General features: G+C 37.7%; 1 protein-coding gene and 2 long non-coding RNA genes across 4 annotated transcripts; 1 reads left to right on the forward strand and 2 right to left on the reverse strand.

The window, feature by feature from the left end:
* Nucleotides 1-23489: 23489 nt before the first annotated feature.
* On the reverse strand, nt 23490-24615 carry LOC113080878 (uncharacterized). The gene is made up of 2 exons (XR_003282040.1): nt 24534-24615; nt 23490-23896 (listed from the first exon to the last, which is right to left on the reverse strand). It is a non-coding gene; the product is annotated as an uncharacterized LOC113080878 (long non-coding RNA).
* Nucleotides 24616-35405: 10790 nt separating this feature from the next.
* LOC113080876 (gastrula zinc finger protein XlCGF26.1-like) lies at nt 35406-60169 on the forward strand. Of its 2 annotated transcripts, XM_026252926.1 has the most exons (4): nt 35406-35459; nt 36088-36292; nt 56238-56764; nt 56849-60169. In XM_026252926.1, the coding sequence occupies exons 2-4, from the start codon at nt 36121-36123 to the stop codon at nt 57749-57751; spliced, it is 1602 nt and encodes a 533-aa protein (XP_026108711.1). In that variant the 5' UTR covers nt 35406-35459; nt 36088-36120; the 3' UTR covers nt 57752-60169. The 2 variants fall into 2 exon arrangements, with proteins under 2 accessions (XP_026108711.1, XP_026108710.1); XM_026252925.1 differs by having other exon boundaries at nt 56238-60169.
* A 29659-nt stretch (nt 60170-89828) lies between these two features.
* LOC113080877 (uncharacterized) lies at nt 89829-94261 on the reverse strand. The gene is made up of 3 exons (XR_003282039.1): nt 93398-94261; nt 91621-91878; nt 89829-90939 (listed from the first exon to the last, which is right to left on the reverse strand). It is a non-coding gene; the product is annotated as an uncharacterized LOC113080877 (long non-coding RNA).
* Between the last annotated feature and the right edge of the window lie 36298 nt (nt 94262-130559).

Below are 130559 nucleotides of genomic sequence, written 5' to 3' on the forward strand. Positions count from 1 at the left end.
AAAGCCTATATATAAAGTCTTAATATTTAGTATTTCACAATACTTCATGGTATTCTAATTAAATCATTTTTTGGAATCTTAGATCTCTCAGAACCTGACACATTGTAATTCTGAGACTCCAGGAAAGTGGCAGTTCTGTAAAATGTTGGCGCTGGAGACTAAATGCTGTCTGATAGTTTCACACCTAATTCACTTAATACACACACACACACACACACACAAACACACACACATTACCCACAGTGACAGAGGGACAGAGTGACATCAGATGTATGATAGTTTTTTTAATTTTCTATCATCCATATAGTGTTGTATAGTCATGAAACTATGCATATTTCCTCAGAATGACTTGTCTTCTATGTGTAATTTTTTTTGAAGTGTTTAGAAGCTGCACTTAAAAAAAATAAAAGACATTTACTGGTTACTTTTTACTGTTATTTCAAAAAATCACCACAACAAAACCATTCAAGCTATCCAAAATTCATCCGCACCTGTTCTGTAAGATTAATTCTTTAAACAGTGGTAAAAGAGGATGTGGTGCTAAACCTTCAAGAGTCACTCAAAACGTATCTGTTCATAAAGCCTATAAAGAATTATTCTTAATATATAGTTCACAATACTTCAGCTTGTTATTCTAATTAAGTGAGGGTTATTTTATCAGTAAAATACATAAAATACATATTATTTTTCTTTCAAAGACTTCTATAAATGATTTAAATCATACTTGTTTCTACAATAATTATTTAAAAGTAATCCTATAGCTCCATCTGGTGGCCATTATTGGTACTAAGAATTGCAAGCTTGATTTATATGTTATGATAGTTTTAATTTTATGCTGGCTCTTGAAAATGATAAAGCTATGAAACTTACTGTGCTTCCTTCAAATGATGACTTTTACGTATATAAAAAATTATGAAGAGTTGGAATTAAAAATTTAAAAGATATAGTAAAATAACTATTGTATTTATGTTACTTTAATAAATCGCTATGGCCTGTGTTGTTTGTTTATTTTTATTTTTATTTTTTTTCATAGGAAGATAACTGACCCTTTACTCTCCTTTTTAATAAATGTGCTTATAAACCAAGAACAAGCTATTTATAGCTGTATGGATTTACATTTTTAAAAAATTAGTCTACGGCATTCATTCTAAACAGCTTGAATAAAACCTGTTAATATTTATTATAGACCACTGTAACTGTGTATAATCTAACAAACAGGTTTATTATGAAAATAAAGTGTGTACACCAGATAAATTGGACGATAAAGAAATTGCTAACAATAGTATAATAGAGCATGTTTTAGGTTTTTAGGCGTTTAGATGCAGAAATGGACAAATCAAATGTAAAATAAAATTTAATTGATTTAATTAAATATAGATTAAGTCTTGTTAGAGCAAAATAATAAATAAATACGTACACACATTAAAAAAGCAGCCAAGATGAATGAGTTAAATTTTTTATATAGATTAAAATTGAAGACAGAAACAGCTGGTATATGCGGTCACTTAATATTAAAATCCAGTAGATCCACTTCAGATTTATTTCTCAACAGTTTATGTTCACGTGGCTGTTTTCGTTTATATTAGCCAAGCTATTATGTATTTTGAAATAATCTTGTCCGTGATGTGTTCGTTCTTAAGACGAGAGGCAGAATCCTGCAGCTCCAGATGTTATTCTGCCAGTCTCGCTTTCAAATAGTCTTGCGCACATAAACGGGTCACAAACACCTGCATTTAGCTCGCGTTGTGTTATAATGGGTGTATTGTGTGCATTTATGGCAATAATTTATTTTAAAAAGCTCTTAAACAAGAATAAATTCGTTTGTTTTGAACTTGTGACACTGTGCGCGCTGATCGGAGGCAGTGATTTCAGAAAGGCAGCTGAAAATATTTCATTTTCACACAAACAGTTCAAAAACATCTTAATTTAGCTCTTGGTGTGTTCTAATTGGTGAATTGTGTGATATCGCTGCAATACTTTATTTTTAATAGCTATAAAACAAGAATAAACTCGTTTTTTCTGAGCTCATCATTCCACACGCTGGTGCTCAGAGCGGTGATTCATCTCTCGTGTTTCTCACGTATCACTGACCACACATCGATTATTAATGAGCCCTGACCTGATAATAATCATATATGTTGGTTTAGCTTGTCAGTTTGAATTAAATCCAAGTATTTATTTGTATTTTAACCGATTTAAAAGTGAAACCAAAAGACAGTCTCCTCCCTTTTTTAGTCCGGTAACTGAACCTGTAGGGGCGCATTTTCTCTCAGACAATGGAAGTCTAAGCACACACACTCAAACAGATGGACAGAGTGATATGAGATGTCTGACAGTTTTTTAATTTTCTGTTATCCATACAGTGTTGTAAAGTCATGAAACTATGCATATTTACTCAGAATAACTTTTTTCTGTATGAAAAAAGGTTTTGAAGTGTTTGGAATTTAAAAATGCAGGAAAATTAATAATTCCATCTTTATTGTCATTTAAAAAAATCACCACGACAAAACCATCCAAGCTATCCAAAACCCATTCACAATTTAAGTTCCTCAATGTTTTTTCAACAAGTAGGCCAAGTTTGGTGTGTATAGTGTTACTCTCCTCTGAGCAGTATGCATTAATTCACAGCTAAATGTAAAAAACAATCCACATTCAAATCAAAATAGCCGACTTCCTGTTGGTCGTAGCTGATGACTGTGAATTAGAAAGTTGTCCGTCTTGATAAGAACAATTTATGTACCAAGTTTTGTGTCTGTAGCTAAAACTAACCCCCTCACGTTTGACAAAAGGTGGCGCTATAGAGTGCCTCTTCCACGCCCTCTTATGAACGTTTGCCAGTGTCTAGCTGTCACTAATACTGATATGTGTTCTGAGTTTGATGAAATTCTAAGCATGTTATATGCCTCAAAATCACCTGAGAAGTATTCCAGTTTGACATGTTGCCACGGCAACAATATTTTTAGATATCAATATCCCCCCAGCAGATTTATATCGACTGTGTTTTAACATTATTCTGATGAAGTTTGAAGCACATCGAGTAAAAATAAGATGCTGAATTCAAAGCATTTTGAAAATGACACACTTCCTGCTGCCAGTTGGTGGCGCTATAACTTTGACTCCTAATAGTCACATATATGCGATCAACATCATACAATGAATAATCTGATGAAGTTTGATTACAATTAGGAAATGTATGTTGATGGTATTAGACACTTCCTGTTTCTCAATTCCCGCCATATATTCAACGCCTCGCTACGAGCAAACCGTTCGAGATATCAAAAATCCCCTGGCAATTTTTCATCCCCAATGTCTTGAGATCATGTTGACCGAGTTTGGTGTCAATCGGCAAAAAACCCTATGACAAGTATTTCAAATTCCAGAGCATGCGCTTTTTACATAACTCTAAATAGCTGACTTCCTGTTGGGCGGAGCCTATGACATGCAATACGAAAGTTGTTCAGCACGATGAGATCTATATGTGTACTGAGTTTGATATTAATATGTGCAAGTATGTGTGAGCTATGCATCAACATTTCTGACTGTGATCCAGGGGGCGCCGTAGAGCCCCTGTGTCACGCCCGGGTCCCAGCCTCTGCAGGCTCCTAAAGGCCACAGATTCCAAAGTGTGCGCAAATTTTCAAGAGTTTTTGAGTATGTTAAGGACCCCAAAAGCCCCCACAACTTTGACGAAAAATATGAATACTAAACCCTAAATATCCAACTTCCTGTTGGGCGGAGCCTATGACATGCAGTACGAAAGTTGTTTGGTTTGATGAGATCTACATGTGTACCGAGTTTCGTGCATCTACGTGCAAGTATGTATGATATATGGCCCTCAGTATTCCAGGGGGCGCTGTAGAGCCCCTGTGCCACGCCCGTGTATCAGTCTCTGCCCGGCCCTAATGGCCGCAGGTTCCAATGTGTGTGCCAATTTTCAAGACTTTTTAAGCATGTTAAGGGCCCCAAAAGCCCCCGAAACCTTGAAGAAAAATAATAATAAATATAGCTGCAAGCAGCGATGGCGGGCTCAAGCCACCAATGCCATCGCCACCCCGGTGGCATCAGGTAAACTGTGCCCAGCGGGCACATGCATTCACAATATCCCTCTGGCAGTGAGGTTTTAAAGGATATGGCAGTTAAAGGGTTAATCCGAATCATCTAGACTTTAAAATCACATTCACAGAACAATATATATATATATATATATATATATATATATATATATATATATATATAACTTTAGTAACACTTTACAATAAGATTCCATTTATGAACATTATGTTATCATGAACAATATTTATATAGCATTCATTCATGTCAGTTAATATTCCAAACTTAAATATTAAAACATTGTTTTATTGTGATTTTTTTCCAAGCACATTTTACCAATTCCAAACCATATCAATCTTAATAACTACCATTATTTTTTATTTAATCATTTATGAGTGCTATACAATAGTCCAGGAAAGCTGTAAGAGAAAAACTCCTTATATTCATATGTGCAGAATTATTAGGCATGTTTTCTTTTACAGATGAAATGCGCTAAAAAAGAGTTTTAACTCAAACTGTAAAGTCGAAAATTATGAAATACCCATTAGAAATATCAAACACAAAGGCAATACAGAAATGGATAAGTTAAGACTTGACCATTATACAAAAAATGCTGACTGGGTCATGAGGTCAGAAAAGAAGAAGAAAAAAACAGGTCAAGAAGAACTGACAAAAAGAATTGCAAAATAATAAGGAATTAATGTGAAGATAAATTTTTAGTCAATTCTGCAAGACAGACTTTCAGGAAAGGAGGTGGAATAAAAATGAGCTCCTAAATCTTAATCCTGGATTCTGGAAGATATATTCCTCAAACCATCGGACAAGAGGAGGTGGTGCTGGTCCTTCACGAGTCACTATAATCTGTTCATAAAGCCTATATATAAAGTCTTTATATATAGTATTTCACAATACTTCATGGTATTCTAATTAAATATTTTTTTGGAATCTTAAGTCTCTCAGAGCCTGACACAGAGTAATTCTGGAGACTCCAGGAAAGTGGCAGTTCTGTAAAATGTTGGCGCTGGAGACTAAATGCTCCCTGATAGTTTCACACCTAATTCACTTAACACACACACAAACACACACACACACACACACAGACACACTACCCACAGTGACAGAGGGACAGAGTGACATCAGATGTATGATAGTTTTTTAATTTTCTATCATCCATATAGTGTTGTATAGTCATGAAACTATGCATATTTCCTCAGAATGACTTGTCTTCTATGTGTACATTTTTTTGAAGTGTTTAGAAGCTGCACTTTAAAAAAATATAAGACATTTACTGGTTACTTTTTTACTGTTATTTCAAAAAATCACCACGACAAAACCATTCAAGCTATCCAAAATTCATTTGCATCTGTTCTGTAAGATACATTCTTTAAACAGTGGTAAAAGAGGATGTGGTGCTGATCCTTCAAGAGTCACTCAAAACATGTCTATCCATAAAGCCTATAAAGAATTATTCTTAATATACAGTTCACAATACTTCAGCTTGTTATTCTACTTAAGTCAGGGTCATTTTATCAGTAAAATACATAAAATTCATATTATTTTTCTTTGAAAGATTTCTATAAATGATTTAAATCATACTTGTTTCTACAATAATTATTTAAAAGTAATCCTATAGCTCCATCTGGTGGCCATTATTGGTACTACGAATTACAAGCTTGATTTATAAGTTATGATAGTTTTAATTTTATGCTGGCTCTTGAAAATGATAAAGCTATGAAACTTACTGTGCTTCCTTCAAATGATGACTTCTACCTATATAAAAAATTATGAAGAGTTTGGAATGAAAAAATTTAAAGATATAGTAAAATAACTATTGTATTTTTTTATGTTACTTTAATAAATCGCTATGGCCACACCATTTAAGGTATCCTAAACCCATTCGCAATTTAACATTTTCAGTATATTGGCTTCATGTTAAAAAAAAGTTTGGTGTGAACTACTTGTGTCTTCTTGGAGGAGTATGAATTAAATTACAGGCTGATTTTATCATAAATCCACAATAGAATTTCTGAGCTCTGTATCAATCTGTGTTGTTGTTTGTTTATTTTTATTTTTTTATTTTTCATAGGAAGATAACTGACCCTTTACTCTCCTTTTTAATAAATGTGCTTATAAACCAAAAACAAGCTATTTATAGCTGTATTTATAAACTGCTTACTACTGACTATTAATATTGGGACAAGGCTTTATAAAGCATGAACTGACTATTTACTTTTTGAGTTTGAAATTATTATTTGCAGCACAAATAAGGTTTTTTGGGATTTTTAAAAATCCCTAAAACTGTCAGAAAAGGATAAGGCCTAAGATTTCTATGTGAGTGGCTAAATTTATTTGTTTTTATAACTATAATGCATAAACTATGAAATTATACAAAATGTATAAAAAAGTACAACAGTTATTGTTTTCCAATGTTTTTTATTTATTTATTTTATTTTATTTTTTTTTGGGATTTACATTTAAAAAAAATAGCCTACTGCAATCATTCTAAACAGCTTGACTAAAACCTGTTAATATTTATTATAGACCACTGTAACTGTGTATAATCTAACAAACAAGTTTATTATGAAAATAAAAGTGTGTACACCAGATAAATTGGACGATAAAGAAATTGCTAACAATAGGATAATAGAGCATGTTTTATGTTTTTAGGCGTTTAGATGCAGAAATTGACAAATCAAATGTAAAATAAAATGTAATTGATTTAATTAAATATAGATTAATTATTGTTAGAGCAAAAAAATAAATAAATAAATACGTACACACATTAAAAAAGCACCCAAGATGAATGAATTTCATTTTTTATATAGATTAAAATTGAAGACAGAAGCAGCTGGTATATGCGGTCACTTAATATTAAAATCCAGTAGATCCGTTTCAGATATATTTCTCAACAGTTTATGTTCACGTGGCTGTTGTTGTTTATGGTCGCCAAGCTATTATGTATTTTGAAATAATCTTGTCCGTGATGTGTTCGTTCGTACGACGAAAGGCAGAATCCTGCAGCTCGAGAGATGTGTTATTCTGCCAGTCGCGCTTTCAAATAGTCTTGCACACTTAAACGGGTCACAAACACCTGCATTTAGCTCTTGTAGTGTTACAATGGGTTTATTGTGTGCATTTGTGGTAATATTTTATTTAAAAAAGCTCTTAAACAAGAATAAATTCGTTTGTTTTGAGCTCGACACTGTACGCGTTGATCGGAGGCGGTGATTTCAGATAGGCAGCCGCAAATAATTCATTTTCACACAAACAGTTCAAAAACATCTGAATTTAGCTCTTGGTGTGTTCTAATTGGTTGATTGTGTGATATCGCTGTAATAATTTATTTTTAAAAGCTTTAAAACAGGAATAAATTCGTTTTTTTCTGAGCTCTTTACTCCAGACTCTCGTGATCACAGCGGTGATTCATCTCTCCTATTTCTCACGTATCTCTGGCCAGAAATAATTTATCCATGAGCCCTGAACCGGTAATAATCAGATATGTTGGTTTAGCTTGTCAGTGTGAATTAAATCTAAGTATCTATTTGTATTTTTAACCGATTTAAAAGTGAAAGTAAAAGTCCGGGAATTGAACCTGTAGGGGCGCTATTTCTCTCAGACAATGGAAGTCTGAAGCACATATACTCAAACAGAGGGACAGAGTGAGATGAGATGTCTGACAGTTTTTTAATTTTCTGTTATCCATACAGTGTTGTAAAGTCGTGAAACTATCCATATTTACTCAGAATGACTTTTTTTCTGTACGAAAAAAGGTTTTGAAGTGTTTGGAATTTAAAAATGCAGGAAAATTAATAATTCCATTTTTACTGTCATTTAAAAAAATCACCACGACAAAACCGTTTAAGCTATCCAAAATCCATTGGCAATTTAAGTTGTTTAAAATGTTTTGGCATCATGTAGACAAAGTTTGGTGTGTATAGTGTTACTCTCCTCTGAGCAGTATGCATTAATTCACAGCTAAATGTAAAAAAAATCCACATTCAAATCAAAATAGCTGACTTCCTGTTGATCGTAGCTGATGACTGTGAATTAGAAAGTTGTCCGTCTTGATAAGAAAAATTTTTGTACCGAGTTTGGTGTCTGTAGCTAAAACTAACCCCGCCACTTTTGACAAAAGGTGGCGCTATAGAGTGCCTCTTCCACGCCCTCTTATGAACTTTTGCCAGTGTCTAGTTATCATAAATACTGATATGTGTTCTGAGTTTGATGAAATTCTAAGCATGTTATATGCCTCAAAATCACCTGAGAAGTATTCCAGTTTAACATGTTGCCACGGCAACAATATTTTTAGATATCAATATCCCCCCAGCAGATTTATATCGGCTGTGTTTTAACATTATTCTGATGAAGTTTGAAGCAAATAGAGTAAAAATAAGATGCTGAATTCAAATCATTTTGAAAATGACACACTTCCTGCTGCCAGTTGGTGGCGCTATAACTTTGACTCCTAATAGTCACATATATGCGATCGACATCATACAACGAATAATCTGATGCAGTTTGATTAAAATCAGGAAATGTATGTGGATGGTATTAGACACTTCCTGTTTCTCATTTCTCGCCATAATTTCAACACCTCGCCACGAGCAAACCGTTCGAGATATCAAAAATCCCCTGGCAATTTTTCATCCCCAATGTCTTGAGATCATGTTGACCGAATTTGGTGGCAATCGGCAAAAAAACCTATGACAAGTATTTCAAATTCCAGAGCATGCGCTTTTTACATAACTCTAAATAGCTGACTTCCTGTTGGGCGGAGCCGAATGACATGCAGTACGAAAGTTGTTCAGCACGATGAGCTCTATATGTGTACTGAGTTTCATATTAATACGAGCAAGTATGTGTGAGCTATACATCAACATTTATGACTGTGTTCCAGGGGGCGCCATAGAGCCCCTGTGCCACGCCCGGGTCCCAGCCTCTGCAGGCTCCTAAAGGCCACAGATTCCAAAGTGTGCGCAAATTTTCAAGAGTTTTTGAGTATGTTAAGGACCCCAAAAGCCCCCACAACTTTGACGAAAAATATGAATACTAAACCCTAAATATCCAACTTCCTGTTGGGCGGAGCCTATGACATGCAGTACAAAAGTTGTTTGGTTTGATGAGATCTACATGTGTACCGAGTTTCGTGTGTCTACGTGCAAGTATGTATGATATATGGCCCTCAGTATTCCAGGGGGCGCTGTAGAGCCCCTGTGCCACGCCCGTGTATCAGTCTCTGCCCGGCCCTAATGGCCGCAGGTTCCAATGTGTGTGCCAATTTTCAAGACTTTTTAAGCATGTTAAGGGCCCCAAAAGCCCCCGAAACCTTGAAGAAAAATAATAATAATAACAAATAATCCTAAGGAAAACAATAGGGCTCTCGCCCTCCAGGCTTGAGCCCTAATAATAACAAATAATCCTAAGGAAAACAATAGGGCTCTCGCCCTCCAGGCTTGAGCCCTAATAATAAGAATAATCCTTAGGGGAACAATAGGGCTCTTCGCCCCTTCGGGCTTGAGCCCTAAAAACTGTCAGACATCTGATCTCACTCTGTCACTCTGTGTGCTGACTCTGTGTGTGTGTGTGAGTGTGAGTGGGGGAGGGGTGTGAGCTGAGTGGCAGACAGACAGAGAGAGAGAGAGAGAGACTTAAACATCTCTTTAATCACCAGAAAAAAAACTGTATTTTAAATAGTTATTTTTTTGTTGTTGTTGCTAATTGTGCTGTTATCATTACATCTTAAGAAATATCTTAGGCCTTATCCTTTTCTGACAGTTTCAGGGATTAAAAAAAATCCTAAAAAACCTTATTTGTGCTGCAAATAATAATTTCAAACTCATTTGATACTGACCTCTGTCACCCTGTGACATGACATTTATTTGAATTTACATAATCTCAAGGATGTAACAGTAAAACTGTTCAGCTCACAGATGAAGACTAAGCTTTAATGCAAGCAGAACTATTTCACAAATGCTTATAGGTTAATGAAATCATAACAAAACACTTTTAAATTATTTAAGGATTTGGTAACACTTTAAAATAATGTCTCAATTGTTAACATTAGTAAATGCATTGGTAACACTTCATAATAGCTGCAATTCTTAGCTAAGCATTAGTAAATAGTCAGTTCATGCTTTATATAGCCTTCTCCCAAAATTAATATTTTAGTAAGCATTTTATAAATACAGCTATAATTAAATTGTTCATGGTTTATATGCACATTTATTTTGAGGAGATTAAAGGCTGTAATCTCCCTAAAAAAATGTAAAATAAAAAAAAAAAAAAATAAAAAAAACAAACACAGAACTCATAAATATTTATTTCAAGATGCAATAAAAGAAAACTGTACACTTGAATTTATATATATATATATATACACACAATTGCATAAGTTTATATTTAAAAATGTTTAGCAAGTGTACAGCTAATAATAATAATAATGCATTTTATTTAGTTTTAGCTACAGACACCAAACTCGGTACTTAAATTGTTCTTATCAAGACGGACAACTTTCTAATTCACAGTCATAAGCTACGATCAACAGGAAGTCAGCTATTTTGATTTGAATGTGTATTTTTGAGATTTTACAGTTGTGAATTAATGCATACTCCTCACATGGGAAGTACACTATACACACCAAACTTTGACTACATGAAGAAACAACATCGAGGAACTTAAATTGCGAACGGATTTTGGTTAGCTTGAACGGTTTTGACGTGGTGATTTTTTGAAATGACAGTAAGAAGGGAAACATTAATTGTATTGTATGTCTAAATTGCAGCTTCCAAACACTTCAATGCATGTTTTCATACAGAGATCAAATCATTATGAGGAAATATGCATAGTTTCATGACTTTACAACACTGTATGGATAAAAGAAAAGAAAAAACTGTCAGACTTCTCAACTGACATGATCTCACTCTGGCCACTCCGTCTGTGTGAGGAAAGGGAGGGGGAGAGGGAGGGGGAGTGTGAGTGTGAGGGGGTTGGTGACTGTGAATCTTTGGTGACTGACAGTGTGTGTGGATTGTAGGGAGGGGCTGTCTGGCAGAGAGAGAGAGAGAGAGAGAGAGAGAGAGAGAGAGACCTAATCATTCCTTTAATAATCAGGAAAAAAAATCTATATTTTAAATTGTTATTGTTTTTGTTGTTGCTAATGGTGGTGTTTTTTTCCTTTCATTACAGGTTAAGAAATCTCTTAGGCCTTATCCTTTTCTGACAGTTTTTGGGATTTAAAAACATCCTAAGAAGCCTTATTTGTGCTGCAAATTATAATTTCAAACTCATTTGATACTGACCTATGACAACCTGTGACGTGACATGACATTTATTAATCTCATGGATGTAACAGTAAAACTCTTCAACTGACAGATTAAGCTGCAATGCAAGCAAAACTATTTCACAAATGCTTATAGGTCATTAAAATCATTACAAAACACTAATAAATTATTAAAGGGTTTGGTAACACTGTATAATAATGTCTAATTTGTTAACATTAGTAAATGCATTGGTAACACTTTATAATAACTGCACTCATTAGCTAAGCATTAGTAAATAGTTCATGATTATAAAGCCTTTTCCCTTAATAATAGTCATTATTAAGCAGGAATACATCTCTAATTACATTGTTCTTGGTTTAAAAGCACATATATTACAAAGGAGATTAAAGTTTCAGTTGTCTTATAAAATATATCAATAAACACAACCCAGTTTGATTCAGAATTCAGAAATATTTATTTCAAGATGCAATAAAAGGCAACTGTACACTTGAAAAGGTTTTGAGCGATTCTTGAAGGACTAGCATCACCTTCACTTGTACGATGGTTTGAGGAATATATCTTCCAGATAGTACCGCCGCTCCCTATATGCAGAGTATGCAGTCTTCGTAGAGCACCAACTCCCAGAGGGGGCACCAGTTGCTCAAAAAAAACAAAACAAATATGCGCCATTCTCCCATCCGCGTTCGCGACCACTCAATAGCATTTGAGAAGAAAGACTTGTAGTCACAAAACAATTGTAATGTGTTCATATAGGTGTCAGCTACAATGCACACCTTATACATTTTTTATACATTTTAAAATAAAGTGTTACTAAAGTTATATATATTGTTCTGTGTATGTGATTTCAAAGTCTAGATTGGTCGGATTAACCCTTTAACTGCCACATCCCTTAAAACTTGATTGTCAGAGGGTTACTGTAAATGCTTATGCCCGCTGGGCACAGTTTTCCCGATGCCACCAGGGTGGCGTTGCACTGATGGCTTGAGCCCGACATCGCTGCTTGCAGCTATATTTACATTTAAAATTACATTTTAATTTAAACTTTTTTTTATTTACCTGTGTATGTAAGCACAGTTGTAGTGTTAATCTTCAAACATGGTAAAGTGTCTGACAACAATTAATATTCTTATTAGAATAAAACTGCCTCATTTTTTAACTGTAGACCTGTAGCTGAATAGTTTGGTCTACTACGCTGCTGAAATGTAATGTTGGTCATTATGGTGGAACTTAATATTTAATAACAAATATTTTCTGAAGTGGTACTTGGTATAAAAAGTTTGAGAACCAGTGGTTTAAAGAAATGGTATAATATGAAATCCTGCTTTTTAAGAACTTTTCAGTAAACCATTTCTTCTTTCCCCTTGTAGAGTCATCGAGGATCCAGCTTGTTCTTGAAACATTGGTAAGAAATTGTCCATCTGCTTCACTGCACTGTCACTTCTGCTAGAGATGCTTTGACCTTTTGTGATAGGTTTTGATTGTACTTAGTTTATTAAAAATGTACTGAATTAGATTTTATTTGTTTTACTACACTGTATTACTAGTGTTTTGAATAAAAAGTGTAACTGGGGGCTCTGAAAACACTGCTTGTGAATAATTTGTTAATATTGTACATTTTCATCTGAATACATTAAATAAGTGTTTAATGAATAGTGTTGTCCACTTTGTTTCCAACCTCACTGTTACTGAACTGTAAAGTGAAAATATTGTGTGATTTATTTTGCATTCAGTTAAATATATTTCACAATATCAAAGTTATTGTCAAACATTGTGAACATACCTAAACTCACTGGTTAAATCTTATGTATCCTCCAGAAGTTTGCGCTCTGCAAGTGAACGACGCCTTGTGGTGCCATCCCAAAGAGGTTCAAAATCACTCTCACGGACCTTTTCCTGGACTGTGTCCAGCTGGTGGAATGACCTCCCAATCTCAATCCGAACTGCTGAGTCTTTACTCATTTTCAAGAAACATTTTAAGACTCATCTTTTTCACCGGAACTTAAGCAACTAATGCTAGCACTTTTCCTTCTTTTCTTGTCTTTCATATAAAAAAAAAATAAAAAAAACCTGGCTATGCGTTCTGTACTAGACTAACTGAGACTTGTCATAGCACTTGTATCCTGTTGTTGTTCGCTTGTACACCTGACTGCTTCTGTTCTTCTCATTTGTAAGTCGCTTTGGATAAAATCGTCTGTTAAATGATTAAATGTAAATGTTTATACAGGACGGTACAGAAAATGCACAAGTGGGAGAGAGTGGAGGGGACGGCGTCAGAAAGGACCTAGCGCTGGGACACTTTCAAGGATCACCCGAAGCACAACCACACTGTATACACTAAGGCTGCTGGTTCTAACATTTTAGAGTGCCCTGCAGTAGAAATCTCATTCTGCATTCCCCACAGTAAAGAAGACACAGTCCGGGGGGGGTTCCCATTAGAAATCAACTGGTGGAAGGTTCCCTGCTCGTACTGTGCAACACATTTTCACGGCACAAATGTGCACAACTTGAAATGAGACACATTACTAAAACATGTTTTTGACAGAAACTGTAGTTTTCCACCAAAATAAAAGATCCACTGGTTTCAGTCATAAAGGTACAAGGGTTTGTCTTGGAAGTGCTGAAAAAAATATGCATTTTTGTGCCGAAATTATTTTACAAAAACCTTTAAATATTGTATTTGGATTGTTCTACTACCTGTTTTTAGCATTACCTCCATGCATACTCTGCATAATAAAGTGTGGGATTATTTTCATCTGTTTTATACAGTATGTTTCCAAAATTTAACTGCTGTTTGACAATTTTGAGCATGTGGTAGTTTATTGAAGTTGTTTGTAAAGCCAGTGCTGCCAGTCATTAGATTTTTAGCCTTGCATGTACCATGTTGATCTAAATGCCAACTAGGATCTAGGTGTATTTACACACGGTGCAAGGTACGACAGGGAAACAACGTCGTGTTATCAACGCTGATTAACTTTTCAAAATCAACACCTCATTCAGCTTTCATCCCAGGGCTGCAGCACGACCCTAATTCACCCATAATGCAGGTAAGACGGTGAAACCGCGTCGCGATTTCAACGGTGAATCCACGTCGTGATTTCAAAGTTGATCCAATTTGCAAAATCTAAAGGTTATTGAACGTTGATTCAACGTCGGGATTTCAACAGTGAATCAGCGTTGTGATTTCAACCGTACATCAACGTCACGATTTCAACGGTGAATCAACGTTGTGATTTCAACGTTGATCCAATTTGCAAAATCGAAAGGTTTTTCAACGTTGATTCAACCATGGTACCTGACGTTGTTTCAACGTTGAATCAACGTTGAAATGCCGGCTGGGATAGCACACAAGTATTTTAACAATAGTGTACTGCTGAATCACATTTTGTAGCAATAAGAGAATTTCACTTCAGGTCTTGTTATAAGGAGTGAAAAACTAAATTGAGAAAAGTGTTAAACCTCTTTAGCAGAAGTGACTTCACTTTCCGTTATAGCTGCAGCGACAGGCTCATGGACAAACTGGAAAACAGAAAATAAGATATTTGTATAATAATAATAATAATAATAACAACTGGATGATATTAGTATAAATACTTGAATATCATTTGGAAATATTCTACCTTGCTCAGTTCCTGCCCACAGTGAGAACGCCATGGCAATTCTTGCCCTCCATAATTATATGTTATCTCTTCATCTTTATTTATGTCTTTTATAGCAAATAAACAAAGATGAGGCTTTTTGGTGTTTTTGCAAACATACCCCGACCTAAATGAAATAAAAATCAACAGAAAACTGCTTAAACTACATGAAGGTAGGGTAGGCAATTTCGTAAAGGCTAGCAATAGCAAGCTAGCTTTAAAAGCATAAGATTCCCACCCTCCCAGTATAATCACTCTGCAAAGCCACACCTCCTCCAAAACAAATTAACGCACCCATGCAGAGCAGAGACTAACCAGTGACATGAGAGATGACTTTGGTGGAGGATTAAATGCAACGCTGTCAGATTACCTAATTCTTCATTCACTGGTGAGAAAACATTACAGTGCAAAGTGCATTCGGACCGAATATCTTGATTGGACGAACATTTTATGGTCCTACGCCTAGATGATATTAATACATATAAATAAATAATGTTTTTGAACCAAATCACCTACCCTGCCTTTGACCAAAACACATTTAAACAATACCATTAATACAAACTAGTGCTGCACAATAAATTGAAATCGTGATTTGACAGAAACTGCAATTGTCATGCGTATCTGTCAGTGAAGCTGGGTTCTGAGATCAGCAGTAAATCTCCATCCGAAAACCAGATAAACTCCAAATACACCCCGCAGAAGAAACCCAGGTTATGCCCATCACTGCAGCTGAATAAATAGAAGATTTAACTGCTTTCATTGTACAAAAGTACACTTTTCTTAACTTTTAAACATCAAAACGCAAGTCTTATATTGTCTATAATATAATACCTTTAAAGTTAAGAAACAATCACCAAAAAGATCCTGAACTTACAGTACTTAATAATACTTAATTATAAAAATGAAAATTGTCATGTACTCATCCTCAGGTTTCAAACATTTATGAGTATTGAACACAATAAGATATTTTGAACAATTATAGTAACCAAACAATTGTTGATCGAACTGACTTCCATAGTACAGAAAAAATAAAGTACACAAATCAGTGGAGCTCAACAACTGTTCAGTTACCAGCATTTTACAAATCATTTTATTTTGTGTTCAACAAAGAAACTTGTACAAGTTTGGAACAATATGAGGGTAAGTAAATGACAATTTTAATTTTTGACGTGAACTGTTACTTTTATATAATTTTTAAACACTACAAAAATATTGCACCTACATTTTCCCTAGAAATGCATAACTACAATTTCTTTCAATGAGGCCGCTTTAAATACTTCCTCACTCCTCATTCGATTCCTAAACTACTCCTTGATCTACTTCTTTTTAAACATAACAAATAAAAATATTGCCACTAGTTTTTCCCCACAGAAACTTCTTAGACGGATACTGCTGTACTTCCTCATTCCTTTCCTAAATATAATAAACAAATACAGTTAGGCATAACTTTAAATTATACACAAAATAAATACAAAATTGCAAATATTGACAAAAGAATTCACTTAAACTTCTAAAAATTAACATTCAATAAATATCCACTTACATTTCTCATGTGATACCTGTTAGCTCTTCCTCAATCTGTGTTGTAACTGCAACCTCTTCATCCACTGTATCTGTATCGAACACTTGGTCCACCAACAGCTCCAACTGACACCTCATGCTTCTTAGCAATTGGAGGTACTTCACCCATCTTTGAATCTTGAGTTACTTCTCTCAATATAGAAACTGAAGCAACTTCTTCCTGTACAGAGCCTGCACTGGGTGCTTCTTCCTGAATAGTAGATGAATCGATTGCAGTTTTCTCCAGAGAAACAACAATGTTGTTTTGTATTTTTATTTTGCATTTCTCCGTGCTCATCTTGATTGTCAGTAAGTAAGCGCAGAAGTTTCTCTTCTTCCAAATACCGTTTCAACACACTGTTGGACAAACTGACATCTTCACTGAAAGTACCTGCTAGGGACACTTTCCCTTTTACAATACATTCAAATTTGAGACACTTTTGCAAAAGTGCACATCTCTGACAGCGATGAAACTTTCCTTGTGGATCGAAATCCACTTGCCAAGCCTGGCATTTTTGGCACCTTCAAGAAACAATAATCTCAGCAGCATTGATTTCACAGATGAATGTTTTCACTGCATCTTCTTCCACTGTGAAATCTTCATTAGGAAGTAAAATGCCTTCCACCTCTTGAATCTCTGTATTATGTGAACTAGGGTGGCCATTCATGCCATTTTCGCAGGACATGTCCTGGCCAGGATTTCTGTATTGCCTAAAACATCCAGGTTTTGGCTTTGGTTTCCTGTTTACATACTTAATGACGGTAATGATCACTTGACCAATAACCTGCAGACATTGTACGTAAATCAACCAATCGTGGTGCATGAGAAGGTGGTATCTACAGAGAACGGTCGAAGCGATGCAAATACGTGTACATTTTATTGTTGGACTGGAAAGCAGCACTGAGCAGACTGATCGGTGTATGACATCAAAGTAACGTGAAAGCGATTCAAAAGCACAAGAAGCCATTGGTCTGTGCAGTGCAAACAAAGCCAAAACGTGTATATTTAAAAAAAAAGAAAAACAAAAAAGAAAAGTGAACAGCTTAAGTCATTTGTGGATTAATGCGTATTAGAGATGTGAACTGTTTAAAACTATTCAGTTTGATTTGGTGAACTGAATGATTCGTTCGCGAACCGGATATCCAGACTGCTTTGTTTTGAACTCTCTCTCACAACAGACACGGAAGAGAAGACAATGCTGAATAAAGTCGTCATTTTTGCTATTTTTGGACCAAAATGTATTTTCGATGCTTCAAAATATTCTAACTGATCCTCTGATGTCACATGGACTACTTTGATGATGTTTTTCTCTCCTTTCTGGACATGGACAGTATACCGTACACACAGCTTCAGTGGAGGGACTGAGAGATCTCGGACTAAATCTAAAATATCTTTAACTGTGTTCAGAAGATAAACAGAGGTCTCACGGGTTCGGAACGACATAAGGGTGAGTCATTAATGACATAATTTTGCTATCTGGGTGAACTAACCCTTTAAGACTTCTATTCCTTTCTGAAAGTTTGTCTCAGCAGCTTTGTGAATAGGTTATAAGAAAAAACCCTCAGCTAAAAACCTTTACTGCAATTTAGGAGAAGTCTTAGAGTTAAGATAAAATGTTTTGTGAATACGGGCCCTGATCATCACTGTTTTGTGTGTTAAACACAATCTGCTAAATTACATTGTGAAAAACTACATTTTAATGAAAAATAACAAATGAAAATATATATAAAATCATAATCTAAGACAAAAATACTGTTATAAACTAGATATTGTATAATTCAGCAGCAAAAGGTACAAGAATCATGGGTGCACAAAAATGTTATAAAATCTAAACATTTAGTGGGGAACAAATAAAGTTAATAAGCGTAGGACTAAATCTGTTAAAATGTTATGCATTACTCTTTTGTATTGTTGTAAAATATATTCATGAAAAACAAGTAGCATAAATATATATATATATATATATATATATATTATAAAATAAACAGACATTTCTTCACAGTAATGAAGGCAGAAACATGTGATAGATGGGACAGAACAAGATTATTCATAATCTAAGAGTATTATAATATGAAAGGGTATGGCTCCTTCATATTTCAATGAGCAATAGTTAACATTTCACTTTATTTCACAATTTGTGCAAAATTTGAACAAAACTGACATTTTGGGCCCCTTACAACAACATTGTCTGTAAATTAATAGATTTGGCATATAATAATCTTATGAATCATAGTTTCACATCTAAAATAAACATTGTATAAATACAGAATATGTCCCACAATACTGAAAGATTAAAAAAAAAAGAAAAAAGACATCACAACAGTAATATAACACCCTTATAATTAGACCAAATGATAAATGTCTGTCATATTCTACAATTACAATGTGACCGATTAATTCATTATTGTGATAAAAGAAAGAAATCACTGCTTTTTAACTTTTTCATCTAAAACATTATAGTTGTCTGAAGTAACTACCTAAACACTTAAATTACAAATTGTACTAAACTCCACAAATACACATTACTTCTTCCTCTTTCCCTTCACACTCTTTTGAAAACTTTTCCAACACTCTTCAGTCACATCTCCAAGCACTACTTCTCTTCTTTCCTGCATTAGTTTTCCGACAGAGCCTTCTGAAGTACTAGAACCTTCTTGCTTTTCTTCATATCCTTCATCCTTCTCTTCTGTTTGACTCTTCAGTTTGAACTTCTGCAAAAACTTCTTTCCTCATCACATCATCAGTCATAGTGGTACATTCACTCTTGTTAGACGAGCTTGCACTGCACTCCATAGTTTGTGGTACAGAAGATGAACTTGCAGTGTTGATGTCTGCTACAAATACCACATCCAGAACATGCTGTCCACAAAACTTTACGTGGAGGTGACTAGATCCCTCACCGAGCAATCTCAAAATGAGAAGATCAGGATCTGGAGTGCTGATGGCACAGTCAGAAGTTAATGAAGCAGAAAGTCATCCAGAACAAAACATTCTGTTCATTCTTCTTCAAATGTCTCAATACCTTGCAATACAGACACAACTCTGGATGAATGGCAAAATGCGTCACATTGCTGACATCTGGTATGTGATGTTGCCAGATTTACTGAAGATAAAGGATGCTGTCTTGGGCACAACTAGTCTATCTTCCCCGCTGATATGACAATTTCACCTTCCTTTCGGTCAAAGTTTTCTTGACTGTGCTGTTGTAGACAAAGTACATCCTCCATATTCTACCATAAATTTATTATAACTTATTGTTTTATTACTAATATTCATTGATAAGAACTTAATTTTTACAACTTTCCATGTGACTTTTTTTTTTTTTTTGCACCCTAATTCAAGATTTTCAAATAGTTCTATATCAGCCAAATCCTGTCCTAACATAACGCACATAAACATAAAGCTTATTTACTCCGCTTTCAATGTACTAATCTCAATTTCATAAAAATAGACCGTTGTATGACTGTTGTGGAATCACAATATCACAAATATAATGTATAACTACTTTACTCTGCCTTAGCACACCTACCTGCATACTTGACAACACAACATTTAACAAACCATTAAACTCTTCCTGAAGCAACATGCTATCATTTGTGCAATTAGACATAATCAGATTCAACATTTCTTCAAAAAAATAATACTTCACTCATTTAATTTTAATGTACACAACAATTTATCTATACATGCCATCATATGAAACAACTTACCATTTGATATTCACGGCCTCTTGGAAAATATGCTGCACTGTCACATCGTTCACAACATCATGAGAGGACTCGTCAAATACAAAGTTAAGCTGACGCAAGGATGCTGTGCTCACAATTACATCAGCTTCACCACTTCTCTGACGTCTTACAGGTGTTCTAAAAATACAACAAAACATCATTTACATTAGTTTTTTCTCAGACAAACCATCATAAAAATAATTACATTAATTTAAAAAACATTTACTCATTTCAACATTGTCAAACACCTGTATTTCTCCTTACTCCGAAACACATTGTGTTTGAAGATTGAACACCACTACACGGCTGTTTCTTTCTCTCTCTGTCACACACCTGGACTCATTTAGTGTGTTTTTGCCCGTGACCCAGTTTGTGTCTTCGGTGTTTAGTTTGATTAGTTCCCAGGTGTGTCTATTCTATTCCTCATGTGTTCCATGTCCCTGTTAATTTAGTTATTCCATCCACCTGTGTTTCCCCATTATCCTTTGTACTTAAGCCTTGTCCTTTCAGTTCTGTTTTGTCGGGTCCACTTGCTACTTACGTGTGTCTACCTCTGTGCTCCATGTTGGATATCCCCTGTGTTGGATATATTAAAAGCCTTATTCCGTTTATCCTCGACTCCGTATTCCTTCAGGCAGCGTAAATCCGTGACACTCTCCTGTATTAAGGCTGTAAATTATTTGTGATGATCAGCCCCTTCCAAATTTCAGATACTTCATGAAGAAATCCTTCAATTTCTACCTTTCCCCTCTTCATGATTTTCACAACAGCAATACTCCTGTGCAAAACAAAAGAAAAATCTCAAACAATACAACCTTATTCTACGATATACAAAACATACAAACAAGATGCCCAGTGACTTCATGTATATTTTACACTGAATCTTAAAAGGCATAAATATTAAACAATCATTGTAAACATACATTCATTTCACTTTATTACTGTTATATGCTTCAATAAGACAGTGACTTATGGCAAACCCACTACTATGAACAATTCAATATTATAAAACACACATTTTTAACACGCTTTCTATCCATAACACATTATTAAGTGCAAATGACCAATAAAATATCCTATACAGGTTCATCATGATATACAATAAATGTACCCATTAGACCCAACAAAATGTAACTTTTACTGTATTCCAGACACATTAACAGGGCTCTAGACTCATTCTTCCCACTGGTCGCTCTTTTGGGACTTTCTCAGTTGGTCACACAAACACATCATTTGGTTACAATTTTATTTATGTCTTTTTTTTTTTTTTTACTGTTTTTAACGTTTTCATCAATATTATTTTTAGATTAAAATTTTGTAAACAGCTAACGTTATTCCTCTTTGCATGCACTTTTCAAATTCACCATTTTACAAAAAAAATAACTGTCTGTTTTGCATATACCTTTCACTTTCTAAGACTAAAACAAAAGATGGATTCATTGTTATACTTAATTAAAAAGCACACAAAAAATAAAACAGTTGGCTACAATGACTAACTATCTTACATAACCTTTATTAACAGAAACGAATGTCTTACTTAAAGGGTTAGTTCACCCAAATATTAAAATTATGTCATTAATGACTCACCCTCATGTTGTTCCAAACCCGTAAGACCTCTGTTCATCTTCAGAACACAGTTTAAGATATTTTAGATTTAGTCCGAGAGCTCTCAGTCCCTCCATTGAAACTGTGTGTACGGTCTACTGTCCATGTCCAGAAAGGTAAGAAAAACATCATCAAAGTAGTCCATGTGACATCAGAGGGTCCGTTAGAATTTGTTGAAGCATTGAAAATACATTTTGACTGACTGAACTGCTGTGAAGAGAGAACTGAAGATGAAGCCAAGACAGATAACGAACGAAAGACTGACTCGTTCACGAGTCAGGAACTGTTTCTGTCAGACGTGTCCGATTCGGAAAACCGAGGAGCTGATGATATTCAGGACCGTGCACAGACCTTTTGAGGGGCGTGTGCTGAAACTGCACCCTCCCATTTTTTATATCAAGATTATTTAGTAATCTGAAGGTAATTCCCCCGCACCAGTCTCACATTTTCTTGATCTACACAGTTTCGGTCCGTGTACGTTTTGATAGTTTGTTTTTTCAATTGAAACACAAAACAAAATAACGAGAAACCACCTGTTTTTCGTTTGTCGTTTCAAACCAAAATCAAAGAAACGGTAAAAAAAAGAGCCGTTCTCCCGTTTTTGGTTCTGAATCTAAAAACGAAAAATGACAAAACCAAAATCAAATAACGGTCCGATTTTGTTTTTTTGAAATTCCTTTTTCCATTTTTTCGTTTGAAGATCTACATTGAAATACAGACAGGTTGGCCACGTGACCCGGAAGTAATAGTAAATATGGCCTATCAAAATAAAAGCCAAGCTTTTTACAAACGTTTTATAAATTGGTAATATAGGTTAACCTAATAACTTATTGTGTGTGCAGAGTTGTTACTGTTAGCACTATATTATATAATTAAATTTATATTTAATGTGGTTTCCACCGTAATGGACAGCGATTCAACGTGAATTCCCACGTGACGTCATGCGCAGGCCTAACTAATAATGAGGGAGATTGGGATTCCGCCATCAAAATATCAGTCCCTATCTCGTCTTTGCCATTCGATTGACACCCTCGTAAAACTTGTGTTGGTCCTCAAATATAATTTTATCCTAACGCATCATATCTATTTTCAAAAAGCCCAAGGACACGCTGTTACCTCGCTCACGTTATAAAGTGTTAATATAAATGTATTGAACTGGCTAGTTAACTAATAGTGATAGTAGTTTGTTTATAATACAATAAAAAACGACATATGTGAAGGTTCTCAGTCCTCCATGTAACGTTAATAATCCAACGAAGTTTAAAATCAAGGGCAGTTCAAAACGATTACAGACACCAGTAGGTGTCGCACTGTGTCTGCTTTGTGCGAGCTACTGTCATGGAGATATTGCTTTATGTTCTGTAATTAAAACACTTTCCATTATTTTCATTACAACTGTGCTTTCACAAATCACGTTTCCTAGCACAGCTGCTTAAGGCATTAGCCTACTCAATAAAATGAGCTCTTTCTCCTCATGTTTGATTGTCTGATTTACATGTGCTATTATACTGCGTGAAGTTTTAGTTGACTGTAACACTCACAAATTTAAAAACATATCTCACATATAGGCCTTCAGTCCAGTTGGGTGTGTGGTTCTACTGTGTTATAATAGACAACAAGCAGTATGTCATGAAAGTGAACATAATTTATTTTATTAAAATATTTATATTAATTTATTATTTGCATAAAATAACATAAAATGAATACAACAAAAGGAGTTCTGCAAGTGAGAGTAATAGAAAATAAAATTGAACAATTTATTAATTGCATAAAAGAACATAACCAAACTTAACCATTTGACTTAACTTAAAACCTAAACCTAAAATAAAAACTAACTAAAACAATCTCCTAACTAATAGTGTCTTTCAAAACATTCACAATCTCCCCCATCCCTGTAATTTAAATTTTTTTTTTCTTGGAACATCTCGTCCCTGCATTTTGGGCAGTGCGGCGAGGTAGTTGCCCACTGCTCAACGCAGACCCGGCATCCAACGAGGCTGCGGCAGCACGGTGCCACAACTGGGTTTTCCATCACATCTGCAAGATTCAGAATATTTTTCAACAAATATTTCAACAGTTGTCTCAAGCAATTTTCCTCTGTCTCATTTCACTTGTTAGTGTTACAGTGTGTTAATAGTTATATATTCCCATTGACAACAATAATTACATTTTAATAAAAATTGTAGTCTTAGTAATGATATTTCTAAACATTCCCATGTATCCCCTATATATCTCTGTAGTTCTAAGCCTCTTTTTCTATATTGTATGACAGTAACATCCATATATATATTTTTTTTTTTTGCTGGTTACATCTTCACTGAAGCTACATCACACTTATATTGATACAAATATTAAAATCCAATATGCCATTGCAACAGGACAGTACCCACCCAGCCACAGCCTGTTCATCCTGCTGCCTTCTGGGAAGAGATATAGAAGTTTCTGCTGCCTCACCAACTGCAGAGCAACATTTCCCCCCAAGCTATCAGACTCTTAAACTATAGTTCATCCTCAGCACTGCTCCACTGATCATAGTTTATTTATGTTTACCATTTTTATAATTGCTTCTATATTAGCCTGATAATGTCTGCTATGTACCAGAAGGGAGATACAAACTCAATTTATACTTTATACTATTATATATATTATATTGTGACAAAATATACCCATCTACCTTAAAGAAGAATAAAGTGAATGTTTTGGAAAGGCAGAGTCAAAAGTTATGACCTTAAAATGATTGAAATGTTGTGGAAGGATGAGGAAGCTAGCAGCTCATGTGAGGAAACCCACCAACATCCAAGAGTTGAAGCTGTTCAAGCTGTTCGTCCAAGTCAATAAGCAGGACATATCAAAAGTTACTGGAAACGTTTTGTTGCAGTTATTCCTGATGTAATCAGCGTTGACAGCCTGTTTTTAGTAATGTAATTATGTTTTGGGGTTTTCTTTTGAGGACCTTGTAAAATGTTCTTTCCTTAGGGCTTAACAAATGTTCTGCAGCCATTGATTGTACATGCAATGCCCTTGAAAGCATGTATGTGCTATATAAAATTTTAAGACTTTTATGGATTCTCTTCACTGGCATGACACAATCAGAGTTTTGTATGTTATACAAACTGGAATGTGTATAGAGAAGAAAGATTCACAAAGTATATAGCACACTGGTAAATCATTATTTTGGCTAGATGGCCTACATTAGGATTGGGACATGTCTGATGTGAGTTTGTTGTCTGAGCTGCTATAAGAAGCTGATAGCAGTGCAGTGTTATAATCAGGTTAAAACAGAAGCAGGTTTAACTCTGGGCTGGGTGAATGATGATGATGATGATGATAACTAGGCAAATAAAAACAAAATACAATGAACAACAATAAATACATCTGTATCAGTAATCTTGATTTAAAACAGTTACCAAAGACACCATACAGTCAGTCATTTAAATACTGCCACCTGCTGGTAGAAAGGGGGAACAGTTATTCATTACGGTGGAAACCACATTAAATATAAATTTAATTATATAATATAGCGCTAACAGTAACAACTCTGCACACACAATAAGTTCTTAGGTTAACCTATATTACCAACTGTATTGAGCCAAACAATGCGCTCATTAAACGTGACTGGTGATGTCTGGATAGGCACGATATTAAATAGCTGTAATAAACTACTGTTGCTAACATATTTATTCCGGTCCAGGTTTATATAAGGCTATTTATTAATAGATTTTTCTTCTAACGTTACTCTGGTATAACGTTAGCGCTGCATAATATGACCGTTCTAAAAGCTTGGCTTTTATTTTGATAGGCCATATTTACTATTACTTCCGGGTCACGTGGCCAACCTGTCTGTATTTCAATGTAGATCTTCAAACGAAAAAATGGAAAAAGGAATTTCAAAAAACCAAAATCGGACCGTTATTTGATTTTGGTTTTGTCATTTTTCGTTTTTAGATTCAGAACCAAAAACGGGAGAACGGCTCTTTTTTTACCGTTTCTTTGATTTTGGTTTGAAACGACAAACGAAAAACAGGTGGTTTCTCGTTATTTTGTTTTGTGTTTCAATCGAAAAAACAAACTATCAAAACGTACACGGACCAGTTTCCTATCCTTGGCTGCCTCTCCTTCTTTTTCTTATTTCTCTCTTTACGGGGCATTGCACTGCAACCACCAAGTAATCAAAATTTATTTAAGTGCAAAAAAAGTTTTTTTTGTCAGTATTATTTGTAGGGTCCTGTGTTTGTGAATTGCTCTTGTGTACTCCCTCTTTTTTTTTTTATTGCATTTATAGAGAAAAAAATACTTGACTCGTACATAAACGTTAACCAAAATAATACAAATTAGCTTATAAAACTTATTGAAACTGAAATTTTTTTTTTTAGCTTTTTTAGCTTTTCTGTTTGGTTTTATAAGCTAATTTGTATTATTTGGTTAACATGATTATGAATGACATTGAGAAGAGGGGAAGGTGAGCAATGAGTATTTTTGACAAACTTTTTTGAAATATAATTTAAGTAATTATGTCCAACTCAATTCCAGATTATAAGAAACTATAGCCATACCGTCACTAGAACATATCCAACATGTATCCGCCTACCTTGCAAAAAATTGATACTGTGGTGGACCAGGGATGTTGGTCTCTTGAAGGTCTCTTATTCACTACACTTTCCCTAAAATAAGCCAGCAATGAAAAAATAAATAAAAGTTGGAGTGAAAAGCATTTCTGAAGGATCACGTGACACTAAAGAGTAATGATGCTGAAAATTCAGCTTTGATCACAAAAATAAATTACAGTTTAAAATATATTCAAACAGAAAACAGTTATTTAAAATTGTAAAAATATTACACAATATTACTGTTTTTGAAAATAATAATAAATTATGAATAAATGAAGCCTTGGAATGAATCATGAATTACATTATGCATGATAAAATATAAAGATTTCAGAGTGATATTCTGTAAAAAAAAAATTTAGTTACTACTACATTACTGTAGTAAAACCATGTTTTACTACATTTTATAGATGTGAGGACGAGCGGAGAGTATACTATGACATGATTAGCCTAAATGTTAATAAATTAAGTGTATAAGCAATCATAAATCAAAGAAGAAATTTCTTAGAAATATATGTTATCTAGGTGACGAGGATCACTTGTCACACTGTGTAAGTTCCAGTACGAAACAGCACGGGGGCGCACCTGTTATGATTTTCCGATGGTAACAAATTATATGTTGTTGTGTTACTTATCAATATATAGTTTTTGACCAGCGAATGTGTGCAATTGTGAATTTTTTTTTTTTTTTCGTCATTAAAATTACATTTTCATCTACAGGTTACAAACTAGTTTTCGTAGCTATAGACGGAGCTCTCAGTTTTTCCTGTGGTAAAATGCATTTGGCCAAAATTGCATTTTATAAAAGATGAAATGCTACTATATGCACAGGCTATTTAAGTGTTGGCTATGTATTGGCTATGACTAGATGGGAAATGCTAGCCCTCTCTCTCAGACGACGTCCCACATGTCTCAGTCAGTGAGTCAGTCAGACATCAATTAAATAAAATATTAGCCTTTATAGACATAGTGTTTAGTAGTACTTATTAAAACAACAAGATATTTATTTACCCTTCGCAAAACTTTGTTCAGCTCAGCTGTTGTCTACTGTGCAGCTGCTGTGGAACTTCAGTTGATTCAATCAATATAGAGGGGGCGGAGTTATCAGCTTACTGAGCTTACTGATAGCTTGAGGATCTAATAAGATTTACACAAGCTCGTTTTAAGAACTTTCATTTGTGAAATATTAGTAAAACAGACAGACAGACGTAAAGGGTGACCAATAGCATTGATAAAAAAATAAAATAAAATAAAAAACACCACCAAAAAAAGGGCACTTCGGAGTGTAAGGGCAAAAAGGGCATGTGCTCTGCACAGGTTGAGCCTTACCTGTGCACGTGTCTGATGATACTGCACATGTGTGATTGAGCGTGAAGCAGACCAACACACAGCGCGTCTGAACTGAACTGATTCTGTGCTAATGTTATGAGCGCTGGTAAACTGAAGGCTTGAATCAAGGGCAATCATCGCAAATGACGCCATTACATCGAGCGCAAAAGAACCGTTTTCTTCAACCGGTTTATTGAATCGAACTGTCCGAAAGAACTACTGGTGATCCGAACACCGATGCAACCGGTTCTTGACTCAAGAATGTATGTTGCAGTTTATTTCTAAATATGTTCAAGGTTATTACATTTAAAGTTGCATACTAAATATACTGTTGGGTAGTCTACAATTATTATCTACATCAGTGGTTCCCAACCTTTTTCAACTCGCGGCCCACACAACCAAACATATGTTTGCGCCCACTGCAAAAAAAATTAACCGTGATTTCTTTGATCAATTTTGGGATTTCGATTTTAATCACAATTTTGACACACAGAGATATGTTTTACAGTCATAAATACATTCAGGATGAATTTGAAACATTTTTCCAAAAGAAATCCAAGAGCTTTATCAAAAAGTTGTAACGTCTCTAGAACAGACATGTCAAAATAATCACTATAGTAAAGGTGTAACAACATTTCTAGACTTATGGCAAAAAAATGAATAAATAAATCCCGTGTCCAGGGAATTTTTTCTTTTTTTTGCCATGCATTGTTCATAAAGTTCATTAATTGTAGCGGTTCCTTGGGTGTTAAAATAGATTTGTTATATATTATACAGGTTCACACGTACTCTGTTTGCAGTGAGTATACAGTATGTGTATGCAATGTAGTGATGTGTCGTTCGTGAACGAATCGTTCTTTTTGAACTAATCTTTTAGGTGAACAAATCTTTCTCGTTCATATAATCCACTGCCTCATATTTCTCGTTTAGTGAAGTTCCTCCCTCCACAGCAGCGCGGCGCTATAAGCAGCGCATTAGCAGCTCAGTGAACCGGGTAACTGAACCTAAAAGGAAACTGGTACAACTAGACCAGTTGGGGTTGCCAGTGGGGGGGACTAGTTCACCACAGATGTCCGGTAAGAGACATAAAGATGCAGGTTAAGTCTTTGATGCATTTATTTTCTTCACAACAATTCACAAATGTTGCAGACATTACATTGGTGTTTCCATCTGGGTGTGGTCTTTAACAAAAGATAACAAATTAGTATAAACAAATCAATAAAGTAGGTAAATTCATACAAAGAAGGTAGCAATATACACTTAAATGAACAACCTACATAAGAATGTGTGATGACAACCAGTAATTGCATTTAAAGTACCTTAAACAATGAATATCAACTAAAATTCAGAAGGGTCACAGCTATCAAAAGCTGAAGTACATAAATAAACTTACTTGGTTCATCTAACATACGCACACAACACCAACACTTGAGTAAGCCTCGAGTACATTTGCTTTCACCTACTCGGTGCAGGCTATTTTATGAAGGTATTTTTGATTCAAAACAACTGAACACCTGTGGCAGTGCGATTTGTAGTTGTAGAGAAAAGCCACACATGTGTATCAGTAAATTTGAAGTCACAGAGTGAAATGTTTTAAGAGTTGCAAACCTGTAGCCTTTTTTTCTCTCCCACAAACACAACACAACAGTTACACCTTCTCAAATTCTTCATTGCAGGTGCACAAATCCTATTCTACAAATCACACATTTAGAAACTCGTACGCTCACATTTTTGAAACAATTGCTGCAGTGAATGTGGTGCAAAACGCATTTACACACCTGCATCAAGAAATGTGCATTCGTGGAGAAATGTTGAACATCCGCAAATCGGTACGTGAATTCATCCAATGAGAGTTGCACACTTGTAGAATATTTTCTCAGAAATGTCTTGTATATTTTTCTAACACAAACACAAAGTACATAACTACAGCTGCTTGAATCTGCTGCGATGAATCTCAAACACTGTTTTTCGCTTTCAAGCGACAAGTTTCGCGCTCTCCCTTTTGCACCGAGATATTTTGGTTCAAAAGTGATTTGTGCATCTGTAGAGGTAGTGGGCGGGACTGTTTAAAGATTACAGAATTTCAGCCAATCAGAAGAGCTACTGAGCCAGTAGACATACGCCCCAAGCAGTTTTACGCCCCTGTTGCTCCACCTAAAAAAAAAAAGTTCTGGCTCCACCTGTCCTGGCAGGATTGTCCTCTCGTCAGCTCTCCTCTCGCACCGTTGCTATGTGACAGAGCACTAATCAGGAACCTCTGGTGGCAGATTAAGGAAATCCTGTGAAGGCGGAGGATCTCATACACTTTGGAGGATCTTTCGTGCACTTCGGAGACCTGGGCCCGTAAGTCAGGCTCGGATTGGTTCTCTTCTCTCATGCAGTCTCGCCTGTTCCGTTTGGCCGGTTCTTTTGTTCATTCCTCGCATCTCTCCCGTCTGCTGATTTGATTTTCGTCACAGTCTATTTTCGTCTCGTCCTATATTCGTTGACGATAATGTCAATCAATTTAGTCATAGTTTTAGTCTCCATCAGTGCCTTCTTTTTTAGTTTTCGTTTCGTTTTCGTCCGCAAAAATATATTCGTGATGAAAATAATGACGAAAATATTTAGTCAACGAAATTAACACTGCTCCAGACTAACAACCGAATCCATAGTACTACGCCCCTTCCTAAAACCACTCTGGTACTGTAAAAATAACCCCTTTTTCCTCAATAAAATATACTAACCTTGACATTACCATTCTCTCCATAAGCTTACATAGGTTTGATGTCAGTGCTATTGGCCTATAGCTGCTTGGTTGAGCTTTGTCTTTCCCTGGCTTAGAAATTGGCACTATGACCCCATGTTTCCACTTTTAATTATTTTTCTGATAATTTTTTTTATCAACTCAACACAAATTTCATCCTTTCCTGGAGAAGTTTTTCTTACCCCAGAGAGTGCTCTCTTCATTTCATACATTGTAAACTCTGCCTCTATTACACTACCCGCATTCCCTCTTTTTTCTAAAATGTTTGGATTTTCTCTAATTCGTTGCCTTCTACATCTTCTAATTTCCTCAGGAATATCATCAATACTGTGCACCTTCATAAATGTTTCTGCAAATACTTCTACTTTTTCTTTATCTAAAACTGCTGATTTTTCTTTATCGGTTAAAACTGGTATGCTACTATATCTCTGAATTCCACTCATCTTTCTAATCATCCCCCATATTTCGTTAATTTCAGTATCTTCACCAAGACTTTCACAAAATTCCCTCCAATATTTTCTCTTTGCTACTCTTATTACACACCTCACTTTTGCTTGTGCTTTTTTATAGTTTATTAAATTATTAAAATTAAAATTCTTACTTTCCTAAGAGCTTTATTTCATTCCACCAAGGAACCACCTTTTTTTCTATTCTATTTTTCCTATTGCTTCTACTGCTGCTCTCCGTATTGCTTTACAAATATTTGTATTCAGCTCATCTACATCCTCTATTACACCCAAAATACCCTCCAAATAATCTCCTTAAATTGCTCCCAATTTGCATTTTTAAATGCCCATCTTTGTATTATCACTACCTTTTCTTTTTGAATATCTATTCCTATTTTACATAATATTGGGAAATGGTTGCTTCCTATATTGTTGTGAGTTATTACTTCCCATGTACATTTCCTTGCTAAACTATCTGATACCAAAGTTAAATCTATAGCTGACATCTTTATACTTCCAATATCAATTCTAGTTCCCAACCCATCATTTATACACACTATCTCTTATACACTAATCCTCTTAAATCTAACATTTCTTCCACTACCAATCCATTATAATCCGTATTTTCACTCCCCCACAATGTATTATGAGAATTAAAATCTCCACACCATACCATCTTTTGTTTACCTTTCTCATCTATTTTTTCCAAATCTCTAATATTTAGTTTCTTACATGGATTATAAAAATTTACTATTTTTATACTTTCAGATCCTTCCCATATTTCAACTACCATTACCTCATGTTCCTGATTAATCTCTACAATCCTGTATCCTATATCTTGTTTTATGAAAGTTACTAACCCACCTCCATTTCCACCTGGTCTGTATCTACGTATTGCAATATATCCTAGTACTGTAAAATTAAGGCATGGTTTCAACCAAGACTCCTGAACACATGTTATATCTGGGCAGCCTCCTTTTGTTTAATATAAAGTTCTTAAACTCCTGTCCGTTTGCAATCAAACTTCTTGCGTTCCACTGCAATATTTGTAATACCATTATGAACCACCACATGTTGTCTGGGTGTTTCCTACCTGTACTTTTAGTTTTTCATTTATCATCTCCACATTGATTCAATCCATTTCCTTAAACTTTTCTGCTGCTCTCATGATTTTAATTCTCTCTGTCCGACCTTCCGTTTGTGCAGAGCAATTTACCACTTCAACTATAAATGCTACAAAAGACACTCAGTCTCTTCTAAGCCTTTGTTCATTCTCTGAGGTTCAACTTTCTCAATTTCTTTTGTTTTTGTTTCCTGTTCTACTTTCTTCAGGGCCTCAGCATATGTTAACCCATCTTCCACTCTTATATTTTGTACTTTCAAGACCCTTTTGTCTCGCTTGACCTCCTCCGTACCCTGCGCTGTGCTCTCCCCCACAGTTACAACATTTGGGATTTACTCCTTGTTCGCATTTACCGTAATCATGCTCTCCTCCACATCTGGCACATCTTTGTTTCCCTCTACATACTGCTGCAATATAACCGAATCTTTGACATTTAAAACATCTTAACGGGGGAGGTACATGGGGTCTAACCATATAGCTCATGTATCCTAAATATACTGTTTCAGGTAATTTATCCTCATCAAAATGTATCATCACAGATAAACTATCCTTCCTTTCTTTGTCTTTGACATACTGAAGTCTTCTTCCTTCACTTCCGCTCCAGAGATATTCTTTTTGATTCTTTCAATTGTCATGTCAATCGGGATTCCTGTTATTACCCCTCTTACCCAATTTTTTTCTTCGGGAATTGAATTTACTACTTTTTTCCCCAATAACATCTTCATTCCTAGTGCTTTTTTGTTGCTTGTGATTTTTACAAAATAATAACAATTTACCACCCCTTAACATTTTTGCATTATCAATCTTGTATTCCTTCTTTCTTCTCCTTAACTTATGTCTTCCCTTTTCACTATCAGAATCCGAAATCTGACCCCAGTTTGACTTTCTTTTTCGATTTTCAACTACCTTCCATTCATCTCCTCCATTTCTGGATCGCTTCCGGAATCACCACAGCTTCCTACCATGCGCACTCCACTCTCAATCCAGCTGTTGCCAACCAACCGCGGATCAGCCATCTACACACAACACAACTGATGGTCCCAACCCCATTTATAAGGCAAGAAATCACACTTATTAAACCTGACAGGGCACACCTGTGAGGTGAAAACCATTTCAGGTGACTACCTCTTGAAGCGCATCAACAGAATGCCAAGAGTGTGCAAAGCAGTAATCAAAGCAAAAGGTGGCTACTTTGAAGAACCTACAATATGACATATTTTCAGTTGTTTCACACTTTTTTTGTTATTTATATAATTCCACGTGTTAATTCATAGTTTTGATGCCTTCAGTGTGAATCTACAATTTTCATAGTCATGAAAATAAAGAAAACTCTTTGAATGAGAAGGTGTGTCCAAACTTTTGGTTTTATATATATATATATATATATATATATATATATATATATATATATAGACGGTTTCATCGGATGCACGCGCCTGGACCTAAGTTAACTTCCGGTCTGTGTTGTGTATATCGGTCTGGCTGCAGTGCCATCTACAAACGCAGTTAAAGGCAAGGTGATGAGTAAACTGAAGTTGGGCTCAGGTGGTAGTGCTGCGGGATGTGTTTCCCATACATTTATTTATTTTTGGAGACTCGCCACAATTTTAAAACTGATCGATTTTCAAAAAGGCTTCGTTAAATAAACATGAGTAACGTAACGTTACGTAACGTACTGCACGTTTAATAATAAAAATTCCTCACATTTATGTTTAAATATCAAAGCGAGGCACAGGTGTTTTTATATCGCTGTATTTCTGAAAGAAGATTTGCATGTTATATGCCTGATAAAGCAGCGTGTGAGCGTAGCTCTGCTTTGTTTACAGCTGTTACTGGGGAAACCTCTATTTCTCGCGCTTTATGTCTATGCTTTAAAACATCTCCTGCTGGCAAATAATGAATTAGCATTTTCATTAAGTCCGCCTGATCCACACAGCAAACACATTTTGTTTGTTATCAAAAAATATCTACTCTAGAGGGACTTGGCTGTTGTTATTGATTCTATTTGGAGTCTACCGGAAGTTAAGTTAGGTCCACAAAAGCGCTCACGCGCATTAACGTTTGTTTATGTTGATGCCGTTGAAACCGTCTATATATATATATATATATATATATATATATATATATATAATTTTTTTTTTTTTTTTTTTTTTTTTGATGAGTAGTATACAGATCTTGATAGAAGATTGAAGATAGAAGTACAAAATCACTTTTACAGACTTCTAAATTAAATGTTCCCTTCTGGTGGAATGACCTCCCCAACTCAATCCGAGCAGCTCAGTCCTTAGCCATCTTCAAGATTTGGCTTAAAACCCATCTCTGTCTTTAACACTCACTATTCTAATTCTATTCTTCAAAAAAGTGCCCCATTTAGACTTAAACTCTATTAATTTACGTGTTTTCCCAAAATAAATAAATAACACTTACTGTTCTATTCTTTTTGCATTCTATCTATTTTTTTATTTATTATACAATTAACAAAAGCAAAAAGGCCTCTAACACTGGCTTGCTCTATTCTACCCGTTTTCTTTTTATTACATAATAAAACTTGCTACGTTTACTGCGTATAAGCTAACTGAGACTTGTTATAGCACTTATTTATCATTGCTGTTTTGTTAGATTTGATTGCTTCCATTGTCCTCATTTGTGAGTCGCTTTGGATAAAAGTGTCTGCTAAACAACTAAATGTAAATGGATATAAATACAAATACATGCATGTATATATTTAAGAAAAATTTTATGTTTATATATTAAATATATTTATATATAAAATATAAGAATGTAAATATAAAAACGTATATACACATGTAAATATAGGCCTACAGTAAAAATATATAAATATATATTAATTGTGTGTGCATTTATATATACTTATTTTAAATACACACTAAACATTGGTTGTGTGGGCCGCGAGTTGAAAAAGGTTGGGAACCACTGATTTAGAAAATATTTTAATTAATTAAAGATTGCCATTCAGAGAATCAAAAGCAAATGTTTTAAACCTACCATCATGATAGGTAAAAATTTATAGCCTGAATGCATTGTAAGTCGCTTTGGATAAAAGCGTCTGCTAAATGCATAAATTTAATTTAATTTGTAATATTTTAATATAATACACTTTAACTAAATAAAGATGATTTTTTTTTTGCCTGTTATATTCTGAGGAGAAACAGAGATTGAGATTAAACAGTTAAATATTTTTACTGTCTTTTCGATTGCTCCTGTACTGTATTGCATTTGTTTTTAAATGTAAAATTATATGTTTTTAGAAAAAAAGACTTTTATTTTGCTCTGGCGGTGTGACGTCATAAGGCTGCGCGCACTCCCGCGTCTGTGATTCGGCTGAAGAAAGGTATGTGATTTTAATAGTTTAAAGTGTTTCAATCGACTAAACTCATTTAGAGAGTCGTATATTACACTGTGAAAACAAGTCTGAACCCGTGTCATATTGTAATGCTTTAACTAGTGTTATTAATGATGGTTAATGCTTGTAAAGTGCTCCCGCACAGAAGTAACAGAAACAGTGCGTCTCATTTCTCTCCCTATAAAGTGAATCAGTTCATTTTAAACAAGACCTCGGTTACTGGTTAGTAGTGTTGGAGAAAACAGCAATGAATCAATTGAATCGCAAAATGATTCAGTGATTCTAACGAATCATCGCGCGCTGACGTCATCTGCTGTTTAAAACAGAGTAAATGCGATGAAAACAAACACAAACCTGTTTAATGATAACTTTACTAACCTACTGCAAATGTTTTCCTGAAAGTGAAATCTATTAAATATAATCTACACATCAATCAATACTAAATATACGTCTTAATACACATGTAAACCAATTTGTGTCCTTTTATTAATTTGAATGCTAATGTTGTTTTTAATGTCATACATTTTAAGTCCATTAACTCTGACTCCCTTAGCAGTGTGCTGACTACTGAACTAGAGCTGATTATTTCTGTTAATTATTCTCATCTTAATCACAGATAAACTGAGGTCCGTGTGAGACTTTTATAAAGATGGAGTTTATTAAAGAGGAGAGAGAAGACGTGAAGATTGAAGACACATTCAGAGTCAAACATGAAGAGACTGAGGAACAAACAAAGATGGAGTTTATTAAAGAGGAGAGAGAAGATGTGAAGATTGAAGACACATTCAGAGTCAAACATGAAGAGACTGAGGAACAAACAGGTTGGTTTTTATTCTCAAATCTGAACTCAGTTGATCATTATTAAAATGTCCAGCTCTACAGAACACATTAAACTCTAGTGTTGATATTTCCAGTTATTAATAAAAGTAGTCTTAATAGAAGGCTATTTTATTAACAAAAAAACTATTTCTGTGAAAGCAACAGTTAGTTTCCTAATTGTGAAAAATTATGTGATGGTGAATCCCTCCATCAAGATCAAGATGGATGGAGATTTGTTGTTGTTTTTTGGCTTGTGACTTGATCTTTTGAATTTAATACAAAAAAAGTATACCCTTTACAGAGCAAGTTAAAGCGCGTGAGTATATAAATAATTAAAAAGAGACTTACTCATGTTTATGATCTCTGCTGAATAAAGTGCTTCATTCTTTTTTTCTGAGGAAATCCAAATCCTCAACCACATCACATCTTTTTGGGGTGAATTATGTCTTATTCCTCTCATCGCGAAGCAAACAGTAAAATAAAAAACTTGAAGAACAGTCTGGCTGCTTTTTCTTCTGTGTGTGCGTATTCAATCCGCGTGCTTCAGTTTGAATCTGAATAGCGCGTTAAGCGCGTGGGCGTGGTCACATTAGATATAATGAAGGGAGACGTGAAAAACAGACATCGCGTTGTTTTCATATGGATTACTTTATCTCAGAATATTTGTTTTTTCGGCAGCACTTGTTTAGTTTAAAAGTAGACATGTCAGGCTTTCTTTAGATATATCTCTCGTGTCTCTTCGTTGAGTATTCACGGAGTTACAGTTCATTTTAATGACGTGTTCGTAAATGAAGATCAGCGCAGACTAAGGCTGCAGACAGCACACCTTGTTTGTTATAAATGCACAAAGTTCTGTTGTTATTATATCAGTATCCCAAAAAAATTGGACCCTTAACAGATTTAATTGATTTATTGATCTTATCTGTACGATCAAAACTGAAAGTGTAATTTAAGTTCTTCTCGTGGTTATCAGGAGAAAATGCCTCATAAAGTGTATCTGCGTTAATCGACTCCAGAGGGTTAAACTCAACCTTGTGAAGACAGAATGAGTTGTGTGTGGTCTTTGTCAACCCAGCACTTCATCACAACTTCTCCATACAGCTAGGATCGTCCACCATAACTCCTTCTAGGACAGACAGGAGTTGTGACTGATCATCAACTAAGCTTCACAGATCATATTACTACAACGGCTCGGTCCTGCAGATTTGCTTTATACAACATTAGGAAGATTAGACTCTTCCTATCAGAGAAGGCCACACAGCTCTTGTTTTCTCCAGACTGGACTATTGTATTTCTCTCTTAGCAGGCCTTCCGGCATGTACTATTGAGACTCTGCAACTGATCCAGGATGCTGCAACAAAAGTAGTCTTCAATGAGCTGAAGAGAGCGCATGTCACACCTCTCTTCATCAGTTTGCACTGGCTGCCGATAGCCGCTAGCATCAAAATCAAGGCACTTGTATACAAGACAACTACTGGCTCTGCACTTAAGAACTTACTCTCGCTATTTCATACTTATACGCCTTCCAGAGTTTTGCAAATGAATGACACCTCGTCTTATCATCCCAAAATGGCACAAAAACATTCTCACGGACCTTTACCTGGACTGTTCCAAGCTGGTGGAAGAACCTGCCTATCTCAATTCGAGCAGCCATCTTCAAAAAACGTCTAAAGAAACATCTTTTTCATCAGCAAGACCCTTTTTTAAGGCTTGTTACAGCACTTGAATACTGTTACCCTTACATAGGTCTGAATTGCTTCCATTTGCTATTTTCATTTGTATGTTTTTTTAATGTAATGTAAATGTAACTATCTTCTAAACTAAAAAGAAAAATGTGTGATCTTTGGTGTATGCGACGCCATGAACTAAATTACCCTAATCTAAAAACAAAATTACTAGGGTTGTGAAATACTCCAAAACTAATCTAACAATAAGAACACCAATCTAATCCAAAATCAAAGCAAACAGCAATGTAATAAATCAGATCAGAATTTATCTGAAATAAAAAGCTTTTGTAACATTATATGCAATACCATTAAAAGGCTTGGAGTCAATATAATTTTTATTTTAAATTTTTTTATTGGGGTGGGGGGTTATTGTAGAAATTAATACTTCTATTTAGCAAGGATGCTTTAAATTGACATACATTTATAATGCTACAAAAGATTTATATTTCAGATAAATGCTGATCTTCTGAACTGATTTGCTGCTTATGATTATTATCATTTTTATTATAATTGAAACAGCTGAATATATTTTTTTCAGGTGTCTTTGATGAATAGAACATCAAAGACACCTGAACAAATTATATTCCGCTGTTTCAATAACAATGATAATAATTATGTTTTATTGGAGCAGCAAATCAGTATATTAGAATGAAATGATTTCTGAAGGATCATGTGACTGGAGTAATGATGCTAAAAATTCAGCCTTGAAATCACAGGAATAAATTACATTTGAAAATATATTAAAATAAAAAAGTTTTTTAAAATAAATAGTTACTGTTTTTGCTGTACTTTGGATCAAATACATGCAGGCTTGATGAGCAAAAGATACTTCTTTAAAAACAATGTTACTGTTCAAACATGTTTGAGTGGTAGTGTATATTGTGAATAAAATGAATTTATGAAAACATCTAATCCCTTAACTTGATTTTGTTTCTTATCCATGTTACACACTTACGAAAGGAGATGTTATGCAGAATGATGTGTCCTTCCGTTAATTTTCATATAGTAATTAAATGGTTTCTCTGTCATCTCATTTTGTCAAATATATTTATTTGTATAAATGAATTATATAATAATTGTATTTACATAATATTATTTCCCAAAGCTGAAATGATTAGACTATCTTTTATTTATTTGTTATGTAAAACAGTATTTAACTAATTGCAAGAGCTGAATAATCGATCAAATTCTATTGATTAATCAGTGAAATAATCAGCGATTAGTAGATTCATCGTTCTAATAATCGTGTAAGGGAAACAGGTCAATTTAGCTCAAAGGGAATCATTTAAGATTTTAAAGGGAATTTGAACAGAATCACTGTTTCACGGCTGGTCACTACGATTCAGTGATCGAGCCGTTTAACATCAAATCTGCGCTGGATAGTAATATCCAAACTATAGTGAAACACTATCAATTAGCACAGTAACTAGATCGTCAGTTTAAGACATTAACTTGTAAGCACAAAACACAAGATACTTCTCTTTTCAATATGAATAAGGCTTTATTAGATAAATCTAAGACACATAAACTAATCTAACAAACGCACGCACACACACATTCACACAAGTTGCAGGAAGGTCGAAAGTTAGGGAAAGATGAGTTTAAGAGAATGGAAATATGGAATCCCAACTTTACAGCAATACGTTAAATTGCATAGACATGAACAACCATCAATCACTTAATTAACGCTCGAATTGAGTTCCTCAATGAGGTTAAAATTATATTAGATACACCAGCACAAATGTCTGAAGGTACATTGCCTTTGTAAAGGTGTCCCTTTGTTGTCGTTGAAAGGGGGTTTCCGATGTCGCTGATTGGCTGGAAGTTCAGTAGTCGCTGAAGTGACGTCTTGGGAAGCCCGTGGTTGGGTGTTGGCTGAAGATGCAGAGTTGTGTGGCTGGTTGAAGTTGAACTCTGTTACAAAACTTAACTCAGAACACGAAACTCTCAAACGGAAAAGAAAAGAAGTAAGGTTTGACGAGACTAGGTGGTGTTTCTTCTTATCGTGGCTAAGTAGCAGCAGGCGTGCAGGCCGACGCACACTGGAACCGCACTCAAAGAACAGTGATGACTAACAGCATGGCTAAAAGCTAAAGCTAAGAAGCAAAGCTAAAAGCAAACTAAAAGCAGGCATGACTAATAGCAGAAGCTAAACGCATAGCTAAAAAATAAAAAACAAGATTTTATGGTGTCCTAAGTATTTAAACTGGCCGGTTGGCCACACCTCAAATGTTGTCTTGACCAATCAGATATTGTCTTGGGTCAGGGGTCTCATAAATCATATGTTATCTTATCAAGCACATGGTCCTAATTTTCCCGCTCTTGCAGGGTCTAATTTTGAACATTATTCCTATAACAAGAATATGATACATTTGACAAATAACTGATGGTCATGACTGTTACAATCAAGCAGATTCAATCACACACATACCAAACAGGATTATGAATCTTTAAGCTATCCAATAGTTATTAAAAGACACACAATAAGTGATTATAACTTTATAGTAAAATGTGTGGATTACATATAAATGAATATGAAGTGAAGTGATAGACTGATATTCATTTATAAGTCCATATATACAGTCTTGTGCAAAATAATAGCAGTACAATGTGACTAACCAGAATAATCAAGGTTTTTAGTATATTTTTTATTGCTACGTGGCAAACAAGTTACCAGTAGGTTCAGTAGATTGTCAGAAAACAAATGAGACCCAGCATTCATGATATGCACGCTCTTAAGGCTGTGCAATTGGGCAATTAGTTGAATTAGTTGAAAGGGGTGTGTTCAAAAAAATAGCAGTGTCTACCTTTGACTGTACAAACTCAAAACTATTTTGTACAAACATTTTTTTTTTCTGGGATTTAGCAATCCTGTGAATCACTAAACTAATATTTAGTTGTATGACCACAGTTTTTTAAAACTGCTTGACATCTGTGTGGCATGGAGTCAACCAACTTGTGGCACCTCTCAGCTGTTATTCCACTCCATGATTCTTTAACAACATTCCACAATTCATTCACATTTCTTGGTTTTGCTTCAGAAACAGCATTTTTGATATCACCCCACAAGTTCTCAATTGGATTAAGGTCTGGAGATTGGGCTGGCCACTCCATAACATTAATTTTGTTGGTTTGGAACCAAGACTTTGCCCGTTTACTAGTGTGTTTTGGGTCATTGTCTTGTTGAAACAACCATTTCAAGGGCATGTCCTCTTCAGCATAGGGCAACATGACCTCTTCAAGTATTTTAACATATGCAAACTGATCCATGATCCCTGGTATGCGATAAATAGGCCCAACACCATAGTAGGAGAAACATGCCCATATCATGATGCTTGCACCTCCATGCTTCACTGTCTTCACTGTGTACTGTGGCTTGAATTCAGAGTTTGGGGGTCGTCTCACAAACTGCCTGTGGCCCTTGGACCCAAAAAGAACAATTTTACTCTCATCAGTCCACAAAATGTTCCTCCATTTCTCTTTAGGCCAGTTGATGTGTTCTTGGCAAATTGTAACCTCTTCTGCACATGCCTTTTTTTTAACAGAGGGACTTTGCGGGGGATTCTTGAAAATAGATTAGCTTCACACAGACGTCTTCTAACTGTCACAGTACTTACAGGTAACTCCAGACTGTCTTTGATCATCCTGGAGGTGATCATTGGCTGAGCCTTTGCCATTCTGATTATTCTTCTATCTATTTTGATGGTTGTCTTCCGTTTTCTTCCACGTCTCTCTGGTTTTGCTCTCCATTTTAAGGCATTGGAGATCATTTTAGCTGAACAGCCTATCATTTTTTGCACCTCTTTATAGGTTTTCCCCTCTCTAATCAACTTTTTAATCAAAGTACGCTGTTCTTCTGAACAATGTCTTGAACGACCCATTTTCCTCAGCTTTCAAATGCATGTTCAAAAAGTGTTGGCTTCATCCTTAAATAGGGGCCACCTGATTCACACCTGTTTCTTCACAAAATTGATGACCTCAGTGATTGAATGCCACACTGCTATTTTTTTGAACACACACCTTTCAACTAATTCAACTAATTGCCCAATTGCACAGCCTTAAGAGCGTGCATATCATGAATGCTGGGTCTCATTTGTTTTCTGAGAATCTACTGAACCTACTGGTAACTTGTTTGCCACGTAACAATAAAAAAATATACGAAAAACCTTGATTATTCTGGTTAGTCACATTGTACTGCTATTATTTTGAACAAGACTGTATGTAGAAAAGACAGTTTCTGTGTCATTTTGACAAAGATTTCTGTGGAGACCAGAGGTTCAAAGGCCCTCCCCTCCCCTTAGGAATTTCAGTCTGGTTCTGCTGGGTGGGGGGGAAGTCAAAGGATCTTGTGTAGTACTCTCACACGTGATGTCCGCCGTTGCCTATCAATTACGAACAACAAATTTGACAATCTCTTCTCTGAATTAAAATTTTCAATAATTGTTCTAGTGGTGTTAATGTTGAAAGTTGTTCTGTGAAAGCATTGGTTATCTTGCTTGGGACTTGTGGGACAGAATGTTTTATGACTTCCTGTTGCCTTACTGAGGAATTTGGCTCATGTTCAACCACAGCCCTGATCGACTCTTTAATCATCTGGTTCGAGTCAGATCAGCTACAATCTTTAGAATAATCGACTATCAAAATAATCGTTTGTTGCAGCCTTAATTCTTAGGTACTGAAAGCAGAACCGATTAAGGGAGCTCTTGATAATTGTTGTGACACAGCTCTTGTAAATTAAAGTTACATTTTTTGTTTGGTGTCTATCAGTTAGAAGCCAAATAATCTCATATTACATTAAGTTATCGACCCTGCAGATGCCATAATCACACACAAACACTCTCTCTCTCTTTTTTTCATGGTGGGAGTTTACACAGTTGGTTAGAGCAGAGCTGATTGGGGAGAACGGAGGTGCATTCACTCACTCTATTGGTTAGTAAGACTGTCACTCAAGGGTGACAGCTCTGGAACAGAGTAATATCATGTCAACATCGCAGGCTTTACGATTAGCAAAATCACAATGTGTCAGATTGTGACTCTGATTTGATTAATTGGTGAAGTGAGGATCATCATGGTGCAAGACAAACAAAACTTTTACGTTGGAGTCTTAGCTTAAGAGTGATTCGGGACCAATCTGAGAGCAACTCTGAGTAAGGAAAAGACAAAAACTTTCATCTTAGTGAGAAGGCGGGGTTGACCCCGTTGCTATGTATGATACAATCTTTTGAAGACTGTGATTGGTTGGTTGTCCAAGAAGGAAAAAAAGATAGATTTTAAGTATAGGGTCTATTGTAATTAGGGCCCGAGCACCGAGGTGCGAGGACCCTCTTGTATCTGCTTTGTTTATTATTATTATTATTATTATTATTATTATTATTCTTCTTCTTCTTCTTCTCCCGAATGAATCGCATTTTTGAGGGCTTTAACATGCTCAAAAAGTCATGAAACTTTGCACACGCGTCAAACCTGGTGAAAATTTTCGTCTGATATAGGATTCAGAAGAGGGTGTGGCAAAATGGCTCGACAGCGCCACCTATACCAAGAAAATCAACAGCCTTCCGGCTATGTTTCACGTACATGCACGAAAATTGGCACACATATGTAACACACCAATACCTACAAAAAAGACTCTTGGAGCAAAATTCTAAACCCAACAGGAAGTCGGTTATTTTTAATATTATGAGCAAATTTTGTGTAATTTTGGTCATTTCCATGTGTTGTATTTTAACGAATTCCTCCTAGAGATTTCTTCAAATCAACACCAAATTTGGTATGCCTAATCTAAAGGCCTTAGCGATGTTAAATTGCGAAGATCTTGAGTTTTCGTCGAAGGGCGTGTCCGTGGCGGCCTGGCGAATTTCGATGATTCGCCATGAAAAATGAAGTTGCTATAACTCACACATACAATGTCCAATCTGCCCCAAACTTCACATGTTTGATGAGACTCTGAACCTGAACATATTAACATGCGCATATTCAGTTATAGTCATAGCGCCACCTATTGGCAACAGGAAGTGACAAATTTTACACTGCGATGAACTATTTCTAGAAATTTTATGACATCAATGTCTTTTTTGTGGTCAGTCTAATCTAAAGGCCTGTGCGATGTTAAGTTGTGAAGATCTTGAGTTTTCGTTAAAAGGCGTGTCCATGGCGCCATCACGAAGTTCGATGTCTCGCCATGGGAATAAAAGATGTTATAACTCAGGCATAAAATGTCCAATATTCCCCAAACTTCACATGTGTGATAAGAGTCCTGGCCTGAACACATCTGAAGGCCAATATTCCATCAGGTGTGGCAAAATGGCTCGATAGCGCCACCTATACACTCTCAACGGAGTGCGCTTCGAGCTATGTTTCACGTACATGTATAAAAATCGGTATACACATGTAACACACCAATACCTACAAAAAAGTCTCTTGGTACGAAATCCGAATCCCAACAGGAAGTCAGTTATTTAGAATTTTCTCTGCAAAATTGGCGTTGTTTTGGCCATTTTCAGGGGTTGTACTTTAACGAACTCCTCCTAGAGATTTATTCAGATCAACACCAAACTTGGTCAGTTAAATCTTAAGGCCTTTGCGATGTTAAATTGCGAAGATCTTGAGGTTTCGTTAAAGGGCGTGTCCATGGCCGCCCGACAAATTTCGATGTTTCGCCATGAAAAAGGAAGTTGCTGTAACTCAGACATACAATGTCCAATCTGCCCCAAACTTCAAATGTTCGATTAGAGTCCTGTCCTGAACACATCTGAAGGCCAATATTCCATTATAATGATAGCGCCACCTGCTGGCAACACAAAGATTGGCACATATATGGAATAAACATTGATATATTCTACATACATTTATGAGTTTAAATGCATATTTCTCACCGTTCACCTATTTGCTAAAGCCACTCGCTGCCGGTGAGCCCGGGTGCGAGGGCCCGTTCATCGCTGCTTGCAGCTTTAATTAGGGCCCGAGCACCGATGGTGTGAGGACCCTCTTGTTTCTGTGTTGTTTATTATTATTATTATTATTATTATTTTTCTGAAACTTTCTCGAAAAGTCATGAAACTTGGCACACACGTCAGAGCTGGAAAAATATTAGGTATGCAATGGTTTGCTAAGGTGGGTGTGGCAAAATGGCTCGACAGCGCCACCTATAAATTTTCAACGAAGTGCATCTTGAGCTACGTTTCACGTACTTGTATGAAAATCGGTACACACATGTAACACACCAATATCTACAAAAAAGTCTCTTGGTACGAAATCCAAATCCCAACAGGAAGTCAGTTATTATTTTTTTTCTCATCCGAAATTTTGTCATTTTTGCCATTTCCGGGGGTTGTACTTTAACGAACTCCTCCTAGAGATTTATTCAGATCAACACCAAAGTTTGTCAGTGTAATCTAAAGGCCTTTGCGATGTTAAATTGCGAAGATCTAGAGTTTTCGTTTGAGGGCGTGTCTGTGGCGGCTTGGCGAATTTCGATGTTTCGCCATGAAAGATGAAGTTGCCATAACTTAGACAAAAAATTTCCAATCTGCACCAAACTTCACATGTTTGATAAGACTCCTGACCTGAACATATCAACATTACCAAATTTAGTTATAGTCATGGCGCCACCTGCTGGCAACAGGAAGTGAATGCCTTACGCTGCAATGAACTACTCCTAGAAATCTAATAAAATCTAAATTGTGTTATGGTCAGTTTAATCTAAAGGCCTTTGCGATAGTGAATTGCGATTGTCTTGAGTTTTCGATAAATGGTGTGTCCTTGGCGACGTGACAAAGTTTGATGTCTCGCCATGGGAATAAAATTTGTAACTCAGGCATAAAATGTCTGATCTTCCCCAAACTTCACATGTTTGATAAGAGTCCTGGCCTGAACACAACTGAAGGCCAATATTCCATTGGGTGTGGCGAAATGGCTCCATAGCGCCACCTATACATTTTCAACGGAGTGCACCTCGAGCTATGTTTCACGTGCATTTACAAAAATCGGTACACAAATGTAACACACCAATACCTACAAAAAAGTCTCTTGGTACGAAATCCGAATCCCAACAGGAAGTCGGTTATTTAGAATTTTCTCTGCAAAATTGGCGTTTTTTTTGCCATTTTCAGGGGTTGTACTTTAACGAACTCCTCCTAGAAATTTATTCCGATCAACACCAAACTTGGTCAGTTAAATCTAAAGGCCTTTGCAATGTTAAATTGCGAAAATCTTGAGGTTTCGATAGAGGGCGTGTCCATGGCGGCCTGACAAATTACGATGTTTCACCATGAAAAAGGAAGTTGCTGTAACTCAGACATACAATGTCCAATCTGCCCCAAACTTCACATGTTAGATAAGACTTCTGCCCTTAACAGATCTACATGCCCATATTCAGTTATAGTCATAGCGCCACCTGCTGGCAACAGTAAGTGACATGTTTTACGCTGCGACAAACTACTCCTAGAAATAGAATTACATTAATGTTTTTTTTTGTGGTCAGTCTAATCTAAAGGCCTGTGAAATGCTAAATTATGGAGATCTTTTTTTTTTTTTAAAGGGCGTGTCCATGGCGTCATGACAAAATTTGCTGTCTCGCCACAGTAAAGGAAGTTGTTGTAACTCAGGCATAAAATGTTCGATCTTCCCCAAACTTCACATGTTCAATAAGAGTCCTGCCCTGAACACAACAGAAGGCCAATATTCCATTATAATGATAGCGCCACCTGCTGGCAACAGGAAGATTGGCACATATATGGAATAACTTTGATATATTCCACTAATATTTATGAGTTTAAATGCATATTTCTCACCACTCACCTATTTACTAAAGCCACTCGCTGCCGGTGAGCCCGGGTGCGAGGGCCCGTTCATCGCTGCTTGCAGCTTTAATTATTATTATTCTTCTTCTTCTTCTTCTTCTCCCGAATGAATCGCATTTTTGAGGGCTTTAACATGCTCAAAAAGTCATGAAACTTTGCACACGCGTCAAACCTGGTGAAAATTTTCGTCTGATATAGGATTCAGAAGAGGGTGTGGCAAAATGGCTCGACAGCGCCACCTATACCAAGAAAATCAACAGCCTTCCAGCTATGTTTCACGTACATGCACGAAAATTGGCACACATATGTAACACACCAATACCTACAAAAAAGACTCTTGGAGCGAAATTCTAAACCCAACAGGAAGTCGGTTATTTTTAATATTATGAGCATATTTTGTGTAATTTTGGTCATTTCCATGTGTTGTATTTTAACGAACTCCTCCTAGAGAGTTCTTCAAATCAACACCACATTTGGTATGCCTAATCTAAAGGCTTTTGCGATGTTAAATTGCGAAGATCCTGACTTTTCGTAGAAGGGCGTGTCCGTGGCGGCCTGGCGAATTTCGATGATTCGCCATGAAAAATGAAGTTGCTATAACTCACACATACAATGACCAATCTGCCCCAAACTTCACATGTTTGATGAGACTCCGAACCTGAACAGATTGACATGCCCATATTCAGTTATAGTCATAGCGCCACCTATTGGCAACAGGAAGTGACATATTTTACGCTGCGACGAACTACTCCTAGAAATTTTATGACATCAATGTCTTTTTTGTGGTCAGTCTAATCTAAAGGCCTGTGCGATGTTCAGTTGTGAAGATCTTGAGTTTTCGTTAAAAGGCTTGTTCATGGCGCCGCGACGAAGTTCGATGTCTCGCCATGCGAATAAAAGATGTTATAACTCAGGCATAAGATGTCCGATCTTCCCCAAACTTCACATGTGTGATAAGAGTCCTGGCCTGAACAGATCTTCAGGCCAATATTCCACCGGGTGTGGCAGAATGGCTCTATAGCGCCACCTATACACTTTCAACGGAGTGCGCCTCGAGCTATGTTTCACGTACATGTACAAAAATTGGTACACACATGTAACACTCCAATACCTACAAAAAAGTCTCTTGGTACGAAATCCGGATCCCAACAGGAAGTCGGTTATTTTGAATTTTCCCTTCAAAATTGCTGTTGTTTTTGCCATTTTCAGGGGTTGTACTTTAACGAACTCCTCCTAGAGATTTATTCAGATCAACACCAAACTTGGTCAGTGTAATCTAAAGCCCTTTGCGATAATAAATTGCGAAGGACTTGAGGTTGCGTTAAAGGGCGGGTCCATGGCGGCCTGACAAATTTCGATGTTTCGCCATGAAAAAGGAAGTTGCTGTAACTCAGACATACAATGTCCAATCTGCCCCAAACTTCACATGTTGGATAAGACTCTTGACCTGAACAGATCTACATGCCAATATTCAGTTATAGTCATAGCGCCACCTATTGGCAACAGGAAGTTACATATTTTACACTGCGACAAACTACTAGAAATTTTATGACATCAATGTCTTTTTTGTGGTCAGTCTAATCTAAAGACCTGTGTGATGTTTAGTTGTGAAGATCTTGAGTTTTTGTTAAAAGGTGTGTCCATGGCGCCGTGATGAAGTTCAATGTCTCGCCATGGGAATAAAAGATGTTATAACTCAGGCATAAAATGTCCGATCTTGCCCAAACTTCACTTGTGTGATAAGGGTCCTGGCCTGGACAGATCTGAAGGCCAATATTCCATCGAGTGTGGCAAAATGGCTCAATAGCGCCACCTATACACTTTCAACGGAGTGCGTATACACTTTAAACGGAGTGCGCCTTGAGCTATGTTTCACGTACATGTACAAAAATCGGTACACATATGTAACACACCAATATCTACGAAAAAGTCTCTTGGTACGAAGTCCGAATCCCAACAGGAAGTCAGTTATTTGGAATATTCTCTGCAAAATTAGTGTTGTTTTGGCCATTTTCAGGGGTTGTACTTTAACGAACTCCTCCTAGATATTTATTCAGATCAACACCAAACTTGGTCAGTGTAATCTAAAGCCTTTTGCGATCTTAAATTGCGAAGATCTTGAGGTTTCGTTAAAGGGCGTGTCCATGGCGGCCTGACAAATTTCATTGTTTCGCCATGAAATAGGATGTTGTTGTAACTCAGGCATAAAATGTCCAATCCTCCCCAAACCTCAGATGTTCGATAAAAGTCCTGCCCTGAACACATCTGAAGGCCAATATTCCATTATAATGATAGCGCCACCTGCTGGCAACAGGAAGATTGGCACATATATGGAATAAACATTGATATATTCTACTTATATTTATGAGTTTAAACGCATATTTCTCACCGTTCACCTATTAACTAAAGCCACTCGCTGCCGGTGAGCCCGGGTGCGAGGGCCCGTTCATCGCTGCTTGCAGCTTTAATTCTCACTTTGAATCTACATGCGTAATTTATCCTATTTGACCGTTCTCTCTCTCTTTCTCTCTCTCTCTCTCTCTCTCTCTCTCTCTCACACACACACACATACATTATATGTGTGTATATCCTTTTTTTATTTACCATGCTTTTAATTTCCTATAAGATATTTGATTGGCTTAGAATGATAAAAATTGCTCGACTCTTTCCAATTACAGTGATTGCTGTCCTATTTAAGTGGCGGTTTGAATGTTGGTTTTAATGTATCAAACATGGAATCAAAACCAAGAAGGGCGAGAAAGCCAAACTGGACAGAGGAACAGTGTTTACTGTTAGCCCAGTTAGTGGATGAACACAAGGCCATTCTTAAAGGAAAATTCGGGCCGGGTGTCACACCAAGGGACAAGAAGCAGACATGGGAGCGTATAGCACAAACTATTAACGGTTCATTCCCCCTGCTTGTGCGCACCTATAAGTCTGCTATAGTGTTGCACGGTGCACCGATGCTTCAAAAGTATCGCGATTCTCGTAAGTTAAAAACGTCACAATACCTAAATTTATTAGTATTGATACTTCAAAGAGTGACTGAGTTCCAGATTTGTAAGAGATGTATTTCATGTTTCACGCTTCATGTTGGTGTGTGCAACGCACGCTTCCAGTGCCTCCCTATGGACGTCTGTGTGTTTTCTCCTCACGCAAGCAGCAAAAAAGCACTACAGCGAGATGTCTGCATTAGTGGCTTTACAAAACTTATTTGACTTTACTAAAATGTGTGCATAATCGCATTAAATAGTTCAGAAAAGTTGTTCAGATGAACAAAGCACGAGGTTTTCTTGCATAATTAACATTTTAATTATTTGGTCACAGTTCATATATAATATTCACATTAATCGGGGATTAAACGTGAAGTTATGTTCTGTATGCTAAATATTAAAACGAAAAAACGTATATGCACAGCACCTATAACTTGTTTTGTATCTGCTGATTGCTGATCGAGATTTAAATGCTTGGCTCACTCATTTCATTCATAAACGAGATGTATCAGATCATTCAGCTCGTTCACGAATGAGAAGGTCTCTCGATCTCATTCAGTGAAGGGCGGATTTGTTCACTATATTCAACAAATCACATGCTCCGTCACATCTTGAGTAACTCTTTGACAGGATGAAACAGTTAACAGAGCTGTTCACGAGCTGCGCATGCGCTGCTAATAGCGCAGAGCTCGCGCACTGCTGTGGAGGGAGGAACTTTTACTGTCTATGGGAACTTCAGTGAACAAGAGTCTAGTAGCAACTGTCGCGGGCTGAAGAATCACACGGCAGGCTGAAATGAAAGTTTGAAGCCCCGGAGGGTGTATTTATTGGTGACAGTGATTGTGAAGGTGCCAGAAGTGTCCTGTGCTCGTCCTCGGTGCTGTGTGATCCTGTTCGCCAGCCGGCTGAGTGCAAAGGGGAATCGGGGTCCGGTGCTCAGGTAGCGGGCTGATCGGTCACTCGCTTTCTGTAGAGATAAGAGACACAACATTAGCTGGCTTTTCTGTTGGAGAGCTTTCTCACCCGTGTCTTCTCGGGTGCAGCTTTTGTAGTCGTCCTCTGAGCGGTTTCAGCTGGGTCCCCCCCCCCCGCGTCATCCTGGTCCCTCGGGCGAGTGGGGAAGCTGGGGGGGGGGTCACACCTGACAGACCTGCGAAAGCTGTCCACAGGAGGGAGAGTCCATCCGCATTGGCGTTGGTGGTTCCAGCTCGATGTTGCACGTCGAAGTGGAAGTCCTGGAGTGCCAGGAACCACCGTGTCACCCGGGCATTGGTATCTTTCGCCCAGGCCATCCAAAGGGGCGTGATCGGTGATAAGGGTGAATTTCCGTCCCATGAGATAATACTTCAGCTCCAGGACTGCCCACTTGGCGGCCAGCACCTCCTTCTCGACCGCTGCGTATCGTTGTTCCATTGTGGACAGCTTTCGGCTGATGTAGACCACTGGGTGTTCCTCACCATCTTGTATTTGGGAGAGCACGGCTCCCAACCCGGTGTCGGATGCGTCTGTCTGTAACAAGAAGGGACAGTTAAAGTTAGGTGCGCGCAATACAGGTTCTGATGTGAGCGCCGTTTTTATAATCTTGAATGCCTCTTCTTCCGGGGCCCCCCATCTCACTCTCTCCGGCTGTCTCTTCTTGGTTAGGTCTGTCAGGGCTGTCGCTAGGGAGGAGAAGTTAGGTCTAAAGCAGCTATAGTACCCCGCCAATCCCAAAAAGGCCGGAACCTGCTACTTGGAGGTGGGCCTCTGGGGCCTAGAGGATGGCTGCCACTTTTCCTTCCTGCGGACGGATCAGACCCCGGCCCACCCGGAAACCGAGGTATTTTGCTTCAGGTAGGGCCAGGTGGCATTTCTTGGGATTGGCGTTGAGCCCAGCCCGCCGCAGTTCAAGAAGCACCCTCCGTAGCCGCTCCAGGTGGTCCTCCCAGGTCTCCTAGTGGATGACGACATCATCGATGTATGCCACCGCATAGGCCTGATGGGGTCTCAGCACGATGTCCATCATCCGTTGGAAGGTGACGGGAGCCCCGTGCAGCCCGAAGGGGAGAACCAGGTGCCAGGGGCCACTGGGGGTGGAGAAGGCGGTCTTGGCTTTGGTGGGCTCTGTTAACTGTACCTGCCAGTAGCCCTTGGTGAGGTCGAGCGTGGAAATGAACCAGGCTCTCCCCAGCCGCTCCAGCAGCTCGTCAACACAGGGCATCGGGTAGCCATCGAACTCAGAGACCTCGTTAAGGCGGCGGAAATCGTTACAGAACCAGAGGGTGCCGTCCGGCTTTGGGACCATGGCTATGGGACTGGACCAGGGACTGCGGGAGGGCTCTGATCCCCAACTTCTGCATTTCCTGAACCTCCCTTTCGACTGCGTGTCGCCGGGCTTCCGGGTTTCGGTAGGGCCGCTGTCGCACGATGGTCCCTGGAGGTGTGCGTATGTCCGTCATGTTGAAGCACGTTGGTCCGCCCGGGCCGTGGGGAGAACACATCAGAGAATTGATCGACCAGATGTTGGAGCTCCATCTTCTGGGCGGCCGACAGTTGGGGGCTGATGTCAACAACCACGGGAGAGATGGCGGAGAGATGGCGGCGAGTGCGGCGACCTGAGTCCTCGTTCCCTCCCAGCGCCTCAGGAGGTTAATGTGGTATAGTTGACTTTCCTTCCTTCGTCCAGGTTGGCGTACTCTTTAAGTCACGGGCCCCACTTTCTCCGCGATGATATATGGGCCTTGCCATTTAGCGAGAAATTTACAAGCTGCCGTAGGGACGAGAACCAACACGTAATCACCCGGCTGGAACTCCCGTGGTTGGCCCGCCCGGTCGTATTGTCGACGTTGTGCTTCCTGGGCTGCTGTCAGGTGTTCCTGGACAAGGGTCATGACGCGGTCAATCCTTTCCCTCATCTCCCTCACGTGCTCGATCGTGGTCCGATGGGTGGTCGGCTGCTGCTCCCAGGCCTCTTTGGCAACATCGAGCAGGCCAAACAGCAGTTCGAAGGGTGTGTGAATCCTGTGGAGGCCTGGGGGACTTCACGGATGCCGAAGAGGACGTACGGTAGCATTTAGTCCAAATCCCGTCGGTCGTCCGCAGCCACGCAAGGGAGCATCTGCTTCAACGTCTGATTGAATCGTTCGACCAGCCCATCGGTCTGAGGGTGGTAGATGGTGATACGGACCTGCTTTACTTTAAGGAGACTGCAGAGGTCAGCCATTGTCTGGGACATGAAGGGGATGCCATGGTCGGTCAATATCTCTCAGGGGATGCCGACCCGGGAACACAGCAGGAAGAGCTCCTGGGCGATGGCCTTGGAGGTAGCCTTGCGCAGTGGAATGGCTTTGGGGTACCGGGTCGCGTAGTCCGCGATGACCAGTATGTGTTCATGGCCCCGGACAGACTTTGGCAGCGGCCCTATTAAATCGATTCCTATTCGCTGGGGGAGGAGTCCCTGGCGACGTCTGTTGGCAGTCCGGACAAGCCTGGTAGAACCGCTTGATCTCCGCCTCCATGCCGGGCCAGTGAAATTTGTCTTGGATCCGATGGGTAGTATTCTGTGCCCCCAGGTGGCCAGCCATCGGAGGGGAATGGGCGAGCTCAATGACCAGCTGTGTCCTTGTATGTGGGACTACCAGCAGTTTCACCTCCTCCCCTCCCCGCTGCGCGACACAGTACAGCAGGCCATCCTGGACCACGAAGTGTGGGGTTGGGTGCGGTGGCGGTTGGACCTCTCAATCACCCTAACTTGCTTCCAGCAGTATTTTGACGATCATCCCCGAGCTGCTCCTCCACAAATTTTCCCCCACCCCTAACCATTTGGAAGACATCGTAAAAAAGGTTAGAACTTTGTGGGGGGACTCACCATCTCAGCCGCTGTCCGTGGCTAGGAGGGCAGGGGTCCGTTGGGGAGCTCGGCAAAGGTTTTGTCTCTTCGGGCGGTTCCCGGCAGGGCTGGCAGGCTGGGTAACTCGGGTGAGTAGCTGTTCCAGGCCTGGCCAGTCTCTCCCCAATAGCACGGGCACCGGCAAGTCCTTGACCAAGCCTACTTCCAGTCCTGGTACACCCTTCGGGGAAACGGCAGTGCTCGCTCCCCAGCCTCTCGACGTAACATCGCTTCCGCTAGCTCGACTGCTTCGATGAAATCTCCTACAGTCCGCGGGTTCCTCATTCCAGCTGCCTGCCGAAGAGGGTGTGTCAGGGCATGCAGATACCGGTCCACGACGACGCGTTCGGCCACTTGGGTAGCACTGGGGTTCCCGGTGAGCAACCAGTGATGGGCGAGGCAGTTGAGTTCGGTAGCTTGGGCACGGGCTGGCAATCGGCTGTTATATTCCCATGTCCGGAACAACTGGGCAGCAGCGATGGGAGACAGCCCCACACGGGCTAGGATTTCCTTCCGTAGCTCGTCGTATGAGTCTCTTTGGCTCACTGACATGGAGAAATAGGCCTGCTGGGGTTCCCCGTTGCCCAACTTTTGCGGGGCCAGTCCTCTCGAGTGGCTACGGACTCGAACATGCCCAGATAATGTTCCACGCGGTCGTGGATTGTCATCTTCGGCAGGAGCAGAGTGGCTTGAGCGCGGGGAACCGGAAGCGGGACCCGCTGGGCAGCCGCAAAGCGGAGAGCGGCGACTTAACGCTCCGTCTCTCCCTGCTGAGTAGCCATGTGTTCCACAATTTGCTCCTGTCGAATACTGATCTCCGTCAGGTGCTTAAGGAGTTCCTCCATGGCTGGGGGAGGAGTCACCGCCTGACGAAACACAGAGAAGGCTTTCTCACCCGTGTCTTCTCAGGTGCAGCTTTTGTAGTCACCCGCGGTGATTGTGTGCAGGTGGATCTCCTCTGTTGCCAGGGCGACGCTGATCGGTGCCCGGGACACGGCTCACACTACGTATCTTCCATGATGTAAAGAATGGGTAAAGAAATGTTACTTTATTTGCGGGCTGGGGCGGGCCAAATAATATCATAAAAGTGGGACCCGCTGGTTGGAAAAAAATGCCATTGCTGAAATTGATATTATTTATCTTTTGACATTTAATCTTCTGAGTTCAGAAACAATGTTTAATATAATCGCTGTTCATATTTTTATTCAAAGTTCAGAATCAAGATAAATTTATTACTCCAATGTTTCTTATGATAACTGAGATAATGCTGCTAAATTTATTCTTTCTTTACCTTGAATGTCATTGCTCTATTTTATTTTTTACATTTTTATATTTCATATTTTGTTCAAATATTTAATATATCTGCTGTTCATATGTTAATTTATCAGTGTGTTATTTGATTAGAATGTTGTCCTGGTTTAAAATAAAGCACATCAATGATATTTGAGAGTGTATTTTCCTTTTTCAGGAAAAGTATCGAAAAAGTATCGAAATCGCAATTCTTGACTGGGTATCGGTATTGAAACAATAATTTTGGTATCATGACAACACTAGTCTGCTATATTCATAAATGCAGTTTTTTGAGCCTGCAAGGTGGGAATGTCCAGTGGAAACAAAATGAGACACAATAAGATGTTCTGAAAGTGCTGTAATTGTGTAATCACGCAGCTTGACAGAAGGTTGTGACAGACCTGAATCATCACTATTGCATTGTTGCATTTTCCCAGTTCCCAAATACCGTAATGTAGTGATTACTTTAATTTCTGGCGCTATGGCATTTCTGCACTGTGTCGGAGATGTTAGCACGTCTCTAATAAGATCAGTCACAAACACAATCTAATCTATAGCGTCTTATTAACTCAATGTCATCCATTGTCTGCAACACATTTCTTCTGCCTTTTCATATTTTTGCCATTTTCTCCTCTGCTAAAGAAACTCTTAAGCCTCTTAAAAGTCCTCGTCTGTGCTCCTAACAAGTTTGACCTTAAGATCTTTTCTGAATTAGTTTTCTCTTTACTAGGATTTTTTCTTGAATTTTAAGAGTAAATGCCCAAATTTCTAAGAATTTTCTTAGAATTTTGTCACTAGAAGCTACTTTTTTGCATTAAGGTTCTTTATGAATATTGGCTCAAATATTTACCATTTTATAAGCATATGGCCCAACATTCACTGTTCTCCTATGGCAACCGGATGGTGCTGAGCCCAGGTGCGAGGGCCCTTTCATCGCTTCTTACAGCTTTAATTTATATTTTATCTGTATTTAATGTTCTACCGTTAGTGTTACCTGTTTGCACCGAAGGTCTTAGAGTAATGCAATTTAAATTCTCTGTATGTATGTACTGTACATGTGGAAGAATTGACAATAAAGCAGACTTGACATGACTTATGTTGTTTCTACATTAATTTGTAGATTCAATGTGAAGTTGTGACTATATACAAATAAATTTATATGCAATTTATTTTCTGAAAATAATTTTTTTTTATCGATTGACAGCATTAGTCTAAATGTTTAGATGTCTGTTGTTTTGTGTAATTAAACTATTTTTCTCTTTTTACCTCAGACCTGATGGCACTGAAAGAGGAGAGTCAAGGACTGAATGAAACAGAAGAGAAAGAACAAAATGAGAAACATGATTTCAAAACTGAAGAAAAATCAATTAGTTGTTCACAGACTGTAAAGACTCAGAAAATACAAACAAAAACCCTTAATTCCAACATAATTCACACTGGAGAGAAACCTTACACTTGCAAAATGTGTGGAAAGAGATTTACACAACAAAAAACCCTTAATGTCCACATGAGAATTCACACTGGAGAGAAACCTTACACCTGCAAAATGTGTGGAAAGTGTTTTACACAGATAAATCACCTTAATGTCCACAAGAGAATTCACAGTGAAGAGAAACCATTCATATGCCCTCATTGTGGAAAGAGATTTAAACAGAGAAATACCCTTAATGTCCACAAGAGAATTCACAGTGAAGAGAAAGCATTCATATGCCCTCATTGTGGAAAGAGATTTAAACAGAAAAATATCCTTAATGTTCACATGAGAATTCACACTGGAGAGAAACCTTACACCTGCAAAGTGTGTGGAAAGTGTTTTACACATAAAAATACCCTTAATGTCCACATGAATATTCACACTGGAAATAAACCTTACACCTGTGAGCTGTGTGGAAAGTGTTTTACACAGAAAAATACCCTTAATGTCCACATGAGAATTCACACTGGAGAGAAACCTTACACTTGCAAAGTGTGTGGAAAGTGTTTTACTCTGAAAAGTCACCTTAATGTCCACAAGAGAATTCACAGTGAAGAGAAACCATTCATATGCCCTCATTGTGGAAAGAGATTTAAACAGATAAATAGCCTTAATGTCCACATGAGAATTCACACTGGAGAGAAACCTTACACCTGCAAAGTGTGTGGAAAGTGTTTTACTCTGAAAAATCACCTTAATGTCCACAAGAACATTCACAGTGAAGAGAAACCATTCATATGCCCTCAGTGTGGAAAGAGATTTAAACAGAAAAATACCCTTAATGTCCACAAGAGAATTCACACTGGAGAGAAACCTTACACCTGTGAGCTGTGTGGAAAGTGTTTTACACAGAAAAATACCCTTAATGTCCACATGAGAATTCACACTGGAGAGAAACCTTACACCTGCAAAGTGTGTGGAAAGTGTTTTACTCTGAAAAATCACCTTGATGTCCACAAGAGCATTCACAGTGAAGAGAAACCATTCATATGCCCTCAGTGTGGAAAGTGTTTTACAAAGAAAAATACCCTTAATGTCCACATGAGAATTCACAGTGAAGAGAAACCTTACACCTGCAAAATGTGTGGAAAATGTTTTACACGGAAAAAGACCCTTAATTTCCACAAGAGAATTCACAGTGAAGAGAAACCATTCATATGCCCTCAGTGTGGAAAGAGATTTACAAGGAAAAATACCCTTAATGTCCACATGAGTATTCACACTGGAGAGAAACCTTTTATCTGCAAACTCTGTGGAAAGAATTTCTCACATAACATTTACCTAAAGAATCACATGAGGATTCACAACTAGAGAGAATCCGTTCACATGTGGTCAGTGTGGATAGAGTTTCAGATATAAAGAAAGCCTTAATAATCACATGAAGTTTCATTCAAGAAAGAACAGTTATAAATGTCATCAGTGTGAAATGAGTTTCACAGAGAGGAAACATCTTAAGAATCATGTTAAAATTCACATCTGAGAAAAGCCTTTCGTGTGCCATCTCTGTGGAAAGAGAACTTTGCTCAACAGGAGGAAGCCTCAAGAAACACTTGAGAATTTCGGCTGGTCTCCATATTTGGAAACCTATAATCCCAGTCAAACTCAGTCAGTCCAGCATGGGATGAACATAGCAAAGAAAATACTATTTTGAAGATGTTGAAGAAAGTTTGTACACAAATTTGAGATGTGGCTAACAGAGTTTAGCAGTGTGCTACAAATGGAGAAATTCTGATGTGAAATTGTAAACCGAAGAGATTCTTACAGATATGGAAACCCTTTTAAATATCTTGAAGGTGATAACTGATTATTAATTTCAACACTCTAGACAAGGGATAGGCAACGTTGGTTCTGGGTACCACTGTCCTGCAGATTTTAGGTCCAACCCTAATCAAACACACCTGAACAAGCTAATTAAAGTCTACAAAGTTACAAGGGCTACAGGCAGGTGTTGGTTTTTTCAAGGTTTGAGGTAAACTCTGCAGGACATCGTCACTCCAGGACCACATTGCCTATCCCTGATCTGGACATATTCTCTGTGTGGTGTGACAGAGTATGTCTAGTAAGGTTATCATGCAGCTATTGAATAATTGGATAATATTTTGTACTGAAATTTTATTTTATATAGCCCCCCTCCCAATTTTAGAAAACATTTGGGGCATCATAAAGAGGAAGATGCGACAAAGAAGACCTAAGACAGTTGACATCCAAAGCAATTTGACCAATAACATGCAGGTATTGTTCATAATTGACTGATTGTGGGGCTGCGCGTGAGAAGGTGAGAACTACAAGGAACGATCAAAGCGGTGCAAACGTGTTTGTTCTGTCGTTTGACTTGAATCGTTGCTGCACACCAATCAAAAAAAGACACCAAAGTAGGATCGAGAGAGCGAATCGAAAGCATAAGGAGCGGTCTGCTCTGCTCTCTATAGCTCATGAATGTCACACAACCTGGATATTTTAGGCAAAATTAAAATCCTGGCCGGGACGTGTCCCGTATGAATGGCGCATGTGGCCACTCTGTTGAGTATAGACTGCTTACCTGTGCTCCCACTTTCCAGTGATCACTCCGGTGTATTCTCCAAGTTCCTGTTTTCCCTGTCATCCAGTTGTCATCGTGTGTATAAGTGCTCCATGTGTGGTTGTAGCTCCATGTAGCTTTGCTTTTCTGTTGAATCTCCATCTTACTATCACTCTCTGTTGTCTAAAGTGATCAAATATAAACTTAATTCCCACCATATATTCGATATTATCTATCAAACTAATCTGACCATTCGCTTTAAACTTTACATTGCAAATGCTTTGCGCATACACCGCGTTAGCATTCGTTAGCTTGTCATTCACATTTCCACTTGCGCTTCTATTCACATCTACTACCGTTTTCTTTTCTCTTGCTTCATTTTTTTTATCTCACACGCCATTTTTCACAAGTTTATCAAAAAACATTGGTGAGTCCGAATCATTCTTCTTTCACGGTAAGTAATGCAGGGTTTCCGCGGGGTTGTAAAAGGTAGTAAAAGTTAGTCAATTAAATGATGCCAAATTAAGGACAGTAAAAAGTAGTAAACATCATCTGACGAGGTAGTAAATTTTCGAAGCCCCATCTAACTGGGTCTATATCATGGGTGTCCAAACCGCGGCCCGCAGTCCAGGTTTTATTGGCCTGCAGCCAGGGTCCGAAATTAACAAGCGCCAAGTGCGGTTAGATTTTCCGTTTGGCGACAGTGAAGTGCTAGTTTCGCCGTCTGGTCTATTTTTTGCGCGAGTCGCGAGCGATCCGCATCAATCCCGGAAGGAAGTCACAACAAGAAACACGAGACAATCCGGTCAATTGTCAAAATATAAGCAATTTTCAAATTAAAATACCGCGAGTGACAAATGCGATCACAGGTGTGAACAGGCCGCGCGTGATTTTCCGTTCCGCGTCGCTTCGGCGTCCGGTTTGAAACCGGCTTAATCTCAAAAGGCTATCCGCCACACTGGCGGGTGAATGTTCATCATACCAAAATAGTAATAAAAAGATATTACAATTTCCTTTTGTAATGTTATGATGCCTGGAAATTAGTTCAAATCTCCTGCAAATCTAGAGCGCGAGCAAAAGCGCGCATGCAAACTGTAGCGAGCGCACGGCAGAGCGTGAGAGACCTTGCATGTGTGTGTGTGTGTGTGTCTCTCTCTCTCTCTCATGCAGTGGTGATGCGTAAACGGCACCTAAACATTGTAAAAAAAAAATGACATTTTAATTGTTTATTAATAAACAAGTGTTTCTGTGTCAGCTGCAAAGATGAGGTTGACACTGACTCGCGATCTTCGCAGTAGTGAACGCGCCGGAGAAAAATGCATTTGACTGGCCATCGGGAGCACCGGGACATTTCCCGGTGGCCTGACGGTCATTCTGGCCTGCCGGCTGCCGTGACAGTTTTTTAACGAATAGATTAAATGAAATGGAACAAATTTAATCTTGACAAACTATGTATCGTTATGAAGATCTAAGCCTCAAGCATCGATGACTGATCGCTGTTTTTGAATGGAAAGCTTATAAAGACTGTATTTGCTACATTTGTGTAAGCAGTACACATCAAAACATGCACAATGGAAACGCAGTACATACCAGATTCGTCGTTACAACGAGTCATAAACACATCCACAGCTGTAAATCCCAGTTTAGTTAGAAAGGTAAGGGTCCACTGAACGACATCTCATGGAGCACGTTTAGTCCAACGAAGCAATAATGTTGTAATATGGATCATAATTCCTTTGTTTACGTTTCAGTTCTTCAGTGACAGAACTGTTTGTGTCCGTTATGGAATAACTCACAGACGGAAACTGCGTCTTGGTAGTAAAAACACGGCATGGTTTTGCAGCATACAGTGTCACAAACAGAATGAAGCGATCCACCGGAAAAAATAATGAATGAAAGATAGGCGAAAGATAGTTTATTTGAATTTTGGCGCTCCCTCGTGACGCGCTCTGGCGCACCTGTCAGCTGATGGACGCAGAACTTATAGCAATCGCCTTTTTCTGTGTTTCTTTTATTTTTCAACAGTTTTTATATATGTGAGAATGTGTTTTTATGTTGAATGTGAATGTATCTGCATGATTACCATCTGTTTGAGTGCAAATCAGCCCAAATCAGCTCGCTATTACTGTATGATGACGGCTATCAAAGTGAACGCGTCTATATGAATAGAGAGAGTGGATTATTTACTTTATGGCACATTTGTGTTATTACCATCTGTATAAGTGGCCATCAGCACATCAGCCCTTATTTTCATTGTAATTCATTGTAAATGCTGAATTTCTAGCAATCTCAGGATGTTCTGTAATTGGCAAATAAAGTTAAATCTTTTTTTTAATTATTATTCTTACTCAAGTTATTCTTATTGTATTTTTCTAGTGCTCAAATAAATCACTTATATGATGTCTAAGTTTCTTTCTAGTGTTTTATAATTTTTTTAAAAACTATGCAGTGGTATGTTTAATGACTAAATAGTTTGTAGAAGCCTTCAATACTATTGGTAAATATATTTATATTTGGGGGGTGGGGGGTCTGGACATAGCACGAATAATTAGATAGTCTCATAAAAATATCTTATTCAGATTTGAAATCTAAACTCATGAGACGTGACTTTCAACCCATTACTTTTCTAGATTGCTCCAGGTATCATTTCATGTATTTTCATATAAAAAATTTTTTTTTTAAGTGTGGTAAAAAAAAAAAAAAAAATTCAAGGCACTTCAGTGTCCATACATTTTAATCTTTTTGAGCATTATCAAATCAGGTTGATAGAAAGTAAAGCCCAGAGGGTTTTCTTTCCAAAGACACCAAAATTAAGTGTGTAACACACTGAAGTAGGAAACTTACAGTTTTAAGTTAGGTAGAGCACTTTCAGCCCATAATGGAGGGTTAAAGAGGTGTCTGAACTTGCAAGCACGATGTCAGACACTGTAGTATGCTCTGGTCCCCTCCCTGCTTACCGTGGTGATGAGATACACAGCAGTGTAAGGCAAAATTCCCAGTAGTGAGAGAAAAAAGTCAAAGCAACATTTTATACCGTATTTTTCGGACTATAAGCCGCACCTGAGTATAAGTCGCATCAGTCCAAAAATACGCCATGATGATGAAAAAAAACAAAGTCGCACTGGACTATAAGTCACATTTATTAAGAACCAAGAACCAAGAGCAAACATTACCGTCTACTGCCACGAGAGCGCGCTCTATGTTCTCAGTGTACAGTAGACTACAGGAGTATATATATATAGTAGAGACTACTATATATATAAATGCTGTTTTAAAATTAAATCTATGTTATCATGCTAAGCGGCTAACTGAAAGCCGGTGACTCCACAGTAGAGACAGGCTGAATGTTTTCAACAATGTTTCACCTGTATGAGAAAAACATACAGAGAATCACTTAAGACACTTTGCTGTAGACCCATTCCACATAATAATATTCATTAAAACTGTATGTTAACACGTAGGGGCTTGCTGCATGAATCCGTGAGTAGCCTACAGTTTACAAATCCATGGGAATGGAATGCGAAAGTGCGCGCGCAGATTATGTATTTGTGGGTACAGATTCAAAAACCGAGGGTATGGTTTACAAAATCTGAGCACATGGATTGGAAATTCGTGGGCTAGGATAGGACATTCAAACCAGAAAGACACAGCTTACATTTGACTAAAAGGTTTTTGTCTTTACGCTCAACTAAAGTGAAATAATGAGCATATATCCACTTTGAAAAACTCGTGTTGCTCTCGCCTTGACTCGCCATGACTGCCGCTCATTTCCACGAGCACTGCTGTGATTGGTCAGATGGCACAGTCCTTTGTGATTAGTCCAGAGTCATAGAGTTTGCCATGATCGAATGAAAACCTTGGAGACGTGTCAAAACTAAATAAAGAATGTATTGATTGTACCTCAGCAATTCGAGCCAGAGTCTGATGATGAAATGGTTGAATTGGCTCAACCAGAGAATGATTCACAAGCACGACTGGAGCAAGACGTTTCTCAGAGGTAAGTGTCAAGTGTTAACAAATTTGTTATTAAAATGATGTGATAAAACAAATGTACTCTTATAGCATCTTCTCAACGTGATGTTAACCACACTGAAATTTGAGTGTGTTTGTGAGCAGTCAAGTAGGCTTCACAGACATTATGCAAATGTGTTACTTTGTGACGTTAAGCCGTAACAGAAAAAGATGTGAATTTCTGATGACTGGTTTAGGCGATAGCAAGCACTTTTTTTTTTTGAGGGCCAACTTTATCTATCATGCACGGTCAGCTTCACAACTTTGCAGATAGTTTATGTTCACATACAGCTACATGACACACTGCATGAAAGGTAATATTCGAAAAGGCAAAATGGGGCACTTTAAAGTGTGTAATTGTTGAGACCTATACTGTTCATTATTGTACGTAATAACTTGTTTGCAGCACAACATTTGTTTTAATATTTATCATTATTATACTTTAATACAATATAATTTGTATAGTTATTTAATATGTGTGTGCAGACACCATAAAATTAATTTGACGAAGAAATATAAAAAACATTTTTTTTTTTTACTTTATTTTCGGATATGTCGAATTCACAACTAAGAGATAGACTAAATAGTACTGAGTACAACACTAAGTAATACAATGAATGGAGGTTAAATAAAGAATAATATAGTAAAAAAAAAAAAGATAAGTTATTGTAAATTATTTGTGTATGGACTTAATACTGAAGATATATAAAAAGGACAATTAGGTGCTATAGTGTACTTTAAGTGAACTGATTTTGTGTGATGTACGCATGACAGTTACACCCTGTTGCACTTCTGGGTCTTGAAATTATCTGCAGTGCTCTTCCTGTGGGAACTCTTCAATCTCTTCACCTCCCAGACCATCAACTGTGCTAGGTTAGCAGTAATGAGGAAGTGGTCTGAGGTGTGCAGTGGAGCAACTGAAGAGTTGTCCACAGAGCAACAGCGCATGCATGTAGATGAGGTCCAGTTGGTTGCCTGATTTGTGAGTCGCTGTAGTAGACACTAGCTTGAGATCAAATGAGGTGAGCAGAGTTTTGAAGTCAGCAGCCTGGGGTTTATCTAGGTGGATGTTGAAGTCACCAAGCAGTACCAGAGGAGTACCATCTTCAGGAAAGTTTGATAGCAGCTCATCCAACTCCTCCAAGAAGTTTCCCAGTTAACCTGGGGGACGATAAATGACCACAAAGTGGATTTTAACAGGGTCGGTTACAGTAATGGCATGTGATTCAAATGAACCAGTACCTGTAGGTGATGGCTGAAGATCAAATTTCCATTCTTTTGATATAAGGAGACACGTACCTCCACCCCTCCCAGTGGTACGAGGAGTGTGGGAACAAGTGAAATTAGTGGAGAGGGCTGCAGGGGTGGCAGTATCTTCAGGTTTGATCCAAGTCTCAGTCAGTGCCATGAGGTTGAGACTGGAATGAGTAGCAATAAAATAAATTAAGTCTGCTTTGTTGACTGCAGACTGGCAGTTCTAGAGACCAACTGGAATAGAGCTTAGTAGTAGAGGTCAGAGGGACAGGCCATAGATTTGCCAGGCAGGCCTTCCTGCGATGTACGTAGCGTGCTCTTCGAGTGGTAGTAGTGATAGTAGATATCTGAAAGCACAATAGTGACTACAAGTGTAAGATATATTTGAGAACAAGGTATACAAAAAGAAAAGAAAGGGGAGAAAAAGCAATACTCAAGTGCCCTGTCGGTGTCCTTGCTCGGTGGAGTCGCGCAGGTAGAGTCGATTGTCTTTACACTCGTTGGTCTTCACACGAGGGCTGCAGCGACATTTTCCGCGGTGAAACCTACCACTTTTGTATTTGCCTGATTACCTATGATTGAAGTCAGCTGGCCACGCCTCACTATCGAAAATGGGCAGTCCCGCAAACGCAAAACCAAGCGCCACTTTCAGCACGTATTTACCAGGGTAAGACACACACAATTTAAACCAAAAACTTTCCTAGCACTGAGGATCACACAGTAGTCTAATGAGAAAACGAGACAAAACACTCACAAGCTGCTGTCCTTCTCTGTTGCTCGACTGGTTCAACACTGAAGAGCATTGAATTATCAGCACTGATCCAATGTTTTTTAGTATTAATTTTCATCAAACAAAATGATGATTCTGATGGAATTTCAACATGAATGAAATGAACACAAATCAAACAACCGCACTGCTGTTAGTGCATTTCTCAGAAAGCTTGGCAAGAGTAATATCAACTGAAATACTACATCATACACATTCTACTATTTGTGTACTGTACATTTAAATGTCAATGATTTAAACCTTGTATGATATGATACATGAATGAATGGAAATACCACAGCGTGATCGCCAAACCTCAAAAAACCGTACCTCAAAAACCAAACCAGCTCTCTGTCAAGAGTAGCTAATAATCAACTTAGATACATATACATTTTCTATGATGCCTACATGTTTGCTTCTATATCTTTTGCTCAAAATTTTTCTGGTGAAGTAAAAAAAAAACAAAAAAACTCGCTTACGGGGCCATTCACTGTGGAAGGCCAAAAGGGCCAAAAATAATAAAGTGTGTTCAAGGGACCTAACTTGCTTAGACCTAAAGTGTGTTCAGTTGAATTCAATTTCAGTTTTGTCGGGTTTAAAAAAGATTAGTATAACGTGGCAGCCCTCCAGTTAAGCCCTCCTCCTGTGAAGATCGAAGAGTGTAAAGACCATCGACTCTACCGTGCGACTCCACCGGGCAGGGACACTGGCAGGGAATATAAGTATTGTTTTGATTAATCTCTTTTTCTTTCTCCTTGTTTAATGTCTGTTTCAGTTGTTTTTTGTTTCTAACCAAATCTTACTATGTGTTTCCAGATCCCTACTATCACTACCACTCGCAAACCACACATCGCACAATGTAGGCAGCGCAATCTTAACAACCTGCACATTTTGCCTATATCTGCTAATACACTACTTTCTTTTTCTATCTGTTCTCTGGCATGTTTACAGTCTGCTGTAAACAAAACCGATTTCATTACTTCTATTATTAGTCATTCAAAACTTAATCTCATGGCCCTAACAGAGACCTGGATCAAACCAGAGGACACTGCTACACCTGCAGCACTCTCCAATAATTTCTCATTTTCCCACTCCCCCCGTTTGACTGGAAGAGGTGGAGGTACTGGTCTGCTCATCTCTAATGATTGGAAATTTAATCCTTTGGGTATCAACAGCTCCTTTGAGAGATTACTGAGATCGTTATGGCTCCAAAGGAACCTTTTTTTGTTAAATGTACTTGTTCAAGAGTTCCTGACAGAAATGAAAGATGTGTTTGGGGATGTTATTACTCCAAAGTGTCATTACTTAATTCATTATTCAAGACTGATACAAATGTATGGGCCTCTGGGTTTGTTATGGTGCATGAGATTTGAGGCACCAATATTTTAAAATAGTTGCCCATAACTGCAGAAATTTTGTAAATATAGTTACAACACTGAGTAACAGACACCAGTTCAGACAATGCTGGGAGTTTTGTGGGAGTATGCTGGGTGAATTTGAGAAACTCCTGGTAAAAAGTGTGACCACTATCTATCTTTACCTGTGGATCTGCAGAGAGCCCTGATGGTCAATCACAACATCTGTGATTTAACAGAGAAAGCTATCCAACGTGTGTCTGAAGTAACAGTCAACTATGTGAGGTATGCTGTCAGAGATGTATTTGTCATAGATGTACTGCATTCTGAGTGTATTCCATTGTTTTGGCAAATCAAGTACATCTTTAACTTAGACACCATGTGGATCCTTTGTGGGAAAATGTTGATTCCTTTGTCCTATGACCGTCACTTTCATGCATGCAGTGTCAAGGTTGATAAAGAATGGACTTTACTGAAACCAGGAGATGAAACTGACTTTCAGGCAAATGACACGTACTCCATGGATGGTAGTTTATATGTCACAGTTAAACATTGTGTTTAAAATTAAATGGAAACACATTTAATAAATTCAGATTTTAATTCAGTGTCTGTGTGTGTGTTTTTATATACATATATATATATATATTAGGGGTGTAACGATACGTGTATTCGTATTGAACCGTTTGGTACGAGGCTTTCGGTTCGGTACGCGGTACGCATTATGTATACCGAACGGTTCGTTGGACTAATTAATTATATTTGAAAAAAAAAAAAAGAGAGAAATATAATGATATGCGTTCAACAAGGTAGCCCAATAACCCAAACGACGTAACAGGCAACGCCCCTGACACTCCCGAAGAAGAAAAAAACACCATCTTATATGTTTATGTTAGGCTACTCAGCAGGCGCTCGCTCACTCAGTACGCGCTGAAGGCTCGTTGCAAAATGGCCAATGCGTGAATACTCGAAACATGTCAACTAATTTACGCTGACACACCTTATTGTGTCAGTATCTGGGAAAAGACGAAAAAAAGGAGAAACATGCACGCAACAAACTATCCCTGCAGCATTTAGACACCGGTATTATAGCTTACAGGGAATCCAAAGTGCACCCAAACACCAGACCTGTTGGTTATTTTAGGATCTTATATTTCTGGTCTGTTAAATGATTTAGACATTTTGCAACGAGCCTTCAGCGCGTGCTGAGTGAGTGAGCGCCTTAGGGGCCGTTCACATATCGTGCCTAAAATCGCATGGAAAACACTAAGCGCGTCTTTCTCCTCCTTTCCAAAGCGCTCGGGCAGAAGCGCTCATGAGGCGTCTGTCTTTGCTAAGCAACAATGACGTGCTCTCTCCATGAGACGCGGAAATTTCAGCAAAGGATAAATGGATTTGCAGCTCTAAAAATCGCTTGCAGTAGCTCGGCTACTAAATTTATTTCAAAATTGCAATCCATATACAACTATGATTAGCTGTTCCTTCATCTTGGCTGAGTTTTCAACGTTGTTACGGGAAAGGATGAAGCTGATTGGTTAGTTCTTGTCACATGACCCGCGGTGCGCTTGCGGCATTCTGAAAAGTTGAGATGTTTTTACATTTTGCTGTATCTAAAACGTACCGAACCGAACCGTGACATCAGTGTATCGTATCGAACCGAACAGTGAATTTTGTGAACTGTTACACCCCTAATATATACATATATATATATATATATATATATATATATATATATATATAAAATGGAGGCCAGTGGGTAGTGCTGTGCAGGTAAACCTCAAGACCTGTGTTTGAGCCCTGCTCGTCGTGAGTGCGAGGAGTGTCAGAGAGGACCTGGGAGAGAGGGGTTACACACACACATATATATATATATCATTACAGTCAACGATTGTACCCTGTCAAAGCCAATTTTGTACCCTTTCTGAAGGGTCCATTTTTGTACTGTTAAATAATGGTACAAAACTGTCACCACAAGTACAAAACTGATCTCTTAAGGGGAAGTCGTGGCCTAATGGTTAGAGAGTCGGACCCCCAATCGAAAGGTTGTGAGTTCTAGTCCCGGGCCGGCAGGAATTGTGGGTGGGGGGAGTGCATGTACAGTTCTCTCTCCACCTTCAATACCACGACTTAGGTGTCCTTGAGCAAGGCATCGAACCCCCAACTGGTCCCCGGGCGCCGCAGCATAAATGGCTGCCCACTGCTCCGGGTGTGTGTTCACAGTGTGTGTGCATTTCGGATGGGTTAAATGCAGAGCACAAATTCTGAGTATGGGTCACCATACTTGGCTGAATGTCACTTCACTCACTCACTCACTCACTCACTCTTAAAGTACAAATCACAAACGTACAAATTTCTACCCTATGCCAAGGGTACAAAAACTGTACAGCCCCAGTGACAAGTGAAAATTATGTACTTTCTTTTCTGAGAGTGTAGACAACATTGACACAAGCTCTACTAGTCTGGAGAGCTTTAGTGACCCCCTCCAGCATGCACAGCCTATTGAGGGAATGCAGAGGGAATTTGTGTGCGATGTTGAAATGCAGGGGGCTCATGCAAATTCATCTTCTGATTCTGATTCAAGTTCTGATGATGCAGACTTGGGTGACAGGCCTTCTTTAGGAGTTAGACTTGCACAATTGGCCAATGAATTTCAGGCCAAACACAATGCAGTGGATGGCCTTCTTAAAATTCTTGGTGAACATCACCCAGAGCTCCCAAGAACTGCTAGAACATTACTTGGAACAACTGAAAATGTGAACTTAGACATGAAGTCTGGGATGCAGTTCTTCTACTTTGGATGCAAAGAACAGCTGTTTAGGTATTTAATTATGTACCCCAGTGATGTTGTCATCCAGTTAGACTGTCTGGACATTTCCTTGAATATTGATGGCTTGCCACTATTCAAAAGAAGCTGTCAGTCACTGTGGCCAGTTTTGTTCAAAATCAGTTTGGCTCCTTCCACTGCCTTTCCTCTTGCTCTCCGTTTTGGTGTCTCAAAGCCTACAGATCTTTATTTTTTGACATGTATAACATGACCTCAGGAACATTTTACTGAATGGATTAGAGACTGACGGGGGTCATTTACGAGTTCATCTTGGCTGTATCAGTTGTGATGCACCTGCGAAAGCACTTGTTAAATGCACAAAGCAATATTTGGGTTATTTTGGTTGTGATAAGTGTACACAGAAAGGCTACTGGGATGGCAAGCAGGTTATATACCTAGTGTTACAGACTAATGTTACACTGAGAACAGATTCATCTTTCTGTGAACAGCTTCAGGAGGAGCACCACCACTCATCTGGAGTGTCTCCTTTCTGCATGCTCCAAATAGACAGGAGACAGCAATTTCCTGCTGATTACATGCATCAGTGCTGTCTTGGAGTAATGAGAAAACTGCTTGTTTTGTGGTTGAGTGGAACACTTAGAACCAGATTATCTTTTGGCCAAGTAAAGGAGATCAGTTCCAGGCTTCTTGGTTTGAGACCATTCATGCCAGACGTGTGTGCAAGGAAACCACGTGGCCTAGAAAACACTGACCAGTGGAAAGCTACTGAACTGCAACAGTCTGCGCTTTACACAGGCAAAATTGTGCTGAAAGGTGTTCTCTCTGATGAACTTTACCAACATTTCATGCTGTTCAGAGTGGCATTAGCAATCCTACTGTGTCCACGACTAGTGAAACAGTAAAGCTCTTTTGCATCAGATCTGTTGGTTCACTTTGTAGAGGAAGGCAGAAAGTTGTACGGGGATGAGTTCCTTGTGTACAATGTGTACTCTATGGTTCACCTTGCTTCTGATGCACGTGTACTGTGGGCTAGATGAGTGTAGCAGTTTTCCCTTTGAAGCTGAAGAGGGTAGTACGCTCAGGTAGAAATCCTCTATCACAAATGATAAAACGTCTAGGTGAAATTGACAAACACAGAGGAACTGAATGAGCCTACAGCTATGGTGAAAGCACAAAAACCGAACTATGTCTTTGTTCTCAGTGACTTACAGTGTTGGGAGGTAGTTTCTGTAGCAGAGGTAGATAGAGTGGTGCTTTGTCACGAGTATGACAACCTTGAACCTCTTTTCATGCACCCTTGTGACTCCAGGTTAATTGGTGTTTACAAGGCCCAAGTGAGTCACACCAGAATGAAACAATTGTTTCAAAGGCTACTGGTCAGAAAAGCATTTTTAATTGATTCAGAAGATGAAGTCAAGATTGTCCTTACAGTGCTCCATTCATTTTAAGCAGTTATCTAAATCTCTTTTTCACCACCTTTTACACATTAGATTGATACAGCTGGATTCTGATTTTTACATTTAGTATCAGCAAATAACTGCTATTTTCACAATATTGTTCAGGGAATCTTTTTCCTGAAATGATAATTTACTCACCCCCATGGCTTTCTGATGTTTGTCTTTCTTCAGTCGAAAATAAATTAAGGTTTTTAAGGAAAACATTCCAGGATTTTTCTCGATATGGACTTCAATGGTAGGCAACAATTTGAAGATTACAATTGCAGTTTCAATGCAGCTTCAAATGGCTCTACAGAGTCCCAGCCGAGGAATAAGGTTCATATCCAGCAAAACAGTCGGCCAATCGAATTTATTTACTTTTTAACCACAGATGCTCTGGTTGCTCTAGCTCTGTGATGAGATAAATCTTCACACATTACCTAATCCTGTTGGAAAGGTCATGTGCGGTTAGTTCTTTGTGTGTGTACTTTGGATAAAAACTGTCTTGTTTTCTCCTTCAACTTTAAGATCATCCAACATTGTTTTACCTATTTTGTAAAGGTCATTAGCCTTTATTTATTTATTTTTTTTGTGTAAACACTGGGTCGGGTACTTCTGCCTACATCGCATTTTACCTATCCGATATCTCCTAATAAAGACATGCATCGCAGAGATAATTTTAGCTGAGCATTTGTGGTTAAAAAGTGTTTGAATATTCATTCTTTATTTAATAGAAATTTACTGATTGTTTTGTTAGATAAGATCATTATGAACTGGGGTCATTTAGATCCTTTTGAAACTGTATTAAAACTGCAATTTTAACCTTCAAAGAGGTGGTCACCATGGAAATCCATTACATGGAGAAATATTCTGGAATGTTAACCTCAAAAAACCTAATTTATTTTCGACGGAAGAAAGAAAGACATGAGCATCTCGGATGACATGAGGGCGAGTAAATTATCAGAAAACTTTTATTCTGCAAGTGAATGGACACTGAGCTAAATACTTGTGTATATACTTGTATATGTTTTTTTGTGTGTGTGTGTGCAGTATCTCACTTATCAAGGGTTTGGAGCCAAAGGGGTTTCAAGTGCAGATCACTTATGCCCCTTTGGCTCCAAACCCTCAGTATCCTTTTCTTTCAGAGATACGCAGTGTTTAAATTCCTTCCAACGCAGTGCGCAGTGACGTAGTTCCTTCCAACTGGCTTGAAAAAACAACAGAGGTAATATATCTGAAAAACTTAAAGGTATAGTTCACCCAAAAATGAAAATTCTGTCATCATTTACTTATCCTCAAGTTGTTCCAAACCTTTATAAATTTGTTTGGCTGAACACAAAGGAAGCACGATTGTTTTGCATGATATTTGAAAAAAAAAAATGTAAATGATAAATGCTGCTGTTTGTGTTACCAACCTTTACTAAACCCATCTTTTTTCAGTTAATGTCTATTATGGAGGGTTGACATGAATATCTGGTGTTAACCGGGTATATATTGCTACTGGCCAATAATTTTTTTTTACTGCTAAAGCAAAAAGAAGAGACAATCCAGATACTACCTTCTGGTCAAAACATGTTTCACTGGTTCTGGTGTATGCAGGTATTTAGGATGTATTTAAGTTTTATATTTGTTACATACAGTTAAGAGTTGTAACAGATTTGTTACATACAGTTAAAGGCGCAATATGTAATTTTTCTGCTTTAAAAATAGCAGAAATCACTATATCTATGTTATATATATTTTTTAGTTGTGTACTTACATCATCCCGAAAGTTTCCACAAACTTTCAAATCCGGAGAAAATTATAGTTTAATTAGAAGACACGGCACGTTTCTTTATTTCCGTTTTGTCGCCCGTCTATGGCTTCATATAAACTTTGACCCCTCTAGTTTATCTAACTTCCTGCGGAACCGCCAAATACAAAGGCGAAGAGAAACAAAGACGAGACGAAGAAGAAAAAGTAGTAGCCTTTATCGAGACTATTATACAGTATTGTTCAAAATAATAGCAGTACAATGTGACTAACCAGAATAATCAAGGTTTTTCGTATATTTTTTTATTGCTACGTGGCAAACAAGTTACCAGTAGGTTCAGTAGATTCTCAGAAAACAAATGAGACCCAGCATTCATGATATGCACGCTCTTAAGGCTGTGCAATTGGGCAATTAGTTGAATTAGTTGAAAGGGGTGTGTTCAAAAAAATAGCAGTGTGGCATTCAATCACTGAGGTCATCAATTTTGTGAAGAAACAGGTGTGAATCAGGTGGCCCCTATTTAAGGATGAAGCCAACACTTGTTGAACATGCATTTGAAAGCTGAGGAAAATGGGTCGTTCAAGACATTGTTCAGAAGAACAGCGTACTTTGATTAAAAAGTTGATTAGAGAGGGGAAAACCTATAAAGAGGTGCAAAAAATGATAGGCTGTTCAGCTAAAATGATCTCCAATGCCTTAAAATGGAGAGCAAAACCAGAGAGACGTGGAAGAAAACGGAAGACAACCATCAAAATGGATAGAAGAATAACCAGAATGGCAAAGGCTCAGCCAATGATCACCTCCAGGATGATCAAAGACAGTCTGGAGTTACCTGTAAGTACTGTGACAGTTAGAAGACGTCTGTGTGAAGCTAATCTATTTTCAAGAATCCCCCGCAAAGTCCCTCTGTTAAAAAAAAGGCATGTGCAGAAGAGGTTACAATTTGCCAAAGAACACATCAACTGGCCTAAAGAGAAATGGAGGAACATTTTGTGGACTGATGAGAGTAAAATTGTTCTTTTTGGGTCCAAGGGCCACAGGTAGTTTGTGAGACGACCCCCAAACTCTGAATTCAAGCCACAGTACACAGTGAAGACAGTGAAGCATGGAGGTGCAAGCATCATGATATGGGCATGTTTCTCCTACTATGGTGTTGGGCCTATTTATCGCATACCAGGGATCATGGATCAGTTTGCATATGTTAAAATACTTGAAGAGGTCATGTTGCCCTATGCTGAAGAGGACATGCCCTTGAAATGGTTGTTTCAACAAGACAATGACCCAAAACACACTAGTAAACGGGCAAAGTCTTGGTTCCAAACCAACAAAATTAATGTTATGGAGTGGCCAGCCCAATATCCAGACCTTAATCCAATTGAGAACTTGTGGGCTGATATCAAAAATGCTGTTTCTGAAGCAAAACCAAGAAATGTGAATGAATTGTGGAATGTTGTTAAAGAATCATGGAGTGGAATAACAGCTGAGAGGTGCCACAAGTTGGTTGACTCCATGCCACACAGATGTCAAGCAGTTTTAAAAAACTGTGGTCATACAACTAAATATTAGTTTAGTGATTCACAGGATTGCTAAATCCCAGAAAAAAAAAATGTTTGTACAAAATAGTTTTGAGTTTGTACAGTCAAAGGTAGACACTGCTATTTTTTTGAACCCACCCCTTTCAACTAATTGCCCAATTGCACAGCCTTAAGAGCGTGCATATAATGAATGCTGGGTCTTGTTTGTTTTCTGACAATCTACTGAACCTACTGGTAACTTGTTTGCCACGTAGCAATAAAAAATATACTAAAAACCTTGTTTATTCTGGTTAGTCACATTGTACTGCTATTATTTTGAACAAGACTGTATATATATATATATACACACACATATACTTTATTGCCTCAAATTATCTTGACTGGGCCTGCGATGCACATGCATGCTCTGAGTACTCCAGCTCAAAAGGTCAAAAAACTCCCACCTCTTCAAAATGAGGTGGGAGCTTTTCAATCTATCCTAACTATTTTGAGACTGAGTGCACAGAGTACGCATGGACATTGCAAAGCTAGACAAGAAGAGCATTTGAAGAATTTGGTTCCAAAACGTGATAAACAGCATTTAAAAAAAGAAAACAAAAAAATTAGTTCCTGCCAAAATTAATTTGACCAGGAATGACAGACATGCACTTCTTTGATGGCATGGGGTTGAGTAAAATTATCAGGAACATTTTATTCTGGAAGTGAACTAATCCTTTAATACTGTTCTCTTACCGATGAAAACAATCTGCCATGTTCCTTACAGATAACTATGAAGAAGCCAGACTGAAGGCCAACCAGGCTACAGTGACATCAAACCTGGAAAGCGAAGAGGAGCCTACACGGAGACCAGTAAGACGTCCAGCGCGATATAGGAGACAGCTGGATAGTGGTAAATACTTTTTCTGTAAACTTTATATACTTATGTGGCTGCAACAACCAGTCAATAAAATTAGTCGATAATAATTGATAATGAACAAAATCAACAATTAATGTCATTATCGATTAGTTGTGTCTGCCCCCCGTGCACATGAAGTAGTATAGGTCTTTGGTTCTTTTGATTGTATTGATTTTGGCTAACATTTAACAAAAGTCCACCAATTCACTCTCAATAAATTAAAATACTTCATAAGACCAATAAAAAAAGTCATTTTTAGTGAACTTTTGGCCTTTAATTACTGCTTTAATTTAGTGTGGCATGAAGGTGATAAGTTTGTGGCTCTGCTGAGGTGGTATGAAAGCCCAGGGCTCTTTGACAGTGGCCTTCAGCTCATCTGCATTTTTTGGGTCTCTTGTTTCTCATTTCCTTCTTGACAATTGCCCACAGATTCTCTCTGGGGTTCAGGTCTTGTGAGTTTGCTGGCCAGTCAAGCACACCAACACCATGGACATTTAACCAACTTTTGGAGAAAATGGAGAAAAAAACCTTGGGAGAAACCAGGCTCAGTTGGGGGTCAGTTCTCCTCTGACCAGACGACACCAGTAGTTCAATTCCAGACTGCAGCAAAGTAAGATTGGCAGAAGAATCATCTGTTTCCTGTGGTCTTGTCCTGGTGGTCCTCTGAGACAAGGTCTTTACAGGGGATCTGTATCTGGTGCTCTAGTTGTCCTGGTTTCCACAAGAGGACGACAACTCTGTCCTGCACAACAAGAGTAATATGACAACAGTAGCCAAATTCCTTGGCACTTCTGTGTGTGGTGGCTCTTGATGCCTTGACCCCAGCCTCAATCCATTTCTTGTAAAGTTCACTCGAATTCTTGAATCGATATTGCTTGACAATCCTCATAAGGCTGCATTCTTTTTTCCCCCCAGTTTTTATTTCCAATCAACCTTCTGTTAACATGCTTGGATACAGCACTCTGTGAACAGTCAGCTTCCTTGGTAATGAATGTTTGTGTTTTACCCTCCTTGTGAAGGGTGTCAATGATTGACTTCTGGACAACTGTCAGATCAGCAGTCTTCCCCATGATTGTGTAGCCCAGTAAACCAAACTGAGAGGCCATTTTGAAGGCTCAGGAAACCTTTGCAGGTGTTTTGGGTTGATTAGCTGATCGGCATGTCACCATATTCTGTTTTGTTGAGATAGTGAATTGGTATGTTTTTGTTAAATGTGAGCCAAAATCATCACAATTAAAAGAACCAAAGACTTAAACTAGCTCAATCTGAGTGCCTTGAATTTATTTAATTCACAAGTTTCACAATTTGAGTTGAATTACTGAAATGAACTTTTCCATGGCATTCTAATTTATTGAGAAGCACCTGTATATTCACCATACAGTATGTTAATTGCGTTCAGTTGTCATGTCTGTTTGAAGGACAGCACTGGGCAGCATGTTGAATAGTGTATTTTGTCAATGAAAAATAAATAATCCTTTGAGCTCAATTCAATGGTACAGATCGTGTGAAACTCTCAAGTGCTCAATCAGAGTGTTCAGCGAGTGAAAATATTAGGAATGCATGACATGTTATTTTTCAACTGATTTGGCCAATACCTATATAATTCCTTTGTTGGAAAAGACACCAAGTCTCTCCAGTGCAGAAATTATTAGCAAAATATTTTTAATTTTGGTTAGTTTTTGACAAGAACTTGTTTGTTAAAATTAAATAAACAATAATTATTTTTTTCTATTCTTTTCATGTTAGCTATAGCTTCTGTCCTTTAACCTTTTGAGAGGTTCGATCCCACATATGGGATTCTTATTTCCGTGCCCCTGGGAGTATGGTCCCACTTATGGGATTTGGAACTTTGGAACACTGAACGTTGAAGTCACATAACTGCCAAACAAACTGTGTTTTTGCGCGTTGTCTGGCGCTGAGCCAGAGAAAGATGTGCACTGCTCTTGTCATATTATCACAACTATGCACTGTTATTAATCACATAATGCATATTTTAGGTTTCAGACATTTAAATGCACATAAATACTAGTAAAACAATACTTTTAGAGTTTAAAAAATACAAGCACATGTCTATGGAAGCAACAATACATTTAAATTTAATTTGCAGATGTGTTTTATTGATATCAGATACACATAGTGTAAGTAAATATAAAGTTCACTCTATTCATCACCCAGTTTACCGGCCACTTATTACTTGTAATTTGGAAGAAATTGATGAATTCACCTGCTGTAAATCCGACCGATTCTCTGATCAGCAGCGCGAACAAACATGGCGGTGCCCATCTCACGTTACAGATCACGATCAAGTTCATTTAGAAAGGTTTTTAAATGACAAAACACACTCATTTACACATATTTATCAATCGGACTATCAGATTATTCATGACATGGTATGCAGGTTCGTGAATATTTTAAATAAAGGAAAAACAAAATAAAAGCGATCCATCTGTCACTCAGTGTTATTGTAGACGCGGTGTGTCACATGACAAACCTGACGCGTCGCCATGGCAACTTTAAGGGGAACGTTCTAAAATAATGGTTGTCTTAAAAAAAACTCACTCTGGGGAGACCGCTGGAATATTTTTAACTCACCACTGAAAATGTTAAATCAAAACAAATGTTTTACTTGCATTATAGAGGGTTGGGCAATTTACTGGTATGAGATGTTTTGACATTACCATTATATACTGTTAACTAGGTGATGATGAAGACTCACCCCCACCAAAGACACGCAATGTCAGCACACCAAAATGTGAGTACATTTTTTAACATATTTTATTTACATCATTACATCACTTTGTGCTCAGTGTTCATAGAAATATTTGTGATCTTGGCTGTGAAAACACAGCTAAAGTCATTTTTTTCTTTTATGATTTACTGTTTTCTATATAAAAAAATCACCCTTCATAAGCTAAATAACATTCTGTGTATATATAACATTGTTTAACCTGGATTTCACAGAGAGGGACACATTTATTTAAAGTTTTAAATTTTGTTTCAGTTACCCCAAGAACAGAATATTTTGAAGAACAAAGACAGTGTGTGTTTACTTGCTGTTTCTTGTTATCAAACACATTCAGAGAAGAGAAACCTTTGATAATACAGCATTGTCATTACTGTTATTTTGTCACTTTATTTTCACGTCAGTAAATACTACAAGCTGTGGCACCACTCAAGAAAGTGAGTGCCGCACCACCATTTATATATATATATAAAAATAGAAACATCCCTATACAGTTGCCAGAAGACACCTTTTTGGAATTTTGTTTTTCAGGGAAACGCAGGGAAGGTGGGATATTCAAATGATTATATAATTTTACACATGTAGTAATGTGACACTTAGTTGCTATTTGATTAACATTTTTATTAATGATCTGACAGCAACTAGAAAACTAGAAATAGATTTTTACTTAATTTAACAAAATGAATGAAAGAATGTGCAACAAGTAGCCTTGTATGCAGAGTTTTGGTTCATTTGTGTGCTGCAGAATAGGAAACCAGATGATAGAAAGCTTAAGTAACTGTAAGGACGAAAGAACCTGAGATACTTTGATCTCCTGAGAAACAGACAATACAAACATACACAGGCATCTTCGAGACACCCCACAGAGTGGAGGAGCAGGAGACCTCCTCCCCTTCTGGCCATTTGTTTCATTTTAAATCCCTTCACCCATTCTTCCTTGTTAGCAACATGAGCACCCGAATGAATGAGTTAATATAAAAATAAAGTTAACTAGAATAATCAAATGTCAGAAAAATATTAATTAAAAAGGCATACAACCAATTTGCATTTCAACCTAAATTCGAGGTCATACTAAAATGGAGTCAGATTAAATAATAAAATGGAGTCAGATTTGAGTTTAACCTAAAATGAATAACTCTACGCGTTGAAAGACAGAACATGCAGGAAACCTTCATCCAGCACCGGATACCTTCCTTGGGCCGAGTGTCTGGACCTTACAAAGTGGTGACCCCGACATGATCTCCCTCATCGTCTTCCCAGCGCGAATTTCAGATCGATTCTCTCTGAAGATATAAGGTTTGAGCTTCTTCCCTGTCTACTACTGCTGTGGTAAGTTCATTCCTTTTTCTTATTAGAAGTGTTGAGGCAAAGCTTTTTGCATTTCACATATAGACACATTTTTACAACGGGTCGACATACCCATTGTTAGACCGGAGACCGTAGAAATCCGGTGGGGGGAGAACTAACCGGGAAACATGGCTTTTCAGGGACAATACAGTGACAGTGTAGATCAGGAGATCATGGAAATTCAAGCATTACAAATAAAAGACACACTTCTTAGTTTAAACGATAAAGGATTCAATCTTAAATGGAAAAACAACGAAATTATTGCCTGGTTTTTGGCGGAGGGCAAAAAATTGTCATCTAAATCGAAATATAAGAATATCCCGACTGCTATCGTCTACCTGCTTCGTAAAAATGACCTCGAGACAATAGCTGAAAACAAACGAACAATAACAAGCATCAAAGAAGTTGAAAAAGGGCGCTCTGAAGAATTGCAAAAACTAAGAGCACAGGTCGAGGCATTTACATTCGAAAGACAAGGTTGGGCAAGACAGAGTGAGATGATGTCAAGAAAACTCGAAGGGCTTCAAAAGAAACTCCAAACCGGCAATAATTATATATCAGTTTTTGAAGACTGCTGTAATAATGCAGGCTTCCCAGTCGCTGCAGTTAAGCAAGCGGCACTGCATGAAACCTTTGATTATGATAGAAACAGCGATAGTGATGATGATGATGTCGCCGCATTAGATTCTCAGAGAAACCCAGATCCCGTTCAGAGACACAGAGAACAAAATCAGCGAAGTCCGATTAAAACCAGAGCAAAATCCAGCGAAAAACCCTCCAAATCAGTTAAAATTGCTGTACTCAAAACCATAACAAATACAAACGATGAAATAACCACGATTGGCCGCCCATTAACATAGGAAGAGTGTACAACACACAAACAGATCGTGGGAAGGATGCCCAGAAGAGGGCCATTCCAACCCTATTGGGAAACACTGATGCTACAAGCCACAGTGTATAAATTGGAAACTAGGGATGTATGGCAAATCGCACTCTTAACCATTCCTGAAGAACTCCGATCTAAATTAACCCCTCAAATGAAATCTGGAGACATAATCAAGCGAAACAATAACGAAACTGACGAAAGTATCTTTGAACGATTAAAACAGGCATTGCTAGATATAAGGGGTCCAACAAGCGCAGATTGGAGCAGGATACTACAAATTAAGCAGGAAAGCAATGAACCGTTTGAAACATTCGCTGAACGTCTGTGGACGACATACAAAGAATATTCCGGTCTAGAAAATGCAAGCCGTGATCACGAACCATTGTTACAACTCATAAAGAACAATGCTGGCACTCCAGTCCAAAATGCTTTTTTAAACGGAGCAGATTCAGCCGAAAACATAATTCAGAGCGATTGTAGATTGGGGTTCAAGGATAGAAAACCGATGGAAATCAAAACCCCACAGTATTACATCTGCACAGTGGATGACAGAAGGGAATTATTCTAAAAGCAATGGGGCTGAAAAGCATGTCCACTTCTTGGAGGAGGTGACTTGCTGTGATGAATCTAGAACTTTTAGTTCAGAGGAAGCCTGTGCCACTGCTCAAGATAGTGTGCCGATTTCAGTTCTTAAGGAGATGCAGCACCATAATAGCGCAGAGTCGTGGACCAGAGCGCAAGGTGTAAAGGAAGCATTAGAGATTCATGAAAATCCTCAAACTTCAGGAGAACACAGCAAACAAACCTGTGGCAAAGATAGCAGGTTTTGTTCTTCCTGTCAGAAAATAGGCCATACAGAGGAAAAATGCTGGTCACTGGGAAGGGGTAGACCTCCACATTATTTTCTGAAAAGTAGGATATCACTTTCTAATGGAAAAGATCAGGGGTTGACATGTAACAAGTCTACCTCTGGTAACTGAGTTGACTGCATTGATTATGCAAGGCCTTCAGCTACTGACTTCACTTACTAGTGGACTAGCAGTTTAATAGCAATAAGTTTAATATGGAAACATCCAAATTTCAATAATCTTGCTTGCATTTTCAAATTTATAATTGTGCTGAACATTGTGAGCATAGAAAACACATTATAGTTGTTTGTGCTACTAAATGTACACATAGCTTAGTTTAGTTTATTCTTAAAAAAACACATGACTGCTTTACTGTAAGTGTGTAAACACTTAGGTTTAAGGTTGTAGATGCTACATGCATTCTAGACCATGTGTCTTGTGTAAAATTGGAATAACTTTAATACTGGAATTGCATCACAATTTCAAGTTGCATGTGTGTCTGTGTTGAATTTGTTTGTCTCCTGAGTGGTACACTCTGCTATTTTCTGTATAGCTGCAGTTAAACCGTGTAGAGGAGCATAGAATAGCCATGTGGCCACAGTGTGATTTCATAAATGTCTCAATGAAAATGCTCTCCTCACATGTGAGAACTTAAACCTTGTGGCAGATTGATTTGCTTCACAGTACCAAAAGGGAGGAAGTGTGATTTCATTTCAATAGTGTGGCACAAGCGATAGCAAACCAATTCATCCTTCACTGAGGAGCACCAACTAAAAATTTGATCTGATCAGAGAGAATGGCTAACATTATTTGGAAATGGAAACTCTGAATTTGCAACTAATCTTGTAATAATAAAAACATTTTATGGAAGTACTTTGAGCCAGATCGCACCTCACACTCGCTCTTAGACGCTATTACCTGTTACAGCAACAGGACCAAATTTACATAACAATTGTAAAACTTCCTTTCCTTTGTTTGGAGCATGACAGCATTTACACAAAGCCACAGTCGTATACAGCCACAAAACACCATTTGATCTTTTAATCTTTTAAATTGACTTGAAAAATAATGAGAGGGGGGTGTAAAATACAAGAAGTTTTTATGTGCCACAGAGATCTGCATGTGTGAACAACACCATAAAACAACAATTGTCAAACAGACAACACCAAAACAGGTGAACACATTTCTGCCCACAGATCTGACTGTAATGAGAGCAACAGCAACTAAAGCCATGGACATTGGTCCATTGGAATGCATGATGACATGGGTGATAAAAACACCAATTAATCTAGAAAATGTCCCCAGTAGAACTGGGATCTCTAATGCTCATGACACAGCAGACTGTGAAGGCTCTACTGCAAGAACAGCATCAGGTGTTACACACTCAGACTGCACTGAAACAGGAGCAGTAATTCAGATCTGACCAATCGAACTCCGTTTCATGTGACATCTGGATTAAAACTGCAGTACATGAGGATGAATGTAGTTAAAATAATTCCACATGCCTGAACATGAAACTGATGAAAAGTTCAAAATTAACTGTGGTTATCTTTGTATCTGTTTCAGTCTCAGGTTGACCACTGCAATTCTTTGGAGGACAGATAGCAGGAGGGTGTCTTGTCCCCTCTGCACCAAGCCAGGACAACAGAATTGTTACATAACCTGAAATGTGGGAGATGAATGTGAAGACACTTGAAGGGGCCATTCACACCTCACAGGAGAACATCACCACACAAATATCTACATGGCCTCCCGGATTAGATTAGATAAATTTTTGCAACACAGATTGCTATTGATTAGACTCCATTCATCTCCCAGACATGACCATAGAACACACATTTCACCCATTGCATCATCACCTCATCTAGACTATCCAGTCTGTACACTACAATCAGAAGACAATGATGGCTTAGGTCACAAACGTGGTACTCCACTAAAGATCTATTGTCCATCATCACACTGACAGAACCACATAGCCTCACACACACAGGACAATAGAATTAATTACATTCCCAAAAGATATAAAATATCTACTATCTGCAACTGTCTAAAAAACTAATGGAACAACACTGTAACACATTTGTACGACAAGTCACAGATCGATGGGGCAAATTTTTGAACACAGAGGCAGACAAGCCTTTACAATTTAAAATTTTGAATCTTTCAGATTGTTATTAGGATGGTTGACAAGCCAGAGGGCCCCTGGTAGGGCTGTAGTACTCGAGTCCGGTCTTGGACTCGAGTCCGGACTCGAGACATTTTTCTGTCGTCTCGGACTTGTCTCGGACTCGTTGAATTTGCACTCGGACTTGTCTCGGACTTGTCTCGGACTCGTTGAATTTGCACTCGGACTTGTCTCGGACTTGGCCATTGGACTCGCCAAGTCTTCTAGTTGGTCTCGACCGAGTCCAGAAAAAAAATAAAATAAAAAATGTCTCCTTCAAAACAAAACCACATTTGCATGATGTCGCGACTGAAACTGTGTGGAAAACGCTAGGCGCGCCGCTCTCCTTAATCCAAAGCACTCTGTAATCTGCGCTCGCGCTCCAGTGGCGTCTGCTGTTGCTGGGCAACCATGACCCGCTCTCCATGATGACGCAGAAGTTTCAGCAAAGAATAAATGGAATTCCAGCACTTAAGATCACTTGCAGTAGCTCTGCTAATAGATTCGTTTAAAAAATGGCTATCCTTGTACAACTATGATCATCTGTTTCTCCATCTTAGCTTTCAGTATTGTTCCGGGAAAGGATGTGCATGACAAGTGGTGCACTTACTGCGACCTGAAAAGTTTAGATGTTTCTAATTAAATTTTCTACCTGTTAGATTGTGTTTTATTTACGTCTACACCTAGATAGCCTTTTTTTTTATCAATAAACGCGTATTAATGTATAGCCTTATGCAACAATTACATATGTAAATTTTAAAAACTTTATATATGACATTACATATTTACATTTTCATGTAACAGCCAGTATTTGTATCTGTAACAATCACAAAATGTTTCCTATCTGCATTCGGATACAACATCGTACAGTAACTTGATAAGACTGTTATGACTTTTTATATATTTTTTCGTAGTTATCACTGAACAAGTATGTCGTGTTAAACTGAATTAATTATTAATTTCTAAAATAATATTTATCATGCAAGCAGAGAGATGTCATGACAAACGTTTAGTGATCATTTGAACACGACTGAATCCATTCAATGCACACATTCTCATTACGCAGAACACTTTAAGCGAGTCTTAATGTTAATGAACTTCACTAAACAGATGTGTGTGTTCTGCGCAAACCAGCAAAAGGTAAATATGCAAACATGTAGGACAAGTAGACAATGTATCCGTATCGAAGCTGATTATTAGCCTACTCTTGAGAGAGAACTGATTTGGTTTTTGAGAGACTGAGACGCGCAGCGTGGCTGTTTGATTGGTGAGCGCGCTGTGCTTATTCCATTCATTCGTATCATGGTAGCCTAAGCTTTCAATATTTGCCTTTTAAATATATACAAATAATATAACGTGTAGCTATGATGTATTATTATAGGTAAAATTACTCTTGCAACGCTCTGATTTCTGAGAGATGCACAGAGAGGCGACAACAATGCGGTGTTTAATTTGCGCTCTTTTCATTCATAAAGTTTACATTCATTCACTTCTGGCGCTGATCCCCTGGCTCACCTGTTTTCTAGCAAACACCAGACTGTGTCAGCTTCAGCCGAGTATTCAGGCAGAATTATTCCTTGTGCTTTATTCGTTTTTTTAAGCCATTATCCTTGCCATTCCGAATAAGGTATTCGGCTTCAGGCACAACCCTAATTATTACATTACATATTTTATTTTTACATGCAACATAGATAAGGTCATATAGTAACAGCTCCACGCAATATTGTAATTCTAAAATTCACGTCGTACTTTGTGTGAATTATGGTTAATGCATGCTGGAGTAGACGATTGTTTCTGACAGTGCTCGACTAGTCTATGCAAACACTAGCACAGTATGACAAAAATTTCGCTGTATTTATGTGCGCATGCCCAGTAGAGCCAAACGTATCCATTCTAGCCTTGCTGCGTGCATTTGTCATATCCCGAGCTTTGCGTGCGTCTGTGCACTGTGCCAATTAGGCATAGTCATATACATTTTTGACCACAGATATAATGTCAACAAAAAATAAAGGACATAAAAATTATTTGACCTCACAGTTCCAAACTTTGTTTGTTTATCCAAGTTTAGCTCCCAGGGTCGGACTGGGGGTAAAACCAGTACTCATTAGCAAGGCCCCAAAGGAAGAGAGGGCCCTTGAAAAGTATGAATCTGAAATATATTTTATTTTACCTGGATATTTTCATGGGTGGGGGCCATGGGGGCCCATCAGGACTGCCTATGCATAGGGCCCAGGATCTTGTTTAACGCCCCTGTTAGCTTTAACCCTAATTATACACACTCAAGCTCTTACTAGACACACTAATCTTCCAGGTGTTTTAAGGCCAGTTGGAGCTAAACTTTTCAGGACATTGGCCATCCAGGATGTAGTTTGGAGACCCCTGTCCTACAGAGTTGTTACTTTGCACATGCTTTTTGATCATTACAAATAATAATGTAAAATGATTTTCTTAGAATAGGAGATATGCTTTCTCTCGTATCACAAACATTATCAGTAGTTAAGTATGTGGTCTTGAATAGGACCCTTTTTTCACTCATTTGGACTCGGTCTTGGACTTGGACTCGAAACTTTTGGACTTGGACTTGACTTGGACTCGAACCTCTTTGGACTCGGTCTTGACTCGGTCTCGACTAGTCCTGGACTTGGACTTGACTTGGACTCGACAAAGCCGGACTTGACTACAGCTCTAGCCCCTGGTTTCCCAACACATCACTAATGACAATAAACATTATTAAAATGATCAAATATGAAGTGCCTGCACTTCATCTCTATCAGTCAATTATAAAATTAAACATTTTACCTAACCATCAACTGTGACTTAGCCTTTCTATCTTTATATCAGATACCCATTCACACACACACACACAAACACACACACACACATTTGTTACAAGGAATTTAGGATTTACATTGTAGAAAAATGGTTTTAATCATGTTCTAAGTCACTTCTTAAAAACCTTAGATCATTTAAAGTGGCTTGCAAAAGAAGATTCCTGAATTAGCAGTGTGATTATTGTATATACCTTCATAATTATGATTGAATGTTCTTATTGTCATTATATGACTTGTTTATTGATGCATACCTCTAAATTTATGCTCAAGTTATACTGACCTCTTGCTGCATTTCCTTTGAGTCATTCATACCAAAATTTATGTTTACATGGGACCACTTTTAACATCAGATGTACCACTTGCACTGGCTGACATGAATTCATCAGGTTTCTTTTTTGTTTTATTGCTCTAATGTTAACTTATGACTTTTGTTTCTTACTCCATGGGTAATGACATTAAGCTGATCAGAATACAGTCATTGGATGGCCACTAAGATGCTTTTCAGGTGTCCCACACAAGTCACCTACTGAAGTCTGCATTAAAAAAAAACTGCACCGCTGGAGGTGAGAGGATTCATGAAGATGGGTCAGACTACCGTCCTAGAGAAGGTGCCATAAGGAGCAGAGGTTTCTCCATAAAGAAAAGACACGTAAACTGAACAAGTCGTCAAGGCTCAGATTGACCCACTGAACAGTGCTCACATGCTGAGCTCAACCACAGGTAGAAACCTTGGAGACATTCATCCACCTGCCGAACTCAAGCGACACACACATGCTGAGACTGAGTGTTCTGCAGATGTTTACAGCCCTCAGAAGGTTTCTAAAGCTGCTTACATCACAAAGACAATTTTGAGATAACATCTCGAAGATAAACAATCATCTAACGGTGACCCCATTGGATTCATCTGAATGTGACCCATTGGGGGTCAAACGGAGGAACTGTAAGGACGAAAGAACCTGAGATACTTTGATTTCCTGAGAAACAGACAATACAAACATACACAGGCATCTTCGAGACACCCCACAGAGTGGAGGAGCAGGAGACCTCCTTCCCTTCTGGCCATTTGTTTCATTTTAAATCCCTTCACCCATTCTTCCTTCTACTCAGTCTGCTCAAAATGATTACATGAAAATGTCAATGCAAGTGAACTAACACTCATGTCTAGTATCATTGGAAATGTCTCAGTGCAACTGGTACAATGGTCTCAATCTTACAAAAGTAGATTAGAAGATAATACAGATCTGAAGAGTCAAGAGATATCTTGATTACTGTGATGGGAGTGTCCTTTCCTAGGGCCCTCCATGTAAATTACCCGCTATTCCCATTGAGGTGTAAAATCAGCCAGGCTTGGGACCTGAGGTAATGCAAATTCCAATTGTTAGTTTCTGTCTTCATCTCGGGGGATGTTTGTCTTGGTCTGAGGTATTTAAAGGATTGCAGCAAAAGGATCAGGGCGATTTCTGTAGCCAGAAAGCCCATAGTGTGTTGTGTGTCTCTTCACTTCATACTATGTATTTTCTAAGGTCAGGTATGCATATTTTACTTTTAGATTCATCTTTGAGAATTTGATGTTTTGTATTAATATGATTTGATGTGTTTCAATTGGATATGTAATTGGAAAAATACATATCTACCTGACTGTAAATAAACTGTTACATTTTGATTCTATTCTGTCTTACTCTGTTTTTCTATTGACTAGTAGATTACATTGTATCCTTGTTAGCAACATGAGCACCCAAATGAATGAGTTAATATAAAAATAGAGTTAACTAGAATAATCAAATGTCAGAAGAATATTAATTAAAAAGGCATACAACCAATTTGCATTTCAACCTAAATTTGAGGTCATACTAAAATGGAGTCAGATTAAATAATAAAATGGAGTCAGATTTGAGTTTAACCTAAAATGAATAACTCTACGCGCTGAAAGACAGAACACGCAGGAAACCTTCATCCAGCACCGGATACCTTCCTTGGGCCGAGTGTCTGGACCTTACAACCGCATCAGTTATATTCAGGTCTATAGTGCCACCTGCTGCCGCAGTTTTGTAACTTCTTAGAGAAAATTAATTCGTTATAACGAGAAAACGAACTTCGTTATGTCGAGAAAACGAGAAAATGAAGTCGTTATAACGAGAAAACAAGAAGAAAAAATATTATAATGCATGGCCGCTTAGAACTTCCCGAGTTTTGGAATTCCAATATCACAAATATAATGTATAACTACTTTACTCTGCCTTAGCACACCTACCTGCATACTTGACAATGCAACATTTAACAAATCATTAAACTCTTCCTGAAGCAACATGTTATCATTTGTGCAATTAGACATAATCAGATACAACATTTCTTCAAAAAATAATACTTCACTCATTTAATTCTCAAGTACACAATTTATCTATACATGCCATCATATGAAACAACTTACCATTTGATATTCACGGGCCTCTTGGAAAATATGCTGCACTTGTCCCATCGTTCACAACATCATGAGAGGACTCGTCAAATACAAAGTTAAGATGAAGCACACATGGATGCAAAGATGCTGTGCTCACAATTACATCAGCTTCACCACTTCTCTGACGTCTTACAGGTGTTCTAAAAATACAACAAAACATCATTTACATTAGTTTTTTCTCAGGCAAACCATCATAAAAATAATAATTACATTAATTTAAAAAACATTTACTCATTTCAACATTGTCAAACACCTGTATTTCTCCTTACTCTGAAACACATTGTGTTTGAAGATTGAACACCACTACACGACTTTCTTTCGCTCTCCTGTATTAAGGCTGTAAAATATTTGTTATGATCAGCCCCTTCCAAATTTCAGATACATCATGAAGATATCCTTCAATTTCAACCCTTCCCCTCTTCATGATTTTCACAACAGCAATACTCCTGTGCAAAACAAAAGAAAAATCTCAAACAATACAACCTTATACCACAATATACAAAGACATACAAACAAGATGCCCAGCAACTTCATGTATATTTTACACTGAATCTTAAAAGGCATAAATATTAAACAATCATTGTAAACATACATTCATTTCACTTTATTACTGTTAAATGCTTCAATAAGACAGTGACTTATGGCAAACCCACTACTATGAACAATTCAATATTAAAAAACACACTTTTTTAACACGCTTTCTATCCATAACACATAATTAAGTGCAAATGACCAATAACATATCCTATACAGGTTCATCATGATATACAATAAATGTACACTGTTAAAAATATTCCGTAAAATATACGGTAAAAAAACGGCAGCTGTGGTTGCCAGAATTATACCGTAAAAAATATGGTAAAACCGTTTTTGGTTTAACGTTTTATACCGTAAAAAATACAGTTACACTTTTGTAGGTTTAACGGTTTTACTTTATATTTACAGTTTAATACCATAAATTAACTGATATAATATTAATATGCAAACTTATTGAAGCACTGAAATCTGTTTTGTACTTTTGTATTACACTGGTAATTCCCAAAAGCAGGTGGTGAGAGAGTCACGTGGTGAAACAAAGCCCATCACAAGCAACTTTTAAATAATAAGATACATAGAAGGTGCACGGTGTCATTCACACAAGCACTAAACACCATCATGGTGAGACTCATTAAACTGAAATATGCAATAAACATTAATTTAACAACATTTTATGTAACATACAAACCTAATAAACAACAGATGAGAAAAAAATGAAGAAGAAACATAGTTATTTCAAAGAAAAAACATCAAATTCAAACAAAATTTGAAATGCAACGCAGAGAATTCTGGGAACGTAAGTTTACGGTTTTTCCCTGTAAAGTTTACAGGAAATTACTGTTAACCAGTAAACAGGTTTGTACTGTAGCATTTTCACAGTTTTTTACCGTTAAAATCAGTCATTTTTTACAGTGTACCCATTAGACCAGTGGTTCCCAAACCTGTCCTGTCATTAATGAGCTGATGAGTTGAATCAGATGTGTTTAATTAGGGAGAGAAAGAAAACGTGCAGTGTTGGGGGTACTCCAGGACAGGTTTGGGAACCACTGCATTAGACCCAACAAAATCGAACTTTTACTGTATTCCAGTGTTTTATGGTGTCTCCTTTATTTATACACCTTTTACCTGTTTCTTTATTATTCTCAGGTAGGTAAGGAAAGTCGACCCTGGACAAAACTATAAGCATTTCAAAAGTACTTACATCTTGCTCAGTAGACTTCCCTGTGGTCAGTTCTTGCTTAAATTACTACTCTTGCAGACCATAACTTGTCAATAATAAATTACAAGTTTTATTAAAATTAACAAAAGTTATATCAAAGTACAATAGTAAAGTTACAAAATCAAGGTATAATCAGCTGGTATCAGGGGTCGAGGGATACTGTGCTTGTTCAGTATCCGTCGGTTGAGTCTCTCTCTCAGTCTTTTATACCCAGACGTCGAACGCTGGTTCTTCTGATGTCATCACCTGGAGTGCTGCCAACTCCTCTGCCGAGGCTTTCAGTTGTTTACGTCGCATTGCTTTAGCCCTTTTCCTCTTCTTTTTCCTCTTAACCGTCAGGTGAAATACACCTTAAATACTATATTGTCCATTTATCATAAAAACTATTTCTAATATATAAGTGTTTCTGCTCTAAATCAGTCACTACATACATTTCATGCAAGTAAGCAGTTTTCTTAATGTAAGTGAAATTACACAATACATTTTCCATATAGCATTAATCACAGGGTTACATCTTTGTACTTAAGCAAATGCATTATTACTACTTAGGTTACAGTACATCTGTTTATAGCAAATTAAGCATTAATCAAGACAATACAATTGCAAAATCATCATCTCCATTAACACCCACTGCTTTGCAATTTTGCTGGCTGATTTCATCCTAACATCTTCAAGCTAAAGTACTGTTCATCATGTTTTTTAAACTTGTTATATTTTGCAAGCATCACATACACAGTGCCATCATGCATCAGTAAGCTGGTATGAAACACATCCATATAGTTTTCAACCCAAACTCGAGCATTCTTTCTTTCCCCTTGCACTCTTTTTTTTCTTTTTTTTTTTCTAATTTCCAGATACAGTAGTATCAGGTGACCAAATCTTTGTGCTCTGCTTGTCAGTGCTAAGATAGTGTCCAAATCTTGCTCTCAACAATCGTCCGTTCGTAATTTCATGTACACAAGCCTCAATCTGACGCCCCCAGGGGTCCTCACTCACTCAGGGGTCCTCCTCCTCTTCAGAAGCCAAGAGAGGGGATCTGGCATTCCAGGCATACCTTCTGGTGTGCGAGCCGCTTGTTTGATTCTTTGCACCTTGGGGCGTGAAGGCGGGCTGAGTCAGAGTTAAATCCTCCTTCTCCAGGAATTCCACAAATTTCTCTGCCTATAATAAAAAGCAGTTCATCAATTTTGACCACTTTTACAACTTCAGCTGTACATTTATTATGCAAGCAGTACACAAGAATCTAATCCCCAGATCTCCAATCTGTACCAGTCTTTAAGTTTAAAAAGATTGTAAGTTAATTTTTATTGTTTTCCAAAATGTATATCTGCACTCCAGTCATCAATTCATAAGATTCAACATTATATTCTGCATCATCATAGTCATTAATCCACATAATGAATGTATTCTTGAAGAAACATTCCTAGCATAAATCCCCCATTACAAAGTTCACTCTTAAATCAGTCAGAAATTGACGGCATCTCATACAATTATCTTGCCCAATAACAATCCAGTAATTAAATCTTCTTGTCAATAATTCTCCACCTGGGGCTCTCCTTAATTCCTATTTGAGCCTTAAAAGAATTTTTTTTTTCTTTTTTAATCAAATTGTGGTCCTTTGTATTTGTTCTTAATTTACTCATTTACCTATCATATTAGGTTTCCATAATAAATCATGCATACATTTTCAGAACCAATAACCCACTTAAATGAAGTTAAAAAATAATAAATATAGAAAATAAAAACTTAAAAACATATGTATGTAACCCCCCTTTTTTATTTTAATTTATATTATTATTTTTATTATATCATATTCACTATAATACAAAGACAGTTGTTTACCAGAATTTCCAAAAGGTTGTCACCGTTTCCTGACAAAACAGCAATGCTGGTAGAATCATTCTTAGAGTTATCCTTGGTATATCACTCAACTGTTCACCCTTCGTGGCACTCTGTTGAAATGCCATTTATTTCAGAAGTAAAGTCTCAGACCTTATGCACCAAAGGAGTGCTACGTTCGGTCAAGGTCTTTCGATTAATCCCTCTTTCAATGAGCACTTGTTTGTCCTCTTTATCTCTACTCCTACTAAGCCCAACCACCTGCATGATAATATTATCGACTGTAGAATAACAGATTTTTAATAAACTTCTTATCAGTCCTCCAAGGCCCTTTAGTTCTCACAAAATCAAAATCCCCATGAAAGCTCTTACTAGTAAAATAACATACAGTATAAATTATCCATTGTCTGTATCCTGCATGTAATTTAATATATTGTGGTCTAGCTACTGTCCAATACAATGGGTACAGAGTCATTCATTTCCCTTTATCTTCTTTAGCATGATTCTCTCTATTATCCATATATATGGGCTCATACGAATAGACTTCTTAAGCCAACATACCATTAATTCCTTAATTAATATCAAATCTTCTAAAATAACTATCTAAAGGCATATTTAAATAAGCCTTGTCTTCCAGTAAAGTAATAAACAGTCCATAAGCTTCTGTCAATGGTCAAAACCTTTTTGACATCTAGAATGCCACTAATATTAATTTACATTTTGTGATTAGGTGCCGATATAGTCATAACATTATGGTATTCTGGGATTTCCTTAGAAATAGAACAAAATAATCTGCTATCCTTTACCTGAAATCTCATCCAAACTACAGGAAAAGGATAGTAAGTGCTTAGCCCGGTATTTTTATATTTAATATTTTTATTTTTATCTTTTATACTCATTCCATCATGAGATTCTCTGTTTTTCATCTAAATTTTTGGGCTTTAATGCTTTTCACAGTAATGCTCTAATATTAGTTCCTGTATCACCAAATAAATAAATAATAAATAATACAAATGAACTGTATTATGATTTGATCTCTTTCAGTTAATTTTCAGTAAGAACATTTTCCCACAAGAGTTCTCAATCCTTTTGAATATACACTAATTCATTCAGTAGTTTCACCTAACCAATATCAATGTATAATAATATATTAATATTAACCTATGTCAATATATAAACCAATTTATCCATGCAAATGGATCCCATAATTTTTTGTAGTTTCACACATTGTAAATTTATTGTCATTATAATATTTTTCACAGTTTCTTTGGAATGCACTTTTAGGATCATACAACCCATATTTTACACATTGGGAACCTCTATCTTTTTATTTAGTTGCAGTAATCTGGGGTTTCTTTATTTGGCTTAACACTGTCCTCAGTGTTGCTCGTGTAACACCCTAATGTCTCTCTAGGTCCAATATAGAATATATGCTGCAGGCGTTGCCAAATCCAAATTCTCTTTATCCGTGTAATGTTACATGGGCTTGACCTTATTCTACATTTCACTAATGTATCTTTCCCCACTGTATATATATATATATATATATATATATATATATATATATATTATATATATATTTTTTTTGTATTATTATTTCCTCACATTGGCTACATTCTTCCAATGTTTTTAGCTCACATGACCCTGAAAAAAAATTACACTATAGTACAGTGGGAAACTTCTTTAACAGTAATCTACTCAACCACAATCACTTTTGTAGTGAAATCAATTATTGGCTAAATTCCAGTTAAAATCACAACCCCTGTTATACTAATAATACCGTCAGACAAGGTTGTGGTATACAGGCTTGTCGCCAGCGTTGTATTTTCCTGGCCCATTTCTCTCTCTCGTCTAAGTCTTGTAATTTCATCATTCCTGAGAGAAAAATAAGAATAATAATAACACAATAATTCAAACCACCCCCCTTCTGAACCTTTTGTCAATTTACTCACTACTTAATCATGTGCCAATTCAATGTCAACTGCACATGCTAGAATTTGTGGTTCAGAAGTGGTGGTCATGTTTACAACAACTTTAAACATTAGTTTAATTCAGACAAGACTGCTGTTACCCCTCCATAATTGGCTTCTTGCCCAGAGATAATACAGCAGCTTGCTGGCTGTTCTGTCTCCATAATGCAATCGGACACACAGAACTCTGCTTCTTTGCACTATTAGTTGAAATTAGTTAAAATGGCAACGCACATTGCTATTTGAGTCATCAGATTCTCCACGTCTCAAAAAATCAATTCTAGGTGCCATTATTCACTCACCTATATTACTTTATAATAGTGTTTTAGCAACGGTGCCCACAGACCAGATAATTCCAGTTCCCTTATCTGGCCGGCATGCTTTGACCTTCACGTCAAAGCAAGTTTTCAAGCACTCCAGCTCCATTCCCAGACCTTTGGGGTCAACGGGAGCCATTTACTTTAAATGTCACCCATATGTCTTCTAATACGTTATGACCATAGATAATCGACGCCTGATCCCAGCTGTTGTTGATAAGTCATGTTATCAACTTGCAATCTTGAACCTTCAATTTTGCCTTTACTAGATAAATCAACAAAGGTCTTGTTCCAAGACCAAACTTTATGTCTGCCATGTACCAGCAATTTATGGTATTTAATGTCATCGAGACATACATCGCATATAATTACATATTCCCTGTCCACAAACAATCACAAACTGTTTACTTTACTCCAAGCCGCTGTGTCATTATTACTTCAACTTTAGAGAAACTAATTCTACATTTTCACAGAGCTGCTTTAATTTATCCAGGAGTTTTGTAATCTTGATCTCTCTGTATTTTTGGCATAGTTAGAGGTTTACTAATCTTTTTTGTATTTTTTTTATTATTATTATTGCTTTTTAATTCCCACCACAGTTATTCTTCAAAACTACCACAAATAGCACACATACACCTATGCTATATAACATTTCAGTTTAACAGGTTTAAGCAATCTACCTGTCAGTCTGGCTTTTACATGCTCAATATCCTTCGCTATATAATTATCATCGCATCTCGTCCTTAGATTAGTTTCAATTCTAATCACACCTCTCTGGTTATTAATCTCAACCAATTTAACAAACTCAGCCTAATCTCATTGATAATTTTCCTGATTGAATTAAATTTTCTCGTCCTTGGTTTTTAACCACGACCAAATTCCTTTTACTCCACTGAGGCCATTATCTGTTAATTCCACATTGTTTATCAACTATTTTAATTTTTTTTATCATTCTTATTAATTAAATCTTTAAACGGTTTATTTTTATGTTTAATGTCTAACCTGATCCAGACGTGGTCTCCTACTCAGCAAGAGTCTTCTGGCTGGTCTTTTGACTTTTGATCTCTGTAAGATTAATATAAAACATTAAATCTTCCATATATTCATCCCATCTATCATGATTACAATTGGCCCGTTTCCAGCTTTTTAGAATCCCTATATGTCTCTCAGCTATTGCCTTTGACTCTGGGCAATATCTTATAGATTTAATTAAACTTATATGTTTTTCAGTTACAAAGTCTTCAAACTGTTTTCCTATAAAATCTGTGCCGTTGTCACACCTAATTTTTTTCTGGCCGGCCCCAAGCTACCAGTAATTTATTGACATCTTTAATAATTGCATTTGCTTTTGTCTCTTTTAAAGGCTTTCCCAAAATTTGGCTCGTAAAGCCATCTACTACCATCAATAGATATTTATTACAATCTTTAGACCTCGGGATCAAAGGTCCAGCGATGTCCAAAGATTATTCCTGGTTAACGCTGTCTGGTATAATACCTCCAAAATCACTTCGTATTGTTTTATTATAGCCTTTATGCATGCACTGTTCACAATTTAATCTTACATTTCTCTATTTCTGTCTCAAGTTAGAAATATGTATTTTATAATCTGTCAAAACTTTGCAAACTAAATTTACACTTGGGTGCATAATTTGGTAATGTATTTTCTGTATTACGTTTTCTTCTGTTTATTTAATCACTACTATTCGTCTCATGCACGCTAATTTATCAACTTCATTATTTCCTTTGTCTGCCTAGGAATATCCTGGCTGATGTATCACTGTAACATCAAAATCACTTATTATTTTTTGTATCTCTTGCCAAAATGTTGCGTGTTCAATTTGCTTACCTTTTGACTTGGTGTAACCTTTGTCATTCCAGATTTGCAAATTGTCAGTAATTCCTGTTGCAACAGCAATCCGTCACTATTATGGCCTGTAAATATCCAAGTTTTTCAGTGTTTTCAAAGCCTGGAACACTGCCATGAGCTCTGCGTACTGTCCTGTGCCTTGCACTACTCCCTCATTTGAAGCTATGACCTTGTTGCTCTGTTTCAGAATCAAAAGCCCAGTGAGCTTCCTCGTCTGTGGCCGTTTTTGAGCTATCTGTGAAAACAACTGTATTTTTATAAAGCTCTAATTTCTTCTTCTGTCATTTTTTAAGTTCTTTTTGTCTGATTTTCATATCTGGATCTAGAAGCATACTTTCCCATCTCTGCCATCAGCTATTAAGCGCACGGTCATCCTTTACATTGTTTTGGAGAGATGAGCTAATACTGCTGTTTTCATGTTAACAAATATTATTTGGCCCCTTGCCAGGCCTTTCAACTCGGAAATATCGTTTTCTAAGTGCTGCCAGCTGCTTCTTCACACCAGTAAATTTAAGTTCTTGGATCTCCCAGCTTCCAGTCATAATTTTACCAGGTATGTTACTTTTCTTTTCTCTTACTATTAATTGGTAACCTGTTTCGTCTGTTTCCAAGTCAGCCTCTAAATTTTTCTCATCATTTCTTCCTTCCAGCTGTCCTGAGTTTAATATAGCTGTTTTAATTTCTATCAACGATTCGTCAGTTTTTTTGTCCATTTCAATTGTCCACCTTTGATAATCTCATAAATAAGTTTAGACATCTGCTAAAGCCAGGGATTAAGTCTCTAACATAACCCGGTAACCCCATTGTTTGCTGGCTCTGTCTAACTGTTTTTGGGGTCTCAAGTTGATTTACTCTGACTTTCATTGACTAAGTAACCCCTCTGTTACATGCTGAAACCCAAACTCCCCAAAATTCGACTATATCAGTCATTAATTGTCTCTTTTTTTATATTTATTTTCAAATCTGCCTCCGCAAGTTGTTTCAACAATTCTGTTACAAGGTTTATTTCTCCATTTGACACAATTAATATGTTGTCTATATAAAGTTCAATGTCTAAATCTTTCAGAATTTCACACCTTACCAATTGAAAAGTTATAGGCGAGTTTTAATAACCCATCAACAAACGTCGGTAAACATAATGTTTGTTGTTTACAGTAAAAGCAGTTTTTTCCTGACTCTCTTCGGCTAGAGTAATCGAGTAGAATCCATTGGCCAAAACAATTTTCTAATATAACCGTCCATCTCGTATTTTTTTTTCAACTGTATCTCATTCGTTAATTACATAACGTTTATCCAGTCTTGTTAAACGATTCAAAGTCTCAAAGTTTGTAAGAAATCTATATGTCCCGTTCGGTTTCACAGCTAACTGGATTGGCCAGTTAGTAATAGCTCCTTTAACTTGTTTTATAACTCCCTGTTCTTCAAGCTCTTTTATGGTTAAAGTTAGTTCAGCCATTCCGTTTTTATTCATTGGGTATTTCCTTTGTGGTTTATGAATTCCACTCTCAATAACATGTGCAAACGTATCATTTACTTTGCCGCAGTCATTTTTGCTCCGTACATATGAAGTTTTACATAGCTCTGACATTAACTGGTCCATAGCCCATTGTGAACCTTTAATTTCATTTCAGATTCTTCTTAATTCTTGCTCATAATTAACCGGCTTTAATCTTAAAACCTTTTTCAGATCTTTTGCTGCTAATAAATTTTCAGAACTTCTAATCACAGTAATTCCATATCATTCGCCTGTTTTTTTCCATTTTAACTTGTCCGTCATTTGTTTGTACCTGTATCGTACTATTTATCTCTAAAGGCTCAGTTGAGACAGACATTCATGCATTTGTCAATCAAATAGTACTCTGTTCCATGAATATTAATATATACATTTTCATTTTCTTCTTTAACTTTTGGGTCACACAGTCTCTGTTTCAACTGGACAGCTAACCTTCATTCTGTATCAGAGTTGACTCGCTCCTTCTTCTTAGTTTTACATGTTTCCATTTTTCCACTTTTGTGGAAGTTTTCTCCCTCCCTGTGCATACAGGTTTCCTTTTTTTTTCTGTCTGAGACGTCTGTCTATTTCCAGTGAACTGGTTAACCTTCCTTGTTTCACCGTAATATCCTGCTTCATATTTATTTATGTATTTTATTATTATTATTATTATTATTTATTTTTAAATCTTTCTGGCCTTTGGAATTTATTGTTATTATAATTATTTTTAAATTGTAACCCTTAAGCTTCTTTATTTTGCAATGTAAATTTCCTCATGGTTTTAACATGTTTTGTACCAAGATCATACTCAGCTAGTTTTTCTTCTGTTTTTCTCTAGTCGCATTATTCAGCAGGGTAACTAAATTACGCCTACATGCCTCAGCAATGGAACTTTGTCAGCATTAGGGATCTCCTGTTCTATAGAAAGCCAAATTTCTAATAAAGTTATATGCTCTTTTCCGGGCATTAATGAGGGTTTTTGTCCATTCTTTAATTTTATCATCTATACCTGTCAAAGTCCTCAACTTATCCAAACCCTCCGAGGATATGAGTTGACCTGTACAGGTCTGCACTAACCTCGTAGCGGCATCTCGGCTCAGCTGCACATTCTCAGCCGCTTTCATTAGGCTATCTGTTCTGTATATGCACTCTGGTCTTCGTGCGACTTCTTATTTCCTACCTGTTTTCTAACTGCTTCTGTTAATTAAAATTCCAGCAATTTCGCATGTACACTATTCTGGTTTTCTTCAGTTTCTCGTGGAGTTACTGTACAACTTCAATTGTCTGTAAGAAGTTGTAAATCTAGGAGTTGCTCGCCGATCCTGACTGTTTGTCCTTGCTTTGCGACCTGACCATCACTATCCTAATTAATTCTGTCCTTCAGTCCTATTACTTCCGCCCATTTTAATATTTCTATTACTTTTTCCAGATTTTTTATTTCTGATTGAACTAGGCTTTTTCCAGTTCTTTAACTATTTTTCTATTAATTAGTTTGTCACTTTGTTATTCCATCTGGCCTCTTCTTTTATTCTAGATTCTTTGTAAATATATTCTGTTTCTCTACTTTCACTATCTTCAAAATATAGTGAAGAATCTGACCTGTCTGAGTCATATACAACTCCGACACCTCGGATTCATCTTCAGACTCTGCCTGACGCTGTTGTTGTTGTTTTTTTCTGTCCCCTGCAGGACCATTCCCGACGGCTGAGAGAATCCTGGCTGGTTGTTGTCCTCCCTTTTCTCAATAATTTTTCCAAGTTCATCCTGATTTATGTTAGTCAATAATACATTTATGGTCAATTGACCTTCCTGTGACATATCTGTAATTCCCAATAGTATGCCTTCTAATACTGAATTAACTGGGTGTTTAAATTGTCCTGTTTCCATTAAAGTCATATGTATTTAATTTTTTGTCTGTGTAGTGTTTCTTTTATTATTGCTGTTGTTAATATCCTGGCCTCTAACCAGGAACGTTCTGCACTACCGAATTCATCTCTGTAATCAGTCATTACTGTATGTGCTACATAATTCTGCTGCGGACGCCCAGAGGTTATTCTCACTGTCGCTGTGTGTTGCGTTCCGAGCTATAGGCTCTCATACTTACAATCTCCTGTAATGCCTGTTTACCTAATTTATTGAAAATTGACCCAGCTATTCCAGAGCCAGTTAATATTTGTTTATTAACTCTATTATCTCCACAACAATACTTGGACATATATTGGTCAAAGCACAGCACACAACCACAATTATTATCCAGCAAAGTCTTCAGCTCAATCTCATGAGTGGTGTGGACAGTGTCCGGCGATGGAGGTGGATTCACAGGACCTTCCATCTCAGGTGCAGGTGTAGTGTCTAACAGATACAATATAAAGAAATCATGTCATATCACAACCTCTAGTCCTAAGGAATCCAGATAAGCTATACACAGGGGGATACACTACCGTTCAAAAGTTTGGGGTAAGTAAGATTTTTTTAATGTTTTTAAAAGAAGCATCTTCTGCTCACCAAAGCTGCATTTATTTGATTAAAAATAAAAATAAAAACAGCAATATTATGACAATTTAAGATGACTTTTCTATTTTAATATATTTTAAACTAATTTATTCCTGTAATCAAAGCAGGATCACACTTTTCATAGGCAGGTTTGCCTGCAAACACAGTCACCAAATAAATTGCAATGTAGCCAAGATGTACAACATTTAAAACTGATTAATGTTATGCTTTAGTACATTGGTAACTTAAGCTCATTTTCTAGCCATTTCATGCTAGTTAACATTTACAGAGAGTTATTGTAACTTACCTTTGTGAAAATGCTTTGAACACACCATCGTGTGGTGGAGTGTTATCGAATGTAATCTTGGCCTCCTTACCGTTGCTATCCAAGCAATTCGTCGCCTTTTTGTCACCTCTGAAACATGGCTTGAACTATTATTTTTCCACGCTGGAAAACGATAAAAGGATATTCCGTGCTTAAGCTTTATGCCACTTCTGTCGTGAGAACGACTATTGCAGTTTATAACACAGCATGTAGACGGCATCTTGAACATTGCGTTCTTCCCTCCATGCAAAGAAGTCTGGCACCTAAATGCTTTGCGTTCACCACTGGGAATACGTCATAATGACGTCACATTAGCGATCTCTATAGACCCTTTTACAGTTGGTAAACAATGTGACGTATTTGTGTGGGCGGGGCTTAGCTGGAGGCAGAAAGATTCCCCTCAACACTTGGACAAACGGTAGCTAGCGAGTTTTCTTAGCTTGTTTTTTTAACAATGGCTGGAGAAAATCTGAATATATCTGCTTTATCTGAATATTTAAGGTCACTTACTGTCCGGGACCGCAATAATTATTTGAAATAGTTAACTTTAACGGACGGCACCAGTTTGTTCGACCCGTACACAATCACTCATTGGATGATCTGACAGGATTAACGTTACCTCCGATTGAGTGGCCTGACATCTACACTTACCTGATAGAGAAACCGAGCGTGTATAGTAAAGAGAAAATGAGGGCGTATAAATCCTTAGATTAAATAAAGAGTGACATTACAGTAAAATTATTATTAAGATGTAATTCGTTTCTAGAAATAAAAATTCTGAAGACTGCAAATTAATTATAAACTTTCTGTATTTATTCTTTCTTACCATGTTCTTAAATTCCGGTCACAATTAATCACAACAATGTATATAAAATTTTCTCCGTCGATTCTGGCAACCAACAACACAACTAGACGACATTTTAAGCTCCTTGAGTAGCCGACCCTGTGTTGGTTTGTATTAGCCGCCTCCAGTTTTCCGTTTGTTTTGCCTCCAGCTAGCGCCGTGACATACCTCTGACGTACGCGCAAAAGGGGTCTATAGGATTTCAGAAAACACTATTCTGCTCCGTTAAATCGACGTTTTGCCACCGCGTTATCCGTTTGCCATCTATGAACACGACATCGCGGGGGGTGTAAGTGCTCCCAGTTAGGAATGCACGGGTCTACCGGTCACGGCTTCCTCCGGTGGAATTCATACGCACGGCATGTACATATTTTAAACAAAAACTGATCATAAACGACGCCTTCTCAAAATTACAGACATGTACAATCATGCTGATCACATATTATGGGATATTCAGACTTTTAGCCATTAATATGTTTTAGGATAATGAAAAACACCAACGTCTGGGGGCTGCCAAAATATCTCCAGTCCCCCAAAACCCACTCAGATTCCAGGGGTTAAAGAATATGGAAATAAATAATTATATAATGACAGGCTACTAAAGCAATTCATTAAACAAAAAATAAAGTATAACTAAAAAAAAAAAAAGAAAACTTATTTTAAATGTGATAGCATAGTATATACAATAAACATTTCTGATGATACATATAAAAAAATTATCCCTTACATTTTTAGACCAGTGAGAGATGTCCAAACATGAATGAAATATCCCCAAAATAAAATAATACGACGTAAAAAATTAAATAAAATGTTTAAATGATAAACAGAATCTCGCAGGTCCTAGTCTAGTATATATATATATATATATATATATATATATATATATATATATATATGATCATATTATATTAGATGCGTTATGCATTAATCACTTTAGATTCTTTAAAGTTCTTATTTTTAGCACGATCTTCAAAGTTTTTTTTAATACCATCTCTCTCACACACACACACACACACACTGAAACATGATGCCAAAGTCTTTCTGCATGTTTTAAAAATGAAAACAAAAAATATTGATTTTGTTTTAAATCTATCCTGAGGAGCTCGTTTGTTTGTCAGCATAGACCAGGGATCCTCAAATCTGGACCTCGAGATCCACTTTACAGTAGAGTTTAGTTCTAACCCTTATCAAAAACACCTGAGCATGCGAATCAATGCCAGTCGGTGTCTTCAGGATCATTAGAAAATCACAGGCAGGTGACTTTGATCAGGGTTGGAGCTAAACTCTGCAGTGCATTGGACCTCCTGGGCAAGATTTGAGGAACCCTGGCATAGACTGTGAAGTTTAGATGAAGTTGTTTTATCTTTTAGAAAAAAGACCTTCGATCAGACTCATCCATTAAAGATGGTTCAGGAAAGACCCACGCATCCTAGAGATGTAATTTATGTGCGTTGCTACGGTCGTAAACCTTTCACATATCTACGGTACTTTCAGACACAGAGCAGGAAAGACATTTGCAGGGCCTCTGTTTATCCGTTCCAAAATACCTCCATTTAAAAGCAAAAATAAAATATAAAAATGACCGTCTGTACATCTAACGGCTGTAGTTCTATATTATATATTTTATATTAAAAGTATCCTTACTATCCATATTATATTTTTTATTTAAAACAATATATTTTACCAACAGTATACCCCCAACGTGTGTTTTCCATCAGTTGTTTGGCCTTCAGCCTTTTTACGTAGTGCTTTTCATTTACTGTAAGATCGCTTTACACTAGTGTAATGAAGGTTAACTTTTCTTAAAGTTTATAGTTGTTTATAGTTGTATTTTACTGTATCCCCATCCTTCTATCCTGTAGATGGTATGCGTAGTGTAAAATAACAAATATACATTTTAAAGTCAATAAAATAATTACACCTACAATTGTAAACGTGTTTAAACACATTGTGTGTCACTAAAGCAAGGCACAGCGTCTATGGTCTTATTTTTTAAATAACCCGATGACCGGCATCGTTTCTTCATATAATTTATGCACCCGAGTGCTTTTCTGACACGAGTAGAAAACTCTGTCTCTTTGGATGTGTTTGGCAGAAACATCATTTCTACATCAGAAATTTTTTTAAATGTACGCTTTTCTCATTCGACAGAAATACTATTCTCAAATTATTTACCCAGCCTATAACACTCTGTGTAATTGTTCTTACCTAGAACAGAAAACATACGCTTTGACTATTTTGTAGGCATCATGTGTTGTTAAATGGTTTACTAATGGTTTACTAAAAAACTGTAATCACCGGCAGCTGTGATTTTTCAAATGAAAGAAATGTACGAGCTAAGGATGTTTCAACTATTATCATCATTTCCTTTTGACCCGGATAAAGCGGTAATTAATTTTCAATGCGAGTGACACAATATACAGTTCTCATACTATTGGTGTAAATAGCCGTGCTAAAACATTTATGACTGTTTTTGCAGGCCAGCAGATCATGTCGAGTGTTTCACATCTAAGAATCACAATGTTTTTCATCTCATCTCCTTCAAGCCATTTCTCCTGAAGTTGTACCTGCACTCACTCACATCATCAACACTTCCCTCCACACTGGTGTTTTTCCCTCATCATTCAGACAGGCAAGTATAACTCCACTACCTAAGAAACCCAACCTCAACCCATCTCTTTTAGAGAACTACAGACCAGTTTCCCTTCTTCCTTTTATTGCAAAAACACTTGAACGAGCTGTGTTCAACCAAGTCTCTACATGTCTCACACACAACAATCTCCTTGACAGCAACCAATCTGGCTTCAGAAGTGGACATTCAACTGAGACGGCCTTGCTCTCAGTTGTTGAAGCTCTAAGACTGGCAAGAGCAGAATCCAAATCTTCAGTACTTATCCTGCTTGATCTGTCCGCTGCTTTTGACACGGTTAACCACCAGATCCTCCTATCAATGCTACTGGCGAAAGGCATCTCAAGAACAACACTTCAATGGTTTGAGTCTTACCTATCAGATAGGTCCTTCAAAGTATCTTGGAGAGGTGAGGTGTCCAAGTCTCAACATCTAACTACTGGGGTGCCTCAGGGCTCAGTTCTTGGACCACTTCTCTTCTCTGTCTACATGGCATCATTAGGTTCTGTCATTCAAAAACATGGCTTTTCATATCACTTCTATGCTGATGACACTCAACTCTACCTCTCATTCCATCCTGATGATCCGACGGTAGCTATTCGTATCTCAGCTTGTCTAACTGACATTTCTTCCTGGATGATGGACCATCACCTTCAACTCAACCTTGCCAAGACAGAACTGCTTGTGATTCCAGCAAACCCATTGTTTCATCACAATTTCACCATCAAGTTAGGCACATCAACCATAACTCCTTCAAAAACAGCTAGAAGCCTTAGAGTTATGATTGATGATCAGCTGACTTTCTCAGACCACATTGCTAAAACTGTCCGATCCTGCAGATTTGCTTTATTCAACATCAAGAAGATCAAGCCCTTTCTTTGGGAACATGCTGCACAACTCCTTGTTCAAGCTCTTGTTCTGTCCAGACTGGACTATTGCAATGCCCTCTTGGCAGGTCTTCCAGTCAATTCTATCAAACCTTTACAATTAATTTAGAACGCGGCAGCAAGATTAATTTTTAATGAGCCAAAAAGAACACACATCACACCTCTTTTATCAATTTGCACTGGCTTCCAATAGCTGCTCGCATAAAATTCAAGGCATTGATGTTTGCCTACAAAACTACCACTGGCTCTGCACCCATTTACCTAAATTCGTAACTTCAGACTTATGTGCCCTCTAGAAGCTTGCATTCTGCAAGTGAACGTCGCTTGATTGTGCCATCCCAAAGAAGCACAAAGTCACTTTTACGGACTTTTAAATTAAATGTTCCCTTCTGGTGGAATGAACTGCCCAACTCAATCCGAACAGCTGAGTCCTTAGCCATCTTCAAGAATCGGCTTAAAACACATCTCTTCCATCTTTATTTGACCCTCTAACTTTAACACTCACTATTTTAATTCTATTCTTAAAAAAATCTAACTTCCTTTCTAATCTTTTTGTATTCTATTTTCTCTTCATTTATTATGCAATTGTATATGTATGTGTGTGTGTATGTGTAAAGACCTCTAACTAGCTTGCTCTATTCTTTTATTTTTTTATTCTGTTTTCTTTTTATTTATTATATTAGTTAAAATCCCATGCTACGTGTACTGTGTTAACCTAACTGAGACTTGTTATAGCACTTATATATCATTGCTCTTTTTGTTGTTTTTGATTGCTTCCACTGTCTTCATCTGTAAGTCGCTTTGGATAAAAGCGTCTGCTAAATGAATAAATGTAATGTAAATGTTAACAACATGCTAATCATGCTAGAAACATGTTAGCAACAGCTACTCATGCTAGATAGATGCTAGCATCATGCTAGTTGCATGCTAATCATGCTCGAAACATGTTAATAACATGCTAGCAACATGCTAATCATCCTAGAAACATGCTAGCAACATCCTATTCGCATGCTAGTCATGCTAAAAAATGCTAGCAACATGCTAATCATGTTAAAATCATGCTAGCAACATGCTAGTCACTTGCTAGCCATGTTAGCAACATGCTAACCATGCTAGAAACATGCTAGCGACATCCTAATCATGCTAGCTACATGCTAATCATGTTAGCAACATGCTAATCATGCTAGAAAAATGCTAGTGACATCCTAACAACATGCTAATCATGTTAGCGCCATGGTAGCAACATGCTAATAATGGTAAAATCATGCTAGCAACATGCAAGTCGCATTATTGCTAGAAACATGCTAATCATGCTAACAACATGCTATTGACATGCTAGTAACTTGATTATCATGCTAGCGACATGACTAGTCACTTGCTAATAATGCTAGCGAAATGCTAGCAACATGCTAATCATGCCAGAAACATGCTAGTCACATGCTAATCATGCTAGAAACATGCTAATCATGCAAGCAACATGTTAGTCACATGTTAATCATGCTAGAAACATGCTAGAGACATGCCAGTAATTTGCTAATCATGCTAGCGACATGGCTAGTCACTTGCTAATTATGCTAGCAACATGCTAGATACCTTGTTAATCATGCTAAGTACATGCTAGTCACTTGGTAATTATGCTAGCAACATGCCAGCAACTTTGCTAATCATGCTAATGACATGGTAGTCACTTGCTTGTAATGCTAGCAATATGTTAATCACTGTCTTTCATAAACTTCTTAAACTTTTAAATCTTTTTAAACTTTTTAAACTTTTCACATTTTCAAACTTTTCAAACATTCTAAACTTTTCAAACTTTCTGGTCAGGCTTTCTCAAGCCAACTTAAAGTTTGTCTTGACAAACTTTTTTATCTAGTTCCTTCACTGCTGCAAGAGATGGCCAAGAAGAGATTGGGAGATAAAACACAACCTTGTGGGAGTCCTGAGTTTAAAAACAGCTTACTGGATTTAAGACCATTTACTAAAACCTGCTATTCTGTAAAAAACCCTTAATCCATAAAATTAGTGCTGGATGGACCTGAAGCTCCACCAGACGGTGCAATAGTGTGTCTGTGTGTACAGTATTAAAAGCAGAGAAAAAGTCCATAAATAAAATCCTGGTGTGAGGGTGCACTGAAGGTCACCCTGTCCAAAAGAGTACTGAAGGGTAAGAGTACTCACAATCACAGGTCTACCAAAATCTGCGTTCTTGTGAAGTTTCAAAAACCTGAAGTTGTCACCAAATATGTATGTCAAGCAGAATATTTTAAAATATTTCCTTTTCAACTGCTACCTATTATACCTGAACACAGTGGGATTGCTTTTAGCCTACACAACAGTGTAATTCTCACATTTGAAACAGTTTCCCTGTATTTGAAATAGCCTAGTCAAGTGCAGGAATGTAAATGCAATAAAGTAACGAGCATTCTATCTTGCGACGCAGCAGTTTGGCATTTCTTGTGAAACATGTGCTTTTCTCCCTCGTTGTCATGGTGAATCACTTTATCCGAGCTCCATTGATGATAGCTTTCCTTAGGCTGTGGACAGAAGAACAACCTAGGGTTTTTGTTTGCAGCGTAAAACAGCTCAGAGATCAGGGTTGGTTTTACAATTTGTTAAACCTACTTTGAATGGGGCCCAGGACTTTTGACTGATTATGTGTAAGGTTTATATAGATAGTATGTTAAACATTCTGTTTTATTGTTGTGATTCTACAGCAAGGGAATAATAGAATTTAATCAGAACATCAAACGATTTATAACACACCATTTACATATGTTGGGCTCCTGTGAGTTTTACTCGCACACAGACATCAAGAATCAGCATATGAATCTCAACGTTACATGCTTCAATGGTGCAATGCATTCTGGGAGCCATGGATAAGTTTCGTATGATGTACTCAGAATGCATTGCACCATGAAGCATGTCACCATTGTTGAGATTCTTGATGTGTGTGTGCGAGTGTATATGATCTCTGCTGGTGTTGAACATCTGACAGCGCTTCGCATTTCACTGGCAGCTGTCGTGTCTGTGATTCGACTGGAAGTTATGTGATATGTCATGATATATTAATGGAAAATTAATGGACTAATGTCGCTCAAATCTGCTGTGCATTTGAGGCTAAATTTCAACATGTAATGGAAAAAGGATTATAGGTTGGCATAAAACTCCATGGTAAATGTCACCCTAGGGGTAACATTTTAGCTTACCATATGTGGAAATGTGTTACTTGAATGAATGATTTGAAGAGTTGCAAGTTGGAGCACAAAACTACCTTGCTAAATTGACTTACGTTCCATTGTTTTTAGTTGCACTGAAGAGTAACGCTATAACTCAGAATGTGAACCGAAAGGATGTGGAAATGGCACTGGGGAAATGGTTCACAGGAGCACATGACCGTGGCGGGGAGAGGGCTTAAAAAAAAACATCGACAACACAAACGCCATGACTGTTTTGGATGTATTTTTGGAGAGATGTTTTCTTTTCTTTTTGTTAGACATTTTAAAAATATATATTTTGTTTATTTATTTACCGGTACATTGTAAAATTTAAATTGTTAAAGATTATGTTTGTTGTTCAATGTATTATATAATGAGTGTATTTTGTATTGTATTTTTGGAGGGGTTTTTTCAGAGATGTTGGGACATTGTTTTTTAAAGATAATTTTTGTTGTGCAATTTAATATATTTCTTGCAGTTCAAAGCATAAAGTGTCTTGTATTTATCTTGTACTTACATTCATTCTTCGTTTTTAATTTTTCTTAGATTGTTTCCTTAAATTAATGGTTGGGCTTACCTTTCATGAATTGCCCAGTTAGGACCAACATATGATCCTTACAGAGCCCACTTTAAGCCCATATGGGCAGGTGGGGCCCAAATGGGTCTGTCATGAATTGTCCAGTTAAGACCCACATAAGACCCTTACAGATCCCACTTAAAACCCACCTGGGCATCCATGGCTGGCTCCCATGTGGATCCTGGGTGCAAGCCCACTTTAAACCCCTTCAGACTGGTGGGGCCCAAATGGGTTTTGGCATGAATTGCCCAGTTAGGATCCATATAAGACTCTTACAGATCCCATTTAAAGCCCATCTGTGTAGCCATGTTGCAAAGCCCACTTTGGTACCCTTTGGGCAGGTGGGGCCCAAATGGGTCTGACATGAATTGCCCAATTAAGACCCATGCAGTACCCTTACAGGTTCCACTTTCAGTACGTCTGGGCTTCCACGGCTTGCCCCCAATGTGGATCCCGGGTGCAAGCCCATAATGGGGCCCACATTTGCCACCCATGAAGCCCTCATCTGGGCCCCACATGTCATTGCTGCCTGGGCATGTTCAGGCAGTGTAAAAAAGCCCATTGCTACTCGAACATGTGCAATCCCATCAATAAAAGAATATGAAGACAACCAGATGTGCAATAATTCTTGTTTGTTCATATTTTTGTTGTACATCTGACCATCAGTGTACGCTTGGATGTATAAATGGAAGAAGGACACATCTGCGCTGTACGTGTACGCATCCGGATTGCTCATGACGAAAGTATAACACAGGCTTTAAGGTAACCTTATTTCTGTCTAGGAGAAATATTTCAGTCAAAGACAATACATGCATTGTCATATTTGAAGTTGTTTTTATGCAGACAAGTATTTTATTGCACAGTGATTTAACATGAATCCTTAACCTATATTTACATACATGCAAAAATGTGCTGTACAAAAAAAGACTAGTGTTACATAGATTTGTTATTAAAAAGGTATTGCTCTCATACTAAAAATCTTGGACTTGAAAGTCCTTTCTAGTGTGTTTGTAAAATGTGGTGTATGCAATGCTGGACACTGAAGATATATATAAACTAGTAACCCTTGATGTTCTGAAATGTTTAATGCTATTTAAAAGTTAACGTTTCTGCTAAAATAAAACTGCAGACATCTTAAGACAAAGATCTGGATGAGACATATAAGAGAATCACGTTGTGTATCCTGAGCGTAGAGTAAACTCTGTCAGAGCTATAGTCTTGAGCAGCATATTCACGTGAAGCACAACTGAACCTCAGACAACAAGGGTTCGAATCCCTGCTGAAGGTACTTTCTGCCCCTGTTCAGTTCTCACCTGTTCAACTGTCTCTCGCCTCTTCTCCTGCTGTCCTCACCATTAAAGGTGAAAAAAAAAACATTCACATCCATGTGACTTTACGCAGCTCTACTGGATTTACATTCATTTCCTGTGAGAGGGAAAGCCACGTCCCCAGATATCACACAAGATTAGATTAGATTAGATTAGATTTAATTTTATTGTCACTGCACATGTAGGTACAAGGCAACGAAATGCAGTTAGCATCTAACCAGAAGTGCAATAAGCAGTAAGTACAGAATAAAGGTCTATAATATGTACAATAACTATACAGGTAAGTATTATGGACATAATTTACAGATATTAAATACTATAAGCACGATATACAGATAGGTGTACTATGAACATACTATACAGATGGGCTATGTAAAAGTGTATGTACACTATAGGCAGAACTATGAACATAATTTACAGTATTGCAATGGACAGTAAAGTGCATAGAAAAAAAAATATTTCAATGTGCAAATTGATTATACAGTGTTCCTGGATGAACAGGCAGTAGTGCAAGTAATAAAAAGTTACTTTTTGCTTGTTGTGAGTAAATAAATAAATCAGAGTGTTGAAGAGGGGGAGGAGTCTATGTGTGGTGTGGGGGGTGTTGAGGGGTGTCAGAGGGAAGAGTTCAGCAAGGAGACAGCTTTAGGGAAAAAGCTGTTCCTGAATCTTGTGGTCCTTGTCCGGAGGCTCCTGAAACGCCTCCCGGAGGGGAGGAGGTTAAACAGTTCGTGGTCAGGGTGAGAGGAGTCCTTGAGAATGCTGCGAGCTCGACGTAGACAGCGTTTCCTCTGGATGTCCTCAAGAGCAGGAAGTGGTGTCCCTGTGATGCGCTGTGCAGTTTTCACCACCCTCTGCAGTGCCTTGCGGTCAGCCACTGAGCAGTTCCCATACCAGACTGTGATGCAACTGGTCAGGATGCTCTCGATCGCACACCGGTAAAAGTTCACCAGGATGGATGAAGACAGCTGGTTCTTCTTCAGTGTCCTGAGGAAGAAAAGGCGCTGGTGAGCCTTCTTGACCAGGCTGGAGGTGTTTGTGGCCCAGGACAGTTCCTCCGAGATGGTGGTTCCCAGGAACTTGAAGCTGGAAACACGTTCTACAGCCAGCCCGTTAATGTGGATGGGGTCATGAGTGCTTCCATTCTTCTTCCTGAAGTCCAAAATGAGCTCCTTGGTCTTATTGGTGTTTAGGAGCAGGTTATTGTCAGCGCACCATGTGGCCAGGTCCTGTACCTCTTCCCTGTAGGCAGTCTCATCGTTGTCACTGATGAGGCCAATCACCGTGGTGTCATCTGCAAACTTAATGATGGAGTTGGATCCATGCACAGGCTTGCAGTCGTGGGTGTAAAGGGAGTAGAGGAATGGGCTCAGCACACAGCCCTGTGGTATGCCAGTGTTAAGTGTGATGGTGGTGTAGTGGTTGTGACCTGACCGAACATGCTGAGGCCTGTTGGTCAGAAAGTCCATTATCCAGTTGCAGAGGGAGGTGTTAATGTCCAGGTCTCCAAGTTTTGTGGTCAGCTTGGAGGGAATGACGGTGTTAAATGCTGAACTGAAGTCAACAAACAACATCCTAACATACGTGTTGTTATTGTCCAAGTGTGTGAGTGCAGAGTGCAGCACTGTGCATACTGCATCCTCTGTGCTCCTATTTCTGCGGTAGGCAAATTGGTGTGGGTCCAGTGAGGGTGGGAGGCAGTCTTTGAGATGTGCTAGGACCAGTCGCTCGAAGCACTTCATAATGATGGGTGTGAGTGCTACGGGGCGATAGTCATTGAGGCACGTTGGGGAGGAGTGTTTTGGTACTGGCACAATGGATGTGGACTCAAAACATGTTGGCACAGTTGCTTGGGTGAGGGACAGGTTGAAAATGTCTGTGAAGACCCCTGCAAGCTGCTCTGCACATGCCCTAAGCACACGTCCAGGAATGCCATCAAGGCCAGCAGCCTTGCGTGCGTTGATCCTGCTCAGTGCAGTGTGAACATCTGTGGAGGTGAGTTTGAGAGGTTGGTGGTCTGAAGAGGCTGAGATTTTGGTGGCTGTCTCCTTGCTGTCGCTGTTGAAGCGAGCATAAAAGTCATTTAGCTCGTTAAGGAAGGAGACGTCCGTGACTGTTGGTGTGGAGTTGCTTGACTTGTAGTCACTAATGATCTGGATGCCCTGCCACATGCGTCGGGGGTCAGAGTTGGAAAAGTGTTCCTCTACCTTCAGCTTGTAGCAGTACTTGGCCTTTTTGATGCGACAAAGTCCATGGTTGACGCCCTCTCATTAGCATGTGAGATAAAATACTTGTGAAACTACATTCAGAAATAAATGAGGGATTAAAAGAAAAGAGATGAGATGAGTTAAAATGAGTTGAACATTTACTTAAACATTTCCCATAAACTCACCAATTTATTTAATTTATTTGCCTTTCAACACACGTTTAATTATTTATACATGCATTTAAACAAGAATGGATGTATTTATACACACATTTATTTATTTGTTTGCGTATTTATTTATTGTTTTTGCAGGTTTGTCCTTCATATACTGCAATAGTAAGAGTTTTATTTATCTGTTTAATTAGTATATTTAAAATGAAATAAAAATAATATTTTGTTAATAATAATAAAATATAAATTTATATAAAAATATAAATACTTTATTGTTAAACAAATAAATTACATTTTAATTATTCAATAATTCTGTATTATTTTTATTTTACAGTGCAACATGATTATTGTAGTATATATATATATATATATATATATATATATATATATATATATATGTAGTATTAATATATATCGTCATAATTTAAATAAAAATATATAATTAATATTTTGGTTAGCATTAGCAATATTAAATGTTTTTTTTATTTTATTTTTTGTTATAAAAATACAATAATGATAGTAATTATTATCACTATTATTAAATACTGACATTTTATTTTACAGTGCAGTATGATTACTACAATAGTAAGAGTTTTTATTGATTTGTTTATTAATATATATGTAAAATAAAGTAAAATAATAGTTTGTTAAAAATAATAACAATAACAAAATATTAATTTTACTTTACTGTCAATTATTACAATTAAACAGATCAATAAAATCTTACTATTGCAATAATCCTATTGAAAATGTCTGTATGTAATAATTATAATAATAATAATAATAATAATAATAATAATAAATACTACTTATTTTACAATGGAACAGGATTAATAAAGTAGTAACTTATCATTTAAATAATAACAATGACATAATTAATATTTTTGATTTATATTAAATAATGACTTTATTTTAAAGTATTATAGGATTACTGCATTTATAACGTTTTTTAATATTATAATAAAATAGTAAAATTAAGTTATTATTTTGGTAATTATTAGTAGTACAAAACTGATGTTTTATTTAAGATTGCAAAAAAATTATTTTATTAATTATAATTGTATTATTCAAATTACAATACAAAAAACCATTAAATATATTATTGCAATGTTTATTCAATAAAAAGTATTAATAATATTAACCAAAATATGCATTTTATTTTATTATTATAAGAAAATAATAACATAACTGTTGAAACATAAACTAAAATTCAACAGTTATTATTAGTAGAATTAAAACACTCACTTTTTATGTTACAGTGGAACAGGATTATTGTAGCAATAATTGTTATAATTTAAATAATAAAAATATATAATTCATATTTTGGTTATTATTAAATATTTTTATTGTAAATTATGATAGGATTACGGCAATTATGTTTGTTGTCATAATATAACAATACAATTATTATTGTTATTAAATACTGACTTTATTTCACAATGTGATATGATCACTGCAAGAGTTTTTATTGATTTGTTTAATTGTATATTTAAAATAAATAAAAAAATAATATTTAGCTAATAATAACAAAATATTTTGCACTTTTATTAATATACTTAAAATAAATGAATATTAAAATAGATATTATAATATGAATATAATATTTAATAAATATTGCATTTATATTATTGGAATATTATTTTGTTGATTGATTAATTTTAATACAGATAATATAATATATTATTGATAAATATTACTGATGTTTATGTTATTATGTTATTGTATAGCATTTCTTTTTAATTTCTTATCACATTTGTAATAATTTCAATTATAGTAATAACCAAAATAATAATTTTATTTTATTATTAAATACTGACTTTTTATTTTTAAGTGCAATATAATTATTGCAATAAGATTTTTTAAACTGGTATATTTAAAAAAATACATTAATATTTATTTATAATTGTTATGAATAATAATAATACATGCATACACACTTTATTTAAGAGTACAATAGTTTTATTGTATTAATATTTATTTGATTTGTTATGATTCAATTAATTAATAAAAATAATACTGTAATTGCTATTATTATCAAATCAGCATATTATACGTTTTTATCACAAAGTTATATTAAAATATACTTTATGAAATGCTATGATGAATGTTTTATTTTATGTCAGAAACTCTCCTGAAGCTCAGGTCAGTCTTGTGATGAAATCGATTATATTCATGATACAAACATCAATTCAGATCTGATCTCAAGTTCATTTCTCATTGTGTTTTATTGTTTATGAACGAAAACAACAGATAAAAACTAATGAAGTACTTTTCACAAACATGAATCATGAAGAACTTTTCTGTTGAAAGAACATTTTAATAGAATTAATACAAATGATTGTTTTGACTACAGTAAAAACACAAATGTACACACACTTATCTTACTGTCTATATGATGATTTCTGACACATTTATTCTGACTGTTATTTCATTGACAGAAGTTCAGCTGCAGTATTAATGTCATGAAGAGACTCTATAACATCTCACTGTCACTGATTCATCATGCAGCTCAAAGGATTATCGGTAGAATCTGTCGTCAATCTCTTCTGATTCATCAACACAGTTTCACTGATGATCCAGACCAAACATCAAACCCAGGATAGAGCGGCTGAGTGAATGTGGTCTGGACTGTGTGGATGAGGCTCATTGTGTGAGAGACGCTGTAGAAGGACAGAGTTCCTGCACTGTGATCCACAAACACTCCTGTTCTCCTGATATAATCAAACACTCCTATTCTCCTGCTGACAGGCTTCACAGAGAGATCAGTCTGTTTGTTATTGTGTCTGAATGAGAAACTGTCAGGAGAGCAGATCAAACTCCAGGACTGATCATTAGATCCAAACACACACTCCTCACCTCCCTTCCTGTTGATGCTCTTATATGAAACTGATATAGACACATGTCCACTCCAGTCAATCTCCCAGTAACAGCGTCCACACACACTCTCTTTACACAACACCTGATGACACACATCAAATCTGTCTGGATGATCAGGATACCGCTGTTTCTTCATCACACATGTCACCTCTCTGTTCTCCTCAGACAGACGGAGTTCAGTGTGTGCTGTGTTTGGATCCAGAGTTAGAAAACAGACCCCTGAACACAAGAACAGAGACATTAATAACACAACAATCACTACATCTGTGTGTGTGTGTGTGTGTGTGTGTGTGTGTGTGTGTGTGTGTGTGTGTGTGAGAGAGAGAGAGAGAGAGAGAGCGAGATAGAGTGTGTGTCTGTGTGTGTGTGAGAGAGAGAGAGTGTGTGTGTGTGTGTGTGTGAGAGAGAGAGAGAGAGAGAGAGAGAGAGAGTGTGTGTGTGTGTGTGAGAGAGAGAGCGAGAGAGAGAGAGACATTCAGAGAGAGAGGTCATGCATAACATGAGCTCCTAGTCTTTCTAGAGTTCCTTGCTTCTAATATGAGGTAAACCAAAGATAAAAATAAAAAATTAACTAAAATGTGACGATGAGCACAAGTTCACTATAAAAGAAATTATTTATCTTTACAAGAAATTATTACAAAATCTCTTGAAAACAAGAAAAGTTTGTGGAACCTAAACAAAAGGACACTGGAGTGGACAACAAGGCTTCAGAAGGGAATGCACACAAAAAACTGCTGGAGAAGAACCACTTACAAACTTCACAGATTTAACAAAAAGGATTATTCCATTTTAAAAAGGTTTTTACCACAAAAACTTTTTTTTAATAACCTTTCCATCTACAAACAACAAGGACCAAAAATTGCAAAAGGACAAACAAAACCAACAGACCCCCAACTTTCCACTTGATGGAGGTAAGACAACAAGAGCTGTAATTCAACTAAAATACATTTTATAAGCAATTTGTCAAGATAAATTCAACTAAAAAGGGAAACTTTTTATAAACTCTTTTATAAACTTTGCAAACAAACTTGACCAACTGTTCCCTGACATACTACAACTATAGAACGGTATAGCAATTTAAAATAACAAAAGAGGGCCAGTGGCATTCACACCTTCTGATTGGATTAACTGAGCCATTACCATCAATATCAAAGACCTGTAAATGGCATTACCATGGCAACACCAGCAATGGGGACTGGAGCTCACACCTTTTCCTACCCCCCAGACATAAAGTCTGAGAAGAGAAGACAACAACACACGCTCAAAACTCAGAAGGAAAACCCAGAAACACTGTTTAAAGATACTTTAAACAGTAGGGGCAAATCCATTACTACAAACCTGCTCTTCTACACAGAACACCCGACTGCATGGCACACCGCCTCCTGCACACTGTTCCAGTATCACACCAAACATGGAATCTGTAAAGGCAGACAACTTTGCATGTATGAAGACTCAGAAAAAGACCCAGAGAACAGACACCTGACAATAAACTTTTATCAAAATGGAACGGTAATGATACAGGGAAACAATGCTGCCCTCACAAACTTTGAGCAGACCTTCAACTGCTTAAAAGATATGGTGGAAAGAGATGAAGCAACCCCCTGCAAGCTAACCCAAACAGACACACCAGAAGACACTGATCAAAATGAGTCTTCAATCCACAACAACACAGAGAACAGGACCTCTCCAGAAACCACAGAGAACATCAGTCTTCTACAAAGCACAGGACTACACAACACAGTTGTCCAGCTACAGCGCAGCTTAGCACTGCTGGAAGTGGAAATAGTTGAACTGAGTGAGCAAGTCCACATCCTGTCCACTAAAGACACTGAACAACTTAGAGAACAGCTGGACCAGATAAGAAACCAGCTGAAAATGTCCATCCAAGAACTTAAAAGGGAAATGGACACTCTGTATCAGGACAGGGAAACACTCAAAAAAGACTTCAAAGAACTTCAACAGATCATGGGGAAGGAACTTTCAGAAATGAAAGACTACATGGGGAGGGAGCTTGCATGCTTCAAAGTTGAGCTTCAACAAAGGGACAAACAGATGGAGAACCTAACAACACAGATGAGGTGTCTCACCACCCCTGTGAATGCCCCCAAAGTCCCCCTCCCTCCCCCACACCCACACCAACACCTACACATCCAAAGTCCAGCAGCACATCTGGCACCCACCAAACCATCACAGCCCAGCAACAGCCAAAGGGAAGCAGGAACACCTGCAGCCTCCAAAAACACAGAGACCCCTCAGAAAAACATGACAGCTACAACCCCAACTGAGAAACTGGCTGCGAAAAAACAGAGGCTGACATTGCCATCCTCATGGACTCCAATGGGAAGTTCCAACAAGGAGAATGACTTTTTCCAGGCCTTAAAACAACAAATCTCTGGTGCCCAAAAAACAGGGAATGCCCTCAGAATACTTTCTGACTCCACCTTTGCCAAACCCTCACATATCATTATACACACAGGCACCAACGACTTGAGAAGGGAACAGGAGAGAGTTGGGCAGCTGATCTGCAGAGTAGCATAGAAGACTACAGAGATCTACCCCAACACAAAGATCACCATCTCTACCCTCCTACCCCGCACAGACATCCACCCAGACACCATCCAGAGAGTCAATGCTGACATCTCCCAAGGATGTGCTCGCCTGCCCAATATGCACCTGGCTCATCACCCCTCCATCACAATCAGGGACCTGTATGACCATGTACACATAAAGGACAAAGTCAATGTGTTTGCAAAAACACTGAAAGACACAGCGTGGGGCAGACAAAACACCTTCACACCCCTGAAAACAACACAGCTGCCAACCTACAGAAAACAAAACCAGACACCCAGCATAAACCTACAAACTCATCACAGAGAACGACCACCACTGGCTGCACAATACCAGGGACCCCCACAACATGCTAAAATCCACATCAGAACACCCCATGCACCAGCACTACACCACCACAGATCTACACCAGCCCATCAGCAGAAACCCCAGTTTGCACCAGATCACCACCTAAGACACCCACGACCACAAAAACATCACTCCAGGCAGAGAAGCTAAACTAGGAAGAGCCCAACAGCAGCAGCAGCAGTAACCAGCCTTCCACCCGCTCATGCAGCCCACACTCCAGGAGCTACGCTCAGGCCCTGAAAGGACAAGCAAATACACTGGAGATGAGTGAGATCCCACAGCTGCTAAACTACATCAGTGCCCAACTGACAGCATGAAAGGCCACACAGCATGCAAACACCTGCCTAACAATGGAGAAAAAAACTTAACTTTTCCAAAACAGTATATTACATTAGAAAAGGATTACCTCTATTTTTTAAAACAAGAACTCTATACTGTGACCTCTTAAAATGACTCTGTCAATATCAACGTGGAATATTCAAGGATTGAATTTAGCAGCCTTTGGGCTAAAGAGCTCAAACACTGAATTCCAGAAGAGCATCAAAGATATGGATATTATAATTCTACAGGAGACATGGAGCAGGGCAGACACGGTCACCCACTGCCCACCCAACTACAGAGAAATCATTATACCATCACAAAAACTCAACACAGTCCGACAGGGAAGAGACTCAGGAGGACAAATAATCTGGAACAAATCAAAACTCCACAACCACATCAACACAGTGAAGCAATGCAAATACTACACCTGGCTTAAAATCCACAAGGAAATGCTCCTGTGTGCCATATACATCCCACCATCAGAGTCCCTCTACTACAGAGAAGACACGTTCTCCATATTAGAGGAAGAGACAAGCCACTTCCAGGCCCAGGGAAATGTGCTCATCTGTGGAGACCTGAACGCAAGAACAGGACTACAGCCGGACTTCACCGACACATAAGGGAGCAAATACATCAACAACAAACTGACTGTTATTAATAACACATTCTCCCATATCCACAGAAATAACCATGATCATATAGTGTATAAGAATGGGAAAGACCTCCTGCAGCTCTGTCGAAGCTTGGGTCTGTTTATCATCAGTGGTAGGTTACGAGGAGACACTTTAGGGAGATTCACATTTTGCTCACCTCAGGGGAATAGCACAGTTGACTATATGATAACAGACATAGATCCTTCATCTCTCAGATCATTCACTTTTAGAGAACTAACCTTTCTGTCCAATCACAGTCAAATCACTGTGTATCTCAAAAAGACTGAAAATAACATTAACACAAAGCCCAGTAAACTGTACAACATCAGAAAACCATACAGATGGGCTGAAAACAGCGCTGAAGAATATCAGAAAGCACTTAGCAGCCAAAAAATACAAGCACTGATAGATAATTTTCTAAATAACATCTATGCTCACACCAATGAAGAAAACCTGAAGAAAACCAAAATCATGATCTTCCAGAAAAGATCCAGATCCCAGGGAACACAACACACATTTACATTAGGCACTAAACCGATAACACACACATCACACTACAACTACCTGGGTTTGAAAATCACATCCACAGGAAACTTTAATCAAGCTGTGAATGAACTGAGAGATAAAGCACGCAGGGCCTTCTACGCCATAAAACGGCAATGTCCTATAGAAATCCCTATTAGAATTTGGCTGAAAATATTAGAATCAGTAATTGAGCCCATTGCACTCTATGGCAGTGAGGTGTGGGGTCCACTGACCAATCCAAATCAAGATTTCACCAAATGGGAAAAACATCCAATTGAGACCCTGCATGCAGAACTATGTAAAAATATATTACACGTGCACTGGCATACAACAAATAACGCATGCAGGGCAGAATTAGGCAAATATGCTCTTATCATAAAGATACAAAAAAGGGGAAACTTAATGACCCCCAATCATATCATTATAAAGCCCTTCAATACCAAGAGATGAGCAAAGAAAGCAGTCCCCTCCCTCAGCTGATCCAGAGCTTCAGTACTGATGCTTCACTAACATCTACTGATGCTCTGAATCACATCAGAATCAATCAGATTACTGCACAAATCAAACAGAACTACATCACTCACTGGCAAACCCAAACAGATCAACAGAGTAAAATGCGATGCTATCTGGCTCTAGAGAGGGAGTACAGTATGGCAGAGTATCTGTACACAGTGTCAGATCAGAAACTAAGAAGCACACTGACCAGATACAGACTGAGTGGACACAAGCTGATGATAGAGACGGGCAGACACAGAAAAACATGGCTGTCAGCGGAGCAGAGACTGTGTTCACACTGTGATCTGAATCAGATGGAAACAGAACTGCATTTCCTAACAGAATGCCCCAAATACACGGACATACAGACAGGGTTCTATGATAAAATACAGCAGATCCATCAGACATTTAAAACTCTTCCGAACCAGGAGAAACTGCCGTATCTGTTAGGAGAACACAAGAACTGCTGTGTGTTTGCTGCTCAGTATGTGTCTGCCTGTCATGATATTAGAGAAAACACTCAACCTGCCCTGATCTGATGTTTCCAATGTAGATTATGTTATGCCATTTTACTGTATTGTATAACTTAGATGTATATTTTGCCTCTGTAAATCTAATACCATATTCTATTTTATTTTATTTCTTACTTATACATTCACATACACTAATTCAATTTGCACTACATGGTTAATACTTTTTATATATTTTATTATTAGTTTTATTCTTTTTCTTTCTATAAATACATATGTGCACTATTTGTAAGCAGCCCAGCTGCAACTGCTTTGGCAATACAAATGTACAGTTTTTGTCATGCCAATAAAGCACACCTAAATTGAAATTGAAATTGAGTGTCTGTCTGTGTGTGTGTGAGGGAGAGTGTGTGTGTGTGTGTAAGAGAGAGAGAGAGAGAGAGAGTGTGTGTGTGTGTGTGTGTGTGTGTGTATGTGTGTGTGAGAGAGACAGTGTCTGTGTGTGTGTGAGAGAGAGAGAGAGAGAGTGTGTGTGTGTGTGTGTGAGAGAGCGTGTGTGTGATTTTTTACGTTACACAGTTGTGCTTTTTTTTTAAATAATATTATAAGTTATTGAATGTTAATTCTCTGATAGAAAGGCCCCCAGTAGTAAGATCTGCTTACACATGTTTTCATTTTTAATAAGGTGAAGTAAGTTTGGGGAAATACAATAAATTAGTTTAATATATTCACTAGAAGATATTTTTAAACCACAATTATAAATAAATGCAGTTACAACAACTTCTCTTGCTGTAGTGATGCATGAAATTTTGTCATGGCGACATGGACACGCCCTTTAACAAAAACTCAAGATCTCCACAATTTAACATTGCATAGGCCTTTACAATAGACTGACCACAAAAAAATACATTAATGTCCAAAAATCTCTAGGAGTAGTTTGTCTCAGCGTAAAATATGTCATTTCCTGTTGCCAGCAGGTGGCGCTACGACTATAACTGAATTTGGTCATGGGTGTTTGTTCAGGGTGTTTATGGGTGTTTGTAGGTAATGGTGTGTTACATGTGTGTACCGATTTTCATGAATGTACGTGAAACACAGCTCGAGGCGCAATCCGTTGAAATCTAACAGGTGGCGCTATCGAGCCATTTTGCCACACCCACTTCTGAAACCTATATCAGATGTAAATTTTCGCCAGTCCTGATGCGTGTACAAGGTTTCGTGAGTTTTGTAGCATGTTTAGGCCCTCAAAAATACGCTTCATTACGGAGAAGAAGAAGAAGAAGAAGAAGAAGAAACGGAGCAATTCCAATAGGGTCCTCGCACTGCAGTGCTCGGGCTCTAATTAAAGCTGCAAGCAGCGATGAACGGGCCCTCGCACCCGGGCTCACCGTCAGCGAGTGGCTTTAGTAAATAGGTGAACGGTGAGAAATATGCATTTAAACTGATAAATATAAGTGGAATATATCACAGTTTATTCCACATATGTGCCAATCTTCCTATTCCCAGCAGGTGGCGCTATCATTATAATGGAATATTGGCCTTCAGATGTGTTCAGGGCAGGACTCTTATCGAACATGTGAAGTTTGGGGAAGATCTAACAAATTATGCCTGAGTTACAACAACTTCTCTTGCTGTGGCGAGACATCAAATTTTGCCATGGCGCCATGGACACGCCCTTTAACAAAAACTCAAGATCTCCACAAGTTAACATTGCACAGGCCTTTAGATTAGACTGACCACAAAATATACATTAATCTCAAAAAAATTCCAGGACTAGTTTGTCGCAGCGTGAAACATGTCACTTCCTGTTGCCAGCAGGTGGCGCTATGACTATAACTGAATATGGAAATGTAGATCTGTTAAGGGCAAAAGTCTTATCTAACATGTGAAGTTTGGGGCATATTGGATATTATATGTCTGAGTTACAGCAACTTCCTTTTTCATGGCGAAACATCGAAATTTGTCAGGCCACCATGGAAACGCCCTTTAACGCAACCTTAAGATCTTCGCAATTTAACATCGCACAGGCCTTTAGATTAGACTGACCATAAAAAAGACATTGATGTCAAAAAATTTCAAGGAGTGGTCTGTCGCAGCGTAAAATATGTCACTTCCTGTTGCCAATAGGTGGCGCTATGACTATAACTGAATATGGGCATGTCAATCTGTTCAGGTTCGGAGTCTCATCAAACATGTGAAGTTTGGGGCAGATTGGACATTTTATGTCTGAGTTATAGCAACTTCATTTTTCATTGCGAATCATCAAAATTCGCCAGGCCGCCACGCACACGCCCTTTAATGAAAACTCAAAATCTTCGCAATTTAACATCGCAAAGGCCTTTAGATTTTGAATACCAAATTTGGTGTTAATCTGAATAAATCTCTAGGAGGAGTTCGTTAAAGTACAACCCCTGAAAATGGCAAAAACAACACCAATTTTGAAGGGAAAATTCAAAATAACCGACTTCCTGTTGGGATCCGGATTTCGTACCAAGAGACTTTTTTGTAGGTATTGGAGTGTTACATGTGTGTACCAATTTTTGTACATGTACGTGAAACATAGCTCGAGGCGCACTCCGTTGAATGTGTATAGGTGGCGCTATAGAGCCATTCTGCCACACCCGGTGGAATATTGGCCTGCAGATCTGTTCAGGCCAGGACTCTTATCACACATGTGAAGTTTGGGGAAGATCGGACATTTTATGCCTGAGTTATAACATCTTTTATTCCCATGGCGAGACATCGAACTTCGTCGCGGCGCCATGAACAAGCCTTTTAACGAAAACTCAAGATCTTCACAACTGAACATCGCACAGGCCTTTAGATTAGACTGACCACAAAAAAGACATTGATGTCATAAAATTTCTAGGAGTAGTTCGTCGCAGCGTAAAATATGTCACTTCCTGTTGCCAATAGGTGGCGCTATGACTATAACTGAATATGGGCATGTCAATCTGTTCAGGTTCGGAGTCTCATCAAACATGTGAAGTTTGGGGCAGATTGGACATTGTATGTGTGAGTTATAGCAACTTCATTTTTCATGGCGAATCATCGAAATTCGCCAGGCCACCACGGACACGCCCTTCAACGAAAACTCAAGATCTTCGCAATTTAACATCGCAAAGGCCTTTAGATTAGGCATACCAAATTTGGTGTTGATTTGAAGAACTCTCTAGGAGGAGTTCGTTAAAATACAACACATGGAAATGACCAAAATTACACAAAATATGCTCATAATATTAAAAATAACCGACTCCCTGTTGGGTTTAGAATTTCGCTCCAAGAGTCTTTTTTGTAGGTATTGGTGTGTTACATATGTGTGCCAATTTTCGTGCATGTACGTGAAACATAGCTGGAAGGCTGTTGATTTTCTTGGTATAGGTGGCGCTGTCGAGCCATTTTGCCACACCCTCTTCTGAATCCTATATCAGACGAAAATTTTCACCAGGTTTGACGCGTGTGCAAAGTTTCATGACTTTTTGAGCATGTTAAAGCCCTCAAAAATGCGATTCATTCGGGAGAAGAAGAAGAAGAATAATAATAATTAAAGCTGCAAGCAGCGATGAACGGGCCCTCGCACCCGGGCTCACCGCCATCGTGTTGCTTTAGTAAAAAGGTGAACGTTGAGAAATATGCATTTAATGTCCTTAATATAAGTGGAATATATCAAAGTATATCCCACATATGTGCCAATCTTACCGTTGCCAGCAGGTGGCGCTATCATTATAATGGAATATTGGCCTTCAGATGTGTTCAGGCCAGGACTCTAATCAAACATGTGAAGTTTGGGGAAGATTGAACATTTTATGCTTGAGTTACAACAACTTCTCTTGATGTGGCAAGACATCAAATTTTGTCATGGCGCCATGGAAACGCCCTTTAACAAAAACTCAAGATCTCCAAAAGTTAACATTGCACAGGCCTTTAGATTAGACTGACCACAAAATATATGTTAATCTCAAAAAAATTATAGGAGTAGTTTTTCGCAGCGTAAAACATGTCACTTCCTGTTGCCAATAGGTGGCGCTATGACTATAACTGAATGTGGGCATGTAGATCTGTTAAGGGCAGACGTTTTATCTAACATGTGAAGTTTGGGGCAGATTGGACATTGTATGTCTGAGTTACAGCAACTTCCTTTTTCATGGTGAAACATTGAAATTTGTCAGGCCACCATGGACACGCCCTTTAACGAAATCTAAAGATTTTCGCAATTTGACAACGCAAAGGGCTTAAGATTACACTGACCAGGTTTGGTGTTGATCTGAATAAATCTCTAGGAGGAGTTCGTTAAAGTACAACCCCTGAAAATGGCAAAAACAACGCCAATTTTGCAGAGAAAATTCTAAATAACCGACTTCCTGTTGGGATTCGGATTTCGTACCAAGAGACTTTTTTGTAGGTACTGGTGTGTTACATGTGTATACCGATTTTTGTACATGTATGTGAAACATAGCTCGAGGCGCACTCTGTTGAAAGTGTATAGGTGGCGCTATCGAGCCATTTTGCCACACCTGATGGAATTTTGGCCTTCAGATGTGTTCAGGCCAGGACTCTTATCACACATGTGAAGTTTGGGGAAGATCAGACATTTTATGCCTGAGTTATAACATCTTTTATTCCCATGGCGAGACATCGAACTTCGTGACGGCGCCATGGACACGCCTTTTAACGAAAACTCAAGATCTTCACAATTTAACATCGCACAGGCCTTTAGATTAGACTGACCACAAAAAAAAATTGATGTCATAAAATTTCTAGGAGTAGTTCATCGCAGTGTAAAATATGTCACTTCCTGTTGCCAATAGGTGGCGCTATGACTATAACTGAATATGGGCATGTCAATCTGTTCATGTTAGGAGACTCATCAAACATGTGAAGTTTGGGGCAGATTGGTCATTGTATGTCTGAGTTATAGTAACTTCCTGTTTCATGGCGAATCATCGAAATTCGCCAGGCCGCCAAGGACACACCCATTAACGAAAACTCAAAAGCTTCGCAATTTAACATCGCAAAGGCCTTCAGATTAGGCATACCAAATTTGGTGTTGATCTGAATGAATCTCTAGGAGGAGTTCGTTAAAATACAACGCATGGAAATGACAAAAATGACACAAAATTTGCTCATAATATTAGTAATAACCGACTTCCTGTTGGGTTTCGGATTTTGCTCCAAGAGACTTTTTTGTAGGTATTGGAGAGTTACATGTGTATACCGATTTTCATACATGTACATGAAACGTAGCTCGAGGCGCACACCGTTGAACGTGTATAGGTGGCGCTGTTGAGCCATTTTGCCACACCCACTTCTGAAACCCATATCAGACGTAAATTTTCGCCAGTTCTGAGGTGTGTGCAAAGTTTCATGACTTTTCGAGCATGTTTAGGCCCTCAAAAATTCGATTCATTTTGGAGAAGAAGAATAATAATAATAATAATAATAATAATAATAATAATAATAATAATAATAATAAACGGAGCAATTCCAAGAGGGTCCTCACACCATCGGTGCTCGGGCCCTAATAATAAAAAACAAAGCAGATACAAGAGGGTCCTCGCACCTCGGTGCTCGGGCCCTAATTAAAGCTGCAAGCAGCGATGAACGGGCCCTCGCACACGGGCTCAACGGCAGCGAGTGGCTTTAGTAAATAGGTGAACGGTGAGAAACATGCATTTAAACTCATAGACTGACCACAAAAAAATATATGAATGTAAAAAAAATTCTAGGAGTAGTTTGTCGCAGCATAAAACATGTAACTTCCTGTTGCCAGCAGGTGGCGCTATGAGTATAACTGAATATGGGCATGTAGATATGTTAAGGGCAGAAGTCTTATCTAACATGTGAAGTTTGGGGCCGATTGGACATTGTATGTCTGAGTTAAAGCAACTTCCTTGGCAAAAATGGCAAAAACAACGCCAATTTTGCCAAGAAAATTCTAAATAACCGACTTCCTGATGGGATTCGGATTTCGTACCAGGAGACTTTTTTGTAGGTATTGGTGTGTTACATGTGTGTACCGATTTTTGTACATGTACGTGAAAAATAGCTCGAGGCGCACTCCATTGAATGTGTATATGCACTCCGTTGAAAGTTTATAGGTGGCGCTATCGAGCCATTTTGCCACACCCAATGGAATATTGGCCTTCAGATGTGTTCAGGCCAGGACTCTTATCACACATGTGAAGTTTGGGGAAGATCGGACACTTTATGCCTGAGTTATAACATCTTTTATTCCCATGACGAGACATCGAACTTCGTCACGGCGCCATGGACATGCCTTTTAACAAAAACTCAAGATCTTCACAACTAAACATCACACAGGTCTTTAGATTAGACTGACCACAAAAAATACATTGATGTAATAAAATTTCTAGGAGTAGTTCGTCGCAGTGTAAAATATGTCACTTCCTGTTGCCAATATGTGGCGCTATGACTATAAATTAATATGGGCATGTAGATCTGTTCAAGTCAAGATTCTCATCCAACATGTGAAGTTTGGGGCAGATTGGACATTATATGTCTGAGTTACAGCAACTTTCTTTTTCATGGTGAAACATCGAAATTTGTGAGGCCGCCATGGACACGCCCTTTAACGAAACCTCAAGTCCTTCGCAATTTAACATCGCAAATGGCTTTAGATTACACTGACCAAGTTTGGTGTTGATCTGAATAAATCTCTAGGAGGAGTTCGTTAAAGTACAACCCCTGAAAATGGCAAAAACAACACCAATTTTGAAGGGAAAATTAAAAATAACCGACTTCCTGTTGGGATCCGGATTTCGTACCAAGAGACTTTTTTGTAGGTATTGGTGTGTTACATGTGTGTACCAATTTTTGTACATGTACGTGAAACATAACTCGAGGCGCACTCCGTTGAAAGTGTATAGGTGGCGCTATAGAGCCATTCTGCCACACCCGGTGGAATATTGGCCTGCAGATCTGTTCAGGCCAGGCCTCTTATCACATATGTGAAGTTTGGGGAAGATCGGACATTTTTTGCCTGAGTTATAACATCTTTAATTCCCATGGCGAGACATCGAAATTCGTCGCGGCACCATGAACAAGCCTTTTAATGAAAACTCAAGATCTTCACAACTGAACATCGCACAGGCCTTTAGATTAGACTGACCACAAAAAAGACATTGATGTCATAAAATTTCTAGGAGTAGTTCGTCGCAACGTAAAATATGTCACTTCCTGTTGCCAATAGGTGGCGCTATGACTATAACTGAATATGGGCATGTCAATCTGTTCAGGTTCGGAGTCTCATCAAACATATGAAGTTTGGGGCAGATTGGACATTGTATGTGTGAGTTATAGCAACTTCATTTTTCATGGCGAATCATCGAAATTCGCCAGGCCGCCACGGACACGCCCTTCAACGTAAACTCAAGATCTTCGCAATTTAACATCGCAAAGGCCTTTAGATTAGGCATACCAAATTTGGTGTTGATTTGAAGAAATCTCTAGGAGGAGTTCGTTAAAATACAACACATGGAAATGACCAAAATTACACAAAATATGCTCATAATATTAAAAATAACCGACTTCCTGTTGGGTTTAGAATTTCGCTCCAAGAGTCTTTTTTGTAGGTATTGGTGTGTTACATATGTGTGCCAATTTTCGTGCATGTACGTGAAACATAGCTGGAAGGCTGTTGATTTTCTTGGCATAGGTGGCGCTGTCGAGCCATTTTGACACACCCTCTTCTGAATCCTATATCAGACGAAACTTTTCACCAGGTTTGACGCGTGTGCAAAGTTTCATGACTTTTTGAGCATGTTAAAGCCCTCAAAAATGCGATTCATTCGGGAGAAGAAGAAGAAGAATAATAATAAATATAGCTGCAAGCAGCGATGGCGGGCTCAAGCCACCAATTCCATCGCCACCCCGGTGGCATCAGGTAAACTGTGCCCAGCGGGTACATGCATTCACAATATCCCTCTGGCAGTGAGGTTTTAAAGGATATGGCAGTTAAAGGGTTAATCCGAATCATCTAGACTTTAAAATCAAATTCACAGAACAATATATATATATATATATATATATATATATATATATATATATATATATATATATATATATATATAGTAACACTTTACAATAAGATTTCATTTATAAACATTATGTTAACATGAACAATATTTATATAGCATTCATTCATGTCAGTTAATATTCCAAACTTAAACATTAAAACATTGTTTTGTGATTTTTTTCCAAGCACATTTTACCAATTCCAAACCATATCAATCTTAATAACTACCATTATTTTTTATTTAATCATTTATGAGTGTTATACAATATTCCAGGAAAGCTGGAAGAGAAAAACTCCTTATATTCATGTGCAGAATTATTAGGCATGTTTTCTTTTACAGATGAAATGCACTAAAAAAGAGTTTTAACTCAAACTATTTTAACTCAAAGTCGAAAATTATGAAATACCCATGAGAAATATCAAACACAAATGCAATGCAGAAATGGATAAGTTAAGACTTGACCATTGTACAAAAATGCTGACTGGGTCATGAGGTCAGAAAAGAAGAAGAAAAAAAAAAAGAAACAGGTCAATAAGAACTGACAAAAAGAATTGCAAAATAATTAGGAATTAATGTGAAGATTAATTTTTAGTCAATTCTGCAAGACAGACTTTCAGGAAAGGAGGTGGAATAAAAATGAGCTCCTAAATCTTAATCCCGGATTCTGGAAGATATATTCCTCAAACCATCAGACAAGAGGAGGTGGTGCTGGTCCTTCACGAGTCACTCTAATCGGTTCAGAAAGCCTATATATAGTCTTATATATATAAGTCTTAATATATAGTATTTCACAATACTTCATGGTATTCTAATTAAATCATTTTTTGAAATCTTAGATCTCTCAGAACCTAACACATTGTAATTCTGAGACTCCAGGAAAGTGGCAGTTCTGTAAAATGTTGGCGCTGGAGACTAAATGCTCCCTGATAGTTTCACACCTAATTCACTTAACACACACACACACACACACACACACACACATTACCCACAGTGACAGAGGGACAGAGTGACATCAGATGTATGATAGTTTTTTTAATTTTCTATCATCCATATAGTGTTGTATAGTCATGAAACTATGCATATTTCCTCAGAATGACTTGTCTTCTATGTGTACAATTTTTTTAAGTGTTTAGAAGCTGCACTTTAAAACAATAAAAGACATTTACTGGTTACTTTTTTACTGTTATTTCAAAAAATCACCACGACAAAACCATTCAAGCCATTCAAAATTCATCCGCACCTGTTCTGTAAGATTAATTCTTTAAACAGTGGTAAAAGAGGATGTGGTGCTGATCCTTCAAGAGTCACTCAAAACGTATCTGTCCATAAAGCCTATAAAGAATTATTCTTAATATACGGTTCACAATACTTCAGCTTGTTATTCTAATTAAGTGAGGGTCATTTTATCAGTAAAATACATAAAATTCATATTATTTTTCTTTGAAAGATTTCTATAAATGATTTAAATCATTATACTTGTTTCTACAATAATTATTTAAAAGTAATCCTGTAGCTCCATCTGGTGGCCATTATTGGTACTAAGAATTGCAAGCTTGATTTATATGTTATGATAGTTTTAATTTTATGCTGGCTCTTGAAAATGATAAAGCTATGAAACTTACTGTGCTTCCTTCAAATGATGACTTCTACGTATATAAAAAATTATGAAGAGTTGGAATTAAAAATGTTAAAGATATAGTAAAATAACTATTGTATTTTTTTATGTTACTTTAATAAATCGCTATGGCCACACCATTTAAGGTATCCTAAACCCTTTCGAAATTTAACATCTTCAGTATATGGCTTCATGTTAAAACAGTTTGGTGTGAACTACTTATGTCTTCTTAGAGGAGAATGAATTCATTTACAGGCTGAGTTTATCATAAATCCACAATAACATTTCTGAGTTCTGTATCAATCTGTGTTGTTGTTTGTTTATTTTTATTTTTTTATTTTTCATAGGAAGATAACTGACCCTTTACTCTCCTTTTTAATAAATGTGCTTATAAACCAAGAACAAGCTATTTATAGCTGTATTTATAAACTGCTTACTACTGACTATTAATATTGGGACAAGGCTTTATGAAGCATGAACTGACTATTTACTAATGAGTGCAGTTATTATAAAGTGTTATCAATGCATTTGCTAATGTTAACAAATTAGACATTATTTTACAGTGTTATTAAATCCTTTCAATGATTTGTAAGTGTTTTGTAATGATTTTATTGACCTACAAGCATTTGTGAAAGTTCTGCTTGCATTACAGCTTAGTCTTGATCTGTGAGCTGAACAGATTTACTGTTACATCCATGAGATTATGTAAATTC

Source organism: Carassius auratus, unplaced genomic scaffold (assembly GCF_003368295.1).
Source record: "Carassius auratus strain Wakin unplaced genomic scaffold, ASM336829v1 scaf_tig00032387, whole genome shotgun sequence".
Lineage (NCBI taxonomy): Eukaryota > Metazoa > Chordata > Actinopteri > Cypriniformes > Cyprinidae > Carassius > Carassius auratus.

Excerpts from the sequence above, each read along its gene's own strand:
- LOC113080876 (XM_026252925.1), top strand. The coding sequence starts at position 36,121 with ATGGAGTTTATTAAAGAGGAGAGAGAAGACGTGAAGATTGAAGACACA. Across the intron at positions 36,293-56,237 it reads AGAGACTGAGGAACAAACAG|ACCTGATGGCACTGAAAGAG; the intron begins GTTGGTTTTTAT and ends TTTTTACCTCAG.